The sequence below is a fragment of the Microchirus variegatus genome (assembly GCF_963457635.1).
Source record: "Microchirus variegatus genome assembly, chromosome: 3".
NCBI lineage: Eukaryota > Metazoa > Chordata > Actinopteri > Pleuronectiformes > Soleidae > Microchirus > Microchirus variegatus.
The window spans coordinates 28,738,843-28,883,021 of NC_139804.1; the positions used below are offsets into that span (position 1 = coordinate 28,738,843).

A 144,179-nucleotide genomic window follows, 5' to 3' on the forward strand; every position below is an offset into this window, starting at 1 on the left:
AAACAGATTTAGTTTTCAATTTGTATGGGTTATGGGGGCTACAAACAAAAGATATTGTCCTGTTAATAAGAAAATTATTCTCTATAGAAGATCGGGACAAACATGTAGTTGTATCATGTGATGAACTTGGCCTTTTGAAAGTTCGACCAATGTTCCCTTCATCCCACCAAGTTTCTAAAATAGTCCCAATGATTCTGGAAATATCAGGTGAAATTTTAAAATCATCACACATTTGCTGACCCTCTAACCTGACACAGCAGATGGTTTGTTGCACAGAACCAGATGGGATGGCTGCAGTGGAACTGTTTTGGAAGGTGTTTAAAAAAATAAAAAAAATAAATATATACTTGGCAGCTGATTGGGTGAACCATCTGCTCATTACTGTCTATCACTTTTGAAGAAGAGCGAAAATATTTTTCCTTTTGCGGAAAATATGCCCAAATTCTTCCATTTTTAATTTTTCAATGAAAAAGAAAGTCTTTGATAGATACGATAAATCAGACCGTACAAAAGCAACGACATGGACATGTGTTACATTTCATCTGTTTAGTGTGCTTCCTTCTGTTCCTCCTTCCTCTTTCACCAGTGTGTGTGTTAGCAGACAGAACCAGAACTACCTACCTTTAGGAGATGTTTTTTTCTGTTTGCTCTGGCACCACCAGTAGGGGTCAGTATGAATGGTACATGTACAGTATTCAATGTCACATCTGTGTGACTCACAAACAGATCACCCAGTGCTACAATCAGTGTTGATTTTGGCAGCCATTTTAGATTTAGGCCCTGTCCCAATACCTCCCCTACATTTTTTTAGTGAGCTCTGATGCGGGCTTAAAATGAAGAGGAAGATGAAGCGAGCCGGCTGATACTTTTCAATAAAAATGGCGGCCAAATCTACCGAGGAACATTTTCATTGTAATATGTTTTCGAAAATAAGCACGTTACAATGTCAAATTGTGTTGGAATAAGTTGGTTTGATATACATCCAAAGGACCATTGAGCTTTGAACACTAATGTCAGAAAAATAAGTGACGATGTATGAAAGCAGCTAGCTAACTAGCTAGCGAGCGGCAACCCGCCAAGCGCCCCCGAGAGAACACGCCTGCCACGCAGAGCTGCATGACGGGCAAACGCTCTCGAAGCACCCGGCAAACAGCCGACAGTTACGTTCACTACGCTAATTTGCATGCAGTGGTGTCCCAATACTACTTCCCTCAACGAGGGGAATTTACAGTTGAGGGCACTCAAAACCAAGGGGAAATTTTAAGGGGGAGGTATTGGGATGGAGCCTAGTCTTCGTCATTTGGACTAAAATGCTAATTAGCTTTAGTCAAATTTGAATTATTTCTATATGTGATATTTTTTAGTCCATTTCTCGTCGATGAAAAGATTTTACTCTAGTTTTAGTCAGTTTTAGTTTTAAAAAAAAGAAGACTTTTAAAAATGTCTTTGAACAAATTAATTTCCGTCAATAAGTTTGGGAGATTGCTGTGGGCAGAAAGCTTTTATTTCCATATGTCAACAGTTTTTTTTGTGAATGGATGCTCTATTTCATCATACAAAATTTCCTCCGCCAGTGGTGTGCCGTGACCGGCTCTAGGTCGGCTTGGGGGTTATCGGTGGACCCGGGGGGGGACGGGATCCATCTGCCCCCAGGGCGACTGTCGATCGGAGCGGACTGTCCGCTACAGCCACATTGCGTCGCCAGGGCAGGGGAGCGCCCTGCGTGAGTCGGGCGCCAGGGGTCGGCGGCGATGTCGGCAACCCACCTGACCCGTCTTGAAACACGGACCTAGGAATTTTTAGGGTTTAATTGACAGATTACACGCACAATAAGCACAAATGTCATGCATTTTGAACGTCTGACAGATCACCCACTAAACCATTCTCGTCTCGTCAATGAAAACTCGCACACGTCTCGTCACGTTATAGCTGTCAAGATCCCTGTTTATCTCGTCGTTATCATCATGAAAAAAAGGGATGTCAGCGAATAATTTTGCAATCGTCATCATTAAGGAAAAACAACACTGGTTACAATGGCTACAATGGCTTACAAGTCCAACCAATCGACACACTCTTATGTCATAAGTAGCATATTGAAATAAGAAAGTCCCAACCCTAAAGAAGGAGCGTAAAAGTCCCCTATGACAGAGTTTGTGTCCGTTTGTCTCATTAGTTGTTTGGTTGGCTAGGTTTTGACCCTTAACATCCTCACATATAAACATATAAACCTTTTGTTGTTACGTAAATCGTTGAAAAATCCTTAGTAAATACAGGTTGTATTGGCATCTGCTGCATTTGAGTAATTGAATACTGGTCAATAATGATACAGTGTGCACTGTTTTGTTTTCCCTTCCCAAACTCATTTTTTGGATTTTTTTGGGATGATTGCGTCTTTGGAGGGTTTTTAACACACAAAGATGACATGAAATAGCATGCACTGAAATAATGAACGTGCTGAACAGCGAGAATACAACAGATGGTCTGACAGAGGTTATATACAGACATGGACTTCTATACAGGTGGATGCAACAGTGCATGAAAACAGCCAGTGACTCGACTGTGCACGAGAGTGAGGCTTTTATCATTTGACCCGAAAGAGATCCCACCTGCTCCCATGCAGGCTGAACTTCTATATCGTTTTCCTCCTCTTTAAACAAATCACGCCACAAGAAAAGCAAAGGCCAAATATTTTAATAAGAATGTAAAAAAAGAGAGTGAAAGAGAGAGAGAGGGTAGAAATAATGTAAAAGGAAGCCCGATTGTAAGAAAGAAGACAGTGCCAGAGGTGAGGTTATATATAATAGAGAAGATGGAAAAACAATGAAAATAAGAGTCAAGTTTGAAGAGAGAGAAAAACAATAGAGAAATATTTCCTCCAAATATAACTAACCTTAATTCTGAGGTCTGACAACCTCATTTATGAGACATGCTCATAATTGATATACATGGGTATAAGTTATGTGAGGAGTTTTGATACAGGCAATTGTTATGGTAATCCAGTTCAATGCATTTGTGTTGCTTTTTTCTTGTTTTGTTGCCAGGTGGAGGGAACAATGACTGATGCACTGCTGTGCGAGTTGGTAGTTGAGCCCGAGCCAGACCTTTATGGAGCTTTCAAGTTCTATCACCCTGCAGGAAAGACAACACAACAGGGATTATATATCTCTGTAAAAACTCTCACTCCTTTTCTTAGCTTGTCTCGTTCTTCTCTTCTCCACACTTGATACCCTCTCTCCTTTTCCACTCCCTCCTTTCCTCCCTCTGTCGCGATTTCTCTGTCTCTGTCTCATTCAATAAAAGCGGCAAAATAAAAGGGTACACACACACACACACTCAAAGAGGAATCATTTGGGGAGCCGGGGAAAACAGAAACATCCTTGTCTTAATCACCACATGCACACACACACACACACGTGCGTGCACACTTTCAAGAGCACCCACACAGAAGCGCATATACTCGCATGCCATTATCACGGGGTTCCAGGCAGCAGATAATCCGGTAATAGCTGACATTTAACAGCCATGTTGTTCACACAAGCACATTCAGTAGAAGCCCCGATTAACACTGGGCATTAACACATTCTATGAAGACGAGATTAACACCAACTACCAGGAGATACATGCCCTCAAAAGCAGCAATAACACAAAAACAAACAATGGCGCCTTGCATCTCATGTGTGTTGAGGGTATTATATAAAATGATAGAGACTAAGTCTTTAGATAGAAATAGACAAGTGAGTCATGTCCCTTTAAGTGAGAATGTAACACCTTTAAAGTGTGCCCTTCTGTAATGAGATTACAGGATGAGTGTGGTTTTGTTCTATGTATTCTTGGTGCCGATAAATCCAATCCCAACTGAAGCCAGTTGTTCTGTCGAGAACCCTTGTCAACAAAACAATTTATTCCAGCTGGAGTAATGTTTCGTTTTGTGTGTGTGTGTGTGTGTGTGTGCGCGCTCACGCATCACTGTCTACGTGTAACTGACTGAAATGCCGAGTTTTCACTCTGAATTATAAATAAGTACATGCACAAATAAATAAAATATGAATTATTTGTTTCCTTGTGTCGAGTAAAGAAATGAAAGGAGCCCACACAATAGAAAGGTACAAAATAAATCACTTTATATGCACATTTCAAATATACATTTTAAACTAAAATGACAAATTCCAGGAAGAAAGGGTGTAAATTAAGTTTCCTTTTGTCCTCGGTTTCAAACGAAAGAGCCTGTTCAGAATAAATACTCGATGTTATTTATTCTACTTATTCTCTGATGTATAAGTCTGTTCTTCTTCCCCCTTCCTCCTCTCCTTGAAAGTGTCTCCCGCAGTGTTTTTATAAGGTGTTTTACAGCGCATGTGTTTGGTTTTAATTTCCTGTTGACATATTGGCGAGAAAAGCGCCATCAAAATGTGGGAAAAATTGATGACTCATGAATGCACTCTGTGTCCAGGAATGACACGTCTGGATGGATTGTGTTGAGAAACCTTCGAAGTATCTCACGATAGCACAGATTATGATCATAAGAGGTTAAGCTTAAAGGTCCAATATTATGAAAAATCTACTTTTTAATCATTTTAATACTTACGGTATATTTGGGACTCTGGAGGCCCTACCAGTCCAGAGTTCTACACAAACTTCCAGCCTCAGAGGATTTATCTGTCCAGTGGATACATGTTATATATGACAGCAATGTGCCTGCTAGAGCCTGCAAATGATCACTTTTCCAAAATGCTAACTGCTGTTAGCTCCCAGTAGCCTCTGTGGCTGATGTCATTTCCTGTCCCTTAAGTTTGATTTTACTTTTTTTTTAAGGTGGACCTAAAGAGATGCTACTAAACGGAGTGTTCTGAACAGGGCTGTTTTGGCAGGGTGATTGAACTGCTGTGGTGCTTCATCCTTATGGTATTTTGACCAAAGCATGTCACAGACATGTTCATTAGGACACCAGGGAACTAGTTTAAAGCGGACCTAGAGTGGTCCTGTTGCACATATATGTTAGTTATGGAGGTCTACTTACATACATTAACTTGTTTTTATGGTCAAAAACCTTTTAGTTGCTGTAAACGAGCCGATAGAAACCTCTTTTCTGAAGGTGTTTCCCAGCCGCGAGACTTGAGACTCAAATCTCTCACCCAGAAGACAGAGTCTTGTGATTGGCCAGTATATTCAGCACACCAGCTCTCAAAAGCACAGCTCCCCCCTCTGGAACAGTGGATGCACTGCTGCTCATAAAAAATTGCTTCTTCACGACTCCCAGCCGCAGTCCCTTTTATGACTTTGACCCGGAGTCAGACCCAGAGTCAGAAGACACTGTCGCTCGTGAAACACCTCCACAACGGACGTTATTCTTCTTCTGCGGTTCAATGTACGCAACCGGATGTGCCCGGACTAGTGCCCGGAGCAGGATGATCTGCTGTCCCGGAGAACCGGTGTTTTTACGTAACTGGACCGGGTTTTTCCAGAGATCTCGCTGAGCCCGAGATTACAATAAAACACAGTGTTCTCAGCAGTGGCTGAAATGTTTGTTTAGAACCTTCAGGGCTTCTTAAACAAGGTAATGACGCAGATACACACTAAAAAACAGCGTTAATTTGAACTTCCGGTCTAGGTCCACTTTAACTTGTAGAAATAGGGGATAATATGGGACCATTAAGCAGGAAGAGTAAATGCCTCCCTCTCACCAAACACATTCGTGAGGTGATGTGGGGAATGATTTTAATGCAGGAAGGAAGTTAGACAAAATATTGATCACAGCAACTTTAATGTAACACTGATTTATATCTGGACCAAAGAAAGGCAATTCAGACTGTACATTAGTTATTGTTGCTCTCTTCTGATGCTGCTCTGATCCAGAAATGGTGACAGTTGCTATGGCGTGAACTTTAATCGATGAACTAACTTCACCTTTTTAAAAAAATAAGACAAAATGTGTGATGGAATGGAAATGATTACCCAGAGATGCAGGCTGAGGGGAAAAAAAAGAGCAAACAGAATTATGCATGTAATTATTCTGTTGATTGCAGTTATAGACATTCAGCCTGAGAGAGGAAGAAACATAGAGACTCAACATGGACAGAGTCATTAGTGCAGGGTTCTGCTTCGACAGTATTTCTGCCTCTACAGGGTCTTCCGTGCTCTGATTAGCCCCACACATCCTGACACACACACACACACTCAGTGTGCACAGTTTCAAGCACATATGCATGCATGCAATCCACGCTCAGCCATACATACAACAGCGCTTCACGGTCATCTGCTCCCACACCTGCACGCATGCACAGGAACTCTGCACCACGCATGGTAATTCCTTGGTTTGTCATAGCTTTAGTCATAAGGCACAGAAAAGAAGACATTTGAGGTAAAAAAAAAAAACAAACAAACACATAAACAAAAATGTGAAACAAACATGAAATTGAATATGTAAATTTGTAAACAGAAATCTTGAAAGGATTTGTTTTTTTCTTCTTCTTATATTAGCAGAGAGATGATGCTTCCCACCGTCTTCTCTGCCAGAACTACACATCTGCTTTCATTGCCACGCAGCTGTGTGTCACACCAAGTTGTGGAAAAGGCTTTATAGCATTTCATACACACATACTTCTGCTTCATTTGATTTTTGTTCAGGCTTTGTGTGGGTTTGGTGAATTCAGCACATTTAACATTTTAGAGACATGTTTGGAGACACGTCCTTGCTTCTGTTTGTATGCGACATCTTGAATCTGCTGCTTAACATTTAAGAAATAAGCTAAAACGTTCTCTTTCACTTTTTTGCCGATAATAATACACCTATTTTGCATGTTCTCCCCGTGTGTGTGCGTGAGTTTTTTCCAGGTTCTCCGGTTTCCTCCCACGCTCCAAAAACATGCAGTATGGGGATTAGGTAAATTGGACACTCTAAATTGACCATAGGGGCACAGCTCCACCCATGACCCTCACGTGGAGGATAAAGCAGTAGAAGATGGATGGATGGATGGAATAATAGACCTATCATAAACCTAAAAATAAACCTGTGGTAATTATGACGCTACAGCCGGGAGACTTTAGCATAAGGATGGAAAAGAGGGGAAATTCACTTAAGGTATTCTGGCTTTGTCTATAAATGGCCACTTTTCATAACTAACGCTATAGTTAACCCTGAGAACGCAGAGCAGTTAGGCAGCTTTTTCCATTAATATGTTAAAAATGCATATACAAAGGCTGAATGTGCCTAAAGACAGGATGTGCCAGACAGAGTCTGTGCTCCGGTCATGCAGGAAGTACTGAGCGATTCTGTGAAAAAAGCTTTTTTTAATAATTCAACTGAGTCTAACGATTCAGTACATCGAAAATAACTACTCTACAAGTCACTAGTTTGTGTGTGTCGTGTGAAAAACAAAGTCAGGGCGGTTTCATGCAGCCGTGCTGTGATGACTTTGCCCACATTGAGGAGGTACTACATTTATGGAAAAGGAATCAAACCGTGTAAAGTAGAAGTGCGCCGTGCCGGGAGTTTGTCATGGAAAGGCTCAAACGAAGAACAACGACATCCTTTCTCAAACGTGAAGGCCTCTCTAGTTCCCTGACATGATCGGGAAAGGCAGGGGGTGAACGGATTTGTTACAATATGCAGTCTCACCCTTAGATGTCACTAAATTCTCACACACTGGACCCGTAAAAAAGTTAAGTGAACTATCAAACTTTGACTGTTAACTAATGGTCACGCAGAAAATACACACACACAGTCAAACACACTCCCAACTCCCAACAGGTTGCTCTGCTCTATTCTTTAGTCATAAAAACGAGGTCATTCCCCACGTCTTGGGCATGCAAACCTCACAGGCAACCATGCAAGGTTATAAAATGGGCCATCTGTCACACACACACACACACACACACACATTTGCCCATGTGTATAAAATTCCAAGTGTCATATGAGCACACAAACAAACCAGTGCGCACACATAGATGCTGCATGACAAAAATAGTGCTATTCATTATATACACATATAAAACATAAAGGTTATTATTTACATGTATCCCCATGTAATCATCCCATAATTTAATCTATCTCTTCATTGTACTCCACATCTAATTAAATTGTTCAGACATAAGCTAAATATATCGTGATAATTATCTTAGAATAAGCAGAATGCCGCCCCAAAGCTGTCATTACTTCTTTATCAAAACAACACTGATGGAATGCGAGAAATGGTGCCTTAAAGTTTCTTTTATATCCTTTGTACTTAATTGTTGTTGCTGTGGAGAGACGGGAAGGAGCTCAGACAGCCGTGTCTCTGTGTTCATTTGCACAGTTTTCCGGCTTGATCAGAAAGTTGTCTGGCTACAACTTGAAAAGTGGCTGCACTGCGGTGCATCTCCCTCTGCCAGCCTTGCATCTCCATCCTTTTTGCGAGTGTTCCTCTTCAGCAGCAAGCTCGTCAACCTCCAGTGATGCTGACGGTGGGTCGTTTGTTTCATGCTTGTTTGTCACTTCTTTTCTTTTCATGGACGGTGATTTGTGCTTTTGTGCTTTGTGATCATCCCAAGGAAGCCTGACAAGGCTGCTTAGACCCCCCGAGAGCTGGAAACATCTCATCTGACTTTCAGCAGGAGCCTCCCGCAAAATCCCAGTCGTAGATATTGTGGGATCAAAACCAGTGGCAATATCACAGAGGTGTGGTAAGTGTTTGAAGGAGCACAAAAACAGAAAGAATCGGAGTTTCACGAGACTGGGTGACATAATAAAATGAACATAAAAAAAACAACTCCAGTTCTATTGTCTACTAAATCGTGACTAAATCTTAGGAGCTGTTCTTCAGTGAAGATGCAGCTCAAATTTTAGATTTAATAAAATGACATGAGCATCTTGATGTTGACCAACAACTGGAGAACAAAAAGAGTTGTCGGTGACAATAGCTGAGCACAGTCTCCTCGTGCATAGCAGTAAATGGATTTCTACGAATAACCTTTCTGCAAATGAAGTGTTATCATGGCTATGATTATCTTTTCCCCCCAATTTGGCTCAGATTGTGTTTACACCAACCTTTAGTCTCATACTTAAAGGGGCAACTTTTGTATCCTCGTTTGTTCACTGTCATAATGAGGCAGCAGTAGCAAGAGTAAGGGCATAGAGAATGTCGTGGCATTAAAAAGTACAAGTTATTTAAACTAAACACAGTGATAAAAGCTCCTCTGTTGTCTACTTCAATTATGCCAGCAGTGGTACACATTTTAGTAGACATGTAAAGAATACAATCTAGTGCACATGTGTCAAACTCAAGGCCCGGGGACCAGATGTGGCGCGCCATGTCATTTTATGTGGCCCGCGGGTGATTAATTTTTCTAAAGAATCTGTTTGTCAAGAAACACCATCGTGGACCAGGTTACATCTATAACGCATCATATTTGTAACTTGAATAAGTAATACATTCAGAAAGTTATTTAGCTATATATTACGGAGTAGTTACCTTTACATTATATTTGGTTACATTTATTCTGTATGACAGTTATCTGGCCCTTTGAGGGTAACCATTATGTATGCATATTACATTATGCATAGAAGTTCATCACATTTGCCAGCTGACATTCGTAAGTACCTGAAGTGGGTTTCTTCATCCATGTCCCTCATCGGTCCAATAAGACTATTAAATTTGCCTGCCCTCAGTCTCGGTACATTTAGTGGACGTACATACCACCTCCGGACGCGTCTCCATTTTTGTATCAAAAGTAACTGTGTTTCAATGTTATTCAGCTGCAACAACAACAACAACAACAACAACAACTACAACAGTCTTTCTCTCTCAGACGCCGTTGCTCACTGTAGCCAGAAGCACAACAACCTTGCGTAGCGACCCCTACTGATCGGGGGGCGGGAAATTGCAGTGCGTATCCGGCACCACGACGGACAACTATGAGGGCTCGAGGGGTCTCCGTGGTTATGCAGTTGGATAACGCATTACGCAGGTGTAGAATTATAATGGCTAATTTAAAAGGCTTTCGACGGAGCTCAACAGATTTAACCGTCACTCACTATTCTTCTGTTGCTTTAACCCTCCACACCACTCGCACTCTCACACTTACAGTCAATTTAGAGTGTCCAATTTGCCTAATCTGCATGTTTTTGTACTGTGGGAGGAATCCCGGAAAACCCACGAGCACACACAGGGAGAACATGCAAACGCCATGTAGAAAGGCCCTTGTTCTGACTGGGTCGTGAACCCAGGTATTCTTACTGCAAAGGCAAGTGCGCTATAACCCACTGCTTTATATCTGCTGTCTCTGCCACCCGTGCACACAAAATACAATATAGCCATCTTCTTCCGCTGCTATCGTTCTCTTCCATTTCAGCACATCTGTCCAAAATATCAGACAACAACAACACACCTTTTGGCTGATGCATTTCAACAGTTTTATCAGTAGCTGTTACAGTGTTGTTCTGTGAACTATAAATTCCATATATCCTGTCTTTTCTTTCAATTTCACAAACATAAATCCTAGAGGGAATCTGAGGACTTGTGTTTCACCTGATCTCTTCATGTCTTTCCTTTTTTTTCTCCTCCCTCTATTGATTTTCGTCCAATCATATCCACTTCAACCTGATACTGCCATTTCTGTCTTCTCCTTTCTTTTCTGTCTTCTGATTTCACGTAACAGGCTCCCCACCTCCCTGTGTTTTGATAGTTTCCTCACTACCTCCATCGCTTTTCTTCTGCTTTCCATGTCCTCTACAATAATCAGTTGTACGGACGCTCTTTCAATAGTCTATAATATTATGCTCGGTTATGTGCACTTGGACTAAGGTGGGATTTGTAGGAGTATATGTGTGTTTTTTTGGTTTGATGACAGCAGGGGGCACTGCTGTAATAAATTACCATCGTATAGGAGATTATACATTCTTAATGTAGTCCATGTGGTGGTGGAAATTTTAGGTAAATCGGTCACTGCACATGGGAGCAGACACATTGTCAAGGGAGGAATCACGTTACAGGTCAGTAAAGACCATGATATGCTAAAATCAGAGCGGCAGCAGTGGAGAGATCCAGGCAAACGATACGGGGAGCAGATGTAAGGCTGTGAAACATTTAATTAAAATAAGGATAAAATGGGGATTTTCATCACCTCAGTTCACACGGGGCTTTAAGGGATGGAGGTGGAATAGAAAATGAAAACAATAATATCTTAGAGAACTTTACCTTCAGATATCTGGTATATACATCATGTATTTGATTGCAGTTTATGAGGATGTATTTAAAGATGCACAACCATTTCAACAACAGAGAGGAGCACATTAAATACATTTTATCTTTAAAGTTTGATTATGTTTCCCATTAAATCAGTATTTTATTACAGGATAAGACATTTACACTAAATGATTGCGCATTACATCGTATAGCATAACAAGAATGACTCGGTAATAGAGCAATTTCATTCTATATCTTTTTATAGTGATTTACAGTTAAATTCTAGGGGTAAAATTTTAAAGAAGGCTCAAAATATATGTATATCATATTCACTCCTTCTCTTCTGACCAAAAACAGGTAACCTGGACAGCGTTTCCGCTGCAAACTGCACTCTGCACACAAACTGTGTATGGAGTATACATTTCAGTGTGGCTGCATCATGCATGCACACTTTCTTCCATAATTATGTTGTGTTAATGTTTCTAATTGGTTTGGACAAAGTGTTTTTAAAACATTTAATTCTAGAAGCTATGGAAGTATAGTGTTTTGTAGGTGGTGGACTGAGAAAAGAGGATGAATTCTCTGATCACTGAATTCCATCCATCCATCCATTATCTACCGCTTTATCCTCCACCAGAGGGTCGCGGGGGGTGCTGTGCCTATCTCAGCTGACATTGGGCAATAGGCGGGGTACACCCTGGACAGTTCCATCGCAGGGTCACATACAGAGACAAACAACCATTCACTCACACTCTCACACCTACGGTCAATTTAGAGTGACCAATTCACCTAATCGGGTCAATGAATTGTGTTTTGTTTTATTTTATTTTATTTTATTATATTTATTTATTTCTGTTTTATTATTTTTCTGTTTTGTTTTCTTTTCTTTTATTTTATTTTATTTTATTTTATTTTATTTTATTTTATTTTATTTTATTTTATTTTATTTTATTTTATTTATTTTATTTTATTTTATTTTATTTTATTTTATTTTATTTTATTTTATTTTATTTTATTTTATTTTATTTTATTTTATTTTATTTTATTTTATTTTATTTTATTTTTATTATTTTTTTTATGTGTACCAGTTGGGGGCAGTATTGCGCCAAGTCGTTGCTTACCAACGGCGATAAAATAAAATAGAAGAAGAGTTCTCCCCTTTTATTTTTTTTTCTTACCAGGAAGTGAAATGCCGGAGACGTCTCCGGTTTTGTTTTGACAATGATGGAGGAGGAAGAATTTGAATTTGCTGAGGATTTGGAGGGTATTTTGCACCTAACCCCAGAGGTGCAGTTAGCCATCGAACAGGTAGCTGCTTGAACTCGTTGCTGTTGTATGTCATTTGAACGTTGCTGTTGGTTTTCATAACACACAGCCAGCTGTTAGCATGGGCTAACATGTCCTGCAGGCTCCCTGGACGTGACATTGCTGTTTTACTACGACATTCGCTTCCTCGACTTAAAGAACGATGTTATAACTATGTTAATAAAGTCTGTGAGATAGTTTTATTATTAACGGGATTTACCTTAACTGCGGTATCACGTGTACGAAGCTATCTCGCCTAGCTCCTCTAATGTCACATCATTATGTGTCAACAATGATTAGCTGTAGCTCTTGCATGACACTGGTGAATAATGTTGTGAAATTATCATGGCTAATGCACAGCGAAGTAATCTTATAGCGTTGTCAGATAACCAGACAGTAATGACTTTCTAATAAACATGTTTTGTCTGTTGTTTACAAGGTTTTCCCCAGCCAAGACCCACTTGACAGAGCAGATTTCAATGCTGTGGAGTACATCAACACACTGTTCCCCACCGAGCAGGTGAAACATCCGCAGCATCCTCATGTTGTTTTGGCTATTTTAGTGTGATAAGCTCTCATGACATGGTTTGCTCAGTTGAAAATAAGGATGGGACGATCCACTATTGTGCATCATAATAAAAACCACTCACAATAAGTTCACTGTGGAGAATTTTCATTTTTGGGATATATGTTGCTGTTATGATTCAGAATACTGTAGAATAATGTCAATAATGTCACTGTAGAATAATGAAATACTAGTAACAATTATAATCCTGAAGTAATACATTGAATGGATTGATATACATTATGTAGGACCTTTAGCTGAAAGCTGCAATCCCGAACTATTATTGAACACCTACACAAATAGGATGCCAATATGGGTGAATTTATTTTATATGTCTTACAAAGCAACAATACAACATGCATTACATTATATATGACTGACAAGGAATAGATTAGAAGTACTAGCTGCATAGAACATTTTTCTGTTTCATTATTTCCTTGTTTGCTGAATGTGTGTTGACTTCTGAATGGGTGTTGCGCTTTATTTTAATTAAACTATCCATACATGGGTATACAGCACGCATGCATGTATGCACCATCTCCATAAGGGGTCACTGTAATCCTATAGTTTGTGCTTATATAATTGTACTAGACTAGTGCACTTATTCACCTACTAGGTTTTGTGTGTGATTATCCAGCAGGTGAATTTACTTCATACCAACAGTGGATAACATTGAGCAGATTTATTCTCCAACTACAAATGCATGGAATAGGATGTCTGTATTTATGTATAGAGTTGTTTTATTGTGTGTACACAAATGGTAGGATAGACACCAAAGTGTGCTACTTATGTGAAAGAGAGAGAGGTTTAAATGTAAAGTAAAATGTGATTTTGAAGTGTTTTTCTCACTTGTTGTCTTTGTTTATTTCCCCTCAGTCCCTGGCTAATATTGATGATGTGGTGAACAAGATTCGTCTGAAGATTCGGTGAGCGAATACAAATAATTAGACATGTTTTGTTTGTGCTTGTATATTGTTATATTTCTTTTTTCAACTTTTTGTATTGCCATTTTGTGTCACATTTCACAGGCGTCTGGATGACAATATCAGGATGGTGGTGAGAGGCCAGACCAATGTAGGTCAGGATGGCAGACAGGTGAGTTGAGCTAAAAGTCTTGAAGGAACAAACTCAAGCAAATTTGCCCACTCAGTTGACCTTTTCACTGTAAAAATGCAGCATGTGGAATGTGTATGCCCTCATGGGGAGACGGACAACTGCTTTCGCATATTGAGCGTGCTCATCGCCATGCCTATTAGTCATGAGTGATTTTTCAAAACAGCATATTTCTCCTGAAGTAAGAATGGTGCCATTTGTTGCTCTCGACCCAGACAACATGTCCCCCCCTTCTTCTTCTGTGCTTTTCCTTCTTCACATTGCTTCCATGGAAAAGGACAAGATGACTCAGATCCATTCCCGCTGCTTAAACTGCACCTCTTCATGGAAAACATATCTGGGAAATAGATTCCCATATGTAAATACTTGGATTTCTTTAAAACCCAGTCGTTTTGAGTCTCTGCCTTTTCTTGCGGGAGCAAGACGGAAAAGAACAGCCCCTGCTGATTTTAACCAGGGATTTTAACTATCCTAGCTCTGTCAAGACGTTGTGGTTTAGAAGGAACGTGACACCTGATGGGTGAGCCATGTATGCTCTGAGCAGCTGACATGATAGGTGTGTGCTGTCGTCAGGGTGTCTGGCCCTGTGGCCCTGTCTTAACCAGTTAGCTACCGTTTGGTAGCAGAAATGTTCTAAATCCTATCCAGACCAATAACATTATACAGTCGCACACAGTAATTGTAGTTTATTTTTCCAGCCCCAAAGAGCCATTCCAACATTTCCAGGGGGGAAAATCCTTTCTGCAGATGGAAAGATGGAGAGGTGTTCATTTCAAGATGTGATTGAAACATAAAGACAGCAACAGAATAAAACCAACAGGATCAGTGGTTTTGACATTTCTATGTTGACTGGACTAATTCACTGAGCTGAATGCAATGCTGTTGAAATCCAAGTTGGGAAGGAGGACATAGAGAGCTAGATAGGAAGAGTGAGAACGAAGAGGAGGAGACCTGGAGAATGGCTTTCTCACATTTTCTGTATGTAGACAGTGGGTAATATGCTGCAGGTCTGGGACTGTGGAAATTTGATTGTGTGGTTAGAGCCTTGCAGCTAATGGAGCTGTTGGATGATTGTGTTACTGTGAACATGCCATTGTTCTTTCTGCATTATATTGAAATGATTGCACATGAAACACTACGATTTATTGTAGCAGCTGATGATGTGATTAACGCTCTGTTGAAGGATAGAACAACCACAGTTTTATTACCTGTTAAAAAATGGCAATGGACACTTTCATGATGATTAGCCAAATACTCAGCATCAGTATTTGGTTGATATTCATAATCGAATGACATTGGATTACCATAATTTGCAAGTCGACACAGTTTTGCAATTAATTACCAAGAAATGCTCAGTTGGCTGTTGCATAACATTAACTGCAGACGCTACGATTGACTTTTATAAATGGCATCTAGTGGCAGATAGAGACAGACTCAGTCATAATGACATGAACTCTGTCATTTAACAGATATTATGACGGCTGAATTGTCCAACCTGTATAAAGAGCTATATCTGACTCTAGTCTGCCAACTGAGAGTTTGCTATCACACAGCTGCCATTGTTCAATGTTCTCATCTGCCTGTTGTCATGGCAATGTGGATACCACATGAGATCCTGCTTCACCATCAGCATGAACTGTACCATATTGCTAATGAAGAGGTTGTGTTTTATTTATTAATTTTCCTGGGATGACAATTGGAAGCGTTTTGGCCGGAATCCACGAGTGGAGGTCTGGGACTGACGAGCTCATTCACAAAACCAAATGTTTATCCGTTGCTGTCTGTCATTCACATTAAGTGGCATCATGGAAACATTCAGCACCTGTGCACGCTCACAGCATTTCTTCTGCAATAGAAGTCAAATATGACTGCATTTCGCCCCCAACACTCTCGGATAGTGCTTCAATAGTGGATACTACAAATGTGTTGTACTTTTACATTTTTCATTCATTCATTTATTCATTAGTTATACTTCTCACCCTTGGGTTGTGAGCTGGAAGCTCCCTGGGCCAGCTTACAGAGACATATTACCATCCATGTTGATGTTCACTGCAACCCTGACTGTCTCGCAGGGTCAAAAAATTTTGTATATTTAATACTTTCTTTTGCATCCTCCAAAGTTAAGCACCAGTTAAGGTTTTTCACTAGAATTAATCTGTTTACATTTCATTTAAACATATTTACAGAATCACACTGTATTAAGAAGGTATGGCCTGACATTTTCGTCTATGAACTTTTTGGAAACAGACGCTTTATGTCCATTGTACTATGAAGACAACTTAAACGTAAATGTTTAATGTTGACTCAAAAAGGGTGTTCACAGTTCCTTTAAGTTTCCATGCCTTCAACTTCTCAGAGCTGTAATCCTACACTACTTCATCATACTATGCTGACTTTCCTAATTTACATTTGCAAGAGCATTTACGTCTTTTCGATTTAGTTATACAAATCTGGGTCACGTGTCAGAGTATTGTCTGTAAACACCAACTTTATCAGAAGTTTATACATTTTTCAGGACTGAATATGAAACTGAATTAAACAATTAAGGTTCCATTTGGTGGTAGTGTCTTATATTTTAAATATCTTAACTCGTTAACAGCACATTTCCCGAGTTATTTTTTTCCTTCACCGCACTGAAATACTCATCTGTCTTAATTGTCTTCCTAAAATGTTTACATGAAATGCTATGTGTGTTAAATGTATCGTCAGTGGCACTTAACTGGTATGAACCATTTAAAATACAGTTTGTCAGACGATGAGTAAAGTGTGTTTACTCCTATCCAAGTTTTTGGAAAGAAGCTCTCCACTCGTTTTTCAGACTGTGATATATGTGTGCCAAGGAACATGATCTCCTTATTGCATGTTGGGGATACAATGGTGTGCATGTGCACACATTTGTGCAAGTGGGAAAAGCAGATAATATCTTGGGCATGGTGGTGCCTGCTGGGCAGTGGTCCCTCTCTGCTTTCCTCAAGGCTTAATGCAGGAAATGAGTGCTAGGAAGTGTGCCAGATAGACGAAGCTGAGTGTTCATGAGCGACAATTGCAGCCCTGGAGGATTTTCGTCTCCTCTCCTCTGCATGCACTTTGCTGGCTTGAGTTGTCCTCGAGGGAAGCTCTTGAAAGATTCAGTGGCACTCTCTTCTCGCTCTCAGATCAAAGAATAATCACATAACCTGCCTTAATTTTCCTATTTCATTTTTTTAATTCCCCTAACAACCTAACCAAACTTTCAACTAAAGGCTTTTATGAGGCCGAAAAAGAAACAATTATGCAAAACGGGAGTTGAGGCGTGCTCAACTTGATTGAAGAGTGGCATAATTCACATTAAATGTTCCTCTCTGCCTGACCTCCACAGCAGACAATGCTCACAGAAAATCACATTACACCCAGACTAGATGAAGTCTTAATTTCATTTCAGAACATTCAGGAGAACTCTCCCATGAGGGGTAAATGGTAAATTGGTTTTGTGACTTTTTGACCTGGTCATGTAAAGCCGCTCTGGCTTTGACGTTTCCACCACACTGTTGCGAAAGGCGGTGTGCTATGATTCCACCCTGGAGGGTAAATTAATCCACTCTTGTCACTGCAAGCTGTATTTATGTTTTCGTGTGTAATATGCAAGTCTTCAGGTTCTCAGTTTGCATACTCACTGTTCACTTGTGTCTGAGAGGTACTTGTAAAAGTAGTAAATTCCTTGCACAGCTGGTGCCGGCTGTTAGCATTCCCTGTGTGTGTGTGTGGTGGGGTGGGGTGGGGGGGAGAGAGAGAGAAAGTCAAAGTTGTGACTGCAGCGCCGCCGCAGCACTGGGCCTAGTGAAGCCAATTACCCTGGCATCAGATGTCAGAGCTGAATTTAAGTTTAGGAGCATCAAAGAACAGCTGTCCCATCAGGGCAAATTTTCACAAAAGCACTTCAGCTATCTTCCAATTGTGTTTGTCTAATGTCGTCTAATTCAGTCTGGCTTTATAGACTGTTAAAACTACTGTTAACATTACTAATGATGCATTCAGCTTTTAAAGTGTCATCTGGCCAGAATGTTGATTTTAAAATGTTTCAGTATCAGATCTGTATAGCTTATCAATTAGAAGTCCAATAGTCTGTTTGACATTAGCAGGATACATGTTCACACATCATGCCAAAGCCAGTGGTGAGCTTGGATTCAAAATATATAAATAATTGGAAATTTGAGCCAGACGGGCACACCACAGTGACTGATATTTCCTCCATCCTGCTCCTTACAACAATAATTATTCAAAACTACCTTTATTAATATTAGTTTTTACGAATAATATGCAATGCATTTTCATTTAAGGTGGAATAAATCTATTTTACCATCAGCTGGAAATTTTGTGTGTGCAGGAATGTCCAGACTTTTGTCCTTTGCATGTAATTTACATGTCATTTTGTATGTAGTTTCTCACAGAGACACCAGAAAGTACATTTTGAATATTCATTTGTTAGGGATGAAGATGGAAGAATGATTTGTGTGCCTCCTGTGGAAACACTCACCGCAGATGACCATGTATCTTATTTAATGGCTGTAAAGTTGGACACATCACATGTTGTATTGACTCATCAGCAAACAAGTACATAGATGTCCACTCGATGGAGCTGTGGCTTGATAACCACCTTCTACGAGTATCATTTTGTCTGAGTAAAGTGAGGAAGAAAGATTTCATGTCAATGTTCCCCCTCAAGGTTTTGGCAAAATGTCTGTGTTTGGTTTTCCATTTTCCATCCACTTCCTGCTGTTGAAGCAGCTTTTGACTGTTATTCTGGCTTTATTATGGATGTGCTGAGCTGGTCTTTGGCCTTAAAGACCCCAACATTTTCAAGCCAGATTTATAGTGTTGCCCAATCTTAGAATAAACACATCAACACTCACACACATTCTTGGTGGGTACATGGTAGTTAAAATGTGGCTTCTTCTTCTTCGTATGTTTTGCTTGTTGAATTTTATTGCTCTGTTTTTGTGCAGGCCCTGGAAGAGGCCCAGATAGCCATCCAGCAACTCTTTGGCAAAATCAAGGACATCAAGGACAAAGCAGAAAAGTCTGAACAAATGGTATGTGCACATGGCCACACACACACATGCACAAACACACGCCTTATCAGGGACACGACCCTAGCACCGGGGAGATACAACTTGTATCCTCTCTGTGATACAATGAAGGAGAGTGGGGCGAGTTATTTAAAGTCAGGGTAATGTGTCTTCCATGTGTCTCTGTCACAGGGGGGCTGTGTGAATGTGTTTGTGTGTCAGTAAGAATGAGGAAGGCCAGCAGGATGAGTGAATAAAGAGAAAACAAAGATAATTTCTCAAACCAGCAGGTGCAGGTGTGCACTATTATCCTACATGACTTGGGTCCATTCGCTGAAGAACTTCCTTACCTTTCATTCACCTGTTTTTGTTCTTTAGTTTTTTTCTTTACTTTTACTCCTTCCTTCCTTCCTTCCTACCATGCTATTTTCCCATTCTGTGTCTTTCTCTGTGCACTAGCTTATCTGATTCGTTTCTCTTCCTGCACAGGTTAAGGAGATTACAAGGGACATTAAGCAGTTGGATCATGCCAAGCGCCACCTTACTACATCCATCACCACCCTCAACCACCTGCACATGTTGGCAGGTGGTGTGGACTCTTTAGAGTGGGTATCACATTTCACATCTCTGGAGGACTCAGTTTACCCCAAAAACCCTATTGCTAAATCTGAATTAGTGTTGTATTGTGTGGAGGAGATGCTGCCACAAATGTAGGATAAAGCATAAGCTGTTTTCAGTACAAGACAAGATTTGATATCCAACCTGAAATGAACTCCAGATCAGCAACTGAATTCATATCATATTTGTCTGCTGTGTTTTAGTCATGTTGGAAAATCCATGGCCTTGGGATAAAAGCTGCTGCTGTTTACTGCACTGCTGAACAATGGGAAAAACCTTGTAATCTAAGATTCACTTTGATTGAAGCTGGACTAATTTGGATGTTTACAAGGATGGTTAAAACTGCAGTGTGTAACTTCTAATGATGAATTTTGTTATTATTCTGCCCATGTTAGGTCCTTGTGAACAGAAACAATGCAATATTATTTGCATGCTATGTCCTTCATCTGTCAAACAATACTATTTGACATTGGCAGACTGGGACAAGACGTATTTATCCCGTCAAACTGCTAAACAACCAGGTTTTTTTGAGCAGTAGAATTCACTTCAGAAACTTTTTGTGGGTGTGTTTTGGGCTTTTTCATTCATACTCCAACCTGCTTACAGATGTCTCGCTTTACAAGGGCAGTATTGCCTCCATATGTCTTGACATAAAACAAATTACTTCCTGCACACAGCAGGTTAATGTCACCGGGCAAAAACGAGATCCAAACAACTTTCTACTCAGAGATTCTGATTAGCAGTGTGTGTATCCGTTTGGCAATGGATTGTTTCTAACAGAAGTTTGTTTATGTGCAAAAGAGAATATTAAGATGCATTTGAAATGGATAAGATTCAAATATGTGTTGTGTTACAGAGCCATGACCAGGAAGAGGCAGTACGGCGAGGTGGCCAACTTGCTGCAGGGAGTGGTCAATGTGCTTGAACATTTCCACAAGTACATGGGCATTCCCCAGATCAGACAGCTTTCTGAGAGGTAACTAATATGCACACAATAAAACCCCCACACACTTTTACTTGCGCACATTCTCTCTCTCTATCTCTGTACAGCTGAAATATTCCACAGCCTGTGTGCTGGAAAGTGGTTACAGTGTTTAGCTGGAGGTATTGTGCGTATTCCATCCTGTTTATGCAGATATTCACACACATACACAAACAGTCGCACACATACAGGAACACACAGGAAGGAAACGCACTGAATAGGGTTCTGTTATGCCAGTAATTCTCCAATACTCGGAGATTAAATGCATTCTTTTGTGAGGGTGTGTTTGTATCTGCATGTTGGTACTTTTGCTGGAGCATGATGATGCATTCACCACACTATGTGCTTCTGATTGAGATTGTTGTGCATGTGAAATGGAGCGTTTTAATTAACAATATAGTTTATAGAGACTGAGAACAAAGTGCATTGTTATGCTGTTGTTTCCAGTATCTCTGGCTTGTTATATTTAACAGCTTTATTAGTGTATAAAGCTGTCTAATCACACACATAATTAGTTTAGGACATGTCAATGTTCAGGTTCAATGTCGTGTTGATGCCTGAAAACCCAGAAAGGATAGCCTTCTTTTCTATTGTGACTTAGGTGGGGCAGAGAGTGTTCATACCAAATAACAGCTGCACGGAAGAAGTGACTCTGCTGGAGAAACAAATGATAGGAGAGACACAGGGAAGGGAAAGATGTAAGGGCAGGGCAGACAGCTGGACACAAAACGGTTAACAGAGAAAAATGCACTGCTGTGCTCTGTGAGAGACCTGGGCAGACTTGAGTCATCAGCCGCCACAGTGCTACAGAAGCCAGATCAGACAAGATAAAGATGCACAGACAAGTAGACGGATCAGACAAACCAGCAACAGTTGATGTAGCGATACTATAAAGGGGAGGATAATGTGGGGAGTTTACAAAAGGGCCAGCAATGTTGGAAGCTGAAAAGCAACAGATTAATTGTCAATGTGACCTATACAGTCAGGCAGTTTTTGTTAAAAGCAGCAGGAAATTTAACAAAAACAGAAGAGATGCTCTACACCACATTACATATATTGCATTAGTCGGCAAATAAATAAATACTTTGATTCAGGAAAGCTGTCAATTTTTTTCTTCTCACTGCATAATGCTTTTCTCACGATCATAAGAATAATCAGCTGATGTAGTTACTGTCATTGTATGGCTGTACCTTTTGCTCTGTATGTGAACATGAATGGACAAAGTGCAGCTGCACACTGAGTACAGTCACATACAGATGTTGACAGATAACTTGGCTGTACACATTAGTTTTATAAATTAAACGTTGTGATGTCAGGAGTTGCAGGGCAATGTGTCTCTGACCAGAGACCCAATAGTTCCCAGAGAGAAGTAGATATTTGTTCAACAGAGTGCTTGAAATAAAGGCTATAATTTTAGGAGACAGCCAACAGCAATATTCTCTCTCCACTCTTTTTTTTCCCTCCAGTATTCTTGACAGTTGTCAGGACTTTTGGTTAACCTGGCCTGCATGCTTTAGAATGTAACAAGACTATGTTAAGATTTGACCCTCTTAGCTAGTAAATCCCATTGTGTTAGGATTTCTCTCGTCGGGTCTCAGTCAACACTCTCATGTGTGGATTTAGTGTGTGAACGCTGACACTCAGTTGTCCCAAACTGCACACTGTCTGCTGACAAAAATAATTGCAACAATAACTCCACTTTTTGACAGCTTGGACTCAAGAGTGCATAGACCATAGTGTACTAGAAATATAATATGTTGCCATTCTTACTTGAATGAATGCACTCAACATTGCAATTGTGAGTATAAAAGTGTGCCTTTGTGGTTGCTTTTTGCACAGAATACAGTGTATTCGCCTTTTATAGAAATAGATGCAGACCCAAAAATACACCTGCAAATGTGTGCATTGCTGCTAGGAATGAAAAACAGTTACTAAATGTCAGGAATAATTGGTTGTGACAGGTAATGGTAAAAAGACAGTTAGTGTTTGTGGAAAACACAAGCATTTATACCAGGGAGTGTAAAAGCAAATAACTACATGTAACAACAGCAGGTAGTTTGAGATGTGGATTATTAATTTAAAAAAGATGCACATTATTTTGTAGATAGTTACAAAACCACAATAACCAGTGAGCTAAAACACTGAAAATGTGAAGCCTAGTACATATTTGAGGTGTCGACATGGGAGTTTTGTGAACAACAAACAATGTTTTTTTGTCCTTTTTAGAGTGAAAGCAGCACAGAGTGAGTTGGGTACTCAGATACTGGCAGATTTTGAAGAAGCCTTCCCCTCTCAGGGCACTAAGGTAAAAAATATTAAATAAGAAGAATACGTTTTGTGTTTTTTGCCCTCTCTTTAGACATTTTTTTCTTCAGTTTCCACCTGTGTTTCAAAGGTTTCCACCTCTGTTTTGTCATCCATCCAGAGACCAGGTGGTCCTAGTAATGTGCTGAGAGACGCCTGTCTGGTGGCGAATGTGCTGGACCCACGCATTAAACAGGAGATTATTAAAAAGTTCATTAGGCAGCATCTCTCCGAGTATCTAGTGCTCTTCCAGGAAAACCAAGATGTGAGTAAAATTGTCACTCAAACGATTTAGAGGATTTAGAGAGCCTGCAGAACTTATCTCGTGGCTGTAAATGACCTTAGATATATATGTATGGCTCAGGTTGCATGGCTGGACAAGATCGATCGCCGTTATGCCTGGATCAAACGGCAGCTGGTGGACTATGAGGAGAAATATGGACGCATGTTTCCTGAGGAATGGTGCATGACAGAGCGCATTGCTGTGGAATTCTGCCACATCACCAGGTAATGAATGCTAGTTTCTATAATTTGTTTAATGAATATTGTTTGTGTGAGCCATATTCATTGTGTATTATTTTATGTAATTCTACTACATGCCAGTAGGGGGATGTATGCTGTGTGGCTCAATTGACGTCGGGGCAGCCCAGTTATGCTTTTTAATGCTTGGTGTGATATTTGGTTTGTTATTTTGGTTACATGTGTTACAAGTTAACGTTTTTGCCACTGAATGGTATATGAAGGAAAATAAACCTGCGTTATAATTGTAAACATAACTGAACTTTCTCCTCCGTTATGTTGAGCGCACTGGGCGCACGTCTGAAACTTAAATCCTCCGTATCCGCAACCAGTACTGGACGTTGGGATGTTTAAGCTATGGACATATAGTCTAAAGTTTGTGTGTTTGTGTGTTCCTAAGGGTGGAGCTTGCCAAAGTGATGCGAACACGGGCTAAGGAGATCGAGGTGAAACTGCTCCTGTTCGCCATCCAGAGGACCACAAACTTTGAGGGTCTACTGGCCAAACGCTTCACAGGATGCACCCTCACCGATGTACCTGGAGTGAGAAAAGCACACAGTCACACAATAAGTTGCAGCTTACTTCAGTCTTCTATAAATAAAATGTACATGCACCAACAAAAAACACCCACAAGTGACACAGTAAATACTCTGGTGTCACTGCCTGGAGAAAACCTTTTAATCCCATTCATGTTGGCATGTGTAGTTGAAAGTGATACACACAGGATGGACACATTGTAAAGGGCATGATTATCTTTGTTGGAACACATATAGGCAAATCAAAGTTGCCCTATGAAATGGTTTAAGACATTAAAAGACAGCAATCAAACCCAGGCTGTGTTTAACTGATAATGTGTTACGAAACGAATTACTTGCACTCAGAAACATTGTTATTCCAGAGTGTAGGTGTAGGTGGCTGTCTTACCCATGAAGATGCATCTTATTGAGTAGAAAATTAACATTCTGTGTTAAAAAAAAAATTTAACAGCAAAAGAGACCAGAGAGCCCTTTAGAACCAACTAACCCTTTCTTGGAGGATGAGCAGGGTGAGGAAGTGAGTGCTGAAAAGGATGAGGATCTGGCCAAGGTAAGTTGATCTGGCTTGACTACGTGATAACCTTAAGCAGTGTTTGCCAAACTCCTTATATGGAGTTTTTGCATATTTGAGGTAGTTTATTCTATTTAAGATACAAAGGCCTGTTATTTCACTAATACATCATTTTCCTCCAATGTTTCAGCCCAGGAAGCCCAAAGCTCCGGACAACCCTTTCCATGGCATTGTGTCCAAGTGTTTTGAACCTCATCTATACGTCTACATAGAATCCCAAGACAAGTAAGCCACACACACACACACACACACACACACACACACACTGAAATATACAAGTCTAAATGGTGTTGTGGTACACAGACCCCAAAAGAGGAGCAGGTTGTGCCTAAAGCTGGCACATACATTATTTTTCCATTTCCTGCTCATCAATCAGATCCTTCTCCTACCATTCTACTCCATTACCTCCTCTGTCTTTCCAGCTCTTGTTCTTGTACATGCCTCCGTCTCCACTGTGGTAGAAATGTTTCCCATTAGCTGCACAATCACAGACAGTAAAAGAGAGAGAGGAAGATCTGCCTATTTTTATTTCCAACTCTTTACTTTTCCTCTTTTTGGTAGACATTTTCTGTCCCTTTCCTTGAGTGCAAATCGTCTTTATTTCCTCTTTTCATTCTTAAATCTCACCCTTTTTCCTCTTACTTAATTTTTCACTTCTCCTTCCTCCTTCACATGCTCATTGCCATCATCATCGGTCTCTCCCATCCCCTCCCTGTCCCCGTTCATGGTGATAGCTCTTGAAACTGAGCACAGTCCTGGTTTGCTTGCAGCCCCCAGCTCTGGGCTCACCGGTGCATTTAGCGTTGTATTTGTCTGTCAAAGGGAAAAAGAATTGACCTATTCTGCAGCTACTACCTCATTTCATTTCTGTCCAAAGGCATTAAACAGGCAACAGCCAGATCAGTCTGTCCCTAGTGGGACATAGCAGGAGAGAACAGTGGCTTGCTTGTTTTGCCTTTGGCTTAAGTTCCAAAATTGAGTAGCTTTGGGCCACACCAACAAACTGTGGACTTGTTGAATGGAGCACCGAGGATATTTTCTTTTGTTTGTCCATCTGGTTTGATCCTTTCATTTACATATTGGATTAGAGCCTGACAATGTGCTTTTAATGTTTGAATGTATCAATTAAATTCCTTTCATGTGCCGCTAATCTCACCACCCATGTGTACGTGAATGATTTACAGTATATTTTGGACATCTGCAGGAACCTGGGTGAACTTATCGACCGCTTTGTGGCTGACTTCCGAGCACAAGGTCCACCCAAGGCAGGCACGGAGGAGGGCGGAGCGGTCTTGCCCAGCTGTGCTGACCTCTTTGTCTATTACAAGAAGTGCATGGTGCAGTGCTCACAGCTAAGCACCGGAGAACCAATGATTGCCCTCACAACTATCTTCCAGAAATTCCTGAGGGAGTATGCTTGGAAGATACTCTCTGGGAATCTGCCTAAGTAAGAGCAGTTCAAGTTTAGTTCTTAAAACAAAATCTAATCTTTCAGAATTTTTACGTTCTCACAAGGAACTAGAAATAACCATGGTTTTCTCGAGGAACATTTTTTCCTAACATAAAACAGACACTGGAGAAATAAAAGGTCACAAACACTGTTTTGCTGTGTAAAATGATCACTTTTGTGTTTTGATCATTTCCATAGAATATTTACTTACCCCACACAGATTTATGTAGGATTAACTTTTCCCAAGTGGCATGTCACTCACACATATTTCTTCCTCCTTTTCCTCTGGAAATGGTGTCGTCTCGGAGTTTAGTATGAAACTTTAGAGTTTTTAGACCTTTGCTGCCTTTGATGGATTTCGATGGCATGTATGAGTGATCTGGATTTGGTTACGATGTGGCGAAGCTTAATAAGCTAACATTAAAAACATCTCTAGCTCATTGGCCTCATTAGAACTCATCGCTGGCTGTGGTGTGTATATTCACACACTCATACAGACACGCTCTTTTTCTTTGTCAGATATACGTGCATGCTAATGATACACTTGCGTTAACTGATTAATATATTCCATATTGAGCTGCAAAGAGACACTCAGTCAAAGATGCACTCACATATTTCTGAAAGGGACCCCTGAAAGTAGCTTGTATTATGCTGTGATTTTACCCACATGTTTCTGTGTCGAACATTTAATAATGACTGGGTTGTTGTTGAAGCCTATTTGGTCCAGTGTCCTGACACCTGCTATTTGTGTCTCAAGTTTTCAGCATAATGAGTCATAGAGGTCCCATATTATGCAAAATCAACTTTTTAATCATTTAAATCTTTATATTTGGGACTCTGGAGGCCCTATCAGTCGACAAAGTTTGGAAAAAGGTGACTCATGCTTTTGTGGTCCTCCTCAGTCTAAGTACAGGAGATAAAACGCGCGACGGTGACTTCCGCGCCCATTGGGACGTCACAATGTGCTAAATTCCTGGAATTGTTGTCTCGCGGATCTCCGCTTTGTCCCTAAAACACGCGAGAGTGCTGGCGAGGGCAACGGTATCTGAAAACCGGAAGTCTGCGAAAAAGTTCTATCCTTGGCTCCACAGTGCAGCACAGAGTCCTACACAAACTTCCAGCCTCAGAGGATTTATCTATCCAGTGGATACATGTTATATATGACAGAAATGTGCCTGCTAGAGCCTGCAAATGATCACTTTTCCAAATGCTAACTGCTATTAGCTCCCAATAGCGGCTGATGTCATTTCCTGTTCTTTAAGTTTCGTTTTCCTTTTTTTTAATATAAAGATATACTGCTAAACAGAGCGTTCTGAACAGGGCTGTTTTGGCAGGGTGATTGAACTGCTGTGGTGCTTCATCCTTATGGTATTTTGACCAAAGAATGTCACAGACATGTTCATTAGGACACCAGGGAACTAGGTTCACTTTGAGAAATAGGGTTTAATATGACTCCTTTAATATTGTGGTTAGTCTTACAAATAACCACAATAACTCGCAGCATTTCCGGATCAGTTGAGAAAAGCAAATTGCAGATTTTCTTTCCAGCAATCAAAGTCTCTATTGTACATGTCAGTATGCAGTATGTGGTACATAAGTATTTATTTGTCTGTCTCCTCCCAGTCTTCATTTTTTTCCCTTGTTTTTTTCACAACTTTTTTCCCCTCTCTTATTTCTCTCTTTCTAAACAGGTCCAGCAGTAACAGTGGGGGTCTTACCATCAGCAGTCTACTGAAGGAGAAAGAGGGCTCAGAGGCTGCAAAGTTCACCGTAGATGAACTCTGTCTTATCTGTAGCATCCTAAGCACTGCTGAGTACTGTTTGGCGACCACACAACAGGCATGTTCATCCGCACATGCACACACAGTCACATAGCACTTATTGTGCCTTTAATCGATAGAACTGTCATGACATTGCTCGTGAGGGAATGTGAGTCACATTCATGCTGTTTTGGCAACAATCAATCACCATTTCCAGTTGATGTTTAAAAGAACATTTAAAAGAACATTTAAAAGAATACACTTTCAATAATAGTTTGTAGTGTATTTATGAGTTTTAAAAATATTTTTTGTATTTGTTCCAGCTGGAAGAGAAGCTAAAGGAGAAAGTTGATAAAGTCCTGATGGAGAGAATTAACTTGACTGGGGAGATGGATACATTTAGCACGTAGGTGACAATTTACACCCTTATGAAAACAGCCCTGTATCTTCCTATAATGTGTTGACTCAGATTTAATTGTTTCACATGTTTTTTCAGCGTGATCTCAAACAGTATTCAGCTACTCGTTCAAGATCTCGACGCTGCCTGTGACCCTGCTCTTACTGCAATGAGCAAGGTTGGACACACTCACACATTCGTATAATATCGCAGCGAATGATACTTTAAGAGGTTTCCACGTTAAAAACATGACTTATACTTTTCCTGTGTCATCTCTAACACTACATCTTCTCTGTCCTTCACATCATGCAGATGCCGTGGCAGAGTGTGGAGCATGTAGGTGACCAGAGTCCTTATGTGACCTCAATTATCATGCACATTAAACAAAATGTGCCAATCATCAGAGACAATCTGGCCTCCACACGGAAATACTTCACACAGTTCTGCATCAAGTTCACAAAGTAAAGCACATATTCACACACAGTTATGCCAGCATGCTCTGTGAACTACAAGTAACGAATGCAGGATTTAATGATTTGATGTCATTGTGTTTCTATTTAGTTCTTTCATTCCAAAATTCATCAACCACCTGTTCAGATGCAAGCCTATCAGCATGGTGGGAGCTGAACAAGTAAGTTTAAATAACGATTTCTCTGTCTGAAATGGTGCACATGGTATCAGAGCATTACATCAGAAAATCCATGGACTGCATTCATTTTATTTAATCTTGAATAATACTAAATGTCTCGTGTTTCCTACACCACCAGCTCCTCCTCGACACCCACTCCCTGAAGACGGTCTTGCTGGATCTGCCGTCCATAGGCTCCCAAGTGCTCCGCAAGGCCCCTGCCAGCTACACCAAGATAGTTGTAAAAGGCATGACCCGAGCAGAGATGATACTTAAGGTGATGGATGGATGGGGGGAGGACACACTCACTCTTGTTCCATTCGTTAACTATTCCAGTTTACCATCAGCAGTATAAACATAGAATGAACTTGAATCCTTTACTGATGGGTTTTAATGAGATTCTAAGTTCGAGCTCTAAATACACAATAGCTCAACTCAAACACACGATCAGAATCACTCCGACTTTATGGGACACTTCAGATTTTATGACACTTAACTTGGGTGGCTAAATTCACATTGTCCATTTTTACAACCGCAGCTGCAGTTTCTGACCTTTAAAGGATTGGAACTTTCAATCACCCTTTTTGTGTGAGCGAGGTTTCTTTATCTTTTTCTCTCCTGTTTATGAACGTAACGCGGAGCCTCTTACATATCCACTTAAACACAGCCTTTTGGCGTTGATGCTAACGCTTTACAAAGAATTGCCCTGCCCACAGTGAAGCTAACTGCTTTTTCCACTAATTGAGGTTCCATCGTAAGAGGCAGCAATAGACCAAACAAATACTTCTCTTAAGTGTCTGTGGTTTGACTGGGGACCCAGCATAGAAATCTTGAGTCACAAAACCATATTATCCACCTGGATTTTATTTGTGGGTTAGAATAAACCTTTAAATGTATCATTAACCTCATTCAAAATAGCACTTTATGAGCATGTTTCCATAAAACAAATAACTCGCCTCGTGCGAGTTAGAAAGGGAACAGAACAGGAGCTCGCGCACTACCGGTTTTAATGAGTGAGCGACGGGGCGAAACGCAAAGAAAACACGCATATCCTTTAACACAGTATGTGGCTGACGCTGGAGCCGTAGGAAAAGTTATGAATGAGCGAGTAAATAAACACATACAACTATGTGTCTACTCATGAAAACCCATGCACCACAAATGTGTTGTGTATTGCTTGTTTCCAGTCCACAGACAGTTTGACTTGCCTCCCAATTGTTTCCTGAGACCCGAGAGGACACTGGTATGTAGTTGCCATAGATTAACCCCTCCCTAATTAACTGTCCCTGGAGTGAAGAGAAATGCACACACACACACATACACATGCAGAGTCTCCACGCCTGATGGTCCCTTGATTTCCTTTAGACTCCTGGGAGGCCTTTTTTTTCCCTTTCCTGAAGTTATCTTTGTTAAAAGCAGGCAGTGTGACCTGCGTCAATGGCATTTGACTTATGGCAAAATTCCTGTATACAACCACTCTTGTACGCTGCCTTAGTTCTGGGTCCATTGGATAGACTTTGTTTTTGAAGCTAAGACACCAATTGGCTTTCACCATTTCTTGTTTCTGCTTGAGGCTGGTATGCTGTCTCTTACACACTAACTGTGTGAAAAGAGTGTCTTTGTTCCATGGGAAAATGCCCTGAATGGATGTACATAAATTTCCACTCAACTGCCAAACGGTATAGGGCATTCCACGTTATAGAATTATAGAATGCTTTCACATCAGTTCGCTACTGTCTGCTTTCTTTCTGAATCCGTCTGCCAGCGGGCCTCTCTTGAGTTGCAATGTGATCTATATGGTTTCTCAGAGACGGAGCTGATGCTGCATGAAGGCCTTTTGTATGATTCATGTGCAACATTAAAACAGCAGAGGACAAAACAATCATTGTGGAGAGAGGAAACCTTATACTAGAACAAATATCTTGATCAAAAATGCTTCTAACATAGAACGAAATTCTCCATTATACTGGCTCAGTATAAGATGGATGATATAGTCTAAATTTAAAAGTAGCAAAAAGCCACAGCTGTTTTCGTGGACTACATCCGTTGCCTACGCAAGAAGAAGGAGGCTTTTTCTAACATCAAGGTTACTTGCAGGTAATTGCTTCCACCTTGGGCTAAGACAGATGCTTCTGAAAGATGAACCCAACAAATATAAGGTCAATACAAAAATTCCTCTGCCAACACTCGACAATAGTTTTAAATTACCCTCTGTGATGCTGTGACTTAAAGTTAAATCTAGCCTAACCCTGCCAAGAAACCCCAGTTGCTTGGGACAAATGAAGGAACACTTCAGAGTTTCAAAGCTCACCTTTGAGAATGTAGTATATAGCCCACTTGTGCCCTTTAAATAACTATGTTTTATGAAGTGGAACAGTATTGTTTTTGCAAGTTTGGATTCGAGCCCCGGAGAAGTTGTAATAATAGTCACGACTGACAGACACACACATATAAAAGACTGGATGTTTTATCGTTTTTTTTTATGGTTTTAGAGTTGATTTTAATTTAATGTTTTAGGAACTGTTAGCTATTTCTACATGTAGTTGATGTGCACTGATTGATTATTTAGACTTTGTCTTGTTGAATTGTGAGTGAAACATCTGGCTCTTTGGCTGCCAGATGCTCCACAGTGGTCACCACCAGCTTGTTGCTTGTGGCGTCTCTGCTCTTCAGTGCTGAGCAGGTAGTAAACGATGGGTTTATCCGAGCTCACGTTGGTCCGGTAACAATGTGATGGAAAAGGAAGTCGGGTTATAACTCTCTTCAGTAATTGAGTGTGTCGTTCTGAATGAGCAAATTCACGTTCTTTTGGTTTGCTGTCGATAAAACAATAACGATATTGATCAGTGCGGCTTTATACTGATGCAATATTCCGTTCACTGAAACTTCCGCGCAGCTCTATAAGATCCTTTAAAAGATAATGGAGATGTCGAACTAGCTACTGTTAAAAATAATGCATTTGCCTGTTATGTTAGACAGTGTTCACTTATATTCAAAGCACATAAGAGTCTGTGTGTGCCTGTCTCAGCTTCTCCTGGCTGATGCGATGCCTGTGAGGCGTGGCTGTTTTCCACGCTCTTCATCCCAGCCTACCACACAGCTCCAGCTCTTCCTTCCCCACCTTTGAAGTGCTCTTCTGGGGAGTATTTTAAATGGCAACCCACCCACCCCCCATCCCCACCCTTGTTTAGCCTTTCTCCCCCACCTCTCTCTGTGTTTCTCCCTCTCTTTTAATGCCAGATTTCATTCTTAAACTCCCTCTCCCCCGTCCTTTTTTTTTTTACAAGGTCGCTACAGGCCTTTCCCTTGGCCTGGCTCCAAGACAGTTGCTAAGTAAATCACTCAGTCAGCAGGGCTAGAAGGAAAGCAAAGAATTCCACACAATCTGGAGTCTTTAATGTTTTGCACTTCCCTCACTTTTTGCTTCTGCCTCTCTTTTCCTTCCCCCTGTGCTGCTCACCTATCGTGTACTTTATTTGAAGTAAGAAGCGAGTAGCAAAGCTTGAAAAGAGAGTGTGGACTTTTTTGAAGTGAAAGATAGTCGACAGTTTGCGAGATGGTCCCTTTGTGCATGCAAAATGCTTGAGATAGGAGGTGGGGGTCTGTCAGCCATGTGTTGGTCTGCCTGCTTTGTAGTGGCTTTAAGAAATGTTATCCGATCCGCGTTTTCCACCCATTTGCTATTGTCGGGGAAAAAAACACAACCACGAGACTCCAAACCAAAAAGACTTGTGCCCCATTAAACTTTCTGTCTGCATTTGACTGATGCAGATTTTTGAGATCATTATAGCCCCCAAAACAAAAGCTAATTCTTGCTAACTCATATGTGGAGTAATTTTATTCATAAAATAAAGAAACAATAAGTAGTAAACTAAATATAGAACCATAATCCTTTTCTTTATTTGTAGTCATATGTAGCCAACCCCCTCTCTACTCATTCTGGCACATAGCTGCCTCATGTGGAATCATTTAAAGATCTCTTGGTCATCCCAGGATGGTGCACAGCACAGGAATGGGGGTGCGAGCAACATTAAACACTATTCTTTTCACGCAGGTGGTGATGGCCCCACATGAACCGCCAGTGGTGTTCGTGGATAACTACATCAAGCTCCTGGCTGATGGCAATCCTGAGACCTTCCAGAAGATTTTGGACATGAAGGTCAGTTGTTAGGACCCATATTTTAAAGATTCAGAATTTCATTAGTCAAAGTGACAGGATGCACAACCAGTGTGATCTTCTCCTGCTGTGACTCATTTGGTTCAAAGTTTGATGTGTTGTGAATTCAGATATGTTCTTCTGCAAACCTAACGCTGTAACTAGCGGTTATTCGAGTTGCCGTTGTGACTTGCTTTTCTATAATTTCAAACAAGTCTAGCCGTTCTTCACTGACCTCTGACACCGACATGGCATTTCTTGCCCTGAGAACTGCTGCTCGCTGGATATTTTCTCTTTTTCTGACCAATTATCTATAAACCTTAGAAATGGTTGCGCTTGGAAATCCCAGATCAGCAGTTTCTGAAATACCAGCCCGTCTGGCACCAACGATCGTGCCATGTCACCTTTCTTCCTCACTCTGATGCTCAGATTAGAACCTCAGCAGATCATCTTGACCGCGCCGACATGTCTGAATGAGTTTTGCTGCTGTCATGTGATGTCATGTCTGGCCAATTAGATATTTGTGTTAATGAGAAGTTAAAGAGATGTACTGTATGTATGTATGTATGTATGAATTTATATGTATGTATATATGTATATGTATATGTATATGTATGTATATATATATGTATGTATATATATATATGTATATATAGTTAATTAGGTACAATACATATAATATATTATATTATATGTACTGTACCTAATTAAGTAGCTGGTGATATGTCTGTATATGTTATATGGAAAATTATCATATATATGTTTTAGTGAGCTTTAAAGCTACTATGTAGATTTTGTCAAGTTTGGATTAACAAGCTGCTGACTCAAAATTCATACTGATTCTACAGTTATGGATGGATATTTTCATGTGACTAACGGCAAGGAAACAAATGAGCATATTTTACAAAATGCCACTTGGACGGTTTTTATATATTGTGTCTACAATGTTATTATGAAGCAGAACACCCAATTATTTTTGCACTGCCTTCATTTTGTATGCCGAGAGAGATATTTCTAATGCTGTGATATCCCCCCCCCCCCCCGTTTGTGTGTACCTGGGTGTGTAGGGTCTGAAGCGCAGTGAACAGAGCAGCATGCTGGAGCTCTTCAGGCAGAGGCTGCCCACTCCACCTTCAGGGGCCGACGGGGGCCCGTCTCTGTCCTTCAGCGCCCCGACCCCTGAGCAGGAGTCGTCCCGTATCCGTAAACTAGAGAAACTGATCAAAAAGAGGCTCTAATCAGAAAGGCACTGACTTTACGTAAAGGACATTCAAAAGGCTGTGGGATAAGACCTACATTTATTCCTCTCACAAACTCCATCATGACTGAAGGGACCATGAAGAATTACACAACGAGAAAAAAAAAAGTTGCCTAACTTTTCTGACTGTGATGTTGAACTGAGCTGATGTCGAATTATGAAGAAACCTCTTCAACTGATCCTTGCTGTTGCTACATGTCATCTACTTATGTAATTTCCTCTTGCTTTTTTTCGTGACACTAATGTCTGGGCTTTGTAGCACTGGTACATGGTTGCACAGTACATTTGCACTCACAGGACAGAATGTAGTGCTGTCAACTAAATTCTGCTCAGTAATCCACCGGCTGCCTCTGGGATGTGTCTAATCCAAGATGATCACCAGCAGCAGCCTGATCTCACTTAAAGTTGATGTTTTCTGAATATAGTGCACTCCAGCGATACCCAGGGCGTTCCTCAATTATCTTAATTTAAAGTGAGGGGATACTGGGTCCAATTCTGTGTGCATCTCTGCATTCCATTAAAGTGGGAATGCGTCATAGGTGTCGGTGTAGTTTCTGTGAGCGGTGACCTAAAACAAATCACTAAGCCTGAGAAAAAGAGGGTCTGTGGGTTTCCAGCACCTTTGCTAAGACACAAGGCCAAGGTTAAGACTTTTGGCTTGGGCCTTTGCCCAGAACAGGCCAATAATGGCATATGTACACATAAGCACATAATGTGTGGTCAGTCCTGTTTTGTAAAGTCAAAAATATTAGTTAGACAATTTAATCATCTCTGTCTCTTGATTTGACATAAAGCTAAAATGTGATCATGCAAGAATGTATATTGGTCTGTTTCATCTACACTTTGTTGTACTTGCAGGGCAATTTACAAACTGTTATTTGTGAATTAAGAAATACACAGAAACTGTCTCAACACGTGGGAACTGACCTTTTTATTTATCCAATGTCAAATACAACAGGTACGTATGTCACAGACTGCAGTCTAGTTTCCCTGATTATGATGCCAGTGCCACAGTTTTCCAAGTCCATGCACATCAAATAAAATGTGAATGAATTGGTGTAGATATTACTGTTTTTAGGCACAACGTATAAGTAGAGCTGCAACTAATGATTATTTTCATAATCGATTAATCTGTCAATTATTTTCTCGATGAATCGTTTCGTCCATAAAATGTCGGAAAATGTTAAAAAACATTGATCAGTGTTTGTCAAACCTGGAAATGAGGATGTTCTCGAATGTCTGATGATTCAGTTCTTAACGATTTCTTTGTTATGTGGAGCAAAGAAACAAAGAAAATATTCACATTTAAGAAGCTAAAACAATCAAAAATCTTGATTTAATCATGAAAAAAAGCTTCAAACCGATTCATCGATTATCAAAATAGTTGACGATTCAGTTAGTCATCGATCAATTACCGATTAATTGTTTCAGCTCTACGTATAAAGCTTATGTTCTGTCTGACATTTCAGACTCCAGACATAACCGACGTATCTGCATAAGTCGATGTGGTAATCATGTACCCATGTGCCCACGTTTGTGGTGTAGTGCAAACATGAACGCACCAAAAAAAAAATGCTGGCGCGTCGTCTTGCCCTCTGAATAACTGCCTCAAGAAAGATTCGGTGACAAAAGTATGTGAAGGTCACGTTCCCATCTGTGTCAGGATTACTGTGTTGGTCCTTGGGCCGTTTGCATGTCCTTGAATACCTCACTGCAGCCAGAGCGTGATCAGGTGCGTTCAGTTCCTCATAATGGAGGACGTTGAGCAGCTCTTGCACCAGTCCGTCACAGGACAGGGTCTGGTATGTTTTGCGAAGTCCCGTGCACAAATCTCTGTAAATTTAACAGATTCTTCTTAATTAAATGTATGCATCGAGGGTGAGTTTGTAGTTTGTGTAGCAAGCCTTTGTTTCAAATGGCAAAATGAATCTGGCTGGTTTGTCCATTTGCTGTAGAAACATGGTGGTGCAAGATGTTGGCCTCTGGTAAAGCAAGGCCTTATAGCTACGTATACAAAATGGGTTCAGAGCTGCAACTAACACGTATTTTCGTGATCTATGATTTTCTCGATTGAAGGCACCGTATGTAAGAATGTGGCCAAACACGGTTACTACACTCAAATTCAAAATACCGAGGTCTTTTAGGTTTTTCCTTTTTCTCCGCCATTGTAGCTGACACGTTACTGGCAACCCGTGGTTGCGCGGCAGCTGAGACTCTACTGACTGCAATGATTGGTAGATGGCGGTAGGTGGCGCCACATGCCAAAACATGATTTCAAAACATAAACATGATTTGAAGTCTGCAAAAGATTTTTTAATACGAATATTTTGGCTTTACTGTTGTTGATGAACATTATTCCTTTGTCTATGTGACATATTAGGAGGGTTTTATGGCCAGTTGCTTTAGATTTATTACATAATGCCTCTTTAACCGTTTGGTCCATAAAATGTCAGGAAATGTTAAAAGAAATGTCGATCAGTCTTCGTCAAACCTGGAAATGAGCAAAGTGGTGCAAAGAAAGGAAGAAAATATTCACATTTAAGAAGTTAAAACAATCAGAAATCTTGTTTTAATAATAGTTGACGATTAATTTAGTAATTGATCAATAATGGACTAATTCTAGACAGTTATACGAACACACTCGCTGATATTTCCTCCAACAAAACTCAATGATACTCACCGTATCCTTACAAATGGCGCAGAACAAAACCCAGTCTGTATAAAAATCTGTAGATCCCAAACCATTTTTAGTGGCTGTGTGAACACAAAGGCCTTGTATTATACGAACCCTGTGTGACACACAGTCAACTGGGGGAACATTATTCAAACAGTGCCACACTGATGTCTCCCCTGTGCACACTTCTTCATTTTGCACAATACCAGGGAAAAATATCACCTTGGTTTCAACAAGGGTCCATGAGCGCGGTGTTGGACACGTTCCCACACCCATCCAGGACCCTCCTCGTCTCTTGTTGCCCACTTTGTCCCGCATCCAATCAGGATCCACTAAAAAGCTCCAGAAGGCGTTTCCTGTGCTGTGTTTGTGGACGTGAAGGCTCTTTTGAGGAGGGGGAGAAGAATCAGTTTGAAGAGGAGCCGCGGGAGTAAACGTGCGTCACTACTCTCTGGACCCCTCCGCATTAAAACGTGTCTTTTTTTTCGACCGTGGAGCGATTAAAACGTCAAAATGAAGACGTTTTTTTAGTTTTACAGGCGGTCTACACGGGTCGCGGGTTTTGGTTACTGAACGCCGGTTGATGGTCTTTCCAGCGGGGGCAGCTGTGCATGCTGTCCGGGAGAAAGTTAGCAGTTAAAACTCCGTGGAACTTCCTCTGGAAACATTCCCTCTTTCGAAAGCTGCGCGGTTGCTTCGCTGGTGTTTCGTAACCGTTGAACTCGAAATGGTCGGCGGGTTAAACTTGACAAATGTTTGTGAAGGAGAGACACTGGACATGAGCTTCAGGGCTGAGAGAGGACTTGACAGTCCGGACTCGGGTTTGCCGCCGAGTCCGAGCCCCAGCGCCTGGCTGCTGCTGCCTGCGAGCACGGACAAAGGCAGGGGCGTGAGCTCGGAGTCCGAGGACGAGGGACGGGGTTCCCTGGTAGGTAACACCACTATATGGCTTCATCTTTCATCTTTCAAAATATATCAAAACATGACAATACATGACAACTTTGAGTAGTGTTTTTTAAACTTTTATTTTAAACTGTGTCATGTCTAACAAAATGAAATAAATGCATCATGAGGGGACCATATAAAAATGCTCCAAAAGTACTGGAAAATTTGGAATTTGGGAACAAAAAATTAAAAAAAAATAATAATTATGAAGATGAAAACTTGGTTTTCATGAAAATCACATAAATGTATTTGCTCGAGTGAAAACCATCCGGCAATGGTGTTCTAGGGTTAAGTGTATATTGGTGGCAAATGTTATAGCAACTTGATAGTGGTTAATTTATATATATATATATTATATATATATAATACATATAATACAATAATATTACATGTTCACCTGTTTCGTATGTATCCGTAAGGTATTTGATTTATCAAAGATAGCTAGAGTAGCCTATTTTTAGTTACTAAAAGTAACATCACTTACAATGCTCTCTATCTCGCATACATACAGTCTTAGTGATTTGTTCTTGGAAGTGTTACAAGTGGGAGATGGGAGTATTGCAGTACTTACCCTTATTTTTGCTTACACGCGTCATTCTGTATTAATTAGTTATTGTACTAAAACAATGGTAATGGTTAGTTTTCTTTGCAGAAATACACATTATTTGACTGCATTTGTGCGATGTCATCCTGCTGTTTACATTTAGAAAATAAATATTTTTGGGGAATATTTAGTCATTTTGGTCAGGATAATTCTGATAAATCTCACGTTGCCCCATGTCGTCTTTGGAGCCAAGCAAACCACCTCAGCTGAACATTTGCTTTAGATACCATAACTTTAGAACTTTCTGGATTTCGTTCTGCTGCAAAACATACATGCATGCTGTTTTGGCTGAATAACCAAATTGTTAAAATAGGATCTAAGTTTACATTTTATTTGCAATGAATTAGCTGCATGTTCTGGCCAACTGTACAAAAAATATGGGTCAAATCAGCAATGATTTGAGGCACTGGGAACTACTACTAGATTCATTGGCTCCGCGTGTGATGAATGCACTTCATTTTTGCACTCTAGGTTTCAGGTTTACCATCTGGATCTGCCCCGCTGCTTCACCCGCTGTCTTTTGGCGAAGGCATAGCCCTGGATCCATTACCACCAAAAGAGATAAGGTCGGTTGATATTTATCACTTGTTATGTGCAACGTTCGACCTGGTGCACGGTGCACAGTGAGGACATTTAGACTTTGAGTTTTACTTTAATGTGCATTTAAGTTGTTTTGCACCAAATAAAACCACTGCACTTCACCCTCTTCCACAGATACATCTCATCCCTGCACTACAACTCAGACCGCCACTTCATCCAGGATCTGGCTCTGCAGCCTTCAGGACAGGGCCTTGAACACTGCAGGCAGACTATCATGGCTGTGCCCCACAGCACCTGGCGTCACTATAAAACACAGCTAGATTTCCAGCCCCGCCATCGGCTGGAGCGCTTCAAGAGCACCACCATCATCTACCCCAAGAAAACCAGTGCCGTTTTCACCACAGAGCTGAGCTACGACTGCCACCGGCTGTCCAGGCGTTTCCTCTCCAGTGTGGAGCTGGAGACGGTTGGCCAGAGAAAGCTACCTCAGTGAGGGAGGGGCCAGGTGATTGGGGACAGACGAGCTTGGGTCATTTCCATGACTCTGCACTGTGGTTCCCTTGAAGTTGGCTGCCAGTCACCTGCTGTGTTGTATTTTTGCATTTGTGCGTAGCCCATTATCCTTTTCAGTAAGCTAAGTAAGACGGCTAGAAGCATCTGTGCTGTGATGTTACAGGGAACAGTAATGTATGTATGTATGTATGTATATGTTTAATTTGAGCAATGGGGGCGCAACTAGTGTGTAAAGCAGAGGAAGGGTGAATAAAATGTGGGGCTGGATTTTGAGCGCACATGAACGGATCTATAAATTATCCACACTGAACAAAGGGGGTGAAAATACCGAACACATGTTTAGATTCTTGTGTATTGCTGCACAGAGCACCAGCTAAGCTCTACCCAAGCCTGATTTGTTATGTATGATGGACATGTCGTTAGATTAAGGGACCTTTTTGTGTTCATTATGAAGTGGATAGTGACCATGGTGTTACTGAGAAGTGGATTGACTTTTTTTATCGGTCACTAACTATTGAAATGAACAAGCTGCATTCCACTGCTATCACTTTCTTTGGCTGAATTTAAATTGTATTTATTTTGTTTGAGTTTGAAGAGAATTTATTAGCTGATTATCGGGTCTCTTTTGTCATGGCCATGGACATATTTGTGAGGCCCTTTTATGTCTTTTATAGATGTACCTGTTAATGCTTCTTTTTAAGAATTAGTCACTTATCCTGTGCCAATTTGAAATAAAGTGTTTGGTAGTTCATCAAATGTGTAGTTATTCTTCATTTTAAACGACGACCACGATGTTTAAAATAATGACGACACAACCCCATGAAAATAACTTTGAACAGCGAAACCCATGCACATTCTTAAAATGGGTTATTATGTAGGTTTGGGTACAAAAAAGATCATTAAAATATCCTGAATAGTTTGTGTTGCCAAAATATTAAGAAATCATTATGGGCTTAAATGTCCATTTTAAAACTCGATTCAGGGAACCCTTTTTACACAATTGTGGTGCTCCATTGCCCTCTTGTGGCCAGAGGGGAGAAATAAGGAGGATGCTGTCGTTCAAATCATATTTCCAATACTGTAAAATTAAAATTAAAGAAAATAAATGTGCATGTCAGTGCAATTACACTCATAGTTTCTAGCCTTTATATGTGATACTTGATTTTCATTCACTAATTATTATTTTTTTCAGAATCAAAGTGGCATTGTCACCCCTCAATAGTGAATAAACAATTTAGCACAACAATATAATTGCAAAAAACATATAAGTTCAACCTTGGTCAGTCTGCACAGTCCCGTTTTAGCCCAGTCTTAATGATAAATTCTACCACAGTGGCAAATAAAAATGACAGGATTAGAATGTGACTATAACCATTGAATTCAAAGTTAGAGCTGCCTTTAACCTACGGACCCTGAACGCAGCATTGCATGACTGGATGTGACGTAAACAATCACGTTGGCTTTCCCTTTTTTTTTCTTATCAAAATATAAAAAAGTAAAATGAAATGCAAACATTGAATGAGTTAATGTGGGTCGTGATGTTTATTAAGTGAAGATTAAAAAAACAAACGCACTGGGTTATATGACGTATGAGTTCAAAGGTTGCGGCTATGCTCCGCCCACTTCCACCCACCCGCATGGTGGACGGAAGCACGTCACCTCAGTTTTGTTTATGTTTTTTTAGAAAGTAAACCTAGCTATTTCTATGCATTCGTTGGGAGTTATGTGTCGTGCAACACGTTTGTAGTGTTCTTGTAAAAACGAAATAGATGTTTGGAAATAGAACTGATCCTAAACGCTACTCTGCTCGTGGATATTGTGCTAATTAGCCCTTGGCGCTTAGCTGGCTGCCTGTGCTACTAAGAGAAGCATGAAGTCTTTGAATGGGAATGCTAGTATCATGGACATGTTTGAAAAGGGAAAAGTCCTGAAGATATGTGCCCCAATGGTTCGATATTCGAAGTAAGTGAAATCTTTTTTCCCGTCGTCATATTATTTTTTACTGAACTGAGCAATGGTAGAGGGAAAACGTACTTAGACTTACTTATGTGCGTATAGATAGATCGTTAGACAGACACACAAAACAAGGTTAACTAGACTCATTATCATTCTACGTTATGGGTCATAACACCAACATAGACACACAAACTATAGAATAAGAAATAAAAACTTAAATTCAATACAAAATCAGGAACTCTTTATTGAGGAAAACTAAACACATAGTAGTACATATATTTATTTAGGCAGCTGCACATGATGAATGCATGTACACAATGAGGTATCAGTATGATCAATGCAGCTCTATTGTTTCCACAGGCTTGCCTTCAGGACCTTGGTGAGGAAATACAACTGTGACATCTGCTTTACTCCAATGATAGTTGCTGCTGACTTCTTGAGATCTACCAAAGCTAGAGACAGTGAATTCACGACCAATGAGCGTGAGTAAATAAACCAGTGATAGTTGGTAAACACAGGTGTATCTTATCAAACTCGAAGGTTGTGTTCGCTGCACATTTTTTATTGTGTTCAGTAACACTTGTTTAACCTGCTAGTTCATGTTTAAATGGAACAAAAAAATGCCTCTATTGTATTTCTAATACATGGCAGCCACAGTATTTACACAAAGATATCAGGTTTGCCTCATGATTGATGTGTTGAGTCATTGAGCCTTATCCATGTTGTCACACTGAGTAGTCACATGGAAAAGTACAGGTAAAAATAAGCATATTAATAATGGCTGAGTTCAGTTTCGCTTCCTCAGTTTTGAGGTGTATGTTGGCTCACTGTCGCACTGTCCTGACGTACATAAACTGAACAGAGCCTTTGCTGAAGTTGTCAGTCAGACCAACGCATTTCTTGCCCTAAATGATTTTTTTCCCTTTTTGTCCTCAGGTGACCGGCCCTTGATAGTGCAGTTTGCTGCCCATGATGCACAGTCTCTGGCTGATGCAGCGTGTGTGGTTGCACCTTTCTCGGATGGAGTTGACCTCAACTGTGGCTGTCCCCAGAGGTGCAACTCTTGACAGTAGGCCCTGAGACAGTTTGGCCTTTAGTCATTGTTTATTACTGTGTTATAGCATGTATTAATTACTAGATCTTAGTTTCTATTTAAATTATTTACATTTGTTTTTCCATATTCCAAATTCTGTGTTGGAACAGCTGGATCAAACAGTTTTTCTAATTCTTATTTTGTTTATGTTGTCTTCCATGTTAGTTTGAATATCACAAGGATGGATATTTTTGCTTAAACTTATCTGATTAACTTTGTTTTTTTGTGTTTTAAGGTGGGCAATGTCAGAAGGGTATGGTGCATGTCTCATTAACAAGCCCGAACTTGTGAAAGACATGGTCAGGCATGTCAGAAACCAGGTGGACAATCCAAACTATACAGCATCCATCAAAATAAGGTAAGAATAAGAAATTATTTCAAATGCACTGTACAGTACACAAGAGCTAGACTGGCAATATGTGAGATTGATGTCGTCCTTTAATCTAAAAAAATCTAAGAGATCTAGATCAACATTGCTTGTCATATGTTTGTCAAAGAACTGACAATGTTGTGTTTTCAGTCTTTTAAATAATCCAGTGTATCTCTCACAGTGTGATATTAGGTAGCCCACATATTCTGTTGTATTTGTATAAAAAAAACACATGTATTTGAATACATTTTAAACATTTAAAGACTTCACGTGTGAAAATAATAGTCAGTCAATTTCAAAATAATTGAGTGACTTGAAGGTGGACAATTCTGTAAAGTCTCTGACGGGTTGGGGCAGTAGTTTCAGAGGGAGATAAAGATATTGATGATGACGATGATGATGATGATAAGTGAATTCATGTCACCCACAGAATTCATAAGGACTTGAGAAAGACCGTGGATCTATGCCAGAAGGCTGAAGCAGCTGGTGTGTCGTGGATAACGGTCCATGGCCGTACATCAGATGAACGTCACCAGCCAGTCCATTATGATGCCATAAAGACTATCAAAGATAGCATTTCTGTACCCGTCATTGCAAATGGGGACATAAAGTACCTCCGTGATGTGGAGTCCACCTACCAGCTTACTGGTGTTGACGGTAGGTATTTTTTGTCAGTGAAAGTGCACTCATGAATACATGTATTATTTAACTCAACACATTCATTTGTAATAAGGATTTCTTTGTTTGTTAGGTGTGATGGCTGCACGGGGGTTGCTTGCTAACCCTGCTATGTTTGCTGGCTCTGAAGACACTCCTCTAGAGTGTATATGGGACTGGGTTGACATCTCTGTAGAGCAGGGCACTCCATTCACCTGCTTCCACCACCATCTTATCTACATGCTGGAAAGGGTTAGCTCCCAGCCTGAGAGAAAAGTGTTCAACGCTCTATCCAGTACCTCAGCTGTAATAGATTACCTGCAGAACACGTATGGGTCAGTACAAGATCTTGGAACATCTGTAGGTTGAAATGTTTTTACAACTATTTTTTTATTTTTTTGTGCCAAATAAAACTGCTAAACTGTTGTTGTATTAATGCTGTCTGTCTTTTTAGTGAAGCTTCACAAAAGCAGAAATCATATTAAAATTAAATATTAAGTTGTAAATACTTATCTTAAGATGTTACTTCTCAATTTATAATTCTATCAAAACCAGTGTATAATATGAAGGGCATTAAAGAAACTACAATTATCCTTTCATGGTAATAACAGAAAATCTCAAACTCTGAAATGATAAACATTTATATCATCAACATCTAGCTTTTGGTGAAGCAATTCCATTACTTTTGAAAAAATCTATTATGATTACTTGGGACATGAATGTACATTTAGTTGGCATGTACACGAGGTAAAACTGATGCAACCGTCCTGAAATAAATTCTTAAGACAAGGAAGTTCATGTGTAACACCGGAAGCCAAAGGGCTTTTATTTTTCTAAGTCGAGTTAAACAATGTACCCCGAATCAGTTTTAAATGAAGGAAATGTTAAGTCTGATTTGAAAACTCACAATGTCCTTTGACATTTTACAATCCAAGTACAAAACAAACAAATGCGCATTGTATATGCATTTATTTTTTATTTATTTTTAAACTCCTACCGGAAGTGTGCTCTCTTTCGTCGGACTGGCTGAAGCAGGAAGTGATAGAGGAGGCGAGCAAACTTTGATCTGATTGACATCAGAAGGAAAGTGAAGATACACTTAACTCGTGGTGCCAGGTTTTTTCGCAACTTGTTGGTAAGTCTTATGGCTTCGTGCCTAAAAACATTTGCCATGAATTTAGACACTTTGCTTATTGTATATTTAAAAGTGTAACCGGTGTTCTGTAAATCTCCCACGTTTAGCTAACATTAGCTGGTCGCTGAACGCATAACGCTAATAATGTGTTGGGCAAAGTATAGCGAATGCGAGCAGATTAAAAGGGAGAACGTTTACTATAAAGTTGTAGTGTTTTTTTTAATGTAATTTATGTGTCTGTTTGTGCGTTGTGTTGCCTTGTACATGCCAGCAGGATGTAGAGTATTTATATATTGCGTCAATTGGCGCAAAAGAGTCGTTATATTATGGTACGTAAACTACTGGATAAGAAGCTTAACGTATTATTCTTTCCAACAGAGGGTTAATTGTTGTAAGAGAAAACATGCGTGTTACTTGTTACAGTCACACCCTCCCGTTATCACAGGTTTGTGTTTGTCAGAGAGGGAAAGGTCGTTTCACACCTTGTTTCCTGAGTTTCTGGTATTCTGTTTTTGTTTCTGTAGGAGTCACCCGCGACGATGACACTGCAGTGGACTGCTGTGGCCCTCTTTCTCTATGTGGAGATGGGCGTTCTTGTCCTCTTCTGTATACCCTTCATATCTGCCAGGAGGTACGTAATAGTCTCCTTCTTTTTCAGCCAGTGTTTGTTGTCTGGAGTAGATTTACATCCAGCATGTGATGTCAATCTCGTGCATGTCCGGTTCCAGATGGCAGAGTGTTTTCCGGCTGAGGGTTTGGAGCTTCATGGCGAGGTTCTGGAACAAAGTGTTTCTCACCATGATCATCGTACTTATCGTTCTCTTCCTTGGTAAGTGTGGTTATCCTTTTAAATGTAGTACGCTGCAACTGAAAACCCACCTCACGTTAACTAGGGTCACTTTTTTTTATGTCCTTTTTGACCCATACTCTGGTTGTTGTTGTTGTTGTTGTTATTGTTCTTTGTTTTTAGCTGTATGCACTTTCAAGGTGAAGTCAAGTAAATCTCGTTGTACAACTTGTATAATGACAATAAAGGCATTCTATTCTATTCTATTCTATTCTACATGAACAAGATGATGTGAACTGTTGAGTTTTAAGCTTCCAGTACAACCTTTATGGTACCTTTAAACCACATTTAATGTAATTTTAGATTTCATCTATAAGAAACACAGACACAACAGCCCTTTGTCCAGGATCGCACAGAAACAAAAACAATAATTTGCATGCATGGACATATACAAACTCACATATATAACCAAGAAAGAACAATTAAGTAAAATATTAAATTAAATAAATAAATAAATTCAAACTAAGTGTTTGCTTCATTTTCCTTAGATGCTGTCCGTGAAGTGAGGAAGTATTCGAATAAAGACGCTGGCGCCAATGCAAAGCTGCTACCCAACATGCACGACCACCTGCAAATGAAGCTTTTCAGAGCTCAGAGGAACCTCTACATCTCTGGTTTTGCTGTCTTTCTCTGGCTGTGAGTCATTTTTTATTTATTTATTTATTAATACAAATGGGACATGACAGGAGGAGTTTAAGTATCTCTGAGTCTTGTTCACGAGTGAGGGGAGAGTGGCGTGAGAGATTGATGGACGGATCAGGGCAGAACCATAAGAAATAGGGGTTGAAAAACGACAATGGTGACAACAAATAGAAAGAGAACATAACGGAAAAGTACTGCTGCATGGATGATCTGGAGTGAACGTATCTGCAGCTGCTAATCTTTGCTTCGATCAAGGCTTTTCTTTGACCATCGTTATATTTGCAGGGTTATGAAACGAGTGATCACCTTGATTAACAAGCTGGCAACTGCGTCTGGGACTACAGCTGCTCTTCAGGCTCAGGCTGACAATGCTAACCAGACTGCCAAGAAATACATGGAGGACAACGAAATGCTGAAACAGGTTTCTTGAATAACTTCAGATTAAAACTTAAAGGACGAATGTTTCACATTTACAGTTAAATGTAGGTAACTGAAATTCACATTCTTTGTTGTAATTTGAATTTGCATTTCAGACTTTGATGGAAGGGAAGGGCGATGAGGCGACTGCAGCAGGCATGGAGCTGTTGCAAAAGGAGTTGGAGAAGCTGAGAGAAGAACAGAGGACCACAGAGGAAGGTTAGTTATCAGTGTTCTCTGTATGAACATGTGCACCTCAATCTCTAGTGGATGCTGCGGACACCCTGTGTTGACGTGCGATTGATTCTTCTCCAGCCTTGAGGAAGTCCCAGTCTGAGACCGACGTGATGAAGAAGCAGACCGATGGCCTCGCCAGGGAATACGACCGGTTGTTGAAAGAACACCAGGAGCTCCAGGTAACGCAAAGATCAAAAACATAGCTCGATAATTATTATTTAATATTTAAATACAGTTAATACTGACAAGGTGAGATCTTAAAGACAAAAGTTTTGCATTAAATAAAGAATTAATTAATTGATTGATTTTTAATAGCATAATTCCACATAATTTTGATATCACAACTATGCAATTTACAGTAGACAAATGGTAGATTTATTATTATAATGAAAAATCTATTTTGAAATGAAGTAAATTTGTCCAAAAAAATCAGATTCAGTATCATCTAATATTTACTTTTTTTTTCTTATTGTTTCAGAATAATCAAGATAGTGAAAACAAAAAGGACGACTAGCTTTTTGTAGGACATTTTAAAAGTTGGATTGCTTACACATCAGAGCTTCGTCTTCGGGAGAACCACTGCGACACACACTTTTCCCTTCATAATTCCTCCTCGTGTCACGATACATGCCGGAGAAGCAGGATTGGCTCCTTGGAAGGACGGCTGATATCTGTAATGGCTTTAAAGCATGGGGGATCATTTCTATCAAAGCACCAGGCTTCCTGAAGTAGAATGGGTAATCGATGGACCTTTCAAGTTCACACTTAATCACAGATTTAAATTGAGTCGTCTAACTGGGTAATAATTTAGCCAGCCATTGACTCAGGTCTGATTTCAGAGCATGTAATGGCGTGTTCAAGGCATTAGTAACTAAGGTGGGTGTAGTTAAATGGTTTGTTTTCATTTGTTTAAGCCCAGTACACTGTTAAGTGCATTTTTCTCTTATTTCTTTTCACCGTGATTGCATTTTCATACTCAATATTTGCTCCTATTTTATTTCTGTATGGGACAGAAATAGTTTGCTACTTCCACTGAGCTCTTTACCGCAAAATGCAAAGTCAGTCTCTGCTTGCATGGCCGTCCACATACAGTTTGAATACATAGTTGCACTTAAACATAGCACCTTGACACGGTCAGTGTGGGTTTTTTTGTGAAGGAAATGCTTTTGGTGGATGGTAACAGTCGGATAGCGTTATTTTCCTTCTTAATTTTAATATGCAAGAGTTGATGGAGATTTTCCACATCTGATCTGTGGTTAAAATTTTACAGAGCATTATTGTCTATAGAGACCAAATTTGAATTGATATTATTATCATTATTATTATTGTATATATGCTGCACTGCATGTTTAAAGTGTTTTTTTACACTCTTTTTTTTTTAAATCAGGAGCAGGCCTGTATGGTTTCCCCTGCGTTTTTGTGTTGTAAAGATGTTATAAAAACACAGAAGTCTTTTTATGTTGAAGACATAAATCAAAATGAAGTGCCTTGTTTAATAAAGATCCTTTGTCCTCAGCCTTGCATTTAAACATGTATTTAAAGGTGCATTATGTAATAAATCTAAAGCAACAGGCCATAAAATCCTCCTAGAGACTCAGGAATAATGTTCATATAACAAACTGAACTCACCAACAACAACAGTACAGCCAAAATATTTGCATTAAAAAATACATTTAGCAGACCACAAGTCATGTTTATATGTTTTGAAATCATGTTTTGGCATGTGGCGCCACCTACCGCCGTCTACCAATCATTGCGGTCAGTAGAGTAGTTGCGTCAAAAAAACGAAACCTAAAAGACCTCGGTATTTTGAATTTGAATGTAGTAACCGTTTTTGGCCACATTCTTACATGTGGCACCTCTAATGAAGCACGTTGAATAATATCCAGTCAAATCATGTGTAGTTTCAGTATTGCATTTAATATATTCTTCGAAACTTTAAAAAAAAAAAAAAAATCCCAAAATATATTTACATTCTGATTGAATGCAAGAGAATGTCTCACATTTTTTTTGTTGAAAAGCTAACTTACTTCCTGAACATCTCACTGCTCCTCTGAGTCTACACTTGCACTTACACTGTGCCCGACACAGAACCTGAATTCAAAAGACAATACAGTCACTACAAACATGTACGTTAACAAAAAAAAGAAAAAAAAACTAAAGACACAAACATGTTATACATTTACAAAAACAAAATCATATTTTCCAAACAGAGGGCTTGAGATAACATTGGCAGTGAACTGATATACTTTAAGAACTACTTTTGTATTCTGATTCAGTGAATGAAACGGGAGAAATGTTGGGCCCGGTCCATGACGGCTGAGATTAGTTGCAGCCGGTCCATAATTTTAAATGTAAATTCTTCCAAAACGCAGCACCTAACACCTCAGCCGTCTGCTCCAAACAACAATGGTTATTAACCACCACCTGCTGAGGCCCATTTATCTCCAAATTATTGGTTGTAACAAGTAAATTGACTGTGTATTCTTATTAGTTTAACTCAATAATACCATACGAGTAATGGCATCCTTATACATCTCCCACTATGCCTTCAACATTGAACTGAGAAGTGCACAAATTCAGTCAAATAATAATATATTATCCATACATCTTGACTTTGTCTCTAGAAATTGCTCTCTACTATCAGCAAGACATATGACGTGCACTATTTGGAGGTATCTGTGGAGTGAAAGAGGCACAGACATAAAAAACAACAACAACTGAGCCCTCTAAAAGTTACTTAAATATATGTTCACACATATTTCCACATGTTCATTGTTTCTCTAACATTTCCTGGGGGGGGGAGTGAGTCCTTCACGTCTTTTAAAAGGCCATGATTGTCCTAATGTGTATGAGCTTACATTTAGTGTCATGTAGTTTTTTTAAGGCCAATTTCTTCAAGTTCTACTTTTGCCAAGAAGAGAATAGGTAGTTCGAAAAATATATATCTATACCTAAGAGGCAACTTTTATAAATGCTGGTGTTCAGAATGACACTGTTTTTGCAGTAGGGTGTACAAATAACGTTTTTTTACCATTGAATCTCTTGTGCCACCATTAAAACTGGAAAAAAAAAAAAAAAAAAAATTTTGTCTTCACATAAAAGCGTGTACATTCAAGAAATGTTTCTTTTATATCAAATTTCTGTCAAAATTCACAAAGCTTTCACAGGTCCGTTAGTACAAATATAAGTTTTATGCTTGATATGAGATAATCAAATACAACATGCGATTCCCTGCAAATTTCTCATTTGTGTGTGCAAATGTGTATACTATCACTGTACATACTGTGTGTGTATGTGTGAAGGCGTCAAAGGTAGTCGCTTCTGCCCGCGGATCCTGTCAGAGCCTCGTCTCCCTGTCTGTGCAGTTGTCCGGCATTTGTTGCAATTGGTTCGAATTAGAGATCAGAAACTCTTCCTTCCTGAGCGCTTCCAGCTCTGTTCCCCCGTTGGCCGCGGCGCAGTGAACGGCGGCGTTCCTTTCGTCCTCCTTGAGCTGCCGACTGAGCAGGACGAAGCCCGGGATGCAAATGAGGAAAGAGATAGTCCGCAGGCTCAGAGTCAGGCCCAGATATGCGATCCTGAGAGGGCAAAGTGTGTTAAACCATAACATTAGATTGGATGAAGATATTCAGATATGAAATGTGATTATGGAAGTGTTGGATAAAAAAAAAACGTTAGGTGTGAGTACAACCTGTATGCAGTGGTGTTGTAGATTCTACAGGCTCCTATACCGCCACACCTCTTCTGACCCCATTTTAGACATGTGGTGTCAATGATCGCTCCAAAGTAGATGGGAGCTGGGATCCCTGCTGTAGGGTCAAAACACACACAAAAAAAGCGTTTATATTATGAAAGCCTTCAGGGATGAAATGAAACAGATAATAATTCTAATAAAGTTTAAATACTGGTGTTTTAGCAGTATGTGGTAAATTACCAAGGGTACGTGTTGCCAGTGCATGGAAACCCAAGGCCAGAGATTTCAGCTGTGGTTTTATGCACCTATATGAGGGAAAGAAAGACATACATTGTTAGAAACATATCAGAATATTATGTCTACTTCGTTCTTACCTCTTAAACTAACTGCAAAATGTAGGTGGTATGAAATACATTGTATATTTAAGTAAAATGACTATAAACTGAAAACTTTTACAGTTACTGTCCTCGAGGGTGATATTGCCTTTCGTGGTTAGAATGAGTTATTGTCCAGCCGTACAGTTGGGGTTCAAATCTACGGTTCCTTTAGTCCAGGGGTCTCAAACTGGTGGCCCAGGGGCCACATGCGACCCCATAATCCCCCACTTGATATCATGTTATAATGAAAACATGGCCCACGACCTCACCGTCTTTTAAACACAGTGTGTAGCTGAGGCACAGCTGCCAGCGAGGTGATAGAATATAATTTATGTTTGCTAGCAATGTTTATTATAACAGTAATAATAAGACACATTTGGTCATGATTATCCCATTATTAAATGTATCATATACAACATTCAATTACATATAGAAATACACTTGTTAGGGCCTGAGCCACAAGTGGCAGCGGCCCCAAAACGGCTCCTGGTAGGAATTTTAATTAGAGTTGTCGACACTATTATTTATGTGATTTAAAATAAATGTCTGTTTTTGATATTAATATTAAAATTTTGCATCATAAATAATATCATTTAGTATACGTGTGATATCATGATACACTATTGCGAACAGTTGTTTTTTTTTCCCACTTTTTGTCGGCCGGCCCCCTCTTGACCAGAATAGATGTGCATTGGCCCCCAGGTCATTTGAGTTTGAGACCCCTGCTTTAGTCCATAGTCTCTCAATCCTGGTCCTGGGGACTTAATGTGCTGCATGTTTTAGATGTTGCCCTGCTCCAGCACACCTGGTTCAAATCCCCTGCAGAAGCCTGATAACGTTCATTTGAATCCGGTGTGTTGGAGCACTGCGTCCCCTGGACCAGGACTGAGAATCACTGCTTTTGTCTACCTGCTGTTGTGTTCCTCGGCAAGACGCATAACTCTGAGTGATGAGTGAGTGACAGAAAAAGCACTGTATTAATTAGTGAATAGTAAGAACTGCAGTGTAACGTGCTTCCAGTAGCAGAAAAACAGATCATTTACCATTTTAAATGATCTAATTACCTAAATTACGTGTCAAATATCCAACGTGGAAACATCCACCACTGACAATTAGATTAAAGAAATTACAATAACTTAAAAAATAGCTTATTACTGTTAAATATGACAAAGTAATGTCATTGTTGTACATCTTGCGTATGTCAACACTCCCTGAATGAAATGTGTGTATGAATACAACAGAAAGAAAACAAGACAGGCGTGCTATCTTGTATCTACGGTGTTGGGTGTAAGGTCAAGTGTCGGCCAGCAGATGTCGCTCTGGTGCAGGAGAGAGCTACACCTGGTTCATGAGACATGTCACATTACCTTTCATGGGTTGCTCATTTGTCTGAAATGTAATTTTAGCTTCAGTAAAAAGGAAAAAAAGTTAAACCTTCTCCTGTGTTAGTGTGGCTGAATAACCAAATAGTTGCTTCCAACTTCACAGGAAGAATCTTTTAATGTATATTTTACTGCTTCTATCTGACAATGTTCCCTTTGAAATGAGTTGACAAGACAATGTGATGTAATCCAGTCTCTGATCAAGAAGCACAAACTCTTTCATATCCCTGAATTTGCATACATCAGAACAAGCAGCATATTAATCTGCCACTTTCTTTCACTTGGCAGGAGCAGGAGACCACAATCCCCTTTAGAAAAACGAGTGGGAGAGATGCAGCACTGACTGTCGTGTCCTATTTCTTACATATCAGACTGTGTCATTACAGCAAATTAATGTAGGATCAGTTCACTGATGTTTTGAAGCCGACATTTCGAGTTATCTCAAATTCACCAGCAGCAGCAGCAAAACCTGATTAAACCTTTTTGATATTAAAGACCGATACCCTCAGAAGCACATGAATAGTTCAATTCCTGGTAGTCACCACGGCAGAACAAGGTGTTCCACTTTGCGGGCGCTAACTCAACATTTTTTCCTGACCTCATTTGTGTGAAACAGATTAGAGATTTGCCTCAAAGAATTCGAGAGGTTCTCAGCTGACCGTTGAAAATCACCGTCACAATAACGGCTTAAAATCCCTGGAAATCATTAGTATTTAAGTCAACAGGCTATTTTTAAACAGGTTGGTTGTCAAAGTCCACTATTTATAAAAGTGACACAAAGACACACAGACAAATTCACTTTTTCAGTTAAATGCTCTTCACAAACAACAACAACACTGCTAGTTTTTGACCATATTATGAAGAATGTAAGAAATATCCTATCATATATATATATATATATATATATATACTTTTTAAAAACTTGAATCTGACCTGATGAGAAACATGTAGCCTGGTGTCCCCCCGAGGGAGATGATGAAGGAAGTGATGACAGAGAGAGCCAGGAAGTACGGAAACATCCTGTCACAGTCGTCCTTGTGAGGACACTGACCTGTACTGGCGGTAAAATTACCAGACGCACCGACACAGCTACAGTTAGAGAAGACCTGAAAAAAAACAAAAAAAACATGTAAAGTTGTACACGAGTGACCATGTGTAGTGGGACATAGACAACTATACTGTATATAAACCACAATAAGCTTGAAAACAATAAGAAACAGAGTGCACATATCACAAGTCCGCACTCAAAGGACTTGTGTCCCAGTCATATATTACGTTGTAAGTCGTAATATTAATGTTATTAAGGTCATAAGACTTTATTCTTATAAAATTAGGACTTTATTCTCATAATATTATGACTTTATTCTCGTAATATTACAACTTGATTCTTGTAATATTACAACTTTATTCTTGTAAAATTATGACTATTTTCGTAATATTACGACTTTATTGTTGTAATAGTACAACTTTATTCTTGTAAAATTATGACTTGATTCTTTTAATATTACAACTTTATTCTTGTAAAATTATGACTTGATTCTTTTAATATTACAACTTTATTCTTGCAATATTAGGACTTTATTCATGTAATATTACAACTTTATTCTCATAAAATTACAACTTTATTCTCATAATGGTTTTTTTTCTTCAGTTTGGCCTTAATACTAGTAGTTATTAGATGTGCTAGATTTGTTAATAAATAAATACAAATGTATTCACAATGCAGTAAAGTTCAACATAAAGTGTAATGTGAGTTTGAATAAATAAATAAATAAATAAATGGAAATAACAAAACTAATCAAAGTTGATCTGCATAGACTAGTTTGAGTGCCTTGTCAACTTACGGTGTTTTTCCCAGAGCCAGCAGAGCCGGAGCAGCCAGCAAGACAAGGAGTAACATATGTGATGTCATTCTCTCCACACACTGGGTCCCAGTCACTCGTTGAACAAACGCACCCTGAGTTGCAGGCTGTGAACAGTGTATGTCTGTCATAAGATATCCCATCCATGCTGGAAGAATAGTGGAAAAGCAAAGCACAAATGAGAACATTGCCATTACATACAGAGATGTACTAACATTGTTGCAGTATAGTTTATGCTATTATGTTAGCGTACTTCTATTGCGTTTGACAAATGACAAATATACACTATAAAGCAAAGATAAATGTATCAATAGAAACTATTTAAAGTAGTTTGTTGTTGATTCGTTCTCTCTTGTAATGTTTGTCATTACAAACAGAGACATACCAGCATTGTTGTAGTATAGTTTATGCTATTACGTGAGCATAGTGCGTTTGACAAATATCTATCTATAAAATGAGTATAGATAGACTGCGTGTCTGTCTGTCTGTCTGTGACAGGCATATCTCGCTGACCGTTAGTCAGATTGCCATAAGACTCTGGATATGGGTTGAGCATGACCTGATGGTGTGCATCCTCGATTTTAATTTTTTTTTTGGAGGAGTTTTAATTTTCACTGATTTATCATGCTGCACCAGGCAGGCAGCGTCTCATCTGCAAAAAAAAAGTATCTCGGAATGACTTGACATTTAACATCATAATAGTCGGCATAGCCCTGGACAAGGATCAGTTGAAAATATTTGCAAACCTCTTAAGGAATAATTTTAATGAATTTTTGAAATTCAGGAAATGATCCATTTGCCCTGATGCACTTTGACAGTGAGCTGACTTTAGTCTCAAAATCAAAAAGTATCTCGGAATGACTTGAAATTTACCATCAAAATAGTCGGCATTGCCCTGAACAAGGATGCGTTGGAAATATTTTCAAACCTCTTACGGAATAATTTTAATGAATTTCTGAAATTCAGAAAATCATCCATTTGCCCTGATGCACTTTGACAGTGAGCTGACTTTCTTTAAAAAAACAAAAAGTATCTCAGAATGACTTGAAATTTACCATCATAATAGTCGGCATCACCCTGAACAAGGATCTGTGCAATATATTTGCAAACCTCTTAAGGAATAATTTTAATGAATTTTTGAAATTCAGGAAATGATCCATTTGCCTTGATGCACTTTGACAGTGAGCTGACTTTAGTCTCAAAAACAAAAAGTATCTCAGAATGACTTGAAATTTACCATCATAATAGTCGGCATCGCGCTGAACAAGGATCCGTTGAAAATATTTGCAAACCTCTTAAGGAATAATTTTTATGAATTTTGAATTTCAGGAAATGATCCATTTGCCCTGATGCACTTAGACAGTGAGTTGTTAATTATTTCGTGCTTGTAATGTTTGTCATTACATACAGAGATATACCAACATTGTTGAAGTATAGTTGATGCTATTACGGTAGCGTACTTAGGGTAGGGTAGGGAACTATTTCAAAGTAGTTTATTGTTGATTTTCTCTCATATAAAAGTCACATCCACAAAGAATGATATAAGTAAACTCACTACGTTATTATTTAGCATTAATTTACAAGGTTGGTGGCAGAATGGGCCACATAGTGTGAGGGAATGATTCACAAATGAAGGAGCTGTTGGGTTATAATTGCACACTCGCTGTAGCTCCATTAGCTCGCTTCCATCTGCTGCTGAGTTTAATCTATATTGTCAGCAGTGCCACTTCAATTGCATCTGCAGTTGATAATCAGGTTAAAGAGCCTCGGCAGGCTATCTGGAACACGTTTTATTTTGTTGTTCTTGTGGGTCTGTGCTGTTGTTTGTGGCTGAGTTGAAGAGCAATCTTTTTAATACTGTTTTTCCAAGCTTTCAAGTAAAATATCTTTCATGTTAAATTAACATTTGTTTTTTTTGTTGTTGTTGTTGATGATTAAATAAGCAATAAGCAGTGTAATCATATTAGGTCAAGCAAGTATAGTAAGTGAACGCTTTTCTCAAGGACAGGGAAAAACTAAATAGCCAAGGTTACTTAATTCTCTCTCCCTCTCAACATCATGTTGTCAGTGGGTATACAGTAATGTGCAGACTTTGGTGTGATCAATTATTTTTAGATTTTTTGTCGACTTGGACGCAGTTTTTGAAGAAACTTCAAACTGTTTAGAAAACTAACCACCATTTTCTGTGGGTATAGGTTATCGTAAAACGCTCTGTCTCTTCATGTAATCCCAGACACGCTCAATGGTGGTGAGATTAGGGCTCTGTGCCGGTCATACCATCTCTTCCAGGACTGAAGATAGTCCTTAATGACGTTGGTTGTGTGTATGCGGGTCTTTGTTCTTCTTTATGGACAAATTTGAGTTCTTGGGGAGTTTTTTTGGTTTGGCTTAGTTTCCACGCGTGAGGTTGGACCTTTTGGCCACATTTCTTCCGCATCTGATTAGACTTCTCTGGACAGAGCTGACGACACAGCTGGACATATGGAGTGGGGCAAGCATGATGTACGCATGACGTGACTCTCATCTGCATCGCTACGTTTCCTTTCCTTCAAAAGAACTTGAACTGTACATCAGGAAACCCCAGTCCTCTTTGAAATCTTTACCCGCGGTAGACCTTGCTTCTTGTGTCTTGTTGCTGTACTCAGTCCTGTCATGGTGTCTGACCTGTGACATGAAACTGTCTTGAAACTGTCAGAGTCTGACTGTGCCTCAGCCAGGTTTAAACATCTGCCAACACAGCTGTTTCTGTTAAGTGTATCTAGAAGAATCGATGAACTGATTTGCTTTTCCCACAAAATATTTGCACAGTACTGTACAGTATGTATGTTTTCACAGTCCGTTATTATCGTCTTATCTCATCATGTGATAATTCTCATCTTCTGACATACTGTCTGTTTCAGTTTCTGCCACTGACAAGTTATGGAAATAAAACTGACAGAATACGGATTACAGTCACCATTTTAAACGCTAAAGGGTCATGGCTTGTTGTACACATTTTACACCTATCAACTTGAAATAAATAGAATCAGCTCGTCAAGAGTTCATGCAGTCATTCCTGTGATTTTACGGTTTTATGTATTTTTGTATAAAAATGCTTTAAAGCGGACCTAGACCGGATGTTCCAATTAACGCAGTTCAGCCATTGCTGAGAACGCTGTGTTTTATTGTAATCTCGGGCTCAGCGAGATCTCTGAAAAAACCCGGTCCGGTTACGTAAACAACAGTTCTCCTGAACAGCAGATCCTCCTGCTCCGGGCACATCCGGTTACGTACATTGAACCGCAGAAGAAGAATAACGTCCGTTGTGGAGGTGTTTCACGAGCGACAGTGTCTTCTGACTCTGGGTCTGACTCCAGGTCTGACTCCGGGTCAAAGTCATAAAAGGGACTGCAGCGGGGAGTCGTGAAGAAGCTATTTTTAAACATTGTTAATAATGAGTAGCAGTGCATCTGTGCAGGGGGAGCTGCGCTTCTGAGAGCGGGTGTGCTGATTATGACACTTCCGGGTATTGGCCAATCACAAGACAGTTGGGAAGGCTCTACGCTAGCAGGCCAATCACAACACAGTCTGTCTTCTGGGGGTGTGATTTCAGTCTGAAATATCGCAGCTGAGCGCAGCGTCAGAAAAGAGAGATTTCTATCGGCTCGTTTACAGCAACTAGGAGGTTTTTGACCATAAAAACCAGTTAATGTATATAAGTAGACCTCCATAACTAACATATATGTACAACAGGACCACTCTATGTGAGCTTTAAACTGGTTTTAGAGGGACATGTTCCCAATAGTTGTGTGGTTTTTAATTGTGTGTTAATGTAAATTCAGCCACTAAATCAGCTATATCATCGGTCAATCAGCAAGTTTTATAATTTCTCCAGACATATTTTTTTCCGGCTTGCAAGGACATTCTGTTTGTCTGTGTATATGTATTATACACAGTATTTTTTTTTGATGTGTCACCATAGCAGACTTTCAAATCTGTAGCTGCTTAAACGTGACGTATATTTGCATTACGTGGATCACTGCATGTAATACTCAAAGCCATTAGCTCCTTTTGCTTGATTCTTGATATAGGCAACTTCGACAATCATGGCAATATGACACACAGTATGAGGGAGAATATTTTGCCACTCACCTATCGTATGAAAGCGTCACCCCGGCAACTTTGGCATTCTCGCAGCTCATTGCGAAGAAGAACAGCGAAAGGACGTAGCCAATCAGAGATGTGCCGAAGGCAAACTTGGCTGCTCCCATGATGTTCAGCTTCAGCCTCTTCATGAGCAAACCTCCAGAAAACATGCCCAGTGCCACAGCAGGGATATTAATCACACCTTTAAAAGATAAGGTGATCATTTAGTATCTTGAAGGCCATATATGATGCACATTCATGGACAAACAGTGATTTAATATTATCATTTCGAGTAAACAGAGATGTATTTGGAGCCCAGATTATAACGCTTTCTCTTCTTCGTGTCTTGCCTTTGCTTCTTTTAATCTCCTCATTTATCACCAATGTGAAGATGGTCTTTAATCTATAACCATGTCATTAGTGATGGTCACTAATAATGCATTCTCTTTTATTTCCACGCAGCCAATCTGGTCAGCGCAGGCAGCTCTTTTGATGAGGCCACATGAACCTAGGATGCTTTCAAGTTCTCCAGTTCATGTTTTATTTCTCACGCGAAAAGCACTCTTCATATTCACAAATCTACCCCCACTGCAGCTGTAGTGTTAGCAGGAGGATTTACAAGCTGCATTAAACATACAAATACATGAACTGGGGGAAGAAAAAAAAAACTGTGATTCATGTGTAATCTTTACACTATATACTGTGATCATACTTGACACTAGAAATGATTTGAATAAACTAGGCAGTTCAGGAATAAACTAGAATTCAAACCAAGCAGAAAAATGTGACGATTTTCCAGGTTTTAACACAGTTAATTAATGTGCTACTTGTAGTATTTATGGGGGCAGGAGGAGTGAATCATACCCATCAGAAAGTTGGCCTTTGAGGCAGACTGTCTGAAGTGCTGCTCGATGTACTTGGGCTTGTAGGTGACCATGCCGATGAGAGAGTTCAGCTGGATGATTGTCACGCACAGGTAGATCAGGTACACGGGGTGTCCCAGCAGAATTCGCAGGGATGGAATAAAATCTGCAAAGGGACAAAGGTGTGAATTTAAACTCACACGTGTCAGCAAATGTTCAACATTACCATATTATGGGAGAGTGCTATAGCCAAATTAACCCTTTAACACCTAAGCCTCAAAATGTCCGTTTTTTTGTTGTTGATTATTTTGACCATAAAAGGGCCAGAAAATGTCCTTGGAGTGTTTTTGCCCATTTTTCCAGAATAACTTTAAAAATTTGGCAGTTATTTTGGTTTATTGCATGTTAAAATAGTGTATTAACAATTTTAAAAATGTGTTTAAAAAGGTTTATTGGGGGAAAAAAACACTGTAGCTGTACATTAACACCAGATTTTGCGTGTTGAATTTGAACAGTATGAAACATATTTAAAATCACAGTTGTTTCACAGTTGTTTGTTTTTGTCTCAATGTCCAAAAACAGGCCAAAACTAGAAGCACTCGGAGAGCGCAGACCTCCACCAAAGCAGCTCAGAAAATCACAAAACGGCGAAAGAAATAGTGATAGCGGATCATACCCTAAATTCAATCACTTGTTCCTGGTCCCTTTGCGGATAATTTACTGAAAATTTCATCAAAATCCGTCCACAACTTTTCGAGTTATGTTGCTAACAAACTCCGGCGAAAAGCATATACCTCCTGGTGGAGGTCAAAAATGGAAACTATGTACCGGCGGTTTTCCAATTCTTTCTTCTCTGGTGACAAAGATTTGCCAGCTTCCTGCAACAGCACACGTGAAATTACAGTAATAACCACATAGTGGCTTTGACTTGTAACTTCTCAGCATTGAGAAACACTCTGTATTTTTCCGATAGCACAAATCGCTGTCTGTCTACATTAATGCAAAGTGTGCTCACGCAGACGTGTCGTCTTGGTGTTAAAGGGATAAACTAAGTCAATATTTAAAATAATTAAATGATCCATCCTCACCTTTGGCCATTTCTACAAAACTAGTATGTTCATCTGCAGGATACTTGTGCTTCAGCAGGGGAGCATTCTTAATGAAACTCTTCTGCTCTGGCGTGCACTGTTCCTCCGCTCCCCGGGGTCCAGGTATGGGCAGCGAGCGCGGCAGAAACCAGAACGGAATGGCAGAGAACAGGGTGATGACCCCAGCTATGAGGTAGCCCAGCCACCAGGCCCCAACCCAGCGGGCATCTGCCGGTGTGATGGTGATAGATTCTGTGTTGTGGGGGAAAACAGAGGGTGAGACATATCAATGCTGAGGCTGAGGCTATTATTGTGAGACTTTTATTAATGCAGTTTCTTTCTCCACTGGACCAACAAAAAAAGAAACACTGACATACAAAGTTTAAGAGTTTTAGACTTTTCGACAGAGCTCTATATTTTATGGAAAAGCAAACTGACTGACGTTTTTTTTTTATGTACTGAAGGAGAATCCCACCTTTTTTAACCCAACATTTGATCTGATACCTTTATTGCCTGACTCGACCTTCTTCTCTCTGTTCTCTAGTCTACAGACTCTAATTGTTGCCCTTCTGAAGGATGTATCCCTCCTCTGCCTCATCTGGCCTCATTCATTAGCTAATCCACGCTAATCCCGCACACCTGCTCCGACTCCGCGCATTCGGTCGGTCGTGCAGTTGATTTTGTATCTGATAACATCCTGCCTCATGGTTTCATGAATGACAAGAGGGTTTTTTCTTAAAAACAGAAAGCAATTAAACCTGTGATGACATCAAGAGTGCAGATGTCGCCGTTCTATTCCTGTATTCTAGTCATCCATAACCATTATTTTCATCATCGAGTAATCCATCGATTGCTTACCTCGATTACCCCAGAACCTGTTTGGTTTGTTAAATGTCAGAGAAAGTTGAAAAATGTTGATCGTTGTTTACCAAACCTGGAAATGATGATGTTCTCGAACGTCTAGTTTTGTCCTCAAACCAAAATGATTCGGTTTTAATGATTACTTTGTTACACGGAGCAAAGAAACCAGAAAATATTCACATTTAACCCTTTAAGGTACTACTCAACCATTTGGTCGACCACTATATAAATGTCAAAGTCACTATTTCGCATTGAAAAATGCATCATGCTGAACTCACTAACACTTAATGTCACTTGTTCTGAATGTTGTACTTTATGAATCATACAGACCAGGTTTATTATGAACAGACGTCTCAACCGTTTGGTAGTGGCCTGTGTCTGTAATACTGTAGGGTCTAATTAAACATTTTTTGTTATCATGAGTAAAATTAAATAAGTAAATTAAAAATAATGATAAAATGAATTAGCTTTTTTCTTGGTGCGTACCTTAAAGGGTTAAGAAGCTGAAAAATGAGGAAGATGAGTCGATTACCAAAAAAGTTGACGATTAATTTAGTAATTGCTAAATAATCAAATGATCATTGTAGTTCTAGAACCCTGTGATATGTCCAACTGTTCTTCTGTAAACAAAGCTCCGTTTAACGATACACTGCTTCACATTCCATTATTAAATGATGTAAGTATTATACCATGTCAGACTGAACAACACTTTCAATTAGCATTTAGCACTTTTCTTGCTTAGCTGCTCTCTGCGACAGGGACGACTTCCATATGCCACAAACCTTCTGCAAAATACATTTACAATATGAGCTCTTTCTGAGTCTAAACTTTGAAATGGCACATTTGCTTTTTGCGTTTAAACTCACCCATCTTTACAAATCCGATATCCACGTAGATTTTGGCACAGAGGGAGCCCAGCAGGTAGCCAAACACAGGACCAACCACCGAAATGGTCTGCACACACCCTATGATTTCATAAATGAGAGAGCTAAATCATTAGGTCAGCATCGATATTTACTGCAGTGATTTGTCCGTGTGAGTATACGCAGTCATTATAGTCACAATCAAGACAGAATTTTTTCTGATTTTATATACAGTATATAGTGTATCTTGGCTATTATCTTACCTCACTGACCACAGGGCAGTATGTACATTGACGCATACAACATATCATCTGTGCAGAAAATTACACACTGTAGGGTAAATACAGCCATATGACACTTAAACTGTCCTGTATACTGGCTGTCAGTGGTGTGACTATAAACAGAGCATTTGTGTGTCCACTTTTACTGTAAGACTATTTATCATATTATTAAACTGTAAACAAAAAATGTTTTACTCCACGTGTCAGAAGAGTGAGAGAAACACGGGTGCAGTAGTTGGTTCATACTTGGTGGTGGTGGTGCTTTTCTTACCCACATACAGGGCAGCGTTTTCCTCTGTCGCAAAATCATCTATGTAAGAGATCCCGAGGGGCTGAACCGGCGTCTCTCCAATGCCGCGCAGAACGTTTCCCAGGAGCACATAGATCCACATCGACAGGTTGGACTCACTCTCACAACCTGCAGTTAGGACGGCGGTGTCATCAGACATAGTGTGTTTATCTACTCGTCGACAGAAGGGCTGTTTTCAGTGATTAAATATGCAGCAATCTTCCAGGGAAATACAATCACATTTACACCACAGCCAGGCAGTGACTGGTTTAATAGAGTTTAATTAACTCGGTGTGGTGCAATGTAATACGATGAGATTGGGGTGATGTGATGTATTTGACTGAATTTGATTATTTTATTACTTAAAAAAAACAAAAAAACTAAGAAATAGATATATAGAATAAAATTAATGTTAACCTTTCACAGTGAGGTCTTTCATACCGGCTTACAAAAAGACACATGCTGCTGTAAATGAACACTCGTCATAATGATAATAATAATAATAATTCTAAAAAGTCTAAAAAACCCTTAGTATTATATCCAAACTTTTCATTTGCAAAGCAGCAAAGACAGTAAAGATAAAGATAAGAAATAACAAAACGTGCATTTCCAATAAAGTACAATATAGAAAGACATTAACAATATGACTTTAAAAAGTTAAAATAAAATGCACATTATAGACAGTTTCCAGAATACAGTATGGGCTTCATATACAGTATAAACAAAATTACAGTATATTGCACCTGGGATGAGCAGCCATATGTACTTAGGACATTGGTTCTCAAAGTGTGGCCCGGGCACCAATGGCGGCCCACAGAAACATTTCTGGCAACCCGCAATGAATTACAGTTGATAGTTTTAATCCAGGAGCTACTAAGCTTGTGAAATATTGGACATTACTGGATACAGACCAATACGTGTAAACTGTACAACTGCAATCTGGTCATTAAAATGATTACAAATGTGATTTCTTTCTGTTTTTTTGTTCCTTTGGCGGCCCTCAGTCCAACGTTGGGTTCCTAAATTGGCCCTCAGGTATCAATACTTTGAGAACCCCTGACTTAGGAGGAATAAAATGATCAAAATCTCAAATGATTGGGTCGATCGCATTTCTAAATAAATGTGTGAATCATCTAACAATCAAGGAGATGATATTTTATCAATGCAAACGTGTATTAAGTAGTATGTGTGTGAAGCTCACCAGCGGCTGGCACTTCAGGTAGTTTACCGTCTTGCGTCAGGTCGACCGGTGAACCCAGTGGACAAGGAGAGGGATTCAGCGTTGAGTTCTCTACCCACCGCACCGAGGTTTCAAATTTATAGCTGTAGACAAAACACAAATGACACTTAAGAATAAATAAATAAATAAATAAAAACAGTTTAAGAAATAAAATGAATGGAAGTGGATTTTATATGTAATATATCAGATGCATCTACAGTACATTTAAGCCTCACTGGAACAGCAATAATGTTTGAAATGCTAAAGGTTATTTACAGTGCTACACCTGTAATACTGTGTATATATACATGAGAAGTAAAATGAAAAATAGGACGCGTACCGAAGGTTTCCTAGGATATTCTTAACAGATAATTTTGAGTGTAATGTGTACATTTAGCTAATGCTAATGCTAATGTTTGTCTCCTTTTTATGAAAAAAAGTTAGGTAAGTGAGTTCCACATTTACATACACAATACACCCATTCTGGATTCACTTCCCTGGCTCCTGGTGTGTTACAGGATCCATTTCAAAATCCTTTTGTCTGCTTTTAAATGTCTGCATGGCCTTGCTCCACGCTAGCTAGCGCTCCCACTTCAGTGCTACAGTATGCTCAATCGCGGTCTCTCAGCTGCTTCTGAATGTACCACAAACTCTCGGCTGAAGCTCAGAGGGGAACCGGTCTTTCGCAGCCTTGGCTCCCAAACTCTGGAATGAGTTGCCTTTTGTTATTAGACAGGCCGCTTCACTTCCTGTTTGTGAAGCTCACCTTAAGATGCACTTCTTCACCTTGGCCTTTGATGCAGTGTGAGTTGTTGGTGTTGTGTGGAAACTGCGTTTTTTTTAATAGCCGTGCGAATGTGAGATGTTGTGTTTTCACAGATTTATTTATGGTGTTTTTAAATGTGCTCTATTAATAAAGTGGATTGGACTGATACAGTGTAGCTATAAGACAGACGCAGCATTGTTTGGCGCAGATTCGAGAAAGGGAATGTGACGCACATTGTAAACAACAGCTGTACACACATTTTATGGCTATAACACAATCTCTGCTGTGTAGTCATTTTAAAGGAATACTTCACCGATTTGCATTTAGCGTTTTGTTACTAGAATATGGGTAGTATTTTTGAAAAATTGTGCTTCCCAACCTCAGTTTCCCCTTTGTCGAGAAATATCTTCATTCTTTTTTTTGTTGTAGTTATGTGCCCACCAGTGACACTTGGTCCTGTTAGCGTAACTGTTAGCAAAGATGGCGGACACCGTTTACATTGTGGGAATGAGGTCCCGTCCCCCTACTGGTGGGTCTAAAACAGGGGTGTCGAACTAATTTTCACATGAGGGCCACATCAGCATAATGGTTACCCTCAAAGGGTCAGATGTAACTGTCATACAGAATGAATGTAACTAAATGTAACCAAATATAATGTAAAATAAAGGTAACTACGATGTAACATATTGCTAAATAACTTGCTGTATTTATTGCTTAATGCATATACAATGCAGTCACTTTGCGGGTAATGCAATCGCCATGCATTGTGGGAAATGTAGTTTATGGTCAATGCATGCCTTAAAGCAGCATAGACCTATTTTAGCACACATTTTTAAGACCAATTAAACACTCAAGGGCCACATAAAATGACGTTGCGGGCCACATTCGGCCCCCTGGCCTTGAGTTTGTCACATGTGGTCTAAAAAGTGTGGAGTTAGCGTTGCAGTTTGAAGCCTCTGACCAAGTGTCCCACAATGTAAACGGTGTCCGCCATCTTTGCTGACAGTTACGCTAACAGGATCAAGTGTCACTGGTGGGCACAAAACAAAAAAAAAAGGATGAAGGATGATGATGATTTCTCGACTTAGGGGAAACTGAGGTTGGGAAGCACAATTTTTCCAAGGATACTACCCCTAGAACGAATAAGTTGTTAGTTTACAGACTGAATTAATATCCGAGAGACCGTCTGAGATGTCAAACTAGAGGCTAGGCCTACTGGCTCCTCCAAACTCACCGTCCAATGATGAAGTGAGGCAAAGCAATGATGAAGGTGCCGATGGACATCAGCACGCAGCCGACTGCAATGACCTTTGGCCGATGGAGCTTGGCCCCAAAGTAACTGACAAAAGCGATCACCAACAGGTTACCTGAAGGGCACAACGTATCGGTCAGATCGAGAGAAACATATTTTTACCGTGTGACTTTTCTTGTGAAATGTCACACAGAATCACACAATACTGCGACACACATCAGAGTTAACTACACATACGTTAAACACTTAAAACAATCACAGCGGAGAGAGTAAGACATCTTTTCTTGTATATGATCTTAAATTATTTAAGTTATTCGTTAAGTTGCCACAATCTCATCCTATTCAGTTTTTGTTTATTTAACCTCTATTTAACCAGATAAAAGACCCATTGAGAGCAAGACCTCTTTCACAAGGGCGACCTGGCCAAGAAAGGCAACGCACGTCATAGTTCATCGTTCAATTCATATTATGATGTCATCTGCGTGCATCCAAACTTTGATGTCCATCGTCCAAAGACATGACGATTCCTCTGTTATCACATTTCAGTGCTTCCTGTTCATAATCAGTGACATGGAAACTCCAACTCTAAACAAGGTGAAAAAAAAAAAGCCAAAAAAGATAAGCCTCTGCCATGTGCCTGACCTTTACTCAAATATAAAGGTTCAATTGATGAGACGTCCATCTCTCAAATAATCTGTGCGTGTGTGGGGAAAAGTAAATATCAGTAATAGGACACGTGCAACATGTGAAGGCAAAGGACATTCTTGGCAGTCCTTGACAGTCTTCCATGTTAATGCGCATGGTAATGACACAGTTACCGCACTTACGCTGTGGAACGATTATACAAAATTGATAAGCACGGTGAGCCGTCCACTGTGTACTCCGATCACTTTTTTCTTCTTTTCTTGCACTTTCTGTTCCTTTTTTTTTTTTCTCTTCTCGCTCTCTTCACGCTGCCCTGCTCTGCCTCTAGTGTTGCCCTGGCAACAGTCCTATAGAAAAAAGCCTGTTGCCTAGGCCACATGAGAGAAGCAGCTTTCATGGGAGACGGTGAGCGAGATGAAGAGATAGACGGGGTATGTACAGCTTTGACTGTGCCGCTGTGTGTCTCCGCCTCACCTTTCCCTTCTGGCAGACACACAATCAGAGTTGAAGCAGGCAACACTCTCCAATACTATGTTACCCTGGGCCCAAACTGATTGTCTGATAGTGAAACAGCAAAAGTAGAAAGACTGAATGAGCTTTATTACCTACTCCAGTTACGTCTATGCGGCAGACACTTTTATCCAAAGTAAATCATCATCTGAAATTCAAGCTTCAGTGCTGCAGAAGAGCTTGACATCGTGCTCAGCGCTAAATCTGTTCGCCAAGTCCAGCTAGGTGAAAATCAGGTACACAAGTGGCGTGAAAGTGCCAGTTAGCCAGCATGTAAGGATGTTAGTGGAGGAGGGCGCTCCAGGAAGAGATGAGCCTTCAAGAGACTTGCTTGACAAACTTGCTCTGATAGCATCTAGCAGCTCAATTCCGCCAAAAGGAAAACCACAAATGAGAACTCTATTGGACTGTGGTTGTCTTGTGTGACGGGATACGATGTTCTCTCACTCACTTATCTGTGACCGTTTTATCAGGTCGCCAGTCCGTCACAGGGCTACGCACAGAGACAAACAACCGTCCACTGTCTCACTCACACCTACGGTCAATTAAGAGTGGCCAATTTGCCTAATCCCCCAATCTGCATGTTTTTGGACTGTAGAAGAACCCATGCACACATGGTGAGAACCCAGGTCTTCTTGCAACAAAGGCAAGAGTGCACCAATGGTGTGACTCCTCTTAATTGATCACAATTAACCCATAAACACTGAAAGCCCGACTTTGGAATCTTTCTCAATTCAAATTTGGAAACTGCTCTCTGAGTGCTGGGTTGAGCGTTACAGCTGTGGCAACACAACTGAATTTCGCGTATTCACCAGACATGTCACCTATCGAACACCTTTGGGATGTTCTGGATAGGCGTGTCCGCCAGCGGGTTCCAGTTCCAGTTCCCCAAAATGGCCGCCAACTTCAAGTGGCTCTGCAGGAGGAATGGGACAACATCCCCCAGGCCACGATCGACAACCTGGTGATGTCCATGCGTCGCCGTTGTACGGCTCTGTGTGAGGCTAATGGTGGACACACACGTTATTGAAGTTTTTGAACTTGGATCATCGACCCCCATTGTGTTCTTCCTGCCATTACTCCAGGACTTATGTTTTGAAATTGATCCCAATGCTTGCAAATTAAAGCCAATAGCCACTATTGATAAAGTTGTACTGTTATTTTTGGATAGTTACTCTGTTTTGTCACATAACAATAACTACGCACAAAGTTTTTCTTTGTGCGTTTATATTTTTGTTGAGTGTATATATCAAAACCTTCCATAGCATGTCCACGTCAAAAACAAGAGCTTGGACCCACATATGTCCCTGAATGACACTATCACTATTACTCACTGTCCTCTTCCTGGAAGCCTGATGAATCCTTTATCTGCAGCTTGAATATCAGAAATAATAAGAAACCCATTCATATTTTGGTTCCAAAGCCGGTGGGGGGAAGGGAAGGGAGCTCGTGACACATACAGAGGCTGTAAACAGAACCACAAAGCGATAGCCGTGACCGGCAGGCCCACTCACCTATCTCGAAGCTCCCATCAATGACACCTATTAGGTAACTGGGGATGTCAAAGCGCCTCTCCAGCTGAGTAATTGTGCTCTTCATGTAGCTTCCCGACAGAGCCTTTGCAAAATAGGCAAAGGACAGAGCCATCAGAAACATCTGGGGAAAAGAGAGTAAAAATAAAAAAAATGAGGGGAGAAAGGAAAGAAATGGGTTAATGTGTGTTAAACTACTAATACAATATTTAACGTTGTTTTTCTGCACTTGATAGTGCGCCGTTCACATGTGAAGGGACACGAGGAGAAGCACTCGTGTGATCTCTGTGTGAGAGCTACGATGCATTAACTCAGTTCATTAACCTACTTTCAGTGGTTCAGCGTTCAGTAATTAAGACTTGACAGCATCTTAGGAATAATAAGGGTTCAGTTGAAAGAAGGGGTTTCAAGTGGGAGGAGAAGGTTGGACATAAATACACACAAAAACCGTGCAGGGCAGTAAAGTAATAGCATGGCTCATATGGTGACGTGAAGACAGACTGACACAGAACGTCATCAATATATTTCACGTTATAAAATCAAACTGAGATATAACAAATAGGCAAAAGGCACAGGACGAACTCTGCGACGCAACCTAACTGAAACTGAAACCGTGGAAAATGTCCGCAGTAATATCACAGTTATGACCAAAGGTAATCTAATAAACAGGCTGAATCATGGCAGACTTTCGAAGAAGTATCAACAAAACAGAGGCAACAGAACAGAAGCAAATTTAACTTCCTGGTTTGAACTTAACTGTGACAAAAATGAATCTCATAACAATGTGGGTTGAGCTTGCCTTTTAATGTCAGACTTTTTATAATGATTGCTAAGAAACTACTGAACCAAATGCCATGACATCATTGTGGGCCCATGCTTGACCTCAGGCAGAATCCATTTAATTTAGGAGAAGATCCGATTACAGAGATCTTTTTGATTTTTGCTGCAAGATCGGGCATTTTAAGTGTTAGTGGGGAAATTTGCTGCTGGAAAACGTTCTAGTCAGAACTGTCTCTATTGCTTTCATCCCACTCACTTCCTTGTGCCAACCATAAGAATCTAAAATTCCCCCTTTTTGAAGCCTCCAGAATTAAAATTTCACCTGCAACCAGGCTGCTATTCTCTGAGAATGAGAACAAAATTGATTCATAGCACCATTAACTAAATTAATTTGGCTGCCGGAGGAACCTGGAAGACTGCCTTGGTGGTGATTTGGACATCCTTTAAAGGACTCATATTATACCCTATTTCTAAAAGTTAACCTAGTTCCCTGGTGTCCAAATGAACATGTCTGTGACATGCTTTGGTCAAAATACCTAAGGATGAAGCACCACAGCAGTTCAATCACCCTGCCAAAACAGCCCTGTTCAGAACGCTCGGTTTTGAGTGCCTCTGTCTCTTTAAATGCAAATGAGACACGGGAAACTACGTCAGTGTCACTGAGGCTCCGACAGCTAACAGCAGTTTGCATTTGGAAAAGCAGAAAATATAACTATTAAAATGATTTAAAAAAATCGATTTAGCATAATATGTCCTATTTAATACTGTTTTAATGTGTGTTGGTACTGTGTTGGTACTCTGGGAAACTGAGTGGCCTTGGCGGCGTTTTGACGTCTCTTATTGACAATGCTTTATCTCGCTATTTTCAATTGTGCTAAGCAAATGTAAGCGGCGGTCTAACCAGTGAACACCGCAGCCTCAGAACAGATAGCACTCATCCAAACGCACTGAACTTTTACTTGTAATTGTACCAACATGGTACCAACAATTCTATGAACTGTGCGATCACATTTTTTTCTCCTTTATCTGTTGAAACTTTTACAACTGTTGCATTCATTCAGCAAGGAAACAAGTGACGCTGAAACATGTCAAGAGCTGAATGAAAGTTCAATGTTTTGAACCCTGACCTTGGCTAATCTAATCTAGAATCACATGTTTGCCCCTGTGACCTATAGTATCTCTTGTGACCTTTCCATTCATCTAACGAAAGGCAGAAAATAAAATCTATGTTCCTCTGCCCACTCAATCGACTTTACAGACTCTCCACACAAAGGAATATCTGTCTTTTAAGCAATAATGTTAAATACACTAACTATAAGATTGACTTTGACCTCATTCCTGTGGAACTGGTTAAGTTTAGGGCTAGAATTTGAATTGTGTATGGGTTAGGTTAGGGTTAAGCGTGATAAATGAATGAAAGTCATTGCAGTTTCCTAAGAATAGTTGTGTGTGAGAGAGCGGGAGGGAGGGGTGACTCTTCCTGACTGTTTTTGCTTCACCTCGCTTTTGTAACTTTCAATTCAAATCTGTGACAATCGGTATGATGAGGGGGAAAAGACAGTGGCTTTTCACAGCAGCAATTTCACAGAGCTGGCTTTAGCCAGGAGAAGAATACAGCCATTGTGTTGTTTATGGACTAAGTATTAGTAATCTCCTTCTGCTTCCACGAATGCTCGTTAATAAGTCATGGTCTGTAGCCTTGGTCATGGTTTTTGTACTGAATCTGCTGCTGTAATGATATATGACATAAGCGGTGCACATGAGAGTCACATTGCACGCAGCGATTTCACGTGTCACGATCAGAGGAAGAACAGTGGCTTTTAGTCTACTTTCCAGGTAATAAACAAACAGTTTATATCCAAACTAAATCGCTCATTAAATGAAAATCAGCAATGAGCGCAACAGTTTGACCCTTTGAGCATATATTTAGTGGCAGTTGAATAGGAGGCAGCTGACTATTAACAAAATCCGAGATAGGGGCAGCTTTAAGTCAGGATGTGCAACAACAAGTATGCAACAGTTATTTGAAGAAACATGAGAGAAAATCCCTGAAAGTTTGTTCCCTTGTACAGAGAATCCATTTACAGTACATGCTACAATATGAAGGGGGGAACCATCAATGCAAATAGTCTTCTTTTGATGCTAACTACTGGGACTGGCTGCGGGGCATTCACGAAAGTAGTTCATCACATGTGCATGTCCTGGGGCGTGTGGGTGTGTGTGTGGGAGGGGACTGGAACGGGTGTTCACTTGCACACAATACATGTATATTTCCCCACAAAACAAGGAAGAGACTTGTCTTGTCTGTATTGCGATTTTTCCACTAGCGCAACTCGTCTGGCGCGGCACGGTTATTTTGCTTATCCATTAGCAATTGTACCTGGTAGTATTTTTTTAAGTACCTGCTCTGCCTCAGTGAGGTTCCAAGAGAGCTGACTCTATACGTGTTGTCGTCAGACTGGCGGACACTGATTGGTGTGGAGTGCAGTCACCGGAAGAGACATGAGCAAGAAGCCCGACGCGAGGATCAAGCCGAACAATGCAGAACTGTAAATCAGTTAAAAGGACTCAACAATCCTGAAAAGGGGAGATTAATCTCCAGCGTTTAGCAAGGAAATGTCTAAAACCTCATCATTTAACAGAAGGAGTCTGGTGCGTTTAGCGACAGCACTGCGATCGCATCACGCATCATGAACCCTGCCGCTGTATTTCAGTCCGTGCAGGAAGTACAGAGCAAATCTTCTTCACGAACTGCTTTACAAGTCGCTCATTTGTGTGTGTCGTGTTTAAAACAAAAGTCACAGCAGTTTCACGCAGCCGTGCTGTGATGACCCCGCCCACGTTGAGGAGTAACGGGAAAAAATGATCGTACCCTGTAGAGCTGAGCCGAGGCGGTGGAAAAGCGCCATTACTTCCCCGTTGTGCCAATTCAGTCACTTAGTGGCTCACACTGACATTGTTCATATAGAATAGGTGGCTGAGTGAACTACCGATGTATGTTGGATAAATTAACGTTTTTGTACACTTGCCAGTCAGTTGAATAAAACAGCAAAACTAATTGTTAAAAAAAGTACACTATTAATTCATTTCCTGTGATTACAATATCCGCACTGTCCCGGCGAGAACTGTGTTACTTGCACTACATGTGAATTTCAACAGAATTACAATTATGTGTCTGGGATTGAAACATTTATCAGCGTCTGGACTGATCCTGAACTTTATTGATCCCGAAAAGGACGATATTCCTGTTAGTAGAACTAATTATACAAGAGGTGGGGTAGAAGAAAAAGAATAAAAATAAAAATAAAAAAACACAGGAACATTGTGCTGTCTTGGAATTAACAAAAGCAGAATAACACTACACGCCGGATTAGGGTCCAAATGGGTTGTGCCATGGCCCACCCAGCCGAGAAACCAAACAATTCTGAGAAGAAATGAAAGACTGTGCTGTCACTGCCGTCTGTATTATGATAAGCTGCTTAAACACCATTGTCTCGTGTCACTTTCATGTAGAAAAGGGCAACAATAGCGTCTGATCTATTTTAAGGGCTTTGACTAACTTTCATGTTTTTGGCCGGACAATAGCGTTTCCAGCGCAGCCCCCCCCCCCCTCCCTTCAAGTGCCACCGCAGAAGTCTGCAGTTCCATTACTTTTCGTCTAATAATAATAATAGCGAGCACTGACAGCGAAGGTGCCAGCTGTGAAGAAATGAGACCAATTCCCCCCCACAATCATTAACTCAATTTCAGCTCAACACATTTGTGTTTTCAGCGCCACGGCAATTTCCTCTGGATGAAATTGGGTTTATTTATCACCGGGCTATAGCCAACAGTCACTCTTTCATTCCGATGCTCGAGTCGCATTGTTTTCTGTTCCGATATAGCCACATGCTACAGTAATCACACTGGAGTCTACTGGCGATTACTTTCTCGTCACTTTCTGACAGCAATTTGCGTCTCATGTGTCTTCATTGCAAGGCATCATGGGGGCTGAAACGTTGGCAAAGGTTGGCATCTGCCTCCAACCCGAGAAATGGCCAGTGGAGGATGTGTGATGATGATGATGATGATGATGATCCACAGCTCAAGAATGGCCATTAAAAGTTTGACATTTTGACAGTTGCACAAAAGCACAGGTGGAAATATGATGATTTCATTCAGTTTCCTCATTTCCAGAGAAAAAAGAAAACGCAGACAACTTTTTGTAAAGCTGATAAGGACAGGGTCACTTTTCTTTGGGCCTGTGTTTACCTTTAGGCTGGGGCAGGAGGAGGAAGAGCACGGCTCTCTGGCTGTGCCATCCCTGCGTCCGTTCTCCTGCGCGTGTCCTCGCTCGGTCCTGTCCTCCATCCTCCAAAATGTCTCTGTTGCTCTGCTCGTAGAAGTCTCCCACGTAATGTAATTTCTTGGCACTGATGCATGCAACCCTGCAAATGGATAATTCAAGCATGTGACCCACTTCTCATCCTCAACAGAAAAACAGGTCTGCACAGCAGTCAGCAGACAGGAAGAAAGGAAAACGCCCACACATTAACTATATGCATTTGTTTTTGTTGTGTTTTTTTTTTTTAAAGATATTGTTTGGAATTTTTTGCCAATAATGGATAGGAGAGTGACACTTGAGAGAGGAGAGAGAGAGAGGGATAGGGGGGAAATACATGCAGTAAAGGACCACATGTGGAATCAAACCCCGGTCACCGCAATGAACCCTTTGCCCTTCAGGGCGCCCCACCTCCTATGTTTGTTTTTAGCTTATGTCTAGAATCACCACTAAAATCTGTGTTGTGTCATTGCTCTGCTTTTACAAAACAAAAAAACGGTTGTTTTCCAGTGAACTATTTTAAGCCTAAACTCTGAGCTAAACTAAATGCCTATTCCATCAGTAAGTGCATCACGTGACCAAAGTATATGTAGCACTGATGTGCTGATCGTGGAGTGAGCTGAAAAACCTTCATCATTAGCCCTTTAACACAGAGCGTGCCGTTGACGACGATTTTGCGCATTTTGTATTTTTTTCCGCGACGGTTTCTGAAAGCTGAGAAGTTGCACGTCAAAACCAACGTGTGGTTATTCCAGTAATTTCACTTGCGCTTTTGTAGGAACCCGACGAAACAGTTGGAACGAGTTGAAAAAAGCCTGTGCATTTCCTTTTTTTTGGCCCGTTTTTGTACATTGAGACTCAAACAAAATGTTATTTTTTATTAATTTTTTATTTTATGTTTTATACTGTTCAAATTTCACATTTAACACACACAATCTTGTGTTCGTGCACAACTACAGTGTTTTTCTTCATTTTAAATATTAACACACTATTTTAACATGCAGTAAATTGTAAATAACGGCCAGATATTGAAAGTTATTCTGGAAAAATCAGCATAAAAAAGCACTTATTCACAGGACATTTTCTGGCCAAATAAGCGAAAAAGTCCAGACAGACATTTTGAGGCTTTAAAGCAGGGCTCTCAAACTGGCGGCCCCCCCCAATCGATTACATGTGGCTCCCATGTTATAATGAACAGCTGCCAGCGAGGTGATAGAATATAATATATGTTTGCTAGCAATATTTTTATAACAGTAATAATAAGACATTTGGTCATAATTATCCCATTATTAAATGTATCGTATACAACATTTAATTACATATATAAATACACTTGTTAGGGCCCGAGCCACGAATGGCAGTGGCCGAAACGGCTCAGAAACGCACAAATTTTAATTACAGTTGTCCACAATATTATTGATGTAATGTAAAATAAATGTATGTTTTTGATATTAATACATTAATTTTGCATCATAAATAGTATTATTAAGTATATGTGTGATATCACGATGCAATATTGTGAACTTTTTTTTCCCCCCACTTTTTGTTCTCTAGGCCGGCCCCCTCTTGACCACAATAGATGCACATTGGCCCCCAGGTCATTTGAGTTTGAAACCCCTGCGTTAAAGGGTTAAAATCATACTGTAAGCAAATTGTCCAAAATGATTTCATGGAGGAGGACGTCTATTCAATAAATTCTGCATGTAATTTTTGCGTGACGTGCTGGGTCAACATTTTGCCGTTGTGTATGTTATATATAAATATGACACCATATTATTTACGCAGGATGCACACAGTAAAAAGCAGTTCTACTGGCATAACCGCGCATCAACTGTGCATTAGGGGCACACCGCATTCCTCAGCATGATTGTGACAGTTCCACGTATAATTAGAATAAGTAGCTGTTATTTACTGTCTGCTAATTCGTCAAAACAAAGAGAAGTCTGTGTTTTCTGATCTGATCTGATTTCCGTTGTCGCTAAAGGCAAAGTCGACGCTTCGTAAGTAACAGTTTCTTTGTGCTGTGAATGCTGTGGTGTTAGGTTAGATGTATAAACATTATTGTTTACTTCACTCAGAAGAATGTCTATCTCTCTCTCTCTCACGCACACACACACACACACACACACACACACACGCACACACACACACACACACAGGTGAAGTATATAGTCACCTGTTGCTGTCAGCCACTCATCACTGACTCTTAAATTGTAAATGTTCACAGATGCAGTCTGGGAAAATGCATCAAGGTCTTCACTTCACAAAGATCAACAACAAACATCAACGACTCCTTCATCATACAGTGTAAGTATCAACACAGTCCATTGTGTGTACATGTAGATCTACTTTCTCTCTTCAATCTTTTCTTCCTCACTGATCCTTCCTCTCCTTTCTCATAAATCTCCCCCAACTCCACACATTTGCCTTCCATCTCCTCCCCTCTCCTCCTCCTCCTCCTCCCCCTCTGCTCATTTGTGGTGGTCATGTGAACCAGTGAATGTAATTGCTCCATGGGACCAACTCAATGATTGCTGTGCAGCAAAGAACACGCACACAATATCATTCACAATTTCTGTCACAAGAGCAGCCACATGTAGAGTCTATGCACCACTGACTGAACACTTTTGACCTACATTCAAGAAATGAGACCGGCAGCAGCTTTAAGAAGACAAATATATGCAGGTTTTGAATCGATTATGTTGTTAGTTTTCTGTTTTGAATAGCCTCATCACTTTGCTTCTTAAAACATTTTTAAGATGAGTGCAAAATAAATCATTATTATCATTGTTATTTGCTTTAGCATGCCTCACCCTGGCCGAGGGTCTAATGACAGAGGATGTTACCAACCCTGTGTGTTTTGTAAACTGTGGGCTCTATAAATAAAGATTGATTGATCGATTGATCATGCTGCTGCACGTAAGAATAGGGATAAGATGAGGAAAACTGTGAATTAAGTCCCATTTTACTCGCTCACACACAGTATAAGGACACAGAGGGAAAACCTGTCTCATTCAGCAGCTCACCTCTATTGTTATATATCATTTTCAAGGCAGCAGCCATTAAAGGACACTTGTAGAAACCTGAGATATACTGTAATGCAAAAAATAGAAACCGCGCCATCACAGATCAGCGTGCTGGTGGTAAATGCATGTTTATCCACTTGCCCAATCGTTTTTTCGCGTCTTGTTTATAAGATTAATAAACATTAAATGGTATGTGCCCTCTCACTGCTATACTACATTCTCCCTCTCTATTTATACACAAAATCATAGTTTATTCTCCCTCCAGATATCTGTAGTTAATATTTGGGGGGGGTGAGTTGGTACCACTGCCTGCTTAATCTGTAGCACGCTACCAAAGAACAGCGCCTGTAAATCATGAGTAGGCTGTAAATCGTCAGGATTTTACAAGGTGCAAACCAAGACTCTTAGAAATAAAAGCGGTTCTATAAGTGGAACCATATAAGGTTCTTCGGGTTGTCCTCATAGGAGAACCCTTAGTGTTACCAAGAACCCTTTTAAAACCCTTTATTCAGGAAAGGGGTTTTAAAGGGTTCTCTGGATCAAAATGGTTCTTACTGGAACCATTAGTGTGACCAAGAACCCTTGAAAAACAAATGGTTCCAGGTAGAACCTCAGCCCTTGTAGAAGAACACTTTTGGAACCCTTATTTCTAAGAGTGTACATTGTAACACGGCACTGATAAGACCACCCATGTTCTGACAATGACTCACACTGAATCTGGACTGTTGTGTTAGAGCTCAAGGCTCAAAATGGATATTATTGTTAGGCAAAGGTTCACGAGTGAGAGCTTGGTTTAGATGATGACGACGTAACGGAAACGCGATTTTAAATCCTTCTTCATAGACGACCATAAAAGTAAGAGCTAAACTGCACGAGCATCTCGTAATAAACATGAAGACATGGTGACATGGTTTGCTCAGGGGCATCCCAGCCCTTGACCCCTGTCCCGTGATTTGAAACATCAACCTTTCTTGTTACTTGCCCGTTTCCTTTCCTTTTTTCTTACTGTCTGTAAAGTCTAGTGTTGCCTGGAAATGCAGGTCAATGAATATGCCAACGAAGGTAGATTCGTACTCGACATGTGTTCTACAGCAACTGGGTTTAATGTTTCATGTGAGTTTGTTGGTGCCTAGTTTTGTAGTTTAAGTTCATTACGTAAACGCAACAACGTATAGGCAATCTGATGAAAAGGTTTTGAGCTTTTGAGAATTAAAAGTTTTTTTAATTATTATTGGTTTTTTTTTTAAATCTGGAAATATGTCAAAGTTCAAAGTTTGCTTGGCTTGTTTTTACGGACAAAAATAAAAGGAACACGGTTTAAAAATCATGACGTTGACTCAATGACACATAAGAAGACGGAAAAAAATTATTATTTTTTAAAAGCCTGAAGATATGACACACCAGGATGTCCATATAAAGAGATGTGTATTATTCCCGCGTCAATTTACCAAGGGTGCACTTTTGGCACTGATCAGTGCCGTGTGAGCACTAAGCGTTAAAGTGTAGAAGTGCCCTTTGATGAAAAAGAAAAATCCAAATTGAAACACTGATGTTATAAAAAAACAAAAAAAAACAAGTGCAGCTTTTTTTATCAATGGATCAAAATAAACAAGGTCAGCTTGTGACTGCATAATACAAGTTCCCATGTTTCATTCAGTGTATCAACAATGGTGATTAACACCAAACATCTGGATGTCTGTAAGGTTTAAAAACAACAACAACAACAACAACAACAACAACAACAACAACGTCTTACCTCACTTTCCTGTCTAACATCCACCTGATTACTTTTGGTCGAAAAGGTGACGCAGCCAATGTGGAACACAGGTGTAGCCTCAGCAGCTCAGCCAGCTCCGGTCAAACTTCTCACACGGATGGAAGAAGAAGAAGAAGAAGAGGAGGAGGAGGAGGAGGAGGAGGAGGAGGAGGAGGAGGAGGACAGGTGCCGACTCTTGTTGTCAATGCTCTGATATCGACAGACACCTTCAGAGTTCATTTCCAGCTGACTTCACGCTAACTCTGATTCAGACAGAACCTGATAAAACATGTCTGCAGCGGCGGCTGTGAGTGAGTGAGTGAGTGTGTGAATGTGTGTGAGAGAGAGACGCTGCCTGGAAACAGAGCGACTCCCTCCTCATCCTGCCTTGCCTTGTGCCTCCCCTTTCTCCCTCCTCCTCCTCCTCCTCCTCCCTCTCCTCCACTCTACTTTCTCTACAGTTCAAATGAGCTTTATTGGAATCACACAGCATAGCATTTCCAGTATCATGCATTTATTAATAGGCTGCTGCGCCCGTCATTTGTCTGTTATATAGGTCGTTTGAGAAGTTGTGTAGTTGTGTAGCGGCACAAAAAACCTGTATACATCGTATTACTATTTTGTATCTGAAGAAAACTGAGAGAGGACGAACCTCCACCAATGCCCCAAATCTTTCATGTGGATCCGTGTCCAAATCACTTCCAGAATCTAATAATGACCCTCCTCTGACCATAACCCACATCCCTTGAACATTCTTGACCTCCTTAAACAGACACTTGGACTCGGCCAAAAACATAACATCCGTGACGGAGCTAATTAAATGTCCACTCGAGCCAAAATTATGTGGCATTACCCGCAAAAAAGGGAGAAGCCGAAAGAAGAAGAAGAAGATAGGATGAAGTTCGAGATCAAGCAGAAATACGACAGTATTTTTAAGGTCCAGTGTGTAAGAATTAGTGACATCTAATGGTGAGACTGTATACTGTCGCTAATGGAGGAACCTGTTGCCTGTAGATGGTGGCCATTGATTGCCACAAGTCACAGATTTTAGCGTTTGTCGGACCAGTCTCTATCGCATTAAACAAGAGGTAAAGTGTCGTACAGCTCCGAGTGTCCACACACAAGAAACAATACGTTCCCCTGAACGAGTCTGGCTGCTGGCATGTAATCTCAATGCTGATTGGCCATCGAAATTGGCGCAATAGACTCACGTTTTGAACCGTGGAAGGATTGACGCGCGTCTATTGCGCTGCTTGGTCCGGCCGATTGTTTTGCATTGACTTTCTATGTAAACTTGTCGCGCAAACAAATTTGCATCACGTCCAGTGTGAACACAGCTTTGGGCTACAAAAAGCAAAATTGTATTTAGTTTAAAATCTTGTACAGGCACAAAATGTAAGATTCTGCCTCCCTCATACATTTTACATATTGTACCTTTGATTTTTTTTTTTTGTTTGTTTTAAATAAGTAAGTTAACCACCAAAGCGCAACTAAGTTTTTCAGGTATAAAATGTTAGGGGTAATATTTGTAATTGGGAAAAAAAAACAGGTCCCAATAATTTCCAGTAGAAGATGGAGAAACATAATATGAAGGCACAAACAGTGATTTCTTAGCTCCTAAGTGACATAACATATAACCACAGTAAACATACAACAAATACCCCCCCCCCCAATTAATGGTTCAACCCAAGGTATTATTGATGATGTCAGTAAGTAGGAAGCCTTCAGTCGCCGCCCACTTTCACATCAAGCAGGTCTAAAGGTCTATAGGTAAGTGAACACAAAAGAAGACTAATATTACAGTTACACACAGCAACTTTGTTTTCACCGTTAAGTTTACCACAAACCAAAAATGTAATGGTTACCACAACCTGCTACCATGTGCTCCATGGTTAGCTAGCTGGCTAACAAACAAAAGTTTGATTAAACCTGAGGTCTTGTGCAGAAAAAGCTTCACACGTGTGTCTTTTGAAATCTACTGGTGGGATTCACAACATTCTTCCTGAAGATTTCGTAGATTTAGTGTGTTTTGGTGACGAAAACAAACTTTTTCCATGGTCAGTTAGGTGAAGACATGTTATGGTGCTAGCTAGCCAAAACACATGCATTTTGAGGCAGCTGGTGTAGCGTTAGCATTATTGCTGATAGAAGTCCTTGACATAAAGATGGATTTATTTGAGGGGTTTAGTGGATTTGATTGAACAACCACATTTTACTTTCTCCCGAGTCCTGACCTTTATAAGCATTCTGCTTGGTCTGCACCTCGACAAATGTTGGTTGTCCTGAAAATAGTTTGATGGTTGTGGTTTTTATTACTGGATATAATAAATGATGTTATTGGCCTTGGCAGATATGGTTCCATATATTAGGAGAATGTTAATTTGCGTTGTTTTGTAGCTCAGCAATAAAGCAGGGTTAAACCTGAGGTGGGGGCAGAGCAGTTAACACTTCAACGTCCTCCTCCACATGTGATTATCGCTGGATCAGTCAGATTAATATTCAGTACACACGAGGACACGGAAAGTGACTGCTATCATATTTCCACCGTGTCCTTGTAACACCTGCACCGTCATCGCATTCTCCCAACTGTTGATGGTACAAGTCTGAATGTCCCTTCTCCTTTTCCAATAACCTGTAGATGTATGATTTAAGTTGTTTTTTTTTTGTTTTGTTTTTTTAGAACAGTTAGTTCTAACAGGTAGTTGATTCGGTAAAGTATCTCCCTGGAAGAAAAATATTTTCCAGACGTCAAATTCTCTGGCATGGTCTGGATTATATTTGTTAGCATGGTAGTAAGAACTGTCTGATGTTCAACATTTACAACAAGCTATAAACCCTTATATGAAGACCACTCTAAAACAGTGGGCTGTGGTCTGGGCTCGTGAAATGGACAACAGATCAACTCAATAATTCAGGTTTAGATGATCTCTCTGTAATTAAAGGGATAGTTGAGGTTTAGCTGTGCATATGCTCCCTGCTGGTCACCTGGGCTTAAACAAAATGGTTTACATTCATGTATGAATGAGGTAGTCATTGTCCTCTCCTGTAGGAATAATGACTACATTCACTGTTGTTTATTCAGGGAAGCTGCCTGCACACTGAGCTTTTGGGGGCTAATTGGATATGCAAGGTAATCGCAATATTAGTAGTAAATAAGTAAAGTAAAATAATAATTAAAAAAATATATTTTTAGGACTTGAAATACATATTTCCCTTCGTGCCTCAAATTAACTGCACAATCCTTCCAGTTCCTGAAACGATGTAGTACAAGATGTGTATATTAGAACATATTATAATATTAGTATTAGTATTTTCAGCCCCAGTTTTGCTTTAGTCCTAGCAGCAAAAGGCTGTGAGGAGACGTGACACCAAATCCCTGGCTTTATTTTTAGCCGTGGTAACAGCATGGTTCTATATTGGCATGGTAACATAGACATTGTTAACATTATTAACATGAACATATTACCAGGTTCATACTAGACATAGTAGCTCAAAGAGCCCTTGTGCCTACAACCCCACAGAGCTGCATGTATGGCTTTTTCCAATATTATACTTATTTTGTGTTGTTGTTTTTTTAGATTTAGATTTTTTAATTCGTGATATCAGAACATGTTACACTCCTGCTAGACAATGACAATTCACCAGCCTCTTCCTTTGACTCTGTCACAGCAACGTCCTTAAATCCAGGAAACACGAGCGACTATTGTTTTGAAAGGTCAGAGGGATGAGAATAATATAATATATATGTTGTGTTTTCATGTATGCATTTTACCTTTACATCTCGCCGCGTCTCCGTTGCCACGGGACCACAGGACTCACCAGGAATAGGACGACCAATTAAAAGTTCCCGTTCTCTGTTGGATAGTAATGAATGACAGACAGATGGAGAGGAGGCCTCTAACAGCAGGAGGAGGATGATTTTACCTTATTTTCCCCTCATATAAATTGAGCAATATTCATTAGTGGACTAATCAGTCATTTGGCTTTGCACTGATCAAAAATACAGGACGCAAAGTTGAAATACCTCTTTTAACTTCCAAATGCAGAACAAATCCTTTGTTTACACAACAGTTGGTGACCCCTCGCAGAACCAAAGTATACATAGACAAGAATGGTGAGAAATCGCCTCATGTATGAATGCGTGGAAGGCTAGACTAATGGCACACGTATGCACCAAAAAATAATAATAAATACACACTGCATCACCAGAAATCACTTCTCTAAAATAGCAGTTGCACTGTGCTTTTCACTTGCAATACTATTTTCTTTAGTGCGGCAAAACAACAATGATTTCTAGTGGTGCGTTAGAGCAAGATATACAAAGAAAAAGTCATACATTTGTCAATATTTCCTACTGTAAAGACATTTTCCTCCCCTCTCTTTCACAAGGGAAAGGGAACCAAAAATAAATGAATTTTTTATCAAATTCACCAATTTCTGTAGACATCATGTTGATCTGTGCAGGTGGTGAGTGGAGATCGCTCCTCCTTTCCCACAAGGCTTTATTCTCACGCATGCTTATTTTCCTCAGAGGTCACAAGGTCAAGCCTAAGAAGGCAACAGGTTACAGAGAGAGAGAGAGAGAGAGAGAGAGAGAGAGGGAGGGCAATATGTAAAGGGGGAAAAGTGGAGAGTGAAATAGGCAACAGTCAAAAATACTGTTCTACTACCAGGGTATGTGATGAGTGTGAAATTAAACAAACCAACCAAAAAAAAAATATAAATAATTAGAGTCACCGTATCTCTCGCTCCATGTTAATCTAATTTCACGATACCAGTTGGTATCAGGTGGTACTTGGTATAAAAGGTTTGAGAACCACTAGTTTACGCCATTAACATGTTGATTTGTTCTTCTTTCCACTTGCCCTGCCCTCCAGTTGTTAACAGACTTGGAATTTACACAGTACACAGTAGAAAGGACATCATCTCTTGATATTTAGCAGAATCCATAGGCAGACGCAGAATTGATCAGACAAGGAGCTTTTCAAATGAAAGGCGGTGAGAACAAGATTAGCAAAAGGGATTACTGTCAATCTAAGGTGGATTTATATACGTAGTCTGTTTTTCAAATCTTCTCCAGATGAATTAAAAATACTTCTAATATGTCAAAGCATTGATTGACTTGATCAAATTTCCAAGATTTAAAGCATTGTCCACACTCAACATTTTGAACCATCTGAAATTCACATGAAAGCATGAAATGGACACTAAACTGTCGCTAATTTTAATCATTTATGATCTTGTTACATCACATCCACTACTTCTTAAGCATTGCATTGACATGAAATGTGCTATAAAGACCATAGAAAATGTTCAGTGTAGAAAACATGACCATTTCCATGACTAAATATCCTCGCTCAGACTCGACATAATCATGTTATTTACTCACACGCAGGCACCTCAGGCAGGACAACACATACCATATTATATGAAAAATAAATCTGAATTAAACGGTACTGTACGTGCAAAGGTACATTTGTACATTTAAGCCAATCCCCCCCATTGGAAACATGCATCACATATACTTAATGCACCAGATTGAGAAGAGCAGACTGTGAGGCTGCAGTTTATCACTTGTAGAGAAAGAGGTGGAGAGAGAGAGAGAGAGAGAGAGAGAGAGAGAGAGAGAGAGAGAGAGCAGGACTGTAGCTAAACCAGCTGTGTACATGATGTGGTTAAACTGTGAAAAGCTACAATCTTGTTGAACAGGAGGTTCGATACAGGTGCATGCATGTGTATATTCTCTGCAAAGGGTGATGAACAGTGGCCTTCAGCTGCTTTGGTCCCCACTAAAGTTAGGCCCTGTCCCATTTCTCCCCCTTCAGATTTCCACTTGGTTTGGAGTGCCCTCAACCGTAAATCCCCCCCCCCCCGTTGAGGGAGGTGGCTTCCCTATGGAATTGGGACGCCACTATATGCAAATTAGCGTAGCGAACGTAACGAACGTAACGAACGTGCTGACCTACGTCACGACCTACGACAATTCTACTGGAGTGAGCTAGTTAGCTAGCTGCTTTCATAAATCGTCAGTTATATTCTGACATATTCCAACAGGTTCAACATTATAACGTGCTTATTCACGAAAATATACTTACAACGAAAATGTTCCTCTGCAGATGTGGCCGCCATCTTTGTTAAAAAAAAAAACAGCCGGCTCAATATGTATGCTGTATTTCAATTTGTACTTTATTTTAAGCCCGCACCAGAGCTCACTACATTTTGAGGGTTGATTATAAGGGCAAAATCGCACTCCTCCTTGCTCCCCCCTACACGAGAACGCACAAAATTTAGCGTTAGGGAAGGTATTGGGACAGGGCCTTAGTGTACAGTATGTGTTTACATTATTCAAAATCTAGGCAAAGTTTTTAATCTATTAAATTTGACAAGATGGTGAGTAACTCTTTTTCCTGTGGGGTGAAATAATCAGAGAATAATTTTTTTGTATCCCTTTAAATGCACTTTATACAGAAACATATACACTTCAAAGTACATACGTTCAGAAGCTAGAAAGGCGTGCGTTGACCAGACCTCTGCTCCTCATCTCCGCTTGAGACGGCACAAACGTCAGTCAAGTTGTCTCGTGCGTAATGATGATGTAGGCACAGATTGAAAGGCAAACTGCATATTATCGGATATTTTGAAATACAATAAAAATACGTGCAGTACTGTTTATCAGTGAAGATCATTTCTGAGTGACGCTTATGACTCGTGTCCTTATCACGTTATGGGTTTGCAGGGAGGAAAGAACTGACCAAGCATATGTTTTTTCTGTGTTCTTCTTGCTTTCCTCTGATGTTATTACCTCCGCCAAGGAGGTTATGTTTTCGCCGGAGTTTGTTTGTCTGTCTGTTTGTTTTAGCAACATTACTCGAAAAGTCACTGACAGATTTGGATGAAATTTTCAGGAAATGTCTGCAATGGGGCCAGGAACAAGTGATTCAATTTTGGGCGTGATCCGTAGTGGGGCTGAGCTGCCTTGGCAGAGGGCTGCGCTCTCCGAGTGCTTTTCTAGTTTTATATGATGCCAAAATATATGCTATATAATAATCAACATAATTCATTTCCCATAATTTGCACCCACAGAGGATGTGTGTAAAAAGGTAGTGGATGCTGCTTTTTAAATTATTTTTTATTGACACTCACTGCTTTGGTGACGGTGTGCAGAACAGTGTTATCTTGCTCTGAGCTAGAGCTGCAACTAACGATTATTTACGTAATCGATTAATCTGTCGATTATTTTCTCGATTAATCGATGAATCGGTTGGTCCATAAAATGTCATAAAATGTTAAAAAACGTTGATCAGTGTTTGTCAAACCTGGAAATGACGATGTTCTTGAATGTCTTGTTTTGTCCACAAACCAAAATGATTCAGTTTTAATGATTTCTTTGTTATGTGGAGCAAAGAAACTAAGAGAATATTCACATATAAGAAGCTAAAACAGTCAGAAATCTTGTTTTAATCATGAAAAAAGCTTCAAACCGATTATCGATTATCAAAATAGTTGCAGATTAATTTAGTAATCGATTAATAATCGATTCATCGATTAATCGTTTCAGCTCAGCTCATTTTAATTGATTATAACCACAGTTAAAGCTGTATTTCGTCATTTTAAAATTTAATCAAATCTCTGCTACAGTCAAACCAGCGAGTTCTTGACACAGCGGTGTCTTTTCATACACTAGTTGCATATCTCACACAGATCATTTAGCACTAACGCGTACAATGATCCCTTTCTCGTTCGTGAAAAGGGCGAAATAAGACCAACACACGTGCAGCATTTATAAATCTTATTATTCAACAATATTCACATTACAACATAAACACTGCTCTTCTAGTGACAGGTTCTAATAGTCCCAATATATTGTATAGTTAGGTTGTAATACATTGTCGAGAGGCACTTCCAGTAAGTCTGGCAATAGAGGAGCTACAGTATTGTGTCTAAATTACAAAACAGTAAAAATAAATATTTTCTAAAAGTTTTTTGTTATAATATACTTTTGAATCTGTACAGTATATATTTATTTATTCATTTTTTTTATACAAAGTCAAACAATATCTGGAAATAAAATGTCATATTCCACTTAAACAAAAATACTGGTGAAACACAATTTCCCCATCCTGTAGGTATTGCTACATGTGTTAAGTGCAAGATACTGAAGAGATTAAAAGAAATGAGTCTGTAACGTGCCTGCTATAGTAGATAAAAACATACAAGCCTTGTTTGTCTTTCCTTAAAGGTTGGTGGAAAGAAATGTTTTTGTTTTTTTCTTTTTTTGGTTTTCTTCATGAAAAACAAGAAAAGCTGATGAATATCGCATTCAAACAATGTATACATACATACATACATACATACACGTGTGTGTGAATGTTATGGCACTGACGCATAGCTCCCTTTTGAAGAACGGATCAAACGATACAAAAAAAGCAAATATTTTTTTTTGGTTTAAACCATCAAAAAGAAAACTAACTACAGGGGCTTTTTTTAGTCTGAGAACAGAACGTTTGGTCAGTTTCATTGTACAGTGCAACTGCTGACTACTGACACAACAGTGAAAACAACAGAAAGTACAGATGTGGAAAAGCTGTTGGATAAACGTGTATTAATGTCCAGAACCCCCCCCCCCCCCCCTTTTACTTATATTGACTCTAGATCCAGAACGTTTGTCGTTGTTGTTTTTTGGCCGACGTTTTATGTGAAAGGAATGTAAAAAGCATGCTCTGCAATCCAAAGTGCCGATGATGAATATATGAAAGCATGACCTTCATGCCATGATGTTTAACAATCGTGATCTAATTTACATTATAAGACGCAGCGTGTGGAATTAACGATATCTAATGGTGAAGCTGTTGCAGCTGAATATCTCTCTCTCTACCTCTCGCTTCCCTTCCACCTATGGTCGTCCTTCAGTTGTCATTATGTAAATATAAAAGGCTCATTCTGGGGTAATAATAATAATATTAATAATAAAAAATCATATATTCAGGAGATTGAGGAGAGATTATACTCAAAAACAAACAAAAACATCAGTAATTGTTATTATACTCTATTTCTGCCAAATGGGAATACTTCCCCTGGTCCTTTTTAAAAACTAATTGTATGAACGTAATTTGATCTAACTTCTTAATAATGCTTAGGGGACCATGGTCTTGTCTGCCCTATCTCATTATTCGCTAACTTATTGATGGAAAACTAGCATCCTAACATTCGAGACAAATAACTTTTAAATCCCAGTGAACATAAAGTCTGCAAAAGTATTTTAAATCGTGTTAACCTGCGTTACGGATGCTGCAGTAATAAAATAGCTGTCAAGAATAATTCTAACTTTGCACATTTCAAGCACTTGGTAGTAGCTCGAGGCTCTTTGAAAAAAAAAAGTTATATGATTGTTATTATTTCATCGTAAAAAGACCTGAAACCTGGACTAAAGGTAATACTTGATCACGTTTCATACAACCAACTCAAAGCTCCACAAATAACTACACACGCAGGCTCTTATATTTAAAAAAAGGAAAAAGAAAAAGTAGCAACCCAGAAGTTCTATCACAGCTTTGATTAGTCTCTTTGTGGCGCGCGAACACGTTGTCGCGGGGCAGAGCTGTGAACGGAGACCTTTTGACAAACTCGACGACCCTTGCACAAGCTTTGATTTCGCCAATCTCGTATAACGCGAGTAAAACCTTCTAAACGTACAGGAGCAATACACTTCATCCATGTCAATAGTCTGCACATGTGTTTGCAGTTGAGGCGTCTGCATATACTGCATTTACACTGCATTAAGCTCAATGTCATATATTATGTCTACTGTAACGCCACATTGAGGCATCGGGCTCACTGACATTTTCGACAAGTTCATTTTCGAGTCACGAGAAAGTTTGAAAGCGGCGTTTCTGTACAGAGCTCAATGAAAACACCCACTGAAGTTTACAGATGATTTTCACTGCTACACTCTTAGAAATAAGGGTTCCAAAAGTGTTCTTCTACAAGGGCTGAGGTTCTACCTGGAACCATTTGTTTTTCAAGGGTTCTTGGTACCACTAATGGTTCCAGTGAGAACCATTTTGATCCAGTGAACCCTTTAAAACCCCTTTCCTGAATAAAGGGTTTTGAAAGAAAAGGGTTAACACTAATTTCTATAAAAGGTTCTACCTGGAACCAGGATCTCCTATGAGGACAAGCCGAAGAACCTTATATGGTTCAACTTAGCACTTTTATTTCTAAGAGTGTACATGTATGTCATGATAACGCAAAAGGTGGGAGGCGACTGGAAGACATTTTGGTCCAGGGAGATACTTGGAAATTTAAGGCTGACTCACTGCTTATGCAACAAACACACTTCTGCCTTTTGTATTGTGTATGTATTTTATCAGGGGGTCAGACATCACTTTGCGGTTTTTTTTCCTGCTTCCTGTTGCCTGGCAACAAGTCGTTTTTTATTATGGACCACGTTGCCCAAGGTTTCCTGTCTAAATTGCATCAACAATGGAGGTAAATTAGGTTTTTTAATAGTGTGTTAAGATGGATAACAATAAAGTTCCTTTGTCTGAAATAGCTCCCAGCGGGGTAGAATAATTAAATAAACGACTTTCGACACCTCTTAAGAGGTCTCAAATTTAGCTGAAACATGAACAATGAGCTCAGGCTTTGGTGAGCAAAGGCTTTTCTTTTGCCTCAACCACTGCACGCTGTTGTACAGAGAATAAGCAGTCAAGGTCATTATGTTGCACAGTTTAGCCATTCTTTGTACAATGGGCATTTTGATAACGGTGCAATGAATATAGCTGAGGATTTAGACCTTATTAAGAAAGCAGAGTTGAGTTAAGAAATTGGGTCAGAGTATGGGAACTTCAGCCAGTAAAAACAAGCTTTCGTGGTTTAGCTTTTACTATGCTTTGAGATGATGTTTCAGTCATCTTTATTTTTGTTTTACGGTTTCCCTTTCTGCTGTTTTTGCTGAGTTGGGTCCTTCACCCAGGACATTGCCTGACACTTTTGACTCATCTGGCTTCACACTGTCTGCTATTTTTGTTTGAGAATGTTAATGAACAATTTGAAACCATTTGTCATTCAAGTTTTTGCAAAATCCCGACCGGCTACAGTGCAAAAGCAAAAACTCTCAGATCACAGCTACTTAAATGCATTGAACAACTGCAGCCGCATATCTACGGCCAAACTCTCTCTTTCTGCCTTACGAACATCCACCTCCATCTTCTGCTACACATGTGCTGAATAAATGACGTGAAACGCTCTGACAACTACAAGTCAAGCAAAGAAGCTTCTTCCTCTGCCCCTTTTTTTCATTACTAAGCCTTACTGTTCACTCTTTTCCTCCCATCACCACCCATCCAGAGGTGCCTAAAGAAACTGTGTATGATGTGGACATCTCAATTTCCTTTTTATAATTTGCTCTTGTTGAGGAGTGATTACACACAATATACAACATATCTTCGATACCCTCTGCGTCGGTAAAAGCCTCACAAAGTCACAGACAAACACGGACAGGAGCACTTAAGGCTGTGACTATATTTACTTCAGTAATTTCATAATTAAAATGGTGCTTTACTGTTATTTATGACGGCGTATTAGGGCCAAGTATGGAAAAAAAAATAATGAAATGACGAACCTGGGGGAGGGGGATAGTAATACGAGAAAAAAATTGCAGATTTATGAGATTAAAAGTAGCAAATCTACGAGAAAAAAGTTGCAGATTTATAAGATTAAAAGTGCAAAATCTGCTAGAAAAAAGTTGCAGATTTATGAGATTAAAAGTTGCAAATCTACGAGAAAAAAGTTGCAGATTTCTGAGATTAAAAGTGGCAAATCGAGAAAATATAGTTGCAGATTTATGAGAAAAAAAGTCGGAAAAATAGGCTAGTATCTTGTTTTTCAAGGAACTGCCACATGCCGTGTACTAGATTTGTAGATTTGCCACTTTCAATCTCAGAAATCTGCAACTTTTTTCTCGTAGATTTGCTACTTTTAATCTCTTGAATTTAAGTTTGTGTGCACGTGTCCTATTGTGGCAAAATGTGGTGCAGAGGCTGTTTTGATTGATTGTATCTGTGGAGAGATTTTTGCCACCATAAATCTGTTCTAAGCGTACAGGAGAAGGGTGTGGTATGACGCACGACCTGTGAGGTCGTGAAGTAAAATCCCCTCGGGTGATTTGGAGCCGTGAGTCAGCTCCGGCCTGGGCCACTATGGCTTACTGGATTACTCACTCTCTGAAGCATTTGGCCTACATACCAGGTTAAAAAAAAAATATAGCGAATCCATTACAGTTAAGATCAAGCAAAACATCCTAGGAAGTGACGTAAAATATGAACTCAATAATTCTGTTTATCTTTGTCATTCACAATGTGTCTCAGGATGTCCGTAAATCAACTGCATATAAAGAACTAGAAGAAGGACAACTCTCTATTCTCTCTTTCTGTGGGTGACTTGCCTCCTGAGTTGTGTACACTGGAAACAGAATGTTAGTGTACTGGTCTGACTAAGTAACAAAAGCCAGGGAGAAATCATGCAACTAAGAACAAGCGTTGTTTGACATTGTTTTGAATGTTTTTCCCTTGAATAAGAATAAAGGGGGTTCTTTGTTTTTTGCTTCCTATCAATTCTGTGCATGGAATATGCTTCTAGTGCAGCATTGTATGTGTGGAAAGCTTGTGTGTGTCTGCATACACAATGTATTGCAACTGGCTCTTTTTTTTCTGTCTACCTTCTGAAGCTTTTCCCTGTGGCTTTCATCCCATTGTCCTCGAAGAAGAAGGAGCTTGTTGCACATCCTCATCCTGATGGCTAAAGGCATGGGCTCCACTGAGCAGGGTGGGGAGGGGGCTTGTGACAGTGTATTACTAATGGTGGAGTGAATGAGTGCATCAGCATGGTTGGCTCATAGTGCAGGATGAGCGGCCTGGGTGAGGGCAACGCACCAGGCCCAGACTAAAAAACAAACACTACAACAAAAACAAATCTCAATCACCCTCTTTCTTTTCAGCCTCTCAAGTCACTTCCTCTTTTGCTCAAATCACATCTTTGCTCTCATCAGATGCACCAGACAGGCATACACCATCCCTGTTCTCAAACCCTGTTTTTTTTTTTTTTTTTTTTTTTCTTAGGCACATATTACCCATAACATCTTCTACAGTGTTGTGTCAAAGTGATGTGCTGGCTACCATATCGTCATAGTTACGTAAGAAAACACATTTTTTTTTTAGACAATGTTCAGGTTCCTGGTTTAAGAGGAGGTAAAAGTCCATAATAATAATATCACTCTGGCTCTTTTTCTCCTGAAGTCTCTAATTGTGGAAGGGTTTCCTCTTCCTCGAGAGCTGGCACCTCTTTTCTTTCGTCCAGGCCGTCGGCCAGCTCTTCCTCTTTGCTTGCTTGCTCCTCCTCCTCCTCGTCAATGGCTGTGATCGGAACAGTGGGGCTGCTGATGCACTTTGGGTCATCATTCCCGGCCCCCTCCTCCTCCTCCTCCTCCTTCTCCTCCTCGGAAATCACTTTTTTCCACATCTCGTGGTTTTCCAAAAGATGCTGCATGATCTGGCAAAACACTTTCCTCCGTCTCACCTTTTTGTTTTCTTGTTGCTCTGTGAGACACAAAACATACAACCCTTAGATAAAGCTCCTAATGATGTCGATGACTTTGAAAGAACTAGTGCAGTGCCCGTAGGAAGTATGTATTCCTGTAGTGGGAGCTGAAGAAGATTTTTCAGTTATGGCCAAATGAGGCTGTGTGTGAAGGTTGATCGTACAAAGAGGTGTACACGTGTAGTGTTAATATACAACGTGTATATTGGGTAAGACATGGATGTACATTGAGATATAAAGAGACATAGAAATAGTTATTTTAAGAAAAATAAAATGATGTGTGCATTGAGACGTAGTAGGTAGAAGTATGTAGAGAGCAGTAGGCTATTCGCGACCTGTAGAACCGCGTGCATTTTTAAAACAATCCCTCATGGTAAAACGGTTTTGTCACAATAAAATACTCATCAATCCTTAAAGTTATGATCTTGTGCACAATGTCTGTACAACAAACACATTTTTTTTTTTGACACTGTGTTTGCATTGTTTTAAAAGTAGCCTGGGGGGGAGGGGACTGTGCTTACTATGAAAGACAATCCTGATGGCGCCCCTGCCTGGTGTAGCGTGATAAATCAGCCAAATCAAGGATGTACACCATCAAGCCATGCTCAACCCATATCCAAAATCTTATGTCGATCTGACTAACGGTCAGCGAGATATTGCTGCTCTTTTGTATATGATTGCTTTGAAACGCACTTGTTTATATTCCTTAAGAAACAAGATTGATATACGTGTATGCGCCATTTAGATATTAATGTTGGTGCACATGGTGAATAAGGCAGAGACGGGACTACTTTGCTGTGGCTTCACGTGGGCTTTGAACTGACTGACATGTGAGTCAATATGTGAGATATTACGTGCAACGTCAATAGTGAAAAGGGCGACATACCGGAGGTGTCGGAACTTGTTGATACATCCTCGTCTGCTGTATCTTCCGCTTCCTCTTCCTCCTCGTCTATATCTTCTCCCTTTGACTCTTCTGGCTCCATCTGTGTCTCTGGCGGCTCGACCCAGCGCCCCGGCATGAGGGCAGCAGAGTCGTAGGAGGAGCACAGGGGTCCGACTATGTGAGTGATGAACGACTCCTGGAGTTTGGCGAGCTGCGGAGCAGAGCGGTCCATAAATGGGCTGATGGGAAGACCCAGGCTTGCTTCTTCATCACCCTGGAAGTGTACACAAAATGACAAAAAATGTATATTACAAGAGAGATATTTTCCCCATATTTGTCGCTTCAAGGCAATAACAAACCTTTTTAAGGTTTTAAGGACATTTTAAGAGCAAAATCTATACAAATTTGTATGAATACAAATTTTTTTTGTTTTTTTTCTGGTGATAATAGTTGTTAACGTCATCAGTGACCGAGCAAATGACAGATAATAGATTTACTCACTGCACCCATGATAAGTGCAAAAAAATAGGTAAAATGTTGATTTGTTGTGTTTTTCTTTACCTTGTGTTACTTGTTAGAAATGCAAAGTTGCAAAAACAACAAAACAACACGGGCATCGTCTTTATTAATTTAATTGTTTTGCCACGGTTGCACAGCATTACACGTGTGTGAGCTCGTGACAACGTGACGTAGTTTTCTCACTCCGAAACCGTCTGTATCACTGAAGATGTTCAAACTGAGATATACAGTTTGTCCCTCCCTCCCTCCCTCCCTCCAATGGCAGGCACAAAAAGTCCCAGACACACCAACTCTGAATACAGCCTCCTGAAAGTAGGTCAAGAAGACTACAAATAGAAAAAAAACATCAATGGCCGATCCGCAGATATCAATCACACAAAGAAGACGTTCTGCAGGGATCTGCCACGGTACTGTGCTTTGAGTCTGCGACGTTGTAACCACAAGTTCCACCATTCCACCACATGGACATTGGCTGTGTGTAACAAATGCAGGTTTTGCATGGGGTTTGTAATCAGAAACATGCCGTTTCTTTCCGTGTCACATTTTCTCGGTATGATCCCATGTTTTAATCAGTGAGGGTGCATTTATATTCTTTCTGGTATTGTCTTATTATTATCTCCTTATCTTAATTAAGCTTAAAAAGGCACCCACTAGAAAATAGTGATATTATTTCACAGCTCAACATGGTTCATGCACCATAGTGTCCTGCTTATAGGACATACACGTCTGCCTATTAGCATCCGACACATTTAACATGTTTTTTTTTTTGTTTTTTTTTTAAAGAAATACTGGTCTGATATTTTTCATTGCAATGAACAGTTATGGATACACCTGCACTGTGGTTTACAAGTCTCAAATTAGTGCTATTCAACTTGCATGTCATGGCTAGTGATCATATCTGTTTGGCTGATCAGATCTTATATTTATCAAGTTGAACACTGAACCAATTGGAGCCATTGTTAGTTAAGAGGAGGATTTGTTGCCAGGCAACAGTAGTTTCTGACACATTCATGAGCTTGTCGATTATGTGGTTATTCTGATTCTGAGTCTGACCTGCTGCAGGGTCACTGGTCTAGAAACTACAGTCCTGTCATACAAAATCACCTAGTATATTCCTGTTCAGGCAGGTGAGCCAAAGAGGTAAAAAAAAAAAAAAAAAAAAGACTTCTTTAAAAGCTTTAAAATTACATTTTAAATCTTAATTATATGTAAAGTTTTCTAATTTATAATCACATATAAGGTTTCGATGGATTTTCTCTTTAAACACTTTCCAAAAAATGTACAGTTTTGGTCATGTCTAAAATATAACCATATAGATACAGTATGGTTACCAATTTGTGTGTCAATGTGTTCTAGCTACAATTTCTGGAGTCTGACACAATTCCATTATTACCTTACTGTGTTTTAGAAGAGACCTGTGCAGTGCCCGTAGGAAGTGTGTATTCCTATAGTGGGAGCTGAAGAAGATTTTTCAGTTATGGTAATGCATGATAAGGAACGTAAAGGCTAACATAGCTGATAGCGGTCCCGTTGACAGTCACAACATCTAGCTACGCTAATGCTTATCGAAAATGTAAAAAAATTGTGTTGTGCCTTATGAGGTTACACAGTGTTTGTATTATGTTAGCCCTACGCTAACATTAGCAAGATGCAAATTGCTTTATAGATAGGTATGGGTCTATATGATATGACATTTGGTGGGGTCTGCCCTCCTTGTGTATGACAACTGGGGGCCATGCTTCCAGATTGTAGAGCACAGTGATATATTTTTTTACAACAAAGCAGATATATTTAAATGTTGTAAAACATGTGTTGATGAATCCACCTGAGCCACAGCTTTTATAGTTTCAGATAATTCTTTGCTCAATGTCTTTTAAAAATCTGTATCTGCGACATTTGTATATCATGAGATCGTATCTGGGTTTTGTAAGATGGTGTTACATCCGTCTTTAACTTCTTTACAATATTAGATGACTGCTTCTTTTTGAGCTGCACTGCTAAATACTTCTGTGCTTGTTTGAGAGTGGCAAGCAGCTTGGAAGTCGGTGCTCTTTCATGTTGTTGTCGAAGAAGCCTCGTGTTGTCTTGTGTTTCAGTTTGTTTTTGCTCCCCTTTTCTTTCTCTTGGATCTTGAATATGAAATAATAGGGCCGCGCAAGTATGCCTTGGCCTCACAAAATAAACAGGAGCTGTTCTGGGTTTATAATTCGTATCTCGTAAGTAACTAAGCCGATTGAAAAAGACGGCCATTGGTGATATCTTTTATGTCTTAGCACTTAAAAGAAGACAGGACCTCCATGAGGAGAGGATTTACTACAGGACTACTGTGTTGGACTGTGAGAATGTATTCACTCATGTATTACACTCCCACAGTCTCATGAATGAAATCCAAATGCAAAAGGTGATACGACTGAAGATTGAGAAGGAACGTACTTGTTCGTAGAACTCGTTGACGATCCCTTCTGTCCACTGCAGGTGCAGATCCTTACACTTCAGCGGCCCGTTGACATCGGCCAGCTTGATGCACATCTGACACACCAGCAAGCGGTCGTTCTCGTTGGTCCAATCGATTCCAGTCACTCCTTCATCGCCCACCTGGAAGGATGCACACAGTCGGGTATGTACAGTATCATGTATGAGGCGGGCGGGGACAATCTAGCAGAAAATACTATAGCTGCATGGTGAAGGCATGCGATGGTTTACCTTTGCATTGAACTCTGTGAGGAAGTCAAAGTGCTTTTTGAGGTCGGTGGCCAGGATGGCTTCAATGACCAGAAAGCGGAAGCGCTTGAACTCCACGTGTTCGAGGTTTGCGAGGAAGTTGTACTCGGGCCGAGACATGAAGAGGTTCCAAGCTGCAGCTGCATGATGGTTTTCCAAGACTGATCGATCATTGTATAGGAGAGCCTGCAGTGGCAGAGGAGTACGTTAAGATAAGTTGAGCAGCCACAGGAGTTTATGAGGGTCCACGATTCTCAGCTCAACATGTTGAAGTGATTCATTCTCCTTGGTCAGTTGATGAACACGAAAGCAGATTTCAAAGACGATGAATACCAGGTCAGTTCATTAGATGTATTTTGCAGTAGGCTGGAGGTCTTTTTTGTGGAAATGATCAGATGATAGCTTAGGTCGGACACTTATTAGTAAAGTGGAATTAAGTCTTGGATATTTACTCTTTGGTTGGTGCAACTGAAGTTGCAGTTACGAATCGGGTCAATCAGCACTGCGTTTATTTACCTGTGGTGCACTGGTAGCTACTAGAAAGGCATTAGTCCTTCCTGGATGGTCGTAGTCGTGCATGGCAGCAGCTACATACAGAGCCATCAGCTCCAGGGCCGGGATTAGGCCACACAGGAAGCCATAGCCTTCTTCCTCCACTGGGTTCATCTTGGACACCAAGAAGCCTGTGGCACCGGGTCTAATGCCGTTCTCTGTGTCTGCAAGGAAAGAACGAAAGAGCACAAACTAATCCCGAGCCAAGTATTGTGGTCTCTGCGAAAAGTGCTGACAAATTCAATTATTAACTACTTAACTTAACTCGCAACTACTTGATGGAATCTAACAAATCAGAGCAAAGGTAGAGATTTAACCTCCTCACCAGTGTGTATCCCGTTCTCAGTCAGCAGGGTTGGCAGGCCTGGCACAGGCTGAGTGGTGAGGAACCAAACGGCATGCAGCACGTCAGTGGCATGGATACGATTGTGATCTGTAAAACATGTACATGGTGATTCACGACACTGCAAGGCAGCATCAGGAATAGCAAAACTTAGCGATATCTTTTTCCTGATTAAAACATAACGAAAAGTGTGTCCATTTGCTACTGAAGAAATATCACTTTGAAATGGTGGCCTCTGAATAACAAGCCCATTATCTTAAATATATATATGAAACACATATGAGAATATTAATTTTTATGTCATAGTGATTGTCCACTATACAAACATACGCAAGGGTAATTGACTTCCTGTTATTAAACCCTTCAAACTGTGACACACTGGACCTTTAATGAGTTTAAACAGGCGTGTGATTAAGTAATAAAAAGTTATAAATAGAAGGAAAAACACGAGGAAATAGAAAACATAAAAATAAGATTATAATATAATAATAATAATAGTGTGTATAATCTGTAAACAGGAGAATGTGAATCAGGAGACTCGTAAAATCCACACGATGCAAAAACAGCACATTGAGCAGGGACAGATTTTCCTGTTTTCTTAGGAAGTCGACATGATGGGCTATGAAAAAACTACACAATAAACACACATAAATACACTTCCTACCCCAAAGTGGTTCATATTTTGAAAGTGGTTACTTAAGCTGTAGTTAAAAAAAAGTAATTTTATTGTAATAAAACAAAACGACGACTACCAATAGTTCTTGTCAGGTTGAAATTGCCGTTATGTATAATAACATATTAACGACACATCAAAATACCTTTCATCTCATCACATTTAGTCATTTAAGATTATTTTCATATACAAATACTAACATTTGAGCTTCAGGAAACTATATATAAATGTAAAGCAGGGAGTGGGCCTGCAAAGAACATGGTAGTAGTGCTGCGTTTCACTGATTAAGCAATACACCCACCTTGTGGCAGATAAAGGTATTGCTGACCATCTACGACGAGTTCAAACAATTTAAACAATTTAATAAACGTGGGAGTGTTCTACTCACAAGGGATGTCCCGATATCCGTTCTCCAAAGCATGGAAGTAGTTCATGAACTCCTGCACTGGAATCCTGAAGATCCCAAACAGACCTGTGTCCTCAAAGAGCCGATAAGAAACCTGGAACACATGAGGACATATACTGTCACCACTAAACTTCATCATCATCAATTATTCTTATTAATAACACTCGTCTTGGTTTCACTGATTACCTGACTGAGGACGCAGCCTGTCTTGCTGTGAGTTTTCTCCGCTAGACTGAAAATGGGAAAGTTCCAGTTGTTGACTTGGCTCATCAGAGGCTCCAGCCCTGGCATCGCTGTGTTGTCTTGGGCTAAAATCAGAGGCTTGTCCTATCAGGAAGAGTCAGGATTTACAGGAGAAAAAAAGAAAGGCAAATGTGGAGCTTATATAAAATACATGTCATCATTTTAGCTTCTTATTCGTCATAGTTTGATGGACAACAGACACATTTCAGTCTCCTACATGATTTACAGACATAACTTTCATACTAAAGTTTACATGAGAGGCTGGTTCATGACTCATGATGGTTGGAAATGATGACGTTTCCACAATGTGATTAAATCTGAATTTACCACAGGTATTAATCTGACTGCCACACTATTGTCTTGATGTGATAAATACTACTAAATAGTACTAAATTGGCATTTTAATGTGTTTACGAGCAGATTTTGAAAAAGAATCTTACTGTTAAAATGTTCTGATTTGCTCTAGAAAACTACAAAATGTCTTGTTGATGCCGCATTAAGCCAGTTTTTATCTTTATTTAACCATTTAAGACCTCAGCCTTTGCTTATTTTAACCATAAAAGGGGCAGAAAATGTCCTGTGAGTAAGTGCTTTTCCCCTTTTTTTCCAGAATGACTTTAAATATCGGGCATTTATTTACAATTTACTGCATGTTAAAAGTGTGTATTAATTTAACATTAAGAAAAAAATATTTTATTGAGAAAAAACTAATTTAAAAAAACAAAACAATACATTTGAACAGTATAAAACATATCGTTCGCCTAATAGCATCGTTAGCATAATAAATAGCATATCACAATTACCAAAAAAAAAAAGGTAATTGTGATATTAGGCAACTATGCCATTAGACACGATAAAATAACGTGCAAAAAGTCAAACTCTCTCCTCTCTGGTGACAAATATGCTGATTCTTCAGCTTCCTGCAACAGCGCAAGTGAAATTACCGTAATAACCACATGTTGGCTTTGACTTGCAAAAACTCAGCTTTTCAGAAACAGTTAGAATATTTCCGATAGCACAAACCGCTGCGTAATTACGGTAACGCAAAGTGCGCTTGTGCGAATGTGTCATCTGCGATAAGCTTGGTGTTAAAGGGTTAAATATGTATCTATGTGTATACCTCTGGTGATGGCAGGAGCGGATGAAGAACCACGCCCTCTGCTGGATACTCCCTGCTACCTTCCCTGGCTTCAGACGACTTCTTGCCACTTTCTCCCTCCTCGTCGTTCTGTGCAAAGTCGCTGCTGTCACTGTGGTTGGTCTCGTAGGTGCTGTCGTAGGTGCTGTCGTAGTCTGACGACGCCACCACACGCTCATCTGCGGAAACGGTACGCGTTTTTAGATGTGTGGGATTTGATCGAACTGGCATCTCGTGTTGTTTTTGGCGGCCTTTTAGTCTAGTCTTTGTGTCAAACTGTCATTTTGGTTTGAATTATGTTTTAGTCGCATTCATACTCTTTTTAGTTGACAAAAACTTAGGACATTTTTGTCTCGTTTAAGTCGATGAAAATTGTATTTTTCATCGACTGTCTGTCTGTATCAATCAGATTAACATCTGGGAGCAAAATACAGTTTACAGATTATTTATGTGTTATTTATGTCAAAGGAGAGACTTCTGCATCATTACTATATTTCTTTTGCAGGCAGTGAAATTTTAATTCTCATAACTGAATATATTTGTCAGACAGTACGGCACATGACATATGGCTGGGTGTTTTACAGTTGAGGCAGTGAGGAAAAGTGTAATCCTGAGTGCTAGTTCAGAGCTTGAAGACTGTATCCAGCTGTTTACCTGGATGAGGTATTCTGTCTCCTTTGTCAACAGACTCTACTCCGAGTTTTAGGCGGTTGTTGAACGGCCTGCCACAGCTGAGAGAGACACAGCAGAGAAACATTGACATGTACAAAAGTCCCTGACCATCAGCAGGTTCGATGGTGATACAGCGGCACCAGAGCGTTTTAAGATGTTTTGCAGAGTGTGACTGGATGGTGTGTTACCTGCCACAGAGTGACGGAGGCTGCCAATGAGGCGTGGTGGAGCTTGGGGCGCTCTGGCTGTGAGTTAAGGCTCTGTGATGATTCTTGGGGGCCACAGAGACAGGGGCCTGCTCTGTTAGTGGCCCCGCTGGCTCAGGAATCTGCACTGAACACGTCTTTATTGTGGGACTGGAGACGGGTGTTCCCTGGACTGGAGGAGAGGGGCACGGAGAGCCTGGCGGTGAAATGTTGGAAGGGGGGAAACCTGAAATAACATATTAACAGTTTAAAAAAAAAAAACAATAAACAAAACAAAACCTTCCTCGATTGAGAATTGGCTCTGCACACACCTGGTCTTCCCAGTGGTTTGCTGTAGAGGTGGTTGAAGGTGACGGAGGCAGCACAGGAGGCGGACATGGAGCGGCTCTTCGAGATGGTCATCATCACTGAGTTGTTCCAGGATTCACTGTTTTCATATAAGGAAAACAGCGAATCACTGTCATGCTGCTCTGTGACAGTTAGCGAGGGTGTGACTCCAACATTACCTGTCTGGGGTGTGTTTGATGCTGGCTGTACGGTCTCGGCGTAAAGGACCTGGTTCGATGGTGGGCAGGCCTGTAGCTGAGGTGGTTGTCGTCCATGTTGATGAAATTCTCCTCAGCAACCCTGGAGGCAGACTCCGCCTGATACGCTGTAATGCAGATGCAAGAACCAGTGTTGGAATGCAACAAAGTACTGTACTTAAGCATACGACATTTACGTATTTGTACTTTAATTTGTTATTCATATTTCTAGCAAATGTTACTTTTACTCCACATTTCCTCTAAGTATCTTTGTTACTCGTTACTACCAACTAAAATCAGAAGAAGAAGAAGAGTTGGTAAATGGTTATTACAGTTTTACCATTCCCCCCGTCTTTCACATGGGATTAAGTGTCTCGCTCAAGGACACATATAGACAAGGGATTTGAACCCACAACCCTTAAAGACAACCCACCCTGTCACTGAGCTACCATGGCTCAATCCTAAATCCTCACTTTTTTTAATAGTTCTCCTTTTATATCAGAACATTTGACAATTAAGTACAGTAAACGTCATATACTTTAAGACTTTAACTTAAGTGATATTCTGAAAATTGACTTCAACTTCTACCAAAGTCATTTTCTGATAAGATACGCATACTTTTTACTCAAGTATCCCTTTAAGGTACTTCATACAAGACTGGCAAAAACAAATACATGGATACATGTAAATGACAGGCTGGGGCTTTAGCAATTAATAATTTAGCTTTACATCACTAAATGAATCATCATATTGTTTGCAGATGACGTTCACTTCCCCTTGGGTGTGTAAAGTTTGTTGTAAAGCCGCATGCTAAACTAATGTGTCAGCTTGAATCTTCAAGCTTGCGTTTCCATGACTTCAGAAGACATTGCATTGACTTACATTCATTTCCTGGAGACTTACTCTAACCTTAGCCATGATTATTACTGACCTAAACCTGACACTAATTTTGACCTCAGCCTAACTTTAAAACATGTCTTCACCTTAAAATTTTGTAATGTACGTAACACGGACTTTGACTTTTGGATTTTTGTCTCTATAAGGAAAAGAAGTCCCCATAATGTGAGCATGTAAACAGATTTAGGTCCCCACAACATAAGGAATACCAGTTACACACACATACAACTGTTTACAATACAGTCGAACATTGTTGCTGTGCAATGCTTTGTGGTTCGCTTCTCCTACAGTGAAGGGAATCAAATCACAGATTTCAGAGAGAGACAGAGATGGTAATCAATCACTGTGAAGATCATGTCTGCTTCTGCGATGCTGAATTGGATTATTTTGTGGTAATGCAGTTTTAAGTGCAGACCTGAAACAGTGTGCTGCATTATTATGCAACAATAAACTAAGCTCACAAAAATAGAAATAGTCTTGATGTTCACCGTGATGGATGACTGCACATTATGTCTGTTACTTTATTTCTATACTATAATGAATGGGATGAAACTGGTAATCGGCCCGTGCCTAATCCAATTACTGTGCTGTACATACAGTAGCAGTTCTGGCAGTGATATGAAATAAAATACTGTTAATCCATGCATCTGAACGTGGTGGAATGTCTGGATGCTGCTATAAACTGGACACACAGCCAGAGTAGCTTGAGATGAAAGCGAGTAAGAGACACAAAAGGAACCCTGCAAGAAATGACTTCTGTGAGATTCAGTAAAACCTGCTATTTCTGTCCTTACTTCAAAGCCAAACAACAGAACTGAATTGCTTGAGCTGCTTCACCAGTTTTAACCCGTGGCCTCATGCAGACTCACATATTCCCGATGAGCTGAACTGCAGCCGCATCTCATTGAGTTCCTCTACATCTACATGGGCTGAGCATTCAGGCAGCGTTGAGGCTGCTAGTCACTTTCCTGCTCTGCTATTCTGCATTGCATCACACGCTTTATTTAGTTTCCTTGCCACCTTAAGTGCCTGCATACATTTTGAAGCACCGGCCTTGTAAAACATTAAAAGCCCTCGGGAAGACTGTGCGTCATTGTTAGCCACATTAAAGCGCCATGCTATGCCAGCAGTAAAGGAAGGAATGAGGGTGATGCATGCAGGCAAGCAGAGGTGTACCTGTGTGTGTATTGTGTACAGTCTACAGTACATATACATATCTATATATAGATATACATACATTTGTACATACAGTATGTACATATATATGTATATGTGTATATGTATGTATATATATATGCATATGTGTGTATATATATATATATATATATATATGCATATGTGTGTATATATATATATATATATATATAAATATATATATATACTATACATTCTGTGTATATAGATATATATACAGTATGCACATATGTATACATATGTTGATATATATATACACACACACATATGTATACATATGTTGATATATACACACACACACATATGTATACATGTATATGTATGTATATATATATACATGTATATATATGTATATGTATGTATATGTGTATATATATATATATACCTTTATTCCTAACTGTCATGTCTAATAAATATATTTATTTGTGTTTATTACCAAAGTTTTTATTTACCATAATCACTTGAAATCTATTGACCCCCCTAGAGTCTGGGTTTAGAGCGAACTTTTGCATTTGTTCGTTGTCTTTCCTTGCTGGCTTTGTCTGTGAAACAGAGCGTAATAATTTGTCTGAAAATGTTAAAGCATATTTAAAGAAAAACACTCCAAGGCTCTGGAGGCCTCCATGGCTACAGATTTATGTATCCATGGATTATCCACGCTGCGCCCAGAGGGCACTGAAAGAAGACGAACATAGCACATATTATGCCTCGTTTCGGAGCTGTTTGACGGTAGTAGCCCCCTACCACGTTGGAGTCACTGTTGGTGAAGTTTTACCAAAGCATTCTGTGTTTCACAGACAAAGCCTCCAGTATATTATTGTATGTGTTACATATTTAATCAATTCTAGGTTATCCATGGATACTCGATGCCCTTGTAATGTAGGCTAATGAAATAGGCTGGAACGCAAAAGTATTGGGAGGAAACACACAAGTTTACTCGAGATATGTTCCAATCGTGACACTCGAAGGGTTCTGTATAAAAGAACATAACAGAGTTGAGAGTTCTCTCTCCATCTCCGGTTGTAGACTTCACTGGCATTTTCTTTCTCTCTGTAGAATTCAGCACAAACTACTGAACTACTGATTTTTGACAGGCCATTTATATCAATCTGTCAAGCTGTGCTGGCACACATGCACACAAACACACTCACACGTGTGAATGAAGTGTTAAAATCCCATCTCCAGCCAGCAGGGGCACTGCTGAGTATGGGCTTTAACACTCACACACTTCCAAGTCCCCACTTAGCTTAATATTTAAAAAAAAATCACCAGAGCATCTTAGACAGGATTTTAGCTTGTTGCATGACAAAGAGGGGACCTGAAAAACGTCCCCTGTTCAACGTGAGTCCCCTGTTTGTTGGTGTGTGACGACACCGAAGTTCGCTGTTCTACTGGTTGCCAAGTACACACACACAGGTGACACCATTAAACGTACTGTTATTGTGAAGAGAAAGTCGAGCCAAATGCAACAGAGACGTAGCCGCCATGTACATGCGACACATTCAGAGTTAATCAGGCCTAACACCGCGTCCTTTCAGAGCATCAAAACGTACCGACATATTTTGAAATCACAAAACTTGCCTGGTACACAAAATGTGTTACAGGTTGGCACACTCGTTTTTGTTACCTCTTTAGGACCTTCACTGACATATACACTGACTTTAGGACAGGGAGTCTCATGACTCACACACCTAACTTCTCTAATATGAGGAAACATTTTACTTTTGCTGATTGCGGTGTTTGTGTCCTACTGGGAATAGTCGCTTTTAATTCAGTTTTACACTTTTAAAATATGTTGAGTTGGGGAATACGAGTGGAAAATAATATTACTGAGCCTTTTGGACTCCAGAGGAAACCTGACAGATTGTGTTTCTTGTGCGCTAAGACAACAGTGTCTACTATTATAGATAAGTGGGTTTATATGAGACCCTGCAGCCGCTAATAGTAAACTTAAAGTACTTCCAAACCTGTGACAGGAAAGAGCAATCGATCCTTCCTGTTAGCTGCTGAGTGAACTATAGTTTTCATGTTGTAGTCTGCTCAGTAATGACACTAAACCAAAAAAAAATCTGCATCCTCTAGTCTAGAAAGACCAATGTTTACCTTTGGGATGGCCACTCTCTCTGTTTTCTCAGGTCCCTCCTCGGAGTCGGAGCAGGTGTGTGTGTCTGCAGGGACGCGAGGCCGATGGAGAGGCTGGAGGTTGATCTGGGTGCTGAGCAGGTTGTGGACGGCTTTCAGAGAGCTGCAGGTGTTGGGTGGCAGCGACGTGTCCGCCAGCAGGTCTGAGATCAAACCGTGGGCCTCGCCCATCACCGCGATGTCTACCACCACGCTGGTGCCCGAAGACTAGACGGGAGGGAAGGTAAGAGAAAGGAGTTCATGTGGATTAATGAAGTGACAAACCAGTCGACAAATGTCACTGATGAGTGAATGAAGACGACGTGGTTGTCGGTGTGGCGTGCACAACGCGTGCCTTTAGAACAAATGATACATCTTACAGTTGGAAATGAACCTCCACGTCCACACATCGTGTTTACGAACATGATCTCACTTACTGATATTAGTCAGAGTCAGCAACTGCATTTTGTGAAAAAGGCTGAATGAATGAAAAATTTGCAAACCGCAGGTTGCATTTCACAACTAGGCTCTTGCAACTTTTGTGTTTGTATGTGAAAATATCAGAATCGGCACATTTCCTTTATAGTAGGTCTGGCGAATTATTAAAAGTGTTTTAATATGCTGCAAACCGTGGCAGTTTATTTGTAACTAATGTAGGTTAATGAGGCTACCAGGAAGGGTGATCTCAGTAATAAATAAATAAATAAATTAATTAATTAATTTAGAGATAACATGCAGGGATTTTTCTTTTTTTAATCCCGTGACCAATGGATTTGTTGATGAGAAGGCACAATATCAGTTGAAAGAATATTTTTCTTAGATGACTACAGGCCTATTAAAAAAAAGACACCTGAGCAAGGCAGCAAGCAGTAGACTACAACACACAGCACATGGATAGTGAACTATTATTCAAGGTGTATTATCATTATTATTGTTATTGGTAATGCCACAAACGGGGAGAACACTGAACAAAAACAGTTGGTAACACTTTATATCAAGGAACACATATTCACCCTTAACTAGGTGCTTAGAAGGCTTAGAACAAGGCTTACAAGTAGCATACTAGGTACAATCTTAATTCATGTCGTAATAGAGGTAGAATAAGGTTATGCAGAATAAGGTGTTGATACATTCTTAATAATTACTAATAAAGGCCTATTATGCGTGTTCCCTAGATAGTTTAGAATATCACTTTTGTCTGTGATGACAATATGACTGTAGTCTATCATAAAAGACAAGCATGTTTAAAATAAGTGTAATGACAGTGACTGCTCCCTTAAAACTTACAGGTGCATTATGTAATAAATCTAAAGCAACTGGCCATATAATCCTCATAATATGCCACAGAGACTCAATGTTCATATAACAAACTGAACTCACCAACAACAACAGTACAGCCAAAATATTTGCATTAAAAAAACATTTTGCAGACCACAAATCATATTTATGTTTTGAAATCATGTTTTGGCATGTGGCGCCACCTGCTGCCATCTACCAATCATTGCAGTCTGTAGAGTCTCAGCTGCCGAGCAACCACGGGTTGCCAGTTACGTCTGAGCTACAATGGCGGAGGAAACAAAACCTAAACGACCTCTGTATTTTGAATTTGAGTGTAGTAGCCATTTTTGGCCACATTCTTACATATGGCGCCTTTAAAGCTTGACACATTTTTGAATACCAAACTGTCATATTTGCTCTGGATTTTCTTGCTGGATATTGTTTGTTTGTTGATACTAAAGCTGATGCAAAACACATGTCTCTGTAGAAATACAGAAACTATTTTTATAGGCTTTTTTTGTTTGTTTTTCACCAATGTTGGTACTATGAGTATGGCGTTTAGGAAAGGAAATATTCAATTCTTCTCTCTGTTGTCTCCCTACTTCTACTTTCTGTTAGGTTTCTTTTTCTCTACGTCACATACAGTCACTTTTAACGTGAGTTAGATAACAAGAAGTGGGTCGAGAAAAGGGGGGTGTGGGGGGGGGGACATAAAAGGCAACACGAGCGGGACCTCTCTCCTGTATTCAAACAGAGTGACAGATGATTCTCATCATTTTCTTCCTCAAACAGATTGTATTATCTCTTCAAACACGTCCAGGGCTCAGCGCTGTGATGTGACGAGTAAATGCGTCGCGCATCGTGGGACGACCGTTTCCTGGAAGAGTGTACACGTGCGCATGAAACGAGTGTGCATGTGTCACCTCAACCTGAACAAAACCCATTAGACCACTCCAGAGCTTTATGACATCCTGCTATTGTGACATTTACCCATTACCTGGCAGTAATGGACTCTGTTCAGCTAATGTCAGGGAGAGACTGAGATAGAGGGAGCTTGTGTGTGTGTGTGTGTGTGCGTTTGTGTGTGTTGCATCCGTTGACTTTTCTCTGTTATAATGTTTAGTGAGTTTATTTTACTCAAGTTTTTTTTTTTTTTTTTTTTAAATAAAATAATCAATGGCCCTGTGTGTGTGCGCGCAACATACATACATAAGCATTTTGAGCTGATGAAGTGCTACACACTGATGTCGTATGGAGACACAGTGAAGAGAGGCGAGGGGAGGGAGAAGGTTATCGATTCCTCCCGGCGTAAAGGCCCACAGGAGACAGCAGGGGGAGCGATGGTCAATGAGTGAATCAACAGTGGGTGCACGCAGATATGTGTACGTACACATACACACACACACACACACAGGCATGTAATCAGAATTGCCCCTTGGGACGAGTCTGTCAGGCTTTCAGAATAATACAGTACATGTTGCACACAGAACAATGACTCATAACCCCCCCCCCCCAATAATGCAATGCACTGTAACAGAAGACAAATAAGATCTAAAGTCATCCGTCAAGGTGCTTAGAATAGAACGACTGATCATGATCATGATGGTAACACTAACGGTTCCATTGAGAACCATTTTGATCCAGAAAACCCTTTAAAACCCCACTTTCCTGAATGAAGGGTTTTAAAAGGGTTCCTGGTGGAACCTTTATAAAATGTTCTACCTGGAGCCAAAAAGGGTTCTCCTATGAAGACAAGCTGAAGAACCTTATGATGTGATTGCACCTTGAACTGTGCATCAGTGGGACTTATTTATTCCCTTTGGTGTACATGTATGTTTACATTGTCATCATGGCAATATACATTAATACAAAGTTCAAATCTAACGAACAAGTGACAAAACCAACAATTTACTATAATTACCCTTTTTTTTCTTCTCTTATTTCCTCTCGCATATCTGCCGTTTCCTACTATTTCAATTTTCTGCCTCTACCACCCCATCCCCCCCCAGCACTCTCCTGAGAGGCAGTTAGGAGATATGTAGGCAGATCAGGCAGAAAGGCAGATGGTGAAAGCAGAGAGAGAGAGCGAGAGAGAGAGATAAAGAGAGAGAGTGACAGGGAGATGAAGCAAGAGAAAGCAAATGATAGATACTGTGCAAAAGAGGAGCCGAGTCCACAGGCAGGACCGTGACCAGTCAAGTGAAAAAGCGAACCGCTCACTCAAGTAGGCCAGCTGAGCTTCCCCACAGTTTTGCTCTGTGATGGCTGTAAATGCACAGTATTCACTGCTTATTATTGTGTCTGTTCTGCAACACTAAGACGACAGCGGGAGAGTCTCCGATACGAAGGATGCCTTTACACCTCTCTCTTTCCCCCATTCAGCTTTAAGAATTAATGCTGAAGCAGGAGTATCCGACCAAGCATGTCAGAAGCCAAGTTCATGTTCTGGATGCAGGATTACGACTGTAGAATTGCAAACAGTTCCCAAGCAATTAATCCTTAACAAAGGCATATATCGATTTGTAAATAACATTTGGTAAAGTAGGTTTGCAAGTCAGCGTGAGACGAGGCCGCCAGAACAACCACACGTGTTTGTTATTATGCAGTAAATCTCCTCTGTGTTGTCGAAAACGATACAAAATCAATCGGTGGTGATGTTTAAGTTGTCCGCACGTTGTTGACGGATGACACATCTGTCTCTCTGTCAACACTCGGCCCTGCGGATTCACAGCGATGATGATAGCGAATGTTTGAGCAGTGACTTCACTCCTTCACCAGTCTCTCACTCTCTCATGTGAATCTGACCTAAAAACTTCCATGTAGCAGGAAGCTTAATTTAGACATTGCATCACATTGTCCTAATTAAACCATCTCATCACTACTGATTAAATGGCTTTTCCTCTTTTTTCTGCACACGCACTCACACAAGCTCAGCACATTTAACAGCATACACAAACTCAAGGGCAGGGACTCCAGTTACACCAATACTGAACCTGATTACGAGGATATGCGTTGTCCTGATGGCGCCCTGTGATACTCGCCGAGTGCCTCCTATGCATCGTTCGCCTTTAGTTTGAACACAACCAGCCAATCTAAGAATCCTTTAAAACAGAAGCTTTAAAATCTCCCTTTTCCTTCAAATGCACAGTTCAAATGTCACAGTTCTAGGAGACTCGGTCCAAGGCAGCTGACATTTAAGTGACATATCCCACAAACACTTCCTCGCAACTCTCCTCTCCTCCGCTGCTTCATGAACCTCCCTCTGTCCTTTCACCCGCCCCTGCCTCTGCATCAGCCGAGTGCAAATGTTCGCCGATGGTTCAGGGATGAGGCGACCTGCGGCGCGGGCAAATCGGTTGTATTGAAAATACCTGGTTGCCAGGATACCTTGGAACAAAGATCAAAGTGACTCGTCTATGGACCATAAAATAGTTGTTTGGGGCTCTGTTAGACACAGTTATACTACACCCACTACTTGTCGAGTGTTTCCTGTGATAGCAGGTGATGCATGACAACCAAGCAGCGAGACCTGTGCGTTATCAGAAGAGGGCTTTGTGCATCAGGAAACCCGAGGAAATCATATTGATTCATTAAAAGTCCATTTTTAAAGTGGGAGGTTCGTTGTTGTGTCGAGGAAATGGATGATTTAAATGTTAAAGCAACAAAATGGAAAAGGAAAAAGTGGTGAGTGTAACTCAAAGACGGTTTGTCTGCATGTAAAATTAGCTGAATGTTTGTGTTTTCATTTCGCATTAAACAGGGTATATGCAGGAATCCTGAAGTTAAGCTTTTTAAGCCTTTTTCCAAGACCTTTTCAAAATATTTTAAAGGTCTCATATTATGCAAAATCAAGTTTTTAATCATTTTATTACTTATATTTGGGACTCTGTAGGCCCTAACAGTGTGAAAAAAGATGAGTCGCTCATGTTTTTGTGGTCGTCCTCAGTCTAAGTTCAGGAGATAAAACATGTAGTGTTGACTTCCGTGTTCATTGGGACGTCACAATGCGCAAAATTCCTGGAAATTGTTCTTTCTGGGGCTCCGCTTTGTCCGTAAAACATGTGAGAGTGCTGGCGAGGGCAACGGCATCCGAAAACTGGAAGTCCGCGAGAAGTTCTATTCTCGGCTCCACAGTGCAGCACAGAGTCCTACACAAACTTCCAGCCTCAGAGGATATATCTGTCCAGTGGATACATGTTATATATGACGGCAATGTGCCTGCTAGAACACTTTTTTTTTTTTTTTTTTTTAAAGCCATACTACTAAATCAAGCATTCTGAACAGGGCTGTTTTGGCAGGGTGATTGAACTGTTGTGGTGCTTCATCCTTATGGTATTTAGACCAAAGCATGTCACAGACATGTTCATTAGGACACCAGGGAACTAGTTTAACTTGGAGAAATAGGGTATAATATGGGATCTTTAAGACCTTATCGCCACTTCAAGCTGACACATATTTAACTTACAAAACAGTGTTGGTTTGCAATAAACTTACATAACCCATGTCTGACAATTTTGGAGTTCATTTTGTGCGGTTTCGGATATTATTTTCTCGTCAGGAGGAGCGCGTTCACTGTCCCAAGATTCGTAAGGTCACATGCATGTGCGCGGCCCAGAGCCAATCTTGCAGGGCGAGCATGCCTTTACATTGTTGTTTTTAACAAATGTGGGGAGGAAAATAAATATATTCATGCAAACTTTTTGCAATCAAACTCTATGCAAAAAAATGTAGTCCCTCATGAAATTGTGATTAAGACTTTTTAATACTTTTTAAGAGCCTTAAGTATCCCAAAATTGATTTGTCAGACAGCAGCAACATTGATAGCACAACGGATTACACTGTGCGATGCCTCTGTATATGCAAAAATGCTCCCACAGTCAGGTGTAAAGGTAAAGCTTTTGAATGATGAAGGATACACATAAAGTGGTCCAAAAATAACACATTGCAGCTTAAAGCCAAATAATTGCATGCTGTGTGATGAATTACTCTAAAATAATACATTTAAAGTGATTTAACACAAGTTAACTATGCAACACTATGTTATTTTTCTTAAAGTCATTCATTTACATGATCAAATGCTTTGACACTACTAATAATAACATTTAATCAACAGACTCAATGGCAACCCGAGGCTAATTGTAAGGGAATTGGGTTTCTAACTTGAAAATAACCAGTTCAAATCCCAGGACAGGTCAGGGGCCCCACAGCCCAACCACCATTGCTGCCAACTGCTCCATCACCCAGTTGTGCAAAATTCAGAGATCAAATTTACTTTCACTAATTGGTGTGCAAATGAAACTAATCCTAATTCAAGGTCGCCTGAGACTTTAGTTGATGATACGAACACCCAACATGTGAGCAGCTCAGTACATCAGAGACAAGCATCGAAACAACACTGCACTAGTATCACACTGACCCACAACGAAATGGCACGAGACAAAATAAAAGTAGTGAGAACATTTATCAGCCAAACAGAGCAGAATGAGCTCCTTATCAGTTGAAAAAAAAGTGTAGTGAAGATGATTCCAACACAATTACTCCAATAGTTTGACCTGTAATGCATGTTATTGTGAGTTTTTGGGTGAATGTAAAGTAAAAACAACACCCACACATTTATATGATTAATAACAAAAAAAACCCTCCCAATATTAAAACACAAACACAAAAAATAAGCTTTCTTTTCACAAATATCCCTCCTCCCCTTTTCCCTCCTGTCCACACTGACCTGGAATCTGCTCAGAATTCTCTTGTAGTTCCATTCTGGCTGGCACATTTTCTGAAAATAAGAACAAAAGCTACAGTCAGGGAATCTTCCCACTGTGCAACGATGAGTTGGTTCAGAACCTCCTCTCTGTTCTTCTTCTGTCTCTCTTTCACTCTCCCCTCCCTGCATCCCCCTCTCCTCCAGCCCCATCTAAAAATGAAATAAGAGCAGGTGCTGCTGATGAGAAAAAAAAAAAACCATCACCATAACTGCTGGAGGGCTGATCCACATATGGCTGCCCGCACCCTGCACACACCACCGTCCTCGAGCTCTCCACTTGCTGCAATGGTTTTTCATTTTTCTTCAATATGAGAAAAAGTATAATCCAGTTTCTTGGCGGCTAAACAATGGCATTCCATAAATGCGGACGCTTTGTTTTAGGACGTTTTTGTGACATACGGCGAAAGTAAAAAATGTCAAGTTGTTTTTGTGTCATCATGATGTCGAAGACCCGCTCAGTCTTTGACTTGGGTGTATTATCAAACTCCTCTTGGAGACATGATGTGAAGGTCAAAATCCTACATTGTGTTGCTTTAAGAGAATCTTTTTTTTGTTTTCCTATGCTGAATAGGGCTGAGCAATTAATTAAAATTATATCGCAATTGCAAAAAATATGAAAAAAAAAATATGACCTACGAGGAGGCGATTTGTTGAAGCCAAAATGTGTCAAAATATCATTTTAGATTGATTATTGTCTTGAGTTTGTTTCTTACAGATCTGCACAAATATCAGACTGTAATCCTTTTAAATATGTTTTTCGATGAAAAGGAGCTAAAAAAAATACCGTATCGCTCAGGGAAGGGAGGGGGTGAGCAGAGGAGCAGTTCTTTGTTGTAAATTTCAGCCTCTCCTCTAGATGGCACTATAAACTACTTCACCTTTAAGTAATAAATCTAAAGCAACTGGCCATAAAATCCTCCTAATATTTCACAGAGACTCAGGAATAATGTTCATATAACAAACTGAACACACCAACAACAACAGTACAGCCAAAATATTCACATTAAAAAAAAAAAAATCATGTTTTGGCATGTGGCGGCACCTACCGCTGTCTACCAATCATTGCGGTCAGTAGAGTCTCAGCTGCCAGTTGCGGGTTGCCAGTTACGTCTGAGCTACAATGGCGGAGAAAATGAAACCTAAAAGACCTCGATATTCTGAATTTGAGTGTAGTAACCGTTTATGGCCACATTCTTACATATGGCGCCTTTAATGCTGAATGTCATGTGGTGTTATATGTAGGCACATGCTAATGTGGTAGCAGCTCAACTCAAAATTGACATGCGTGCAATTAGTCGGGACAACATACGGTATTATCGCTTAACAGGATTAAAGGCACTTTGGTGAAGTTAATCGTGGTGAATTTCTATTAACGCGTTAATCGTGAATGAAGAAAAACATCGATATTTCACGAGAGTGACTTGAAAGACCTGTCTTATTCACCAGCATACAGTGCTTTATTTCTTAACGTGCCTATAGAGAGCTGAATGTTTCCTTGCAGCTTATCATTAATTAATTCATCAACTATGATCACGCTATTATTTTTCACTAGAAATGTATCCCATCTGTGATCTCTCTGAGCACTGTAAGTGCAGAAACCGAAGGCTGCACCTGTTTAAAATGATTAAAGCATGGTTTTATTGCAGTAATGTTTTGCTTTAATATCGTTACAATAATTACTTTGGTTAAGATGACGTAAACTGTAAAACTCACATGACCTTATTGCAAAGATTTCAGTCAGAGAGATTTCAAAAAGCAAACACTCGCTGTTATTTATGAACTTTTGACCAGGATGTTTTGTATGTAAAATGAACTGGGTAATTCTGGATTATCATTATTAATTACTAGTGCCAGAACCAGTGTGTATGTGGCTGTGAGTGCTGTGGGTTTGTGCTGCGTCCGTGTGCAGCCCTCGCTGCCACAGTTCACGGGCTGATGTCATAAAGTGAGATGACCTGCTCCAGCGCAACTGGAGATGACTTTTCATCTTGAATGGCAGACGAAATAATCTGCCTAATACAGCGAGTTCACGTTTTTTTAATGAGAGCTCCTCAGAGCGGATGCCGAGGTTCTTTGGAAGAGCCGTTGTTGTTGTTGTTGAATAGCGCTGAGATCCTCGCTCGGGTAAATCATATGTTGTATACACTTCGTTTTAAAAATACGTTGTTTTTGCCTACGACGGTTGTGTCACAGTCGGGTTCAATAAACAGTGAGGTCACAGGGCTACACAAACACACACACACACACACACACACAGCTGCAGAAACAAGCGTTGAGAAAACCAAACGAGTCCCTTTTCTCTCTCCATCACTGTCGACACACACACACTTTTGAGCTCCCATCATCGCTGTCGTCCTCTGAGCTCCGCCGTCTCTTGATGACCTCCATTACGCTTCAAGTGCACTTCTCACGTCAACTTTAAAGGACGCTGGGAAATCACAGAGGCCTAATGCACTTCTGAACCACATAATCTCCGATGGCGCCATCATTCACTGTTAAGTTGACAACTATTTATTTCGCTCATGCAAATAGAGTATGAGGCAGGACACTGAGAGGTGAAATATTATTACTGTATAATGTGATCCTTTGGTAGAGGAAGTTGAGTTTAAACCAGAACTTCATATATATACATATATGTGTATATATGTATATATATATGTATGTGTGTTAATATATATATATATATATATATATGTATGTGTATATATATATGTATATGTATGTGTGTATATATATATTTGTATGTATATATATGTATGTGTGTATATATATATTTGTATGTATATATATGTATGTGTATATATATATGTGTATGTGTATATATAAATGTATATGTATATATAAATGTATATATATATGTATATGTATATGTATATATGTATATGTATATATATATATATATATATATGTATATATATGTATATATATGTATATACACGTATAAATACGTATATGTATACGTATATTTATATTTATATGTATATGTATATGTATATGTATATGTATATGTATATATACATATACATATACATATACATATACATATACATATACATATATCAAAATAATGGACTTATTTACATGCTTTTCCAGAACAGGTTATTCTAGTTCCATTATTAATCCATCTATAAATGAATTTGATTAAATTGAAGATATTGATATATATTATTGAAAATAGAATTGCAGATTTTAAACTGAGATATTTGGTGTGAGGAGGAGATAGCAAAGTGGGAGGGTTTGAGAAAATACCATTTAATAATAATTTTAATAATAATAAAAAAAAATATATAACTGAAATCTCCGGACACAAACTGACCAAAAAGGTTAATTAAACACCTTCATTTGTGTTTTGGGAGTTTCCACCATCCCACACCTCTGCTTTTCACATGCATGCGTAAACACACTGCACACTGCAGGGGGAGCCCTTTTTGTTTACATGAACACTGCAAGTGTCGACAGCCCTATTGTGCAGTAGCAGAACTTAAATTGGTTCACAGGGACAAGCTCTATGTGCAAAAGCAACACATTTTTAGCAGGAGCACAGAAGTCGTAAGGTAAAAAAACTCATGATTTGATTCAAGTTTACTTTGGGTATAAATGTAATTGTGAGGGGATGGGAACAGACACAGAGTACATTCAGTTTATATTGATACATTTCAGGTTCAGACGAGGTTGGATCTCATCCCAGTATGATCTGGACAGCCAGCTCACCTGTCCAATAACATAGGAGATACGTTTACTTACATCTGTTTCTCAGATGTTATTTCTAAAGATCTGCATCATCCACAGAACCAAGAATCCAAGAACCCATATTGGTCGAGTATAGCGTGTTGTCTCAACAGTGAGGATGCAGTTGCACTAAGCATTAAGCATCATGCTGCATGCTCACATGCTACATTGTGGTTCAACCATGGAAAAGGAAGTGGAAAGATGAAGAAATGTGCCGACAACTTGCTGACAGATGCAAAGGTGTTTGACAGTACATGCAAAACCTTTCATCATGCAACACACACACACACACACAGGTGACATAAACAGGGGTAGAGAAAGATGAAACTATGAAACTATGAAAATAATGCCACTGCTTTTTTTTTTTTTTTCTGTCAGCTTTAGCTCATTTTTACTGTGTATGTTATTCAAACATACTGTAGATAGCATTTGTTATCTACATTTGTGGAGGGTAAAGCATTAGAAGATGGATGGATGGTACTTTATTAAAGGTGCTGCTACTGAAGTATTCACTGAAGTCACTGACAACAGGAGGAAGAGCCAACAGCTAAAAAAAAGAATTATGTTACAAGTCTGCCAATCCGATAATTTACAATACTAACACGTGCTCAGAACACACACATACTTATGAGGCAGCTTATTATTATGAGAGCATTAGCTTATCAGAGGATATTCAGTGCACATTGTCTTTCTCCATGAAAGCTGGGGGTGCTATCTACAGATAGATGCTATATCCTGACTGGCAAGAAAACGTGACGCCTACCTCCCAGCGGAGGGGACTCCCTTCTGCTTTATCAGCTTGACATGACGTCATCTCGTCATTTAAATAACTAGCCACCGTGCTAGCCGCTCATCAATTCTCGTTTTTTTAAACAGAGCTGAGTTACGCTTGTTCTCCTCACCATCGATAAGGTTACGATTCCGACTTGCTGCACCCGCAGCTGACATTGTCATACCATATAGTACTAGGAAACCTTATGTGCGCCCCCTGCTGGATTCTAAGGGGTACTACTACTTAAAATTGGCGCTCAAGAGATGCAGCCTACACTTCAAGCTTGAACTTTACATCGAAGTAATATAGAATTTCGAATAAAAAGTGACAGTCCTACATCTTTTAGATTTTTGACTTGACACCATTTCATATAGGTCAGTCTACAGGCCACTGTCGAAGAAGTTGAGGAAGGTCTCATTTTTTAATGTCATAATATGATCTTTCCATTCATTGGCATTAGAACAATTATTAATGCATGAATAATATATATATATATATATATATATATGCATACCCTTTAAAATAGTTGCTGCACAATTATTTTTGAGGCTCACTGAGTAGTAATCGGGAGAACGGAGCCTCTTTTTCTTTGTCACTCTGCCCTTGCATTGGTGAGCATGCAGAAACACTGTAACCTAATAATCACTCCAACCAGAACGTTCAAGAGTAATGTTGAACTGAGGCTCAGTTACAACGACTTAGAAGTAATCAAAAAAAATCTACTTTCCTCATGACATTGTGACAGTACCTCAAGTTAAAGTTACTCCATGTTGCTTTTTTTTTTAAAAAAGAAGAAGAAGAAGCTTTGTTGGCTTAGGTGAAGAGACCTGATGGATTTGTCGGTCCGCGCCACACACACACACACACGCACTCACAAATAACTGAGTGATGTGAGCGTGTAATAGGATCAATATGCAATCACTTGTGTGGTCTGCTTTCACGGTGCATTGACAGGAGCCCTGATATGCTGATTGGGAACAATTAGTGTCCATGAGCAGAGCTAACATGGTTTCGACTAATGATGACTTTATGTCTAAATACAAGTGTAAGTGTGTGTGTGTGTGGTGTGAGTCATCATCACTGTCAATCCAACACACACGCACACTCACACACACAATTTGCCTAATCCATTTGGCATTCCTGCTGTGCTGAGTGTGTTAACGTGTGCAAGACTCTTAGGGTCACAATTTGTTAGGTGTAGTACTGTCAAATGGCCAGCTTTAACTAACTGCCACATGATCAAATCCAGTTCTTCATTTTTGCAATTATCTTTCAAATTTTGTCTGCAGAGTATATTGAAAATGTGTCGTCATCACCACTATAATATAAGCATGGATATTGATTATTCTTATGATTATAGCCAGTCAATCATTTAATGTGACTATTTGTGAGTATATTAAATGGATACATAATTAAGAGACATGGTTTTTTCTCTTTATCCTCCTGGTCACATGGTGTAGCTGTGCTTTGAGTCCTGGTCTGAGTGTAACAATACAGTGTGGAGTCACTGTAGGTTTACATTTTTATTCACTTTTAAACCTGCGGTGTTGTGCTGCAGGGCCAGCTCAGGCAGGTCCAAGTAAAGTTTCCATTAAAACACAACAGGAAGTCCTCACAACAGCAGTGTTTCAGATAATACCCAGTGGCTATAATCTTGTAGCTTTGCTTGAAATGCCGATCCCTAATAGATATCACAAAGACCCCTTAAAGTGTGATCTGCCCACAGCCTCATACCCCAAAGATTTGGTGGGCAGAGAAATGAGAAGTTGAGACATACATTGCAGTTTGATTTAAAGGGGACATATTATGCAAAATCAACGTTTTAATCATTTAAATCCTTATATTTGGGACTCAGGAGGCCCTATCAGTCGGCAAAGTGTGAAAAAAGATGACTCACTCATGTTTGTGGTACACGAGATAAAACACGCAATGTTGACTTCCGCACTCATTGCGACGTCACAATGTGCTAAATTCCTGGAATTGTTGTCTCGCGGAGCCCCGCTTTGTCCGTGAAACACACGAGAGTGCTGGCGAGGGCAACGGTATCTGAAAAACTGGAAGTTCGCAAAAAACTTTGTTCTTGGCTCCACAGTGCAGCACAGAGTTCTACACAAACTTCCAGCCTCAGAGGATTTATCTGTCCAGTGGATACAGGTTATATATAACGGCAATGTTCCTGCTAGAACCTGCAAAGGATCAATTTTCCAAATGCTAACTGCTGTTAGCTCCCAGTAGCCTCTGTGGCTGATGTCATTTCCTGTCCCTTAAGTTTCGTTTTACTTTATTTTAAGGTGGATCTTTAAGGTGGACCTAAAGAGATACTACTAAACCGACTATTCTGAACAGGGCTGTTTTGGCAGGGTGATTGAACTGCTGTGGTGCTTCATCCTTATGGTATTTTGACCAAAGCATGTCACAGACATGTTCACTATGACACCAGGGAACTAGATTAACTTGCAGAAATATGGTGTAATATGACCCCTTTAAATTATTATGTTTGCAATTATTTAGGGATTCTCAGGCTTCCTCCTATGGTCCAAAAAGAGGTGAACCACAACTATCACCCAATGTCAGCTGAGACTGACACATCTTCCCCGCAACCCTCATGTGGAGGACAAAGGGGTAGAAGATGGATGGATGGACAATTATTTGCATTAATTTAACTTATTTATCTTAAATTTGTTGCATATTTTTTTTTGTCTAGGTCTATCTTAGCAGTGATCCCAAAGCAGAACAACAATGTAACGCTGTATACTTCATATTCGTTCAGAACCAGCATCATAATATTCAACAACATATTACAAATTGCATGTTTTCACAATATTGTTTCGCCCCGGCTTCAAATAAATTATTCCAAGCTGACTGTTTTTGGTTTGTGGAACACATTGTTTAGTTTTCAGTCATTTTGCACACATGTGCGACATTACTCATCTGTGAAAAAAAAACAAATTTATATTAAAATCCTGATACTCATCCTCCTCGTAGCAGTCGACTGCACTGAGCAATTATAGCGTATTCAAATATTTAGCACTTTCATCCATAAATAAAGGACTGTCGAGCAGCAATACCTGAGATCACGGTTATCACACGCATCACAACTATCTCTTTATCTGTGCGTATTTGTCATGTCTCTCCGCCCTCCCCCCCCTCTCTTTTCTGCCTCAGCTGGGATTTTGTAAGAACAGTTGCATGGTCAGTGGGGGATTGGGTCCATCAAAGGCTGAGTCGTGACAAGAGTATGTGAGTGTGTGTGTGTTTCGTTGCACTTGTGTGTGCTCGGGCCTTATGTTTGTGTGTATGTAAATCATCATTTATTCATTACAATAGCTGTTTCCCCTAAATGCAAAAACAAATATATATATATAAATCACAAGATGAGTTCCAGCTGTTGTTTGTAAGAGATTTCATTCATATGACCCAACAGCACTATTAAATGAAAAATAAAAATCAATCCGTGATGTATTTTGAGTACATTCATATAGTATGATATGAGTTATATAAGTTAAGCAAGCTACTCAGAAATACAATACAGTAGTGCAATAGTAGACCGACGTCAAAATAAGTAAATAACCTCAAGCCATTTCTCCCTTACTGAAACTCTACTGTGAGCAAAAGAGGTAAATATAGATTCCAACTGCTATTGTGTACACAAGGTACACTTAGTCCCAAGATTAGATGCATTTTATGCATGAAAAATGCAGATAAACAGACCAGACTTTCTCCCAAATGTATTATTTTTCAAGTAAGCCTCCCATCGTCATCGTGACACACTAGGTAAATGACACACAGAGTGTTTGTGTGTGCAGGGTGGGGAACTTTGTTATTATGACACTGTTTTTCTCACTTTCCAAAGAAATTGTGGCAGTATGGAAAACAACAACAACAGCATAACCTTTTTAAAAAGTTCAAAATATGGTAAAAAACTTTTTTTTATATAATTGTGGGCCTTAAGGCACGAGAGACAATTATTTTGGGGCTGTTGAGATTGATATGACTGCAGGATTCTTAAGCCACCTCATTGACTGCAGGGCTTCATATTGCATTTACGCTTAAAGGTATCATATTATACCCTATTATAACCTAGTTCCCTGGTGTCCTAATAAACATGTCTGTGACATGCTTTGATCAAAATACCATAAGGATGAAGCACCACAGCAGTTCAATCACCCTGCCAAAACAGCCCTGTTCAGAACACTCTGTTTTGTAGTATCTCTTTAGGTCCACCTTAAAAAAAAAAGTAAAACGAAACTTAAGGGACAGGAAATGACATTGGCTACAGAGGCTACTGGGAGCTAATAGCAGTTAGCATTTGGAAAAGTGATCATTTGCAGGCTCTAGCAGGCACATTGCTGTCATATATATAACATGAATCCACTGGATAGATAAATCCTCTGAGGCTGGAAGTTTGTGTAGAACTCTGTGCTGCACTGTGGAGACAAGAATTGAACTTTTCACGAACTTCCAGTTTTTAGATACTCGCCAGCACTCTCGTGTGTTTTACAGACAAAGCAGAGCTCCGCGAGACAACAATTCCAGGAATTTAGCCCATTGTGACATTGTGACGTCCCAATGTGTGTGTAAGTCAACATTGCATGGATTTAAATGATTAAAAAGTTGATTTTGCATAATATGTCCCCTTTAAAATATTTTCATATTGCTCTCTAGAGGAGACCGTAATTAATCATCAATAAGGTAAATTGTGAGGGTTAATTATCAGAGGACGCAACTCCATGCATTTAATGCCATTGTGTGTTAATACTTCATGTTAAAACTTGTACATTCATCACTTTGTGAACTGTGCTGAATGAAAAACTAATCCATATTTGCATTTTTTACCTTCTTAAACTAATAGAATTATAAGAGTGTGTATTCATATTGTTCTACCGTCCATCTTTACGCCCACTGATTAAGAGATACAGCGTTTCATCCTGGTTCTCCCATCCCCTCAAAGGCTCCAAGGCTAAGTGGAGTGCTTTTCCCTCATGTTGTACCCATGTTAGGCCACTGACGCCAGCTTGTCATTCTCTACTCGTATTACTGCGAGAGCGTAGTGCGTCACAGCTCCCGCAACCCACTTCTCTCTGTCAGCCCTCTGCTCTGGCTGATTGACACTGACGTTGCCAGGCATTAGTATTTCTGGAGGAGTCCCACGGGGACAATGTAAGCGTCCAGACACTGGTCTTCCATTCGGAGACGCACGCATAATGACTTCCATCCCTTTATTTATTTATTTTTTTTGTCTCTCTGCTTCTTCAGTTTTTTCTCTTTCATGTATTTTTCCTCTGAAATCTTCCAGATGCCACTTCTCCAACATTTTCTGTTCGCGCAGCACTTTTAGCTGCACTTTTGTGTTTATTTCATCCTCTCACAAATGAACGACAGAACCAAAGACAATTGCAACAAAACAACAGTCCAAACAAAACGATGCATTTAAAAATACATACTATTTTCAATTGCCTCACCTGGCAATAATGATCTTCTGATGAACTAATGAACCAATTCATTATGAGATCTGGACCAGTTTTAAGAACCCGGTTTAATTTGCAATCCTACACATTTTCCATTTCAAAATTCCATACTTTTCCAGACTCAAATTTCCAGACTTCTCGGAGGATTTTTCAGTCGATATTAAACATCTGAATAGCAATTGTTAGATGCCTATCATGTAAATAAATGGTTTTAAAATCAACTAGCGTTGACCCATGACACCGTCACGGTCGACAATAGGTCGCTAGAAGCTAGCTAGCTCGACGAAAATAATAAATAAATGAGAATCGCGGTCAGTAACAGTAACCATGGTAACTCAACACCATTACACAGCCAGCTTAATTAGTTTCATATCATCTACAGGTAGGCTATGTTGCGTTAGTACAGGGGTTCTCAAAGTTTTCATACCTGAGGGCCAATTTAGGAACCAAACGTTGGACTGAGGGCCGCCAAAGGAAATAAAAGAAGGAAAACAAATAAACAGAAAGAAATCCCATTTTGTAATAATTTTAATGACCAGATTGCAGTTCTACAGTTTAGCGTTAAGTAATATAAGCGTCAATATAATGTAATTTAACCATTAATACAATAACGCATTATAATTTACTGGCTAATTACCCAGTATTTTGGCCATTGTTCTTACCTTCTAATTACAGGTTAATACCAAGTAACACTGTTTCTGTTATCATATATTTACTGGGTAAATAGCTAGTAATTGGGGGCTGTAGCTACCTGCTTATTAGCAGCTTATAACCCAATAATACACTAAAATACACCATATAGAAACCAGGTAAAGACCCAGTATTTTTGTTTACACTTATTGGTCTGTATCCAGTAATGTCCAATAAACATTTAACTATCAACTGTAAATTCATTGTGGGCCGCCAGATATGTTTCTACGGGCCGCCATTGGCCTCCGGGCCGCACTTTGAGAACCAATGCGTTAGTAACTTGTTTTGATTTGTATATATTGAATTTTAGAAAATGAGATAATAGTCTGGAAACAACACAAACATGTTTCCATACTTTTTTCCCCTTTTCCATACTTATCCAGACATGGAAATTACTCTCATTAAATGCCATACTTTTCCATGCTGTGTAGCAACGCTGTATTAATTCCTTGTTTTAAGACCGTGAGAGAAGGCTGTCAATATTATTAGGAGAGGTTGTTTGTATTGTTTTTGCCTAACCTATATATCGACTCTATATAATAAATGTGTGTGGAAATATTGCGCTGTGTGAACTTTTACAAGTACGATTAGTGATTCACACGCTGGACCTTCTCTGTTCAAAGTTACAAACTATTTACACCAGAATTCTTTGCAACAGAAAACTTGTATTATTTTTAGATTAAAGGGCAACAAATTAATAGGGTTGTTTATCGGAGCAATTTCTCCACAGGGACTTCAAGTCAGACCTTCTAGTAGAGGCCTGTAAACACAGAGTATTTCTCTCCATTATTTAGTTTAACATATGACATCTGAGAGACCAGCAACTAAAAGAAAAGTAAATCTATAGAAAGAAAGTGGGCTCTTCAGGGTAGACTTGTCTTCGGGGCGAAACCAAAGACACTCAGCTTCATCCAATAATGTCTTTCTCATTGAATTCCATGTTGAATGAGATTGAAGAGAGAGAGAGAGACGGAGAGAGGGGGGTGATGGGGGAAAAAAAAGTGGGAGGAGAATAGAGTCAGAGAAAGCAAATGAAAGAATCACAATGACATTAGCACAAGCTGCATCAAGCCTAAAAGAACTAAACGTGTGTGTGTGTGTGTGTGTGTGTGTGTGTGTGTGTGTGTCCGATCATGAGTAAGCGATCAAGAAAGGCAGAGATGGAAAGGAAGAGAGAGAGAGAGAGCGGGAGCAGTGCACACGCTGCACACACAGCACAGCCTTGGGCTACTCCTTCGTCTGCTGCTCATCAGATGAGAACCCAGCGCTCACTTTGTGATGCTTTACCACTGCAGCTCACAGAGAAAACAGGCTGCCATTTATAGCATGGATCCAATTATCTCTGAATATTAAAACTTGACCTGAAATGGACTCGTTACCTGGTTCAACATGGCCCCCCCTAAAAAAAAGAAGTCTTTGATACACATCAAGCACCATATGGGAAAATAAATGGTCTATGATCTGTAGGGTTTTTGTTGTTGTTGTTGTTTTTAAATGAATGTACGATGCAGTTAGATGCCACATTCATATTCCCATTTTGTTAAATCTTAGGCCAATTAACAATCCAAGTCACTTCAACGCAGCACCCGCACTGCTCTGCATGTTTGTAAATGCAATGTAATCAGGCAAATTAGGCCACCACGGTACACTACACAAGGCACGCTCGGGAGCAAAATAAGGAGGGGTTAAATTTTATTTTTCATGACTAATCTCATTACAGCATCGGATCATGGTTGACTCGCACTCTACCTGCCTGATGAACAAGGAATTGTTGTATCTGACATGATTAGCGTCACAAAAGAAGAAGTCATGTTCTACAATTTGTGACACACTCTATGTGATCTCCCTAATTATCCATTCATTGTCTACTGTTTAATCTTCCACATGAGCGTCGTGGTGGGGAGGGGACCTGGTGCTAATCCCAGCTGACATAGGGCAAAAAACAGGGTACACCTTGAACAGGTCGTCAGTCCATCACTCTCATACTCAGATTAACCTGTTTTTTGGATTCTGAGAGGAAATCGGAAAACCTGGCTAAAACCCACGCGCACACACAAGGAGAACATGCTAACTTCCCACGTTCTGACCGGGTGGTTGTGAACTTATTGGTCACTATCCATAACACTGTGGAGAGCATTAACACACTCGGCAGGTTTACATGCATGTTAAAAGTCTGCTTTTAGTAAGACTAAGACAATCATTTGGTTTTCTTACTGTCATGTAAACACGTTAGTCCAACTAAAATCGAGCTAGTCTTAGTCGGACTAGCGTACCTAGCTCATATCATGTGGCTGACTGGAAAAATAACTGGGAGCTAGAAAGGGCGTTTCGCGATTCTGTTTTCTCACGCCACGAGACAGGTTCCCTCTGAGTATTTCGATTTTCGAAACGCATATCGTTACAGCCCTAATACTCGGACTTGGCAAGTTGTCCGATTGTCGAGTCTTAGTCAGACTATGGCCTTAGCTCAACTAAGCTGTGCATGTAAGCGTACCAACTGACCACTAGGGGAGGGATTTTGTTTATTTTTCATTCATATAAACAAATAGTGGTTTAGTAGGTTTATAACTGGCCTGATGTCAATGTTCAAAACAATTCAAACATAAATATGTATTTTAAAAATGAACATTTTATTTTCATGTCCAAGGGCATAAGACACAGAGTAAATACTGAGCTTTCGGACTGAGTCTTTGCCAAATAAGGACGTGAACCTGGAATATTCATATAAACATGGTTCTCTTTAGTCCGTCCGTTGCGTCGCTGCCAAATCCGTGTTCTGCAGATTTGAAAGTGAAATGGGCCACACATCTGTAGCTGAGCTGAACCTGGTCTGGTTTCAGCGTGGCTGTGCTGGGATGATTGAGAATTCAGAGAAGGCAAATCAGGACTGGAGCCAGGCAGAGACACAAGCGCGCATGCACACACACACACACACACACACATCAGCAGTGTCTTACATAACACAGTGAGTGATGGCAGCTGAGGACATAATAATACTGCCATTGGCGTTTGTCCTGTGAAAGTTGGACAGGAAGGAAATCGGGGAGAAAAGGGAGAAAGACGAGCAGATAAGAAAGTGACAAAAAAGAGAGGGAAAGAATTAAGAGACGTGAAGTTTTTCTTGTTGTTTGTTTTTTTGAATGCAGATGCCTGAGGCAATAATGTGTCCCAACTCCAGCAATAGTGCAGCTTATAGCAAGACTATGATGCATTAAAAATCGAATACGGCCTTTTCTACAGCCTCTGTTTCAATTCAATAAAAGGAAATTTTCTTTTAAAAAAAAAAGAAAAAAACATATGCAGCCTCACAGTATCTCTTCAAAGACACATTGAAAAATGCTGATCAGAAACATTTCTTACATTTCTGCTGAGGTAAAACGAGACATACTGGAGATAAGGAACAAAAACAGAAACCTCCTTTCAAACGTTCCATCATAGTCACTTTCTCCTTAAACAAGCACTCACTTGTTTTAACTGTAAGAAATTAGATATATAAATATGACTTTATACCACAGGGGTTTGATGTGAACTTACCTATAAAAGGTTTAGCGCTGTCCCAATTTCTTATGCAATTAATTTTACAGTTGTACACATTTGTGTCTTCAGGTTCTGATGTAATGGCACCAAAACAATCAAACACAGATTCAATATTGTGGGTTTGATCTTTTCTTTTCAAAAATCCCCTTTGGGTTGTTGTTTTCAACTTTAGGTTTTCCTTAAACTAAAATTATACTTAAAAATAAAATGAAAATTTCAAGCTAATAATGTTCTATCAAGAATGTCATCCTATAAAGTCACCTCAGACAATATATGAACTATGAAGCTGTGAACAACACATTTGTGCTGAGTAACGAATGAAAAGAAGAAATAACCAAACATGACTCAGCTCAAATGGTTTTGCAGATTTGTATTTGCATTTTTAGAAGATTTTTGTTTTGATTTTGCATTTTTGTATCCGTCCAAAATCCGATGCAGTGATTTTGACTGATACCAATTCCCATCCCTAAAGAAAAAGTGAAAATACTTTTTTTTTTTTACTGAAATAATTTGAGAACAAAGCATAAGAAAAACGAAACAACAACAAAAAAACACAAGCATTCTTGTCTTCCAGATGAGACCACGAGTGAATTTATTGTCTCTTCACACAGACAAACCTTGGCAATTAACTTCTCGATGTACGTCATCAATGTGTGTGTGTGTGTGTGAGTGTGAATGTGTGTGTGTGTCAGAGCGAGTGTGTGATGGGTATGTGTGCATTATGAGGGATAATGGAAGGGAAAAACACTCCCAGATGCATGTGATGCAATTATACCCTTGATTATCTGATTGGGTAATCTACAGGCAGGCTGGAAGCGTCCAAGACAAACACACTATCGGCAGACTGTTGACTGAGCGTAAAACACTAACAAGGATGGACACACACACACACACACACCCACACACACACACACACACACCCACACACACACATACACACACCTGTATTTGAGCATGTGCTCAACGGTGCATGGATACAGTGAACACCAAACAATAAGACTGCGAGGAAACCAGTGGTGCTTTTCACTTCATCACAAAAAAAAAGTATTTATGTATTTATGTCTTGTCCACATAGAGTCTTTGTTACGTGGAGCAAAGACATTAAGGAAATATTCACATTTAAGAAGCTGAAACCTTGAAATCTTGTTTTAATAATGAAAAAAGCTTCAAACTGATTAATCGATTATCAAAATAGTTGACGATTCATTAAGTAATAGATTAATATCGATAAAATCGATTCATTGTTTCAGCTCTATAAATATCAGTGTGCCGCTAATGATTGTTAGTCTCAACTTGCAAGATACTAGGCGCAAAAAAATAATCATCTACATACTATTGTGACTTGAACTAGTGCGCGGCCATGTTGTCGTGACATCATCGTGGACAACAGTACCCAGGCGACGCTGATGAATTTATGTGTGTGATGGCGAGAGAAGAGAGAGAACAAGAGAGAGTCATTGCTTGAGTGGGTCAGTGATCTAACCCACAGTGACACTTCCACCCAGTCTGAATAGAGGTCCCACTTTATGAGGACACAGCACGTCTGGGAGCCTCACCAAGGTCAGGCTCTTTGTGTGTGTGTGGGGGGGGGGGGCGGTGTGTGTGTGTGTGTGTGTGGCCCACACGTGTCTTTCTGTAATGCTTGTTATGCACACATAATTAATTTTAAAGAATACCCACCAAAGACATAGGAGGAGGCTGGAAATTAGTTTTGCCATGGCGACATTTGAGGGACAGCATTGCTGTGTTTGATAATCCAGTGCTGAAGGAAAGCAAGGCTTGGAGATGTGTTGTCAAAACATATAGATAGATAGATAGATAGATAGATAGATAGATAGATAGATAGATAGATAGATAGATAGATAGATAGATAGATAGATAGATAGATAGATAGATAGATAGATAGATAGATAGATAGATAGATAGATAGATAGATAGATAGATAGATATTTTACTAGCTAACAAGATAGATAGATAGATAGATAGATAGATAGATAGATAGATAGATAGATAGATAGATAGATAGATAGATAGATAGATAGATAGATAGATAGATAGATAGATATTTTACTAGCTAACAAGATAGATAGATAGATAGATAGATAGATAGATAGATAGATAGATAGATAGATAGATAGATAGATAGATAGATAGATAGATAGATAGATAGATAGATAGATAGATAGATAGATAGATAGATAGATAGATAGGAAGATATTTTACTAGCTAACAAGATAGATAGATAGATAGATAGGAAGATATTTTACTAGCTAACAAGATAGATAGATAGATAGATAGATAGATAGATAGATAGATAGATAGATAGATAGATAGATAGATAGATAGATAGATAGATAGATAGATAGATAGATAGATAGATAGATAGATAGATAGATAGATAGTCAGCTAGGAAGATATTTTACTAGCTAACTAGATAGATAGTCAGCTAGATAGATAGATAGATAGATAGATAGATAGATAGATAGATAGATAGATAGATAGATAGATAGATAGATAGATAGATAGATAGATAGATAGATAGATAGATAGATAGATAGATAGATAGATAGATAGATAGGTAGATAGATAGGTAGTCAGCTAGGAAGATATTTTACTAGCTAACTAGATAGATAGTCAGCTAGATAGATAGCTAGATAGATAGATAGATAGATAGATAGATAGATAGATAGATAGATAGATAGATAGATAGATAGATAGATAGATAGATAGATAGATAGATAGATAGATAGATAGATAGCTAACTAGATAGATAGCTAACTAGATAGATAGCTAACTAGATATTTTGCTAGCTGACTGGATAGATTTAATAACTACAAAGAGTTAATTTGTGTGGTCTCTATACATTACATCAGAATGACTAATAATAATGGCATTAACACTGTAGTGTTGTTTGGCAGTGTGTCAAATGGTGGTATGTGAAGCTGCATTTCCACCAAGCAACACCAGCACGTTTGATTTCAAAGCAGTAATGCTTAGAGCAGTGAATCCTGATCCAGCGTTCATTTCCACCGCAGGGTGTGTGTAGGCCAGATGGTGATGATGCTCGGTGAATAGCGTGACGTCATACTACTACAGTATAGCCCGCCGATACATTCAGTGACGAAGAATGTGGAACAGAACGCACTGTTGTGTGCTGAAATTATACACACACAAAAAAAATACCATGACCTTGAATCCCTCCTTTATAGTAATGCTTGATATATTTAAAACTTCAATCTGTAATTTATAAACACAAACAAATATCTGTGAGTGTTCAGGTTTCACGTCGTCGGACAACATTTCCGCACACACAGGAAGTGATCATTTTCATATCGAGACAGCTGGACAACAACCACAGCAACACTGCACAAATAAAGTGAGCCAAACGTTTCAGAAGTCAAAAGTATTTGACTGTGGCAGTTTAAAGGGATAAATGCTTCTAACCCTCCGCCCGCCCCTGCGCGGCTGCTGTATACACACAAACGCTCCCTCAGTCAGGTTGTGATGATTGTCAGGTTGTGATGAGGATGCAGCATAATTAATGTTATTAGTATAATCTCTCTTCCTGAGCATCAAAAAGAGGCAGAATTATACACAATAGCCTTAAATATTATATATTTTTAGGCCCCCCCCCCCCCCCCCCCATTCCATTCCTGCGGTCGTCCGGAAGTAATGATTCTCTTCCAGCCAGTCACCAGCAGCCTGCAGTGTGTCTCTCTCCACCCCTAAGGTGCCAGACCACTGTGCTAGGTACCCTTCACAACTTGGCAACTGGAAATAGGGCTTAAGTACTGTTTATAAATATTGCCTCTTGTCCTCTGTGTGAGTTCAGTGTTTCCAAGCCTTCTGTACGGCAAAGACGAAAGCAGAGATGGGACATTTTTACACTTTGTGAAACGGGACGTACGCTGTTTTGATTTTCTTAAAAGCTGAAAGTGGTCATGAATGTCATGAAAATTAAAACCAAGTTTTCATATACTGACTGTCCATTTCAGGGCAGATGAGACGGACAGACGGACCACCATATGGACAGGTCTAGACTGTGCGTGTCGATGCTGCCCAGGTTAACCACCCGCCCATCCCCCCACCTCTCACCGAGCATATTTTGGAGCAAAAACACACCATTGAATCAAGTAACAAGGCAATCCTTGTCCAAGGCCACCAAACCTCATGTGGACAGCGAGCAGAGAAGTCTGTGTGTGTGTGTGTGTGTGTGTTTTTGTATTGGTATCTTTGTGAGGACCAAAAAACTAGGCCATTTTGGCTGGTCCCCACTTCCTGTCACCCCTTAAAGAGGCTTTTTGAGGGTTAAGACTTGATTTTTAGCCTAAGGGTTAGGATTAAGTTTAGTCGAGGGTTAGGGTTAGGCATTTAGTTCAGGGTCCTCACTTGGAACGATGCACAAACCTGTGTGTGTATGTGTGTCGTCTAGGGTATTACTTATATTGTAGGGTCTCTTCATAGAGTCACATTATGGCGACCTAACTTCATTAAATGGATAATAACTCATTACCTTTTAAGGTGAAGATGATTACATAGGGTCTCCAGGAAATGAATGTGTGCTCAGTGAATAGCCTCTGAAGTCATGGAGAAGTGTGTGTGTGTGTGTGCACAGTCGTGTCCAGCCCATGTGAAATTATTAGCTGCTGCCTTTTATTTGGAAGCCATGGAGATCACACTCTCGGGCCTCTCTCTCTTCTCTCTCTGTGTGAACACATGGCATAGAGCCATGTTCGCATTATGCGGAGACAAACAAACACACGCTGTCACACAAACCATATGCAATGTACACACACATTTTTGCCGTCAACAGTGCAGAGACTATGTGAGGCCTCTGACTCAGAGCTTTGGTGTGTTTAGATCAGCAGCAGAGAGCCTGAACACAGGGACCAGATAGTTGTCCTTTTACCATCAACACTTCTGCTGTGCTTGGCAGCAAATCTCCTCTCACTCCCCGTCTTATCCTCACCCTCCCCAGCCAATCTTTCAACACTCGCTCCCTCCCCTTCTCTACTCTCCCTCCCTCTATTTCATGCAGTAGCTCCTTCATTAGGTCCCCTCTAGCTAGATTGCCCCTCCGTCTCTTTCGCTCTCACACTCGCTCAGTCAGTCACCCGCGTTTTAGCTGTTTGACTGCTGCTCCGGGCTGGATGCAGCCTCTGCTCATGCAACTGTGGTGCTTTCTTCCCTCAGGCGACACAAACCCGGTTACTAAAACATTCAATAATCAGTAGCATTGGACAAAAAGGGCATTTGGTATTTTTGCAATACATAGTCAGATAAGTAAAGACTGTTTGCTCCTGAGTGAAAGCAGTTAGTTGTGGTTTGTGAACTTCTCTGTGGTCAGAAAAACAACAAACACGTGTCAAACTGAGCAACATTTCACACATTTGAGTAGGGCTGAACAATTTTGAATAAATATGTAATTGCGATTTTTTTTTCAGACAGGAATAGCGATTGTGATATGATTCGTGTTATCAGAGAGAATGGTCATTTTTACATCATTATTCACACTTTCACTTGAAAAACATCATTTAAAATGATTTCTTCAGTCTGTAGAATAAGATGTTGATAGAGTTAAAATGATATTATCACACACATTTTGGCTGTAAAAAATATTGCACCTCCTGTGATTTGAAAATTGCAGTAGGCCATTAAACAATGCAAATAAAAAAGGCAAACACACATACTGACCAGTATGTTATAGTATAGTGGGGACCAAAGTCCATGAGCATCATTTTTCATCAGGGTTTGTACAGTGTCAGATAACAGTAAACACTCTGGTATCAATCGCCAGAGACACCACGATACGATATTATCACAATATTTACTCCACAAAATGTGTAACTTCTGTTAAAAAATTAGACATATTGTTCACTGATGTAGCTGCAGTCCTGCTCTCGCTCTCTCTTTCTGTATCAGTGTTACCTCCAGCAGCAGGAGTCTGTTCTTCTTTCTGTTCTTCTTCTGTACTTCATTTCCTCGTCTTTAGGAATTTGAAATAAAGTTTCAGAGCATTTATGTGAATTTGCATCTGGTCGCAAGTTAACAACAAACTGCTGTTTGGGGAGGAGTTATGTGAACTATGGCTCCAGTGCATCATCGAGCCATATCTTAGACACGCCCCAAAGTCCTCAACAGCAGACTGGAAAGAAACAGTTTTCATTCATTACTCTTATTTGTTATTCTCATACCTCACTGTTCATTGTTTTCACATGTTCTCAGCCAACTGTTTCAACACATACATAATGTGTGAAGAGGAGAAACTGTATCTGCTTTGCAGGGACCTGTCACCATCTCTACTTTTCTTCCCCTGTCTGAAACAACAACATCAAGTAGTGACAAACTCACATAGGGAGCAACCTGAAGATGACTTATGGCGCTTTTCCGTTATACAGTTGTAGCATGACTCGGCTTGGTTCGGCTTGATTTTAGACGGCTTGGTATCAGGCAGGTTGTTTTCCATTACTCCATAGAGCCTCCACAACGGGGGTCATAATAGCAAGGCTGCATGAAACCGTCACTACATTGTTTTATTTGTGACGCACACAAATATAATAATACAGCAGACTCCTCAGTTAAATATTTAAATTTTATCTCCAAATGTTGGAGATAAGCGCATTTTTGGGGGGATTTTGAAGTCTAAGATCCACAGTTCGGCATTGTTCCATTTGATTCTTGAGTCGGACGTCACGGTCATGATGACGGTGATGACGCTCACCGCCAATCAGTGGCCGGCAATCTGTCAACATCACATTTTAGTATCTACTCAGCAGGGGAGTAGAGTTGGGGTGTGCCGGGCCAAGTCGTGCTAGAACTGTATAGGAGAAATGTGCCATTAGTCCAGTATGTTACAATATATACAGTAAAGCAAACTGCATAAATGGCTATACAGAAAAACTTAATGTGCTTTTAATGTGGCAGACTTTGCTGTTGGTGTGGGGCCTTTGACCTAAAACGTGTTTATGGGACACAATAAATCCTTTAAGCTCTGCTCATAATTAGTTTCCTCCTGTCACTCACTGCAGACCACAAAAACAAGGAAGTGGAAGAACTTTGCTTACTAATGACGGATTGTTCTTAGTATCTCGAGCAATCTTGTGTCTGTCTGACGAAATATACATATATATATATATATATGTAACACACTTGGATCCCCTGATATGATTCATGACTAAAACAGTAGGCTGAATAGGCTGCTACCTCCTTGACTTCTATGCTCGCTCCCTCCCTCTCCAACTATTATTTATCTTGCACAATGAGGAAAAAGCATATCTTGTTTCACAAATAATTAAAGACACAATGTAATCCCAGGTTTTATATCGCGTGTCAGCATTTCTTTTTTCCGGTTCCAATCGTTGTTAAAGCCTCATCTGCTGACATATAAAACTGTATTCTCCAAAGGAGGCTATAATAAGCCTGATGCCACACGGAGTCAGATACTGTAACTCCGGCAAAGGGAACAGGTTGTGTGTCTCTCTGGGAATGTATGTGCGTCAATGAAAGAATGTGGGCCTTCCCTCAAATAGATTTCCGAGCACATGTTTCTGCTTTAAAATCTGGCTCCCCTCCCTCCCTCTCTGTCCCCAAACTCCTGCTCGACACTGATACTGTATATGATGATGAGATGGTGAATATGTTATGCAACACAATATTGCTTTATTCAAGCATGACCTCTATTTCCAAATGACCAAAGTGTACTTACATGAAAACTAGGTTACTTCACACGGCCACGGTTTTCTACTTTTGCTTATGTAGACACAGTGAAACAAATAATGTTGCTAATTTCTTCAACACGTTTTATTTATGGCCGTTGTTATCGTAGAGCGAATGAGTTCCTCTTTTTTTCCCCTAAATTTCACACGTGACCCAAAAACCACCAGCAGAGGCTCGTTCCTCCAAAATCTCCATCCCACTGAGACCTTGACTGAAAAACAAACAACCTCCAACCAAGTCAAATTGACGTCAAAATCTCAGGCACTTTTATTACAGAGCATATTTTTAATTCTTGCTGTGTTTCTTTATTTATTTTTTTGTTTTTTTTAAAGTGTGGTAGAGTTTTACATTTCTGTGTTTCAGCCACATTCATGCTTTGTTTTTTAGTACTTGAATTATTCCAGCATCTTCATGGGTTAGGGTTAGCACTTGTTTTAGTAAGGTGTGACATAAATAAACTATATTAAAGGGGAAGTAAGTAGTTTATAGTGCCATCTAGAGGAGAGGCTGAAATTTACAACAAAGACCTGCTGCTCTGCTCACCCCCTCCCTTCCCTGAGCGCTACGGTATCCTCAGCTGGTCAAATGTTGTCCTCGTCGTCTTTCTCCGTGTCAGCAGATGAGGTTCGTGAGGCGAGGGAGAGGGCGAGCTACCGCGGCCGTAGCAGACGAAGCGGAGAGAGTGGAGGCGGGACTTCCGCTACAAGTAAAGAGACGCTTGATTTGTTCTCTCGCGTTTGTCCTTACAGGCTCCGGCAGAAACATGGCGTCTCGCTGCTAACAGTGGCTATGCAACCGCGGCCCACGACCATGTTATTTTAAATGACTTTTTGAAACACTACGAAAATGAAACAAAGAATATTATACAGCGACTAGACAATGCAGCAGCACATAATATGTATACAAAAGTGGATTTTGGGTAATATAAACCCATAAATACTACATATTGTCCCTTTAATCCTGGAGTTGATGGTGAAGAAATGTCTCAGAGTTGCAATATGGGCAAAACAATTACCTTAAAATAATAAAGCAAAAACATATATAGCAAAAATAAAGAATCTTGGCGCCGAGCCAGCGATATTTTCCAGCCTCCAGTTCAGCAGAGTGTCTGTCTTGCCTCTGGCTTGGCAGACTGCACCAGCCTGCTTCATAAATACTGCACAACCGACGCTTGATGAAAAACCCCCACTTCGCTCAGGTACAACTGCACTCCAGAGAGCTTCTTTATCTACAGTCAGGATCATCTCTACATGCAAACCGGGTGTGTTTGTGTCAGGGAAAGACTTTGGAGAAAGGCAATGTCATTAATTAGTTTGACTCATTTAGTAAATCTCTTGAACTGTCTGTTCTGTGATGCCTCATTTTGCAAAAAGGGCAAAAATTCACAAATGTATAGTAAATGTAAGTATTACACGTATCATTTTAAACAAACTGATAGTTAATATGATTGTCGTAGGGGCTGGACTATATATCGCAATATCAACATGCGTGAAATACATATCGCAAATGATGAGTTAAATGCGTGAGTCACATACTAGTGGTGAGCGGATCCATCTTGAAATTTCGATACTTGTATTTATGTTTGAAAATTGCATCTCATATTAAAATATCAATATTATTGTAATAAATATGTAGTAAATGTGGAGTTTATCATTATCAGGAACACATTGGAAAGTTATAGGAGAAGTTACTATCGCAATCTAGTTTAAATTCTCCTCTTACCCATAATCAATTCCTTTCACCATGGCCTTCAAAATAAGAGCCACTGGCTTTGGCTACAGCAACTTCCTGTATATATCTTGCTCATTTAATTCTACTTCATTTGTGTCCGTTTTTGTTATATGTATAATTTATCTTCATGTTGTTGTTTACTGTACGTCACTACACAACAAAACAAACACGTTTACTTGTATCTCTTAATTTATCGCGAGCGATATCGGCATCGCAGTATTCAGCAACGTTATCGCATATTGCGTGAGTTCCTACTATCGTGCAGCCCTAGTTTATATATAGATATGTATTATACTGTGGCCAATCAAAACTTACAGTTTCACTTAGAAACCATGAAAAGTACAATAACGCACGCAAAAAAATAAAACAACGCCATTTCATCTAAAGCTGCAGCAGCTAGCGGTTTCAGCACATCGGGTCTGACAAATAATGGTAAGTTTTTTTTTCGCAAGTGGTAACCAATGTGACCCATAGGTTTCATTTTGAAGCCTCAACTTTATTATTTTGGTAAGTAACAATCATTTGAAAAGAGGGTTGAAGCCTGATTGAGAGCTCACCTACTGTCTGTCCACCTACACCAACAGCCATATGGTGTACATGCCCCAAAAATGCCATTTTATTTGACTATAAATGGGGCCATACTGATGTTATGGACGTATAATGGACCATAACCCTTTGAGGAATATGTTTACTTGTGTAATAAATCGAGTGAGAATTAGGATCATTTACTTATAGACATGCAAACCAACTGACTTCTTTGACGACCATTCACGAGAATACAAGTTTCAGGCCTTGACTTAATTTAATGACCCATATAGTACATCAATTTTTAATATATATATATATATATGTTTTTATATATGGTTATGAGAAACCAATTAGTGAAGAAAGTAAGGAAAAAGATCACAACTATTTTTATTAAAGTATGCTGTATACATTGTTTATGTACTAAATATTAAGTACATGTTAAAAAAGCAGCATAAATCATGATCTTAGAAAACTCCTGAAGTATGTTGTCGGCACCTAAAGTACAATAATGTTCCTCTAATTTCTCTGTTCTACTAACCGGGCCCACAGATTACAACAGCAGTGCCACACGAGGACACACATCATTTCTGAGCCAGACATGACAGGGTAGAAAGGCTAATGGAGCTGTTCTAATGGTTCAGATAGTCCAGTTACTCTGTGTTCCCTAGATACCAGTTAGCATTGGACAACCCAGCACTGAGAGTGTGACAGCTGATGTGAGATCAGATTCACTTTCAAATAATTTGGTGAGATGGAATGAAGTGTGATTCCAGATCAGGGCACTCAAACACCTTGATGTGCTCTGCTCCAATGGGGCCTTGCATTTCTCACTTTGACCCACACAGAATGAACACATAACATGCTTCGAATGGAAACTTATATATAATATATTAATAATAATATCAGGCTTCTAGGTCATTAAAAGCTAAATCAGAGGTTTGCTTTGATTAGAAAAACCACTACACTCTCTTCATGTATTTATTTGACATATTCCATTTTCTTTGTTTACCTTGTTGTTTTCAGTAATTTTTCTATATAAAGTTGTACTACAAATGAATGATACACATGTAGTACAAAATACTAACTGTTATCACAGTTAGTAAGTTAGTTGTTTAATACAAAGGGGTGTACTTTTTACCCCAGCAAAAATGTGATATGTGGATGCACACAAGGTATCAAACTCTTTCACCATTTAACCTTGAACGAAATTTACACCACAAATAAAAGTGATGAATTGGCTGCCTCTTTAATTACTGCTACTACAATTACAATTATGAATCGAGAATCGTATGAATCCCGAATCGATTTTGAATCGAATCGTGAGCCACCCAAAGATTCATATCCCCACTGCTTTACAAGTCACTTGTCACTCGTTTGTGTGTGTGTCGCGTGTTTAAAACAAAGTCGCGGCAGTTTCATGCAGCCGTGCAGTGATGACTCCGCCCACGTTGAGGAGGTACTATATTGTAATGGAAAAACAACCTGTGTCGTGCCAAGGCGAGTCAAGCTGGGACCATAGGTGGAACTTTCAGCAGAGGAGACATTCATTGATAGGATGATCTGTTTCACATACTCCTTATTTCAGTGGTCAGTGTCCTGGATCTACAACTCATCCAAATATGTTAATTCGGGCATTTACTTTAATTGTCCTTAAAAGATTCCTTTAAAACATTTTTTTAAACATAGCTAGTGTCCAGACTTTTGACTTTGCAACAGTCTCCACTTTCGCAGAATTTAATGTGGATTTGTTTCACTTCAGTGAAAACATGGTGGAGAGCAGTGACGGTGCTTTGGAGGGTTTTCAGCCTGAGGTTTGTCAGGACTAAGTCTGCAGTGTGGTTGGAGTTTTTACTAAGAGCGACGAGGGGCCTCTAGATCGAAGATGGTCACCTTGTCTGTAGAACACGCAGACAGAAAGTCTCTGTGAATGTGGGCAACATCACAAATGCAAGACAGGCGAACTGTTAACTCAGTGTTTGATGTAGTGAGGACTTCAGGATGATGGAAAATATCATCTACTGCACGTCTGTCCATCCAGGATGTGGATCCCTCACCTGTGGTTCTCCCTAAGGTTTCTATCTCTTTCTTTTCCCCTGCTATAAGGGTTTTTTTCTCTGGTAGTTTTTCCTTACCCTGGCCGAGGGTCCAAGGACAGAGGATGTTGCCAACCCTGTGAAACCCCGTGAGACAAACTGTCATTGTGGGCTATATAAATCAAATTTGATTGATTGATTGATCAGGGGTTGTCAGTTTAACTTACCGATAACTTTAGCAACACAGGGTGAAAGCTTGATGCGAGGTGAATCATTACACCTGCTCATTCTTCCACACATGGATAAGATGATGACATGTGGGTTCCAGAATAATCCAGAACATTGTCAGGCTTATCACACTTAGAGAAAGTGTGTTCGGAAGCTGAAATCAATACTATTCTATAACGCCTGACTGATATACAATAGGTCTTTATAAGCCAATATTGACCCATTACAGATACATTGATATTGTGTATGCTATTGAATATGCTCCAATATGAACATTTTGGATCTTAGGGTAATTTAGGAACTGTAAAATCACATGAATATAGTCACCTCAAGCTAAAACAAAAAATAATAATAACGTTTGTGCCAATAATCATTTGTTGCCCTAAGCCCAGCTTTATGAACTAATAGAACATGGGACCAACCATATTATAAAGAATATGATGACAATACTATAGATATCAGTATTCTTAGACAGGTATCAACATTGCCCTTAAAAAAAACAGTAGCTATCGACTGGGCTCTACTATTTTTGGATGTGTGTGAGTAATAACAAACAAACGAAACAAATAAAACATGTGCTCCAAATGAGCTCATTGAGCCAGTTTCCAGGCCAGAGCACATCCACTCCATTCATGGATTTATGGCCACATCCATCTAATTATCGCAAGTCAAATTAAACGCCTCCCAACACCCAATCAGAGCCAACGGTGTCCACGAGGATGGAGCTCACGGGGTTTCATTACTGCAACATAGGTTTCCTTTTAATCGCCACATCAGAGGAAGGACAGAGATGCATACACTCACTAGCCACTTTATTAGGTACACCGGACCCAGACACCCTGGATTCCTTGATTGTAACTAGGAGTTAAACTATTCTGGCCCTTGTCCCCTGACCTCTGGCATTAACAAGGCATGTTCACAAAGGGAAATGCTCGCTTGATATTTATTATTTAGTTCCTTGGACTATTTTCCTGTAAACCCTAGAGATGGTTGTGCATGAAAATCCCAGTAGATCAGCAGTTTTCTGAAATACTCGGACCAGCCCATCTGGCACCAACAACCATGTCACTAGAGCTGCAACTAACGATTATTTTCGTAATCGATTAATCTGTCGATTATTTTCTCGATTATTTTCTCGATTAATCGGTTGGTCCATAAAATGTCATAAAATGTTAAAAAACATTGATCAGTGTTCGTCAAACCTGGAAATGACGATGTTCTTGAATGTCTTGTTTTGTCCACAAACCAAAATGATTCAGTTTTAATGATTTCTTTGTTATGTGGAGCAAAGAAACTGAGAAAATATTCACACTTAAGAAGCTAAAACAGTCAGAAATCTTGTTTTAATCATGAAAAAAGCTTCAAACCGATTATCGATTATCAAAATAGTTGCCGATTAATAATCGATTAATCGTTTCAGCTCTACATGACACATTCAGTGTCTTAAATCCACCTTTCTTTACTACTCTGACGTTCAGTTATCATTGCAAGTCATCTGGACCATGTCTGCATGTTGTCTTGCTGTCACGTGAATGGCTGATGAGATTATTTGCCTTCACAAACAGTTGGAAGACTATACCTATAATAAAGTGGCCAATGGGTGTTCATACAATTCACTTTCCGTCGACTTTGCTGCAAAAAATGTTTAACACACACACAACACAAGTTGAGGTTATTACAGGACACGGTTGTATCAAAGTTGCAGAGCACGTGCTCCACGCCACTGGCCAGCAGCACCCTGATAAACAGGCTTTCAAAATATTTAGACGCGACATCACACCCCCTGCACACTCCAACACACACAAATGCAAGCGCACAACAACTTGGCATGCTGAGTGCACCTTCCATTTGCTTATCAGCAGCACAAACATAGCGGACGGTACACAGCGACGGATGGCCAAATTAACAGCAGTGCAGAGTGATGGTAAACATCAGCATTAGTGACCATTTTTGGCTCTCATAAGCTATATATACGGGCCTATAACGTATACAACCCAAACAGTGTAATTCTATAAAAAAAAAAATAGAACAGTCACAGTCCTTATTACACCGACCGGCCCGTGCGTAAAGCTGTCGCACATGCCATTAGAGAAAAGGAGAGAAAACCAAACGTGGTGCGGGCCTACAGTAGATGAAAGGTCAAAAAACAAAACAGCCACTGTGCTCCACAGACGTCTGAAGTTAGAAATATCTTACCTGGTCCCGTGGAATGCACGGCAGCGAAGTCCTGCGGTGGGACTTGCTGTTGTTGTGACCAAGAGCCATCATTTCCGAGGCCGCTATGGAGCTGGACCTCCGTCTCCTTTTGAAGACAGGGATGTCCTCCTCCTTCGCCCCGGTCACAGAGCCACAGCACCCCGTCCCGCTGATCCCTGAGGCCGGCAGGAGCCGGTCAGCATACCGCGCAAGTAAAACCCCCAGCAGCCCCAGCAGGTAGGCCAGGTAGGGTCTCCAGCTGGCCCGGACTCTGCTCAGAGAGACGAGGGACACGGACCTGATGACACTAATGACGACCAGGATCGACACTCCCTGGCTCGGCCGGACGACCAGCAGAGCCCCGCTGCCCAGGCAGCCGAGGACTACCAGGGTTGCGGGGAGGGAGAGCAGCTGCTGCTCCTCGGCGCCGCACAGGAGCGACTGCGCTGCGGTTTCGCCCAAGTTGCACACCGCCAAGAGGAAAAACGCGGTGCGGACGAGGACCCCGCAGCGAAGCAGATACAGTCCGACCCAGAAGAAGGCACACACGAGAGTAAAAACTGGCGGGACGCAGTGACACGCAGTCAACAGCAGCTCCACAGCGCAGCCCGCTGCGAAATGAAGACGAGAGCCGGAGCCGCTGCTATTTCCGCTGCTGCTGCTGCTGCTGCTGTCTGCATCCCAGTCGACCAATCTGAGCAGCAGAGCGAGAATAACGGGGACGGAGGCAACGCAGAGCGCAGACGACACTCTTCGGCAAGTCCATGTCACGGCGACTCTGTGCCACGAGTGGCTGCTCCCTGCGTCCTGGTGCAGCGGGCTGACACACGTCCTCACGTAGCCGTTGCGCTCCAACGCTGCCCGCGGGTATTTCTCGTGAGCGCTTCTTGATGATCCCCTGTTGCTCACTGGCTCCAAGGCCATCGCTGTGTCAGTCAGGCGGAAAAAAAAACAAAACAATAAAAAAATAATAAGGTGTAAACTCCTGTGCGAGAGTCTATACCTGTTCACCTGTGGCGATAATTCATGGTGTCATGTGCGCAGCTGACATATGATGCGTGTGTCTTTTCTACCAATCAAAACAACCAGAAGGCATAAAAAGTGGCTGAGTTGTGGGCGCTCGCAACTTTTCTTCTTTGTTTTTGCTCTTTCAAAAACTTCCCCCGTCACATTTGGTCCACTATCGATTGACACTGACAGTAAACAAAATAAGACAAAAACACATCTAGGTCACTACCTCGACTTGTCCACAAAGTCTCTCCGTCACCCTCACTCACGATCTCCCCTCCCGCCAGACACTACCTCCCCCCCCCTTTTCTGTGTGTGTGTGTGCCGCTCCGGTGATTAAACTCCGTCACGTTTTCGCTCTGCCCGGTGCTTCAGTTCACTCTGCCCCTGGATGTGGATGGATGCCATGTTTATACGAAGATTTCCTGCCTTGCGCTGGAAGATGGAGCAGCCGTGTTCACTGCGGTGCAGTACATTTCACAGACGCACGCAGCTCAGTGTAAATATGACACGAAATGTGATATGATCCTTGTATCACACACGTTTAAACACCATCATTCATCAGCCTGTAAGGTCACACAAAGGGGATCTGAATGGATTTAAGGTTTTTAAAGTTACTTTCCTTTATCCGGGTGATGTGCAACCATATTTTCATGGATGTACTGAAAATCATCCCAAAAGAAATAATTGCATAAGGAAAAGTGCAAAGAGAATTAAGCTCGTGGATTTAAAATCTCAAAAATCAGGCAGATTACACATGGCTACCTCTTTGTCCTTTATTTCACAAGAGGATTTAAAAGTTTCAACTCTTTCTTTCGGGCCACGTTCAGTCATTCAAATAGATCATAGATCAATTGGTTGTTTTGAAAATAAGAATCTAAAAATTTCTGGGGGGAAAAAGGCCAACATCTGCCAAAACATCTGCCTAATAGATCGGGTCCCATTCTTTATGGCGTGTCATCGTTTGAGTTATGATGTAACGTGACAACAGTGCTTTATTACAGCTGGTGTTATACAACATGGCTCAGTGCAATCAGGACATAACTCTCATGTTTCAGTCAATGCATCATAATAGATGCATTGACTGTGCCCAGTGCCCACCCAAGCCTTTATGAACACACTATGAATTACTGTTACAGTTTTAACAGCAAACCAGTGTCACTCTTGCTGTGTTTTAATCTGGGAGGGTATTAAATTACCAAAAGTGGCCTTGTATTAATTTGCAAGTAAAACCAGTTTAATGACTTTGTTTTTTAAGACTTAGAACAAATGTGCGAACAAAAGCATCTGCATGTGCCAGTATCCATCCATCTTCTAGAGTGTCCAATTTACCTAATCCCCATATTGCATGTCTTTGGGCTGTGGGAGGATGCCAGGGTGAGGGTTAGAACCATTGTTTCTGACCGGATCTCAAACCCGGGTCTTCTTCCTACAAAGGCAAGAGCACTATCCGCTACGCCAACCGCGTGGCCCCTCTGCTGACACGTACCAATGTCAATTACTTCTTGAATGTTTAAGTGTCAGTCGGGCAACAACATCTGTGATGTGGTTCAATATAGTGCACGTCAAACCCACAGGTGCACTCGAGGAACAGATTTCCTGTTTCCACCTTAGCGTGGAGTCCCCATCATTTGCTGTACATCTCACTATAAAACACGATACAAATCATATTGTGGCAAAAAGGTGGCCGCGATAACGGCGTTCTTTGCCCTTTGCCCTCAGAGACGTTGTCCAGACACACTCCTCCAGTTGTAATGAGGAGTGTGTGTGTGTGTGTGTGTGTGTGTGTGTGAGTGAGTGTGTGTGAGAGACTCTTATGGTCGTCCCTCATCAGGTTATCTATGGCTGCTTACACAAGCACACTTGTACATCCTGACAGTGTACACTTGCTGTCATTCTGTTTTATGTTCGTGACGACTTCACCATAATGTTCCCACAGGTATGAGGTGCCGTTTGTAAAGCATCACATGCCGAAAATAAGGGCAACATTCTGTGACATTTAGCTTCAAACAATGTTTGAACAAGTGGTGTGAATTCTTGAAAGTCACTTTTTTTTAGCACATTTACAACAATATTTGTTAACTTAGAAATGTATTGTATAGTTAAATCTGAATATTAAATGTTACACCTAAATGTTGAATATAAATGTTACATCTAAATGCTAAATATAAATATAAATGTTGAATCTAAATGCCAAATATAATTGGTAAATCTAAATCTTTCAGGTGAAACAAAATATTTAGCTAATATGTAAATTCAAACAGCCAGTAACCGGAAGTACCAAAATAAAAGCTTGAGGAGGTCGGGTTGTGTTCAAAT

The 144,179-nt window shown here is 40.0% G+C and overlaps 5 protein-coding genes across 6 annotated transcripts; 3 read left to right on the plus strand and 2 right to left on the minus strand.

Moving 5' to 3' along the window:
• Positions 1–12,337: 12,337 nt before the first annotated feature.
• vps53 (VPS53 subunit of GARP complex) lies at positions 12,338–35,309 on the plus strand. 2 transcript variants are annotated; one of them, XM_083887173.1, is made up of 22 exons: positions 12,338–12,467; positions 12,904–12,984; positions 13,906–13,955; positions 14,058–14,124; positions 19,125–19,211; positions 19,677–19,792; positions 20,662–20,781; positions 23,014–23,092; positions 23,213–23,356; positions 23,456–23,598; positions 24,011–24,152; positions 24,598–24,696; positions 24,848–24,942; positions 25,922–26,164; positions 27,859–28,006; positions 28,251–28,333; positions 28,424–28,502; positions 28,637–28,785; positions 28,886–28,955; positions 29,092–29,229; positions 33,007–33,111; positions 34,176–35,309. In XM_083887173.1, exons 1-22 carry the CDS (start codon positions 12,381–12,383, stop codon positions 34,344–34,346), a joined length of 2,496 nt encoding a protein of 831 aa, XP_083743299.1. In that variant the 5' UTR covers positions 12,338–12,380; the 3' UTR covers positions 34,347–35,309. The 2 variants fall into 2 exon arrangements, with proteins under 2 accessions (XP_083743299.1, XP_083743300.1); XM_083887174.1 differs by lacking the exon at positions 25,922–26,164.
• A 2,356-nt stretch (positions 35,310–37,665) lies between these two features.
• On the plus strand, positions 37,666–40,301 carry rflnb (refilin B). Its single transcript, XM_083887372.1, has 3 exons — positions 37,666–37,968; positions 39,061–39,155; positions 39,304–40,301. The coding sequence occupies exons 1-3, from the start codon at positions 37,768–37,770 to the stop codon at positions 39,620–39,622; spliced, it is 615 nt and encodes a 204-aa protein (XP_083743498.1). The 5' UTR covers positions 37,666–37,767; the 3' UTR covers positions 39,623–40,301.
• A 986-nt stretch (positions 40,302–41,287) lies between these two features.
• Positions 41,288–48,510, plus strand: dus4l (dihydrouridine synthase 4-like). The gene is made up of 15 exons (XM_083886939.1): positions 41,288–41,604; positions 41,959–42,080; positions 42,535–42,652; positions 42,927–43,049; positions 43,492–43,718; positions 43,813–44,082; positions 44,450–44,465; positions 44,835–44,853; positions 45,378–45,484; positions 45,582–45,682; positions 46,189–46,336; positions 46,628–46,763; positions 46,876–46,978; positions 47,075–47,175; positions 47,475–48,510. The coding sequence occupies exons 1-15, from the start codon at positions 41,513–41,515 to the stop codon at positions 47,508–47,510; spliced, it is 1,719 nt and encodes a 572-aa protein (XP_083743065.1). The 5' UTR covers positions 41,288–41,512; the 3' UTR covers positions 47,511–48,510.
• Positions 48,511–50,336: 1,826 nt separating this feature from the next.
• Positions 50,337–73,738, minus strand: slco1c1 (solute carrier organic anion transporter family, member 1C1; the record flags this gene model as incomplete). The annotated part of the gene is made up of 14 exons (XM_083886782.1): positions 50,337–50,577; positions 50,691–50,808; positions 50,934–50,998; positions 53,386–53,558; positions 54,297–54,462; positions 58,446–58,641; positions 59,304–59,468; positions 60,391–60,642; positions 62,118–62,216; positions 62,667–62,813; positions 63,886–64,007; positions 65,904–66,036; positions 68,591–68,732; positions 73,640–73,738. 14 exons carry the CDS (start codon positions 73,736–73,738, stop codon positions 50,337–50,339), a joined length of 2,118 nt encoding a protein of 705 aa, XP_083742908.1.
• Positions 73,739–91,760: 18,022 nt separating this feature from the next.
• Positions 91,761–141,776, minus strand: LOC310925390 (cGMP-inhibited 3',5'-cyclic phosphodiesterase 3A-like; the record flags this gene model as incomplete). Its single annotated transcript, XM_083887338.1, has 15 exons — positions 91,761–92,086; positions 92,974–93,247; positions 95,926–96,087; positions 96,196–96,399; positions 96,730–96,929; positions 97,091–97,198; positions 98,170–98,281; positions 98,374–98,514; positions 99,551–99,747; positions 100,223–100,299; positions 100,429–100,672; positions 100,758–100,873; positions 100,953–101,098; positions 105,165–105,410; positions 140,853–141,776. 15 exons carry the CDS (start codon positions 141,774–141,776, stop codon positions 91,761–91,763), a joined length of 3,477 nt encoding a protein of 1,158 aa, XP_083743464.1.
• Between the last annotated feature and the right edge of the window lie 2,403 nt (positions 141,777–144,179).

Coding starts and splice junctions, on each gene's coding strand:
- vps53 (XM_083887173.1), top strand. CDS start 12,381: ATGATGGAGGAGGAAGAATTTGAATTTGCTGAGGATTTGGAGGGTATT. Junction 12,985..13,905: donor CACTGTTCCCCACCGAGCAG/GTGAAACATCCG, acceptor ATTTCCCCTCAG/TCCCTGGCTAATATTGATGA. Junction 24,943..25,921: donor TACATAGAATCCCAAGACAA/GTAAGCCACACA, acceptor GGACATCTGCAG/GAACCTGGGTGAACTTATCG.
- rflnb (XM_083887372.1), top strand. CDS start 37,768: ATGGTCGGCGGGTTAAACTTGACAAATGTTTGTGAAGGAGAGACACTG. Junction 37,969..39,060: donor ACGAGGGACGGGGTTCCCTG/GTAGGTAACACC, acceptor TTTGCACTCTAG/GTTTCAGGTTTACCATCTGG. Junction 39,156..39,303: donor TTACCACCAAAAGAGATAAG/GTCGGTTGATAT, acceptor CCTCTTCCACAG/ATACATCTCATCCCTGCACT.
- dus4l (XM_083886939.1), top strand. CDS start 41,513: ATGAAGTCTTTGAATGGGAATGCTAGTATCATGGACATGTTTGAAAAG. Junction 41,605..41,958: donor CCAATGGTTCGATATTCGAA/GTAAGTGAAATC, acceptor TTGTTTCCACAG/GCTTGCCTTCAGGACCTTGG. Junction 42,653..42,926: donor AACTGTGGCTGTCCCCAGAG/GTGCAACTCTTG, acceptor TTGTGTTTTAAG/GTGGGCAATGTCAGAAGGGT.